Here is a 144,179-nt window from a genome sequence, read left to right as displayed (position 1 = left end):
TATGGGGACCGGGATATCCCCCCCCGATCCCAAAGGGGGGACGGGACGGGACCGGCAGGCATTACATGAGGTTGGCTTGCGGTGTCCGGGTAGGGAGATTATCTTTTCATAAATTATGAAATCTCTGTGTGCACGTATAAATTTTAACATTTACAGTATCTTAGTCCAATGTTCCAAACATTCAGAATCTCACCAATAGAGTCCAGTATTAAAGTTGTACTGACTATAGCCATAGATTATTTAGAAATAGCACTGTCCTCATTATCTTATATATTTACATCATGGAAAATCACCTTCTCGGAATTAATTTACATGCTACTAGTACCCTCCTGTTTGTTTTTTAGCTTTTGCTTAATGAAGCAGTTTTGGTGTATAAATCACGCCCGGCAGTCTCACTGTTTAATTCTCTGCCATTTAGGAGATAAATCACTTTTGTTTCTGTTTATGGAGTTTAAGCCACACCTACCCTGTCTGTGTCTGACACAGCCTGCATGAAAACAAAATTGTTTCATTTTCAATCAGTGCAGTGTGTTTACATTAGAAGTTTATATATCCAGCTCTGTTAATTAAGCTTTAATCAAACACAGAATGCTCCTATACGGTCTAGAAAGCTATCAACGAAACAGGAGAAAATATATTCTAAATTAAACAGAATGTGCTATAAAGCAAGTTTAAACATTAGATCTCTCTTAACGGTAAATGTGTAGGGAGACTGCGTAGTTTACATGCAGGGGAGGTATGGCTAGGGCAGCATAAACAAAGTGATTTAACTCCTAAATGGAAGATAATTGAGTAGAGAGACTACATGATCTATACATGAAAACCACTCAATTAAGCTAAATATATTTTGGTTCTTATATGGTCCCTTTAAATTAAATAAATGTCATTATTTTGGTTGACTTATAGCTAATATTATCAGGCTAAAGAAAATAACTTAACCCCTTAAGGACACATGACGTGTGTGACACGTCATGATTCCATTTTATTCCAGAAGTTTGGTCCTTAAGGGGTTAAATCTTTCAGAACTGAATATTGTCAAGCTAAACCAAATTGGAATACAGTGACTAGCATGACTGCTGACCCATATACCATCCCACCCATTGCCCCTAAATAATACACTGGACACCTTTTAAGTGGATAAGGGCAACGGCCACAGCTTTATTAAACATTAAAAACTCTTAATTCTTAATTTCTGCTGTTGGGTGAGGACTCAACAGACAGTTCTCCTTCCTTATTCTCCAAGAGCCCAACACAGCCATCGCTAGCCATCAGCCTTGCGCCGACTGTCGTCTCCCCAAGGTGACCTTGCATCATACTCCTTTCCTTTTCGATTCCGCTGTCCAGGGAAAACCGCCACTGCGCCCCCCCGCAGACAGCGCCAATTCAATTCCCGATTGCAACCCCACATTAAATATGTCCAGTCCAATTGGGGTCAAGTGGACCCCACCCTGACGCATCACGTCCGAATTATTTCCTTCCAACTCAAAGTGCCATACCACTATTCCGCTCAAACTACGCACAAAGCACGAAATAGCCATATTAATCTTTCGCCTACAGCGTTCAAGCACCTTCCCATAGCCTCCCACCTTCCACACTGGGCGGGGCAGAATCTCCGACCAGATCAGTGTCAAGTCACAAAAAAGCGCAAAGCAGCGCACTAGATCATGACGCATGGCGTGAATGAGATCCACCGACCTCCGTCGGTCAACATCATTACCGCCCGCATGCAATATCAGCGTCACTGGGCCAGCGACGCAGCGACTCAGCTGCTCACACTCCCTGTACACTTGATCCCAACGTAACCCCCTCAATCCCCGCCAACGTACCCTAACTTCCTGGAATGGGAACCCCAAATTACGGCCATGAGATCTTTCTTCCGCCCTCCTAGCCGCCCAGTACACATATGAATGCCCCAGGATCCACACATAACGAGGAACGTGGCCTACGAAACAAAGAACAACAGTTAAACTTGCACTTATCCAGAGACATACCATTACAGCAAATGAGGACGCACGTAAAGCTGGAACCGCCCCAACTCCCAGCGCCCCAGGCGCATAAGTGCCTCCTTCGGGAAACCCAGTTCGCTCGCCTGCATCGCTGCCCCAATTCTAAATGAATGCGTGGAATATAGCCTGGGGTCCCCCCCCAACCTGCAAATGCAGCTCAGCAGTAAGCTCGCAAATTGAAAATGACTCAGTGAAGACCCATTCAGATGGACCAGCAGCAAGCCATCAGCGCAATCCCTGGTGCTTAGATATGCCCGCAACAAGTTCCCCGGACAAACTACACCCCCAGTAAAACCGATACGTACCCTCGCTCCCGTACCCTCTTGGTCCGTCTTGGACCGCCGAATCATCAGTATCACGCCCTCCGGTGTCACTGAGACGTCGGAAAGCCTCAACGCTGCCACTGAACTCGCCCTGGGGGCCAGTAGCTCTCCGATCCGCAACGCCCCAAAGAAACACAGTGAAAATGCCACCCGAAATAAAAGTACCTCGTACGTAGAGCTACACACCTCCGGAAGAACCTCCAACAGCTGCATTAGCATGGCCCCCGAGATAGGTCGCCGTTTGTCGGGGACGCAGCGCTTTTTCCACCCTTTTAAAATGCGAGAAATTCTGAAAGCCTTGGTGACATCCAACCAACCTAAAACACGAAACAGAAAGGAGAAAGCAGCCAACGATTGTTCGGCCGCCGCAGCCGACCTACCTGCAGAACACAACGACTCCAGTAAAGACAGCGTAATGGTCAATCTTCCGGAGTCTGACGCCACATCCCCATTCCTACCCATGGCCCACCAGCGATCCCCTACTGCGGTGTAAGCCTTCCATGAAGACTCCGATAAGCACCCCCGGATCAATCGTCTCAGATGTCCGAAACCAGGTCCCACAAGTAGGGCGGGCACGGGGTTCCCGTCTGCGCCGCTTCTGGAGCCGCCTCCCAAAAACGGTCCCACTGCAACCGAGAAAGAGAGTCAGCAATGACATTGTCCACCCCCGGCACATGCCTGGCTACCAACCACAAATTACATTGAAGACTGAGTAGCACTAGACGCCTGAGCAATGCCAAGACCGGAGGGGACCCAGACGTGGAACGATTGATCACCTAGACCATACTCATGTTGTCCGTGTGAACAATCACCTTCCTGTGCGCCAAGCCTGCACCCCACAATTCGACCGCGACCACAATGGGGAACAACTCTAGAAACGCCAGATTACCCATCAGCTCCGAGCCCCGCCAGTTGGCAGGCCACTCGGCAGCGCACCACTGCCCCTGGAAATAGGCCCCAAAACCTATGGACCCCGACGCGTCGGTAAACAGATCCAGCTCACTGTTAGACACCTCCGAATGCAACCAACACGAATGACCATTATACGTACCCAAGAAGGAGCTCCACACCTGCAAGTCCGACCACAGCCTACTTGTAATGCATATAAAGTGAAATGGCTGCTTAACCCCTACCGTGGCCAGGGAGAGGCGACGACAGAATGCTCGGCCCATGGACAGAACCCGACAAGCAAAGTTCAGGTGACCCAAAAGCGATTGCATCTGCTGCAACTGCACCTTTTTTGAGCCCTTAACTCGGTCGATAAGGCAGAGCAACTGACCCAGCTTCTCTTCAGGTAATCGAAAGACCATCTCACTAGAGTCAATCTCGATCCCCAAATAAGCCAACCTAACCACCTGCCCAAACGTCTTACTTACCGCCACTGGGATGCCAAACTCCGACGTGATCTGCCGGAACGCCCTCAACAACAACGCACAGTCGTCGGAATCCCCCGACCTGACAAACAAAAAATCGTCCAGGTAGTGGGTCAAGGCGGACAAACCCGACACCTGGGACACCACCCATTCCAAGAATGTCGCAAAAATCTCAAAATAGGAGCAGGAAATGGCACAACCCATGGGCAAACACATGTCATAAAAGTACAACCCATTAAATTGACAACCCAGGAGGTGGAAACAGTCCGGGTGGACCGGAAGCAAACGAAAGGCCGACTCGATGTCCGATTTTGCGAGCAATGCCCCTGACCCTGCGTCTCTCACCAACTCCAGAGCCCTGACCAATAAAGCATAACGCACTCTCGACACCTCTTTGTCAATATCATCATTCACAGACCCGCCGGATGGATAGGACAGGTGGTGAATGAGGAGAACGGCCCAGGCTCTTTTTTAGGGACTAAGCCCAGGGGCGACACTCGCAGGTTAGAAAATGAGAGCTCAGAAAATGGTCCTGCCATGCGGCCCAAGGATACCTCCTTGTCCAACTTCTGCTCAAGAATATTCTCCTTACCCAAAACCGACCGTAAATTGACCGCAAACGAAGGAGCCTCAGAAAAAACAAACGGAATCCAAAATGGGAACAAAAACCCATCCAATAGAATACTTGCTTCCCGCCGCTTAGGATACCGGTCTAGCCACGGGCGCATCCTTTCGACGCTTACTGGCGTCCTCCTGTCTAGGAACGTCGTCCTTGGGGCGCACCCCTGTCTTACACTTTTTGAGACAGAGCACGGCGGGATGCTCTGCCGCAGTGCGAACACTCATGCCAGAACCTGCATGAACTGTACCACTTACAGTGGCTCTCATTAAAGAGCCAACAGACTCCCCTACGCTGTCCTGCCGGCGCACTAGCCAGCGCGCCGGCCGTCCCTGGAAAGGGGGATGGCCGGCAGGGCGTCATCAACAGCAGCCACAAGCTGCCATCCTGCACCCCGAAGTCCATGCCCTCGCTGACCGCCATCTTCTGCCGAAATTGCTGGCCATACCAGAACCAGCATTGCCCCCATAAATCTTGTACGCCCCTCAAATGAGTTCCAAATAACCGAACAAGGAGGGAGCCTTGTCCGGAAAACTACCCGTTAAGATGCTCGCGAAAACCGCAAGACCTTGAAGCCAATTCCCAAAAGTGCAGGGAAGCTGCTTACCTCTATCACCGTCACCCATGTCACCTCGCCGCGGTCTATCCACCGACTCCCTATCTGGAGGAACCAGAGCCAGGAAGTCGACATACTCACCCAGGACTATTTTGTCCCTGACGTCTGCTGCCACATGCAGACCCAGCGGGGACAGCTCACAGCCCGGCAACCGTGGACGCAGAATACCCATGACCCTGTCCCTGACGGGAAGCTGCGACACAGCCCCCCGCATACCTAGCGGAGTAGAAGAGGGGACAGCTCGAGGCAACCTCTCTAAGACTGACCTCAATAACCTAACTAAATCCCCTTGTCTACCTAAATCCCCTTGTACCTGGGAACCCTGCCACCTATCATCCTCAGCCAGCGCATCCCAAGCGCTAGAGCAATACTCACGCGCTGATGCTGCTGGAGGCAGACCGGACCCGCTGGGGAACACTGTATCCTCCTCTTCAGATCCAGATTGCAGGCTGAGAACTTCTTCTTCCCGCTCCTGGGACCCGCAGGCGCCGGATGCGCACCTCTGCGGTCCTTTACGGGCCATCTCGGGGTGCTCCTGCACCGTTGAGGATCTTCTGGCACCAGCCTGGGCTGTCCGCGCGCATGTGCACCGCGGCGTGCCGTGCGTCCTGACGTCCGGCGTTGCACGCACGCAGGATTGCGTGCGTGATGACGTCTCACCTGCCCGCGCCAGGAATAGAAGCGTGCGGGCTGCGCAACCTTCCGGCCGGGTTCCCGCCATCCCGATCGCAGCCATCTTGGGACCCGGACTCAGCAATCACCTGTCCGGCCCTCCTCCGCCGCCGGCTGGCCACTCTTCGCGCTGGTAAGCGCCTGGCATCACCGCTCCTGTCCTTGGACCGCTGGGCACTCCTACCTCCGCTCCGCCGCACAGGACTCGGGGACAGACGCGACGGAGGCCTCGATCTCCTGGCCCTCCGTCCGCTCAGCGATGTCTCAGCTCCCTCGCGCCGATCTAGCCATCCTCCTGCAGCCTGCTGAACCTGAGACAGCACCTGGTCCAAGGATCCATGGGACTCCTGGTAAGCTGCCATCATTTTTGCCAGTTCTTCAAGAGATGGGGTGGCCATATTGAAGCCTTGTCCTCAATCAGTATAACGATATATTGATTTTGTTGGTTTGTGCAGGCCCAGGTACTCCCCAACAGACAAGGAGAAAATCAATTCCAGGAGAAAAGTTCAGTCAGTGAAAATAAATTCAACCAGTGTGAATGACAATCTCCTTCTGACTGGTAAGTCTCCTCCCTTGCTCCCCCATTATAAGTCCTTCCATATTTGCAACATTGTTACTCCCATTATTCCATCCCACTATCCTGGGCAGCAGTCATGCTCCCCCTTCCCTATTTGTCCAGGGGGACACTTTAATTTTACTATATGTACAATATGAGGAAATTAGGCCTTATTGCTCTGAGCACATACAGTGCCATTTAACCAACATTATAATTGTAAAGTGATGCAGAACATTCTGGCACTATATAAATGCTAATAATAATTATATTAATAATGATGTGAGCAAAAAAGAGATATACAACTGCAAGCTCATCGCATGTCAATCACAAATATAATAATAAACATACTAAACCTAGAAAACCTACTGACATCTCAATATTCATATTGGTAAATAAATTATTACTACTCTCATTTGTATAATTTATATATATATATAGTGAGGCAGGATGTCTAAAGTGTATAATAGACAAAGTCACAGGCAGACTGAAATACAGTAGATTTTGAAGTTTACACCAAGCACCAAATCCACTTCAGTGATTTAAAGCGGTCATGGTGCCTGGAGTCCGTATGCAGATAAGAAAAAGAAACACTGCACATACAGAGATTAATACATTCATCATTCCTTTCCAAATCATTACATCTAGTTTAAATATTCTTGGGATAAAATATGTATTTAAAGGAACACAATAGCATTAGGAATACAAACATACCTATTTTGTTGTGTGCCCCTCACCTGTGAGGGTTTGAAGGGTGATATTTACTTACCTTGTATCCTTTGACGTGCTTGCCTTGTCACAGCCACCCATCCTCCCTGGCTGAGATCATCAAGATTGATGCTCTTGGCCAAACCAATACTCCCTCTAAGGGAATCAAAGGGAAGCTAATTCACATGCACTCTAATCACCGCACTGAACCAATCACAGGGATGGTCACAAGAGGTGTGTGAACCCTGCAATCAAAACATTGCAACTAAACATTAAACTAAAGGACCACTACACCCAGACCACTTTATTAAGATTAAGTGGTCTCAGTGGCTTTAGTGGTCCTTTAATAACTTAATATCGCTATGTCTCATTAATAGCACTAATAAATAGCTATCATCCAGTGAGCTGCAGAGAATGAAGATTCCATGATGTAAAAATGTGGGCTATTATTTTGTGGCCAGGGAACATTAAATACATACTAAATACCAAATTATTAAACAACATTCATTTAAATTACCAAATTTCATAATGGAAATTCTAATATTTAATTAAGCTATTTGGTTATCTGGACTGCATGTGCAACATTTGGCTGGATACATTGGCTGGAAATTTTGCATATAAGTATAGATTTGGTGACAATTATCTAAATCTGACCAGACTGGCATATTTACAAAAGCCAATTTTGGTCACAATCCAGTCATCATGGCCGAATCTGCATAATTTGGCCGGAAGCTTGTACATTCGCAAATATTCATTCACTTGCCATCAGGCAAATATTTCAGACATTTAAAATCGGGGCCCAATTTTCAGCCAGACGGCAGTGTTCAGTCCAGCTGAGCCTTGGACACAATTCTGGTTCATTCGGAGTCAGAAATGCAAAACCCAGTAATTATAAATAGTGTGAAAATGTCTGGATTTTGCTGTTTGAATGGCATCATAACCAGATTGCTTGGTAAATAGGCTCAGTACTATTATTATATGTGCCTTGCCATCAAATTCCTGAATTCTTATTCCAGGTAATTAACTTAACTGGAAACCAAGGTAATAGTACATTTTTGGCACAAAAAAAGGAAATCGGAAAGAATCTCCAAAACATCTGCCATCTCTCCATTTTTACCTATAATTTGTAATTAACTTCATTTAATTTTACATTATTTCTCAACAAATCACAGAGAAGTGAAAAAACATCTATTGCCGGTGGGATTCTATCTTTAAAACTACTGTGAAGGTTATTCACGAGTAAAACAATAGATGCTTGAAAAATCATTGAGATCGAAACGTTGCATGTTTTTCTTGATTTTCAAATAAAACTGCTGCATAAGTGATCCTGAGTGCCTGGACCACATTTATTGATTTTTCCATTGGAGTTGGGTTAGCCAGGCCCAGGGATGGATGCACCAGGACCAGATAAGATTGTGGATTCTTCCTTTTGTTTATTTACTAAAACATTTTCAGGGATTTCCAAATTTTAGGAAATATTATCCCATGAGCTATGTTTTGACATTTTCGCCATGGAAAATTCCTGGCAATTCACAGTTTAGTGATCAGTAAAAGTAATATTTATTTTAATGAAAATGTACAGTTGCATGTATAAAAAATTACATACAATCACAATTAGCGTTTATTGTCACCACACGTTAATGATTTCCTGTCTGGAGGAGATTGGGCTGATGTTTGGAGATGTAATAGATTGAACTAATTATCATCTTGTGAGTTGTTTTTGAAGATATCATTGAAATAGTTTCTTTGCCAAACAGATTGTTGTTAGTGAACTGAAAAAAAATCCCCAATCCTTCTATATTACATGCTTGGTGTTTTTGGCCCAAATGCAAATGATTGTTTCACCTTTGAAACTATTTCAAACAACTCAATTAAATTGTTTAAGGGGTTGGAGACCCTGGTCACCATCTTCCCTAAAGAAACACTCCAAGCACCATACCACTACAACACCTTAGCCACTACAATGTTGCAGGGTTTAGCTCATTGAATGAAAGCAATCAGCTGATGCTCTCAGCCAATGCACTAGTCCTGCACTGTCCTTAACATAAGCCTCAGGAGCTTCAGTCTCTCACTGATCTGTAGAGGAGGCGGAATGTGGCGCCATCAGCCAGTAGACCCAAAGGTAAGACGTCAGACTTTTCTAAAATGGTTTAACCCTTATAAAGGGAACTCCTGGCACCGTATCCACTACAGTGTGCTGTAGTTGTTATGGTGCTTGGAATGTCATTTATAGGTGTTAAACAATTTCATTGTTTAACAAAAAAAGTGGGTTTCTGCACTTCCTCTTCTCGCCTCTGTTTGGTCCCCTGCATTGACAAGTGAAAATTCAGCCCTGGCAAGTATTCTCACATTCTCCACACTTGCAGAGGCAATGTTAAATTATAAGATACATATATATTAAAAAGACACAAGACAGAGCAGTATAACTTCTATTGCCCAACATTAGCAACAGCAAATGTAGGGATGGGCCAGGTTCCATTGGTCGGATTCTCTCCCCTTTTAGTTCTTCTCTCATCATGATACTTCAGTCTTCTTCCATGATTCTGGCTGGCTACCAGCTATCTTCTACTGAAATAGTGTTGGCTTTTGGATGGTTGAACTTGAACGGGTAAGGTCACACTAGTTCTATTCTTTTGTCTACAAGTGCTCACTTTTGAGAAAGTGACCACTCTTTTTTTTTTTTTTAAACCGTGTGGATGAGTGAATGAGAATACTGAAGGTGCCTCCCTCTCTTAATGTGGGATCGTATCACCCTAGCATTTTGTCAGATGCTTCAGTGGACTACAGCAGGCACTCCCATGTTGTCATCAAAGCTGATCAAGGGGTAAACAGTGACACAGGGAGAGAGGCAACTGACAATCTTCTCGCTCTGCCGAGAGCAGGCAGTCCATTTCCACACTGTTCAGGACTAGACTACCCTAACACGGAAAAACAGACACAGGACAGAAGCATGTACTAGTTCTTAGAGTGTCCAGCTTGTCCTAAGATACATAATATCAATAAGTAGACAAAGAGTAAAACAAAAAGAGACCAAGATCAATGGTATCAGTGGTACACAGACATGAGAAATAAGCCAAGGTCATGATTACAGAGAGCAAGTATAGTCAGACAAGCAAAGGTCAATAAACGGCAAATCACTAGACAATAAGGCACTTTTGGGTATACAGAAACCATGACAAGGCAAGGAAATAAGTATAACCAGGAAGTATATATATATACCCTATACTGGGTTGTGATTGGTTAGAGAGGGCTGTCATAGCAAAAAATCATTAAAAACACACTGCTTCATAAAAGTGTATCAATTAAACTCTTAATAGCTCCCAACTGATTCCTCTTCTGCAACTGTCACTAGTCTAATACTATCCTTACCTTTTGTGTCATTTTACCCCACTCCCTCTAGCATATAAGCTCATTGAGCAGGGCCCTCAACCCCTCTGTTCCTGTGTGTCCAACTTGTCTGGTTACAACTACATGTCTGTTCGTCCACCCATTGTAAAGCGCTGCGGAATTTGACGGCGCTCTATAAATAATATAATAATAATAATAATATCATAAGTGTGTACACATCACCAAAAAGTGCCGCATAGACAATATGAAAGGAAAGAAATGGAAGGATTTTGTGCCATAAATGATGTCATAAACAGATGACAGTAGGCGAGGAATGATTGGGAAATGTCTTGTGTGCATGGAAAAATTAAAGTGATGTTACTTCCATGATAGCATGGCACTACGTGGGACAGGTATCATGCCAGGCAAAGAACCGCTATGTTTCCAGGGCCAGATTTTCCATTAGACAGGGCAGGCAGTTACCCACATTTATGTGCCTCACTAGCGTGCCTACTCTGCCTGTTAAAAGTCCCCACCCTACCTTCTGTCTGGCATTTTCTGTCTCCTGTACTCTGGTATCGCTGTATTCAAACTGAGGAAACTTCAAACCCTAAAACGGAGGATGGATCTGGCACTAACGGTTGTGCGCCACAGAGCAAAATACATGAAATGACACAGAAACGAAGTAAGGATGTATAAAATGAATTTTCTAGTCGAAGGGGGAGGGGGTTAACCGGAGCACAAAATAAACCACAATCCTACAAACAGGAAATAAATGAATAAGAAAAAATCATACTAAATCCTTAATAAACAGAAAATGGATGACAAATTTAAATATATAATCAAAAATTAAATAAATACAATATTATATATAAAATAAAATTTAAACATTGTACTAATCTGTTTTTGACAAGGAGCAGCAAAAAAGAGAACTTTGGAGTGTTCATGGCACCTTTTATAATCTGTCATGGGATCTGATTAGTTGATGCCATTATATGTTAATTTTACCTCTTTTCTGTTTTTTATTTCTTTGCTGTTATTTAAGTAAAGAAGGAGAATAAGCATAATAGGAGTCTCTGTGTCTTGTAATGAAATTGGGAATTAAGGAGTGTTCCTTAAGGCACTTCTTTCAATTAGGATTACAATAGGCACATGTGACACTTGTGCCAACCTAATAGCAGACCTCCACACTGTCCCAATTTAAGTAGCCCCCCAAAACTGTCTTTCAGACAGCAGTGACCCATGTTGCATAACTGGCACACCTACCCCAGGTCCGCCCATCTCCATCCCGATCAGATACCTCTAAAAGTTGGAGGTATTTATTAGTAATTGTATCACAGCTTTAAGAAAGTTCAGTGCACAAGTTGGATGTATGTGTACATAGATCCTAAATATGTTGGTGCTCCAGAAATAATGGTAATCACAAAAACTGTCATTTTCAGAGTCTCTGAAACAGAACTCTCTAAATGTGCTTAATTTGACAGTATGAAAATCAAATTTACTACATTTTTGCCAAATAGCCAAGTTCCATAAAAATGTTTTGCCAAGCTGCAAATTTGGTTTTCAGTTCACCCTTTAGTGAATAGAGCTTTGTGTTTCAAAACAACTAACTTTCGTACAAAGTGAATTTGGAAACTTATAAATGAAACATACAGTATGATAAACAAGCAACCATTAATTACATGTTTGATTGGGCTAAAAGTATGTTTATGGCCCACCCTAATGATAGACAGAAAATGATTGCTTTTTCTACCCACTACTTTGGCAAACCACAAGTATTCATTTATTTCTAAACTGCGGTTGACGTGTATTGTAGTTTTCGACTTATTTTCTTGTGCAATGTCCCCAAAAGACTTACAATGTAAGTCCCCTTCATTATTAGTTCAAAATGTTCTAGTAATTATGTTTTGTGTTAAGACGTAATGTTTTGCAAGATGTATGTGACAGTAAAATGCTCAATTGTTTTCACCACAAAGCAATTTAATTTGAAAATAATTCCAATGTGATTTCTGGGAGCTGTTGTCATAGTCTTCTGAATGGAAAAAAAACTGATTGGCTGCCCCTAACTTTATATTTCCGATATAATAGACTTTTAGTCTATGTACCGTAGAATGTTGTTGGGAGAAAAGAAACTCTTAATACAAGGTAACATTATTTTTCATTTTCTATTTATTTAATATTAGTTTGCAGCATGTTATATGTTTTGTTACGTATATGTAATCTATAATTTCAAGTAAATCTTCATTGAAAACATCACAGAACTAAGTCACATTAAAGAATATACAAAACTAGCTATGCATTGTATAATATTTTATATCTATGATATATCAGTGCTTAGATTGACTTCCTCTTGTGCTTAGAACATTACGTTTACCAGCATGCATCTGACCAGCTCATTGTCTGCTTAATGTGAACCTGTTTCTAACTTGGAACAGTAGGGATGTCCAAACGTGGTACTGTATCTGTTGTTGGACTACATTTCATATATTTACATATGTGTACTTATATATTATTTATATATGCCTAACATGTGTGCTTAGCACTTTACTGATTACTGAGGCCAAGTATTGTTACGAGTAAGGCCAACAGCAGTGCATATATTATATATATTTTTAAACAGTCAACTAATCTGTGTCACTAGCAGACAGAGAATTATGTGAATTGTAGTTCAACAACAGTAAGTCATGTTTGGATCCCTCTATGTTGTGATCAGGATAAAATAATTTATGGGTTTGCACATTTGTCTGATATAATTAATACTATATTTTAACATAATAAAAACAACTGTTTATTATTTTATTTAAAAACTAATAATATAAATGGGCATAGCAAAAGTAAAATTAATATCACTGCTATCTAGTTATGTAATAAAATTAAAAACTATACTTCCACAAAAAATATGGCATGACTTGCTAAGTGAGCAGAGTTATTCACTAAACTATGAATTGTAGGAAATTCACAAGGAAAATACAGATTAAAGACTAAAATAGCTAAATTGGAAAAAAATATCTCCAAGTTAGTTATGTTTCCAGCCCGTCTATTTAGGTCGTAAATGTTTAATTCTTTCGGTAAATTCCTGACAATTTACAGTTTAGAGAATAACCTTAAATTATTGTATAAAGTAATGTCAGCATTAGACAGCAAGGCTCCACTTACCCTCGTGCCACAATGCAAGAATTTTTTTTTTTTTTCTATATTTGAATTAATACAAATATTAAGATTTCTGTTTAAAAGTAGACCCCAAACATTGTTAAGAAATATAGGAACAAGAAAGGAAATATTCAAGATGGAGCAAGTCTATCTCGAAAAAATTCCCAATGGGTTACAGAGATATCAGAAGGGCATGAACCCCATATGTGTTAAACGAAAAAAGACTAAAGTGAAACTGGGTGTTCCATTACAGTTGGAAAAAATTGGACCCCTGTTTCACTAAAAGATATCTCTATAAAAATTGAATAAATGTACGGTATAACCTTTATTTGGCCGCTTACGGACAACACAGAAAAACACAGTGAAGTGATAGTGACACACTCGTGAAAATACAAGTGAATTAAAAGCTGAGTAAATGCAATATGGATATTGTCCACAGGTGCTGGGAATGGCAGTGATATCTGAATTGTAATTAGAGTATAGAGTACAATATATAGTACAGTATGGATTTAAGTCAGATGTCACATACACCAAATTCCTCTAGAACTAAATATCCACAGTCTGTAAGACTTAATAGGTATCTCGGCTAAAGAGGTGGGATTGCACCGTCAGGCTGAGATGAATTGTGTATCAATACTATTGTTTGTTACAATCAATAGTAGTACATAGGAAACTGTTTGGTCAATGAAGACCGTGATAGCAGCACCTATGTATATATACATATACACAACCACACAGAATAGGTCAGTGAATACCATCTAATATCCAAAGTTCTCCTTGTAATAGTATACAATAGACGGGAGGTACATTTTGATTTATTGTTAAGAAATAGTTATCAGAAATAAACTGGTGTCAAGGAATTCATTTTGCCCCCAAAACATGCCATATTAATTTTTCACATGATTATGTCATATGTAGTCATAAGGTAATTTAGCAGTGGCTTCCCCAGCCTAGATGAGTAAGTAGATATTGATTGCTAATGTTTTATATACTTCTGTAATTCAATGCTTGTGGTAGGAAGCAGTTAATTTATCGCTATCTATATATCTGTTTACATATACCTCAAACATTGACACAACCCTCAGGGTTATGGCCGACTGCTGTTACCTTGCACTTGTGTAGAGGGTGATGAGACTTATTGTTTAGTGTTTGGATAAAATGTATTTTCTACGTTGTTTTTTCACGAAATGGTTAACTGTGGTAAATTGATAACTGCATTATAAAAATAAGGCTCACAAAGTAAACCCTGCCTGCTTGGCAACGTGGGTGATCAAAAGATTTATTTGACTGGCCCTGTGCCGCCTTAATGCTGTGAGTGCAGATAACCTAGAGTGCTCTGCCCTGTCCAGGCCAGAAGGAGCTTTTACAGTCATAGTTTGGAGCTCTGGGAATAACCCTGCACGCTGTCCTTGTGATAAATCCTACCAGATCAGTCCTATTTTGTCAATGCCATCACCTAATAGTAAAAATGTTACTTTTCCAGGTCGGTTTAACCACTTCAAGTTACAATTGCTAAAGATGAAGTTAGTACTTGTCTGCATTTGGCTCATTTCAGAAACATATGCTCTCCCAGTAAGTATGAAGAATAACTCATTTTACATTAAATACCATTGTTATTTATGATTATTACTGTTTGTCATTCCCTAGATAAAGTTTAAAGCACATGGTATGCATTCTATCCCAAATCTCTATTATCAGAAAACATGCACACATCGTGGTCCTCACGGCATACTTTTTAAATCCACCTTTCATACATCACTCTTGTTTCATCCCATCTACATGATTTCTACTACCACTAACACACTTCAATAAGTACGTTCCTTATTTGCATGATCATGTTAACAAAATAGTCACTTAACTGACTGTCATATTTCCTATTTATTGCTATTCATTCCAACACGTTTTAAACTTGTTGAGGTGATGCTTCTAGAATTCAGCTTTTGCAGGTAAAACATCGCCAAATTAATTATTAAAATTGTGCTCAAATGTATTATGAAATCAGTTCTAAAGACACAAGTTGAGAATTTTATCAGCAGTATGCAAAATGTTTCCATTGCATTTTATAACTTTTTTTAATAAAATAAATACATTACGCTAATATTTTTATTTATAGACCCAAACTTCCACTGTTGATGATAGCAAAAGGACCTGTTGTGCACCAGAACCACAGGTGTGTATTCTTGTTTTCTATGTGAATGTGTCTGTATACCCATCCTTCTGACCATCCCACTCCTTTTTAAAAATTTCTGGACTAGTGATAAAAGTTACAAAAAAGTGCCTCCAACCCTATACCCTAAGGTGGTACATTAATTAGGACACCAATTTAATTCAGAGTATTGTTTATACCTACTGTATATTTATGAATTACGCACCTCCTGTATTAACCCTACAACGTGCTGTATTAACCCCAATCTCGCGGTATTAACCAAAACGTGCAGCAATACCTTCACACTGTTCTGTATAATTAATTCCAAATTTAGGCCATTATAGTGGAACTGTCACAAATGTTGTGAATTGAGGTGTTATTACCTCTCTCGGTATTACTGCCAGTGAAAGAAAGAGTGCCAAAGTCAATCCTGGGGCTTTTCAAGATCCCACTCAGGGGTTCCAACCCAGGTCAGCCCCCCTAGCAATGTCCCTATAGAAAGAAAGATTTGACTGCATACTGTTGTTACAAGTATTATAGGCCTCAATTTAAACTGTTGTATATGTTTTTGAAATTATTCCATATTTTTGGATAATCTTTTAAAATTATTTACTACTATGAAGAAAATTTTAATTTTGTAAAATTTTAATTTTTCTTAATATAATTATATATTTTTTTATATATATGGTATAAGTTTTGCTATTAAAATGTGTCTTAAAATAATTAAAAACGTTTATACGGAAATATTAAATCAAGGCCTGAATTATTCACCAAAACTCTGACACTCTAAGCATCAAAACCACTACATCTTAATGGAGTGGTTTGGGCACTAAGACCTTGTTCCTGCACTTTGACAAATTTAAGAATTCCCCTATGCTGATAATCAGATAGCCACTAGAGGCACTTTCTCAAATAGTGGAAGTCTTCACTTTCAGTGTTATTGCACTTTGTGAATGTTTTGTGCGGTCAAGTAAGGTGATTTTTTTTTTTTTTTTTTTTTTAAGAGACAAAGTTAACTAAGTGGTATGTTTCCACTCAAGTAAACCCAGTGCAATGCTATATATAAGTATACACTTATCCTTATAATAAGAGAAAAGGTGATATAAACTAGGATAAAGGAAATATAATAAAGTGTATTAAAACAAAAGCCCGAGTGATACATAGAATGGATGCCACTCACATGGGACAGAGCCAAATAGGTAGAGGATCAAATACTAACAGCATTGGTATCTTAGGTAATACCAAAACCTCTTTAATTCAGAAGGACTTCAGAGAGGAGAATAAAGCAAAAGGGGAGACAAGCTCCTAGTGTGATACTGTAAAGACACTATATATATATATCAGAAAACATGCACACATCATGGTCCTCATGGCATTCTTTTCAAATCCACCTTTTATACATCACTCTTGTTTCATCCCATCTACATGATTTCTACTACCACTAACACACTTCAATAAGTACGTTCCTTATTTGCATGATCATGTTAACAAAATAGTCACTTAACTGACTGTTATATTTATTGCTATTCATTCCAACACTTTTTAAACTTTTTGAGGTGATGCTTATATATATATATACATACATACAAAGTATGCAGCACTGTTTTTGCTCACCCTCTTGAGAGATAATCTTTCAATGTAGGGTAATAACTGCTTGATTCAAGGATAAATCTGACTGCCATTCTGGGGTCAAGAAGGAATTTTTTGTCCTAGCTTGCTGCAAAATTGTGCTTCAAACTGGGGTTTTGTTTTTTTTTTGTTTTTTTTTTTGCCTTTTGGATCAACAGCAAAAAACAGGTGTGAGGAAGGCTGAACTTGATGGACGCAAGTCTCTTTTCAGCTATCTAACTATGAGAGCCAATGGGCTGGCCTCTCAGTATGAAAGCAAATGTGCCACTGTGGAGGACAATACCCATCTTGGGAAAAGCTGATGTCAGGAATGTTTTGTTGTTTGTTTGTTTTTTGTTGCTTTTTTTCCTTCTGTTTTTGCATAATGTCTTACTTGACTTTTTTTTTTTTTTATTTTAAAACCAGGAGCCCAATAATCTAAACATGAACAAGAACTCTCTGATATAAATATTATTTCAAGCTTAGTGTCTTAGTAAATACCAAAACACATGATACCGGAGAAACTGACGGAAGCCAAGCACAGAGAGATGGACACAGGTTTCTTCAGGAAGGAAGAGATTCTTTATTGGATCACCGATCGGGACTCAGAGGGACTAGCGTCACCAAAATACAGCAAAGTCTGAGTACTGAATACATAGAGTACATTCCTTATATAGCACTGTAGCTCCTCCCACAATTAACTACACCCACACATACCCTTAACCTATTTAATAAATAGAGTCTAAACTCATCCATCCGGTCTAACCACGTGGCTCATCTGATACAAAGGAGAGGGACGCGTAATTCCAGTTCTTACATTCCTGCACCTGGTCAGTACAGTGATAACAGTATCTTAGCTACGTGTAATTAACTAACTGATACTACAAACACATATACATACATATGCCTTGTGGCAATCTTAGCCTGCTAAACTTGTATTTTACTGGAATTACATCACATTCCCCCCTTTGATGCCTCTGATATTTCACAATTACTTGAGGCATCACTTAACCTTGGTTTGCATATACCTCAGGTTACCATGAACCAGACCAGACTTATCTTATGATGTGAATCTTTTAACACTCATCTTCCTGCATTGGTTCTCCTTGATCTAGAGCCTTATACTTATATATCGCCATTATCTGTGCAGCAGCCTTCCTCTCTGCTATACTTCCTATCAGGCTTTGCACAGACCTAACTACTAAGGGTATAAGACACGGTAGGAGTAGACACAACAGTAAAATCAGTAGGACTCCACCTACCACTGCCTTAAGCCCTCCAAACCACTCATACCAGCTACCAAACCAACTACTTGGATTGTACCCTTTCCATACCTGAGTAGGCACATGCACTAGTTTAACCATATGGCTAGTAAGCTCAGCTATTGCTTGCCCTTCGTCATCTATTTGAAGACAGCAATTGCTCAGGTTAAACTTCCCACATACACCTCCCTCTACTGCCAAAAGGTAATCCAAGGCTAATCTATTTTGGTACACTGCTGTCCTCATCCTGGTATTATGCTTCGCTAGAAGATTGAGTGCTTGTGAGGTCTCATTAGTAATAATCTCAACCACCGCCTGTAATCTTATAATACGGTTGAGCATATAAATAGGGGTTCTATAACCAAAGGTACCATCTTCTGCCCACGTGGCTGGCCCATAATAATCTATGATACGCTGGGGAGGCCATTCATTATCTTCCCAGGTGCCTATCTCTAAGGGTCCCCTTTTCTTCCTATGATTCACATCATACACTTTAACACCTAAAGTCTCACCTGTTTCAATCGGTAACAAGAAGAAGGATGGTTTGAGCATACCCAACACACATGCCCCTTCCCAGTCCTGTGGCAACTCCGAATAGGCTTTCTTACCACAGATCCAGTACAAATTTGCTGGGGCTCTCCAGGTAGATGTGATGGATAAATCAAACCACACATCCTTTAAACTGGCATATCTAGCAAACGGGTTAGATGGTTCTGAGACATTTGAAGCCGACCACCAAGTTGTATTTTTAGTATCATCATCATAAGCTTTTTGCCCTAGACAAGTTAATTCTCCTACAGAAGTATTATACATTATTCCTTTCCTTGCTATGCAAACATAACCTATGATGGAGGTCTTTAATCTCCACTCAGATTTACCTCTAACACTCAAATGATAATCGGCTTGTGTAGATATTAGTTGGTCAACTGCCTCAGAACCGGACATTACCTCCTTTGCTTCCCAAGGCCATTGGTCTCCCATGTTAGTACCTCCACACACATAGCAGTTGGTAACATTAAGACTACCGGCAATACTTTCAGCTAGGTCAATGAACAGGTTTTTAGCGTTATGGGGGATCTTATTATCTATACTCATCTCTTCATAAAAGGAATGGTATACTTGATGAGTCTGGGAGGATACCGTATCAGTCTCTATTCCTATAAACAATAATGTCCCAGGATCTAAACCCGTCCCGTATATCTGAAACCCAAATAAATTTCCATACTTATCTAGGAACTTGTCGGGGTTATTAATAAGTATATGGACTGGGTTGCATTCCATAGACTTACAATAAGGGCTAGTCGGCAACTTAGTCACTATCATGTCTTTATCTACTGTCTGTCCCCAAGTCGCCCACCCCACACAAGACCAATATGGACAAAAGTTATAGTCTTTATTTGGGCATCTAGGACTCACATATTTATTTTTACTACTGGGACAAATATATTTATCATTAGACCCATACGTCCTCTCCCATCTAAGATCCCCACATACATTCCACGGTTTTCTACCACTTGATATCGCCTTACATGCATCAAATAGCAGAACACCCGAAGAATGTACGGATTCTAACACCGTCTTATTAATTAGGGTCCCCTGAGGATCTCCATTCCTGAGAGTCAACCAAATTGTACGAGGTTGATACTCTGGACTGAAGCACTTAGGTTCTCCTACTCCTAAATGGCACACACTATAGTCTATATTTAGGTATCTACATCTTGATACCTCTCCTTTACATTCGTATTGTGAATGCCAAATTAGGGTTTGGGAAATATGGTTACCTGTTCTCGTAGTCTTAATGCATACCTCACAGCTAGGAGTGTCGGTACCTCTACCTTCCTGAATATAAAAACACATATAAATAAACACAATCAAAAGCACATCTTTCGCCGTCATCCTCAGTCTTCGTCCGTGCGATGGAACCTCAGCTTCCAGGATGTGAGGGCTGCAGGGAATGGAGTTCTGCTCGTCTTCACAGGTGTCCCTTCGAGACTTTCCTGGCTTATACACTATGTGTTGGTAAGCGGACAGGCTTTATTATGGCCTTCTCACTCACACCTGTAACAATAAAATTTGTAATCCACAATAATTCCTCGTTACTCCGACTGAGTAGTGCGTTTCAACCGGATCTTGCAGGGATTCTCTGGATCTGCTGTAATTTGCCAAGAATCGACTGCTGCTGGTTTAACCCTGGAGTGATGTATCCACGGAGTTACTTCGGCTACTTTTATCGCTGTAGGGGTAGACAAAAGAACAACATAAGGACCTCTCCACTTGGGCCCTAACGGTACATTATTCCACTCTTTAATCCACACTTGGTCTCCTGGATGATAACTATGAACAGGGGGATAAATATTCACAGGTAATCTATCTTGTACCCATTTCTGTACCTCCTCCATAGTCTTACCCAACTCTACAACCTGCTGCCGGGTAATTCCTTCTCCCAACTGACTCAAGTCCCCCCTTAAGTTACCAAGTACGGGAGGTGGTCGCCCATACATGATTTCAAAAGGAGAGAGGCCCATCCTTCTGGTAGGGGTACTGCGGATTCGCAATAAAGCTATGGGTAAGAGAACGTTCCACTTAAGTTGGGTTTCCTGACACATTTTAGCCAACTGGTTCTTTATAGTTCTATTCATTCTCTCTACCTTACCAGAACTCTGGGGTCTATATGCAGTATGAAGCCTCCACTTTATACCAAGCATATGAGTCAGTTGTTGTAGGCACTGATGAACAAAAGCTGGACCATTGTCCGATCCTATAGAACAGGGTAGTCCATATCGGGGTATTATTTCTCGTAGCAGGAATCTTACAACTTCTCCTGCTTTCTCTGTACGAGTAGGACATGCTTCTACCCAGCCTGAATAGGTGCACACAATTACCAACAGGTAACGATGTCCACCCGATTTAGGCATTACTGTAAAGTCTATTTGTAGATCGGACATGGGGAGTCCCCCCATAAACTGGACTCCTGGTGGCTTTACTGGTCCTTGTCTTGCATTATTCTTAGCACACGTTACACATCTGCGTACAATGGCCTGAGTCAAGTTGGACAATCTTGGTATGTAGAGATGTTTCCTGAGAGATTCTTCAGTACTGTCTCTCCCAGAATGTGTCCCGTTGTGATAATTTTGGACAATTTCTACCGCTAGTGATGCTGGTATGACTATTCTTCCATCTTCTAGCTGATACCACTTGTTCTCCAAATACTTTCCCGGTTCAGTCTTTAACCACTCCTCTTCTTGAGCTGTATAAACTGGAGTCCATTGGGACAGTGGAGTTGGTATAAGAGCAGCTATATGCCCCACATACTCCTGTCTTCCTGATTCAGCAGCACGCTTAGCTGCACTATCTGCCATCCGATTTCCCTTGGTTACATCACCATCTCCTCTCAGATGCGCTCGACAATGTATGATACCGACTTCTTTCGGCTCCCACACTGCTTCCAATAGTTGTAGGATTTCAGCTGCGTACTTGATTTCTTTGCCTTCTGAATTCAGTAGTCCTCTTTCTTTATACAAAGCTCCGTGGGCATGAGTGGTTAAAAACGCATACTTAGAGTCCGTATAGATATTTACTCTTAAACCTTCAGCCAATTGTAACGCTCGTGTTAGTGCTATTAATTCTGCCTTTTGTGCTGATGTTCCTTTCGCCAGTGGCCGAGCTTCTATCACCTTGTCTATTGTTGTCACTGCATATCCTGCATAGCGGATCCCTTCTTTCACATAACTACTGCCGTCGGTGTAATATTGAACATCGGGGTTCTGGATGGGAAAATCACGAAGATCTGGTCTACTTGAAAATACTTCATCCATTACTTCCAAACAATCATGTTGACTTTCAGTAGGTTGCGGCAAAAGGGTAGCTGGATTTAAGGTGTTTACAGTCTCTAAATGCACTCTTGGGTTTTCACACAACATTGCTTGATACTTGGTCATACGGCTGTTACTAAACCAATGATTTCCTTTGTAATCCAACAACGTCTGTACTGCATGTGGGACTCGTACATAAAGTTCTTGACCCAGAGTGAGTTTATCGGCTTCAGCTACTAGCAGGGCGGCTGCAGCTACGGCTCTTAGACAAGGTGGAAGTCCGCTGGCCACTGCATCCAGTTGCTTAGACATGTAGGCAACAGGTCTTTGCCATGATCCCAAGTACTGTGTCAATACTCCCACAGCCATTCTTCTTTGCTCGTGTACATATAAGTAGAATGGTCGTGTGTGATCAGGTAGACCTAATGCTGGGGCACTCATCAAAGCCTTCTTCACATCTTCAAATGCCGTTTGCTGTTCTTGGGTCCATAAGAAGGGGTCGTGCTCTGTACCTTTGATGGCTGCGTACAGAGGTTTTGCCAGTATCGCATAGCTGGGAATCCATATCCTACAGAAGCCTGCTGCCCCCAAGAATTCTCGCACTTGTCTTCTATTCTTGGGTATTGGTATTTGGCAGACAGCTTCTTTTCTCTCTGGCCCCATAATCCTTTGACCTTCAGAGATATGGAATCCCAGATACTTGACAGTTGGCAAACACAACTGAGCCTTCTTCCTGGACACCTTGTATCCTGCCTTCCAGAGAATATGTAGTAGATCGTGCGTTGCTTGCTGACATTTTTCTTTTGTAACTGCTGCTATCAACAAGTCATCTACATATTGTAACAATACACATTCTCCTGGGATAGACTCGAAATCCAGTAGATCTTGACTTAGAGCTGAACCAAATAGGGTAGGTGAATTTTTAAACCCTTGGGGCAGTCTTGTCCAAGTCATTTGGCGTTTTGAGCCCGTTACAGCGTTCTCCCATTGGAAAGCGAAAATACATTGGCTTTCTGCGGCAATTCGGAGGCAAAAGAAGGCATCTTTGAGATCTAAGACTGTGAAGTAAGTAGCCCCGCCCGGAATTAAAGCAAGCAGGTTATATGGATTGGGTACAACTGGATGTATGCTAACAACCGCATCATTGACTGCTCTTAAGTCCTGTACAGGTCGATACTCATCTGTACCGGGCTTTTGAACAGGCAGCAATGGGGTGTTCCAGGGGGAAGTACAGAATTTTAGGATACCATACCGTATGAACTTATCCAGATAGGATTGGATGTTCTTCTTAGCCTTCTGCGGAATGTGATATTGTCTTAGGCTCACTGGATAAACCCCATGTTTCAGTTCAATTTTTATTGGTGGAATATTGCGGGCCAGTCCTGGTGGGTTGTTCTCTGCCCAAACTCCTGGTATGTTAAACAATGTCTCATCACTCCTAGGGTTTTGGCTAGTCAACACTGTATAAAGTCGCCACTCTTCTTCCTTTGGTACGGATAAAGTCATAATACCTGAAGGTCCATTAAACTTTAAGGATGTTGTTCCATTTGGTAGGAACGTAATCTGCGCTTGTAATTTTGATAGCATATCACGTCCCAGCAATTGGACTGGACATTCAGGCATATAAAGGAATTGGTGTTTTACTACGTGGCCTCCCAATGTACAGAGTCGACTTTTAAGAACCGGTTTTTCAGCACTTCTTCCAGTTGCTCCTATCACAGTAATAGTCCTTCCAGATGGAGGAGCAACTAGATTAGTCACCACTGAATGTTCAGCACCAGTGTCGATCATGAACGCACTCCTTTTCCCCCCTATTGATACATCGACCATAGGCTCCGCTCGACCAAGGGGGATGGAGCCCGGTCGGTATCAATAGTCCTCCATGACAGTGTCAGCCAATCCTACAAAGTCCCTACCTTCTCTATCGCGGGACCTTTGCGCTGCTGGAATATACCTGTCTTCCCTAACACTTCCTCTGTTCCCATTACTCCCTCTATAACCATTACTCCCTCCGGGGCCTCCTCTACCTCTCGCTCTACCTCTAAAGTTTCCGTAGCCTGCCCTGGGTTGGTCTCTCTCGTACTGCTCTCTTTGCGGACATTCGTTCCTCCAATGCCCTTCTTCCTTGCAATACGCGCATTGATCCCTACTCAAAGGCTCCCTACTCCATCTATTATTGCCTCTATCTGGGCCCCGTTTATCTACGCCTGCGATCGCTACCGCTAGCATATCAGCCTTTTTACGCATCTTGCGCTCTTCCTCTTTCTTACTTTCTGTATCCCTGTTCATATAGACCTTATTTGCTACCTCCATTAGTTGGGTGATGGACATACCTGCAAACCCTTCTAACTTTTGTAGCTTGCGCTTAATATCTCCGTATGCTTGGCTGACAAAGGCGGAGTTAACCATTCGGGAATTGTCTGCGTCTTCCGGATTAAAGGGGGTATACAAGCGGTATGCCTCCAATAATCGGTCATAAAAGACACTGGGCGCTTCATCGCTTTTCTGGATCACCTCAACTGTCTTCGACATGTTAATGGCTTTCTTTCCTCCGGCTTTCATGCCAGCAATTATAGCGTCTCTATAGGCTCTGAGTTGAACCATATCAGCACCATTTACGTTCCAATCGGGATCGGTGTTGGGATAGTGTGTCGCGGCCCATGCTGCTGGATTGGCTTGGTTCAAAGCACGGGCTCTATCCTCTAATGCTTTAATGGCTGCTTGATTTATTCTTGTCCTTTCCTCATTGTTAAATAAAGTCATTAGTAACTGCTGGCAATCAGCCCATGTCGGATTATGCGTCTGTACTATTGAGGTGAACAGATCAGTCATAGCTTGTGGTTTCTCAGTATACGAGGAATTATGGGTCTTCCAGTTTAAAAGATCGGTTGTGGTAAATGGGACATATACGAAGACTGGGTCAGCGTGTGCCATTTGACCTGCGGCATCGATATAAGCTGACCCGGGATTCAGACGAAGAGGCATCTGATAGTGCTTTAATTGTTGGGCACCAGTCAACTGTCGGGTTTGGATGGGGCTACGTAGAGAGGCGTCAGTCATGGGTTCCGGTCGGGGAGAGATAGGGTATGGGGATGTGGGAGGTCGGTTTTGGGAAAAGGTCGTAAATAAAACACTTCGAGCCGAGCTAGATGAAGCTTGACCGGAAGTCTGAAGTGGCGCCAAATCAGGATATTCGTTTCTAATGGGGGTGGATTCTGGTTCCGGAAGGGGAGATTTAGTACGAGGGGGGGTGGATCCTGTACTGGAGGAGGAAGCGGAAGTGGATGAGGGTAATGAGGGGAGGGGTGCAGGACTTCCTGCGTTTGCGTCACTTCTTCTTAACGGAAAGTAAGGGGGCGGCAAAGGGATCTCGGACTCAGGGGGCGTGTCCAAAATGGGCCTAACACCAGTCCTAGTGGACGAGCAAGTCCTAGCTACCATGAGGCGACACTGCTCCTCGTGGCATGTCTGGAGCCATTTTGGCGAGTCATTTACGGCCTGTCTCCAACAGTCAATATAAGGAAACTGGCCGTAAAGTTCAGGCCTACCTGATACAGCCACGTGTAAGCGCTGTACCAGAGTTGGATCCAAACTGCCACGTGGCGGCCATGCCGCAACCAAAGTAGGCCACTCCCTAGTGCACAAAGTGACCAAACGTACAGGGGACATCTTAACCCCAAAATCACAAACTTTGAATCCCTTTTTAAAATTCTTAACCATACATCCTAAGGGATCCGGAATCGTTGACTGCGACGCACCCATATTAAACAATGGAACGTCGTCGACAACGAATACTATACACGCGTACTATTCAACAGTCACACCCGTTTCCTCTGGCAACAGCACCACGTGGTACGGTTACCAAGTGAAACGTACACAATAACAATAAACACTCAGGGAATTCCCGTACACACACAGCTGCTACACCAGTCACTATATAATCAATATTATGCCCTTTGGCGTAACTACACAGTCACCCACGCTATAATTCTCTATATACGAATTACCCGTCTATAACACACCCAGTAACATCGTCTTTTACAAATAGCGGTTACAGCACGGTTAGCATAGGTCAAAGCACAAGTTAAGGTCACAATACAATTATTAGTGGTTATGGTGTTAAAACATGCAATGGACGACAATGATTAGTACTTATTATACAATGTCAGTAAATATACAGGGTTATGGTACCGTGCACTATAATACAGCAACACACTATTAACACTCTCGCTAGACGGCTGAGCTCGCGCTATCTAACAAGATATACACTTTACTAAACAATCGTTAACACATTTACAATTCCCAACTAAACTATTGGCCAGTACCTTGAATGGACTACCTAAAACTATATACACCCGTTTTGGTTAGCCACACTGCCCAATCACCACATATATAGCGAGCTAGAGAACCGAATTTACACAGGCGCCTCTTAGTCGCACTATCAAAAGTCTAGTGGGTTCCAAATTTACACGCCTTCCCACTTAGCCCAGATAGGATGAGAACTAGCGAACCGAATTTACACAGGCGCCGCTTAGTCTCCCGGTCCCTCCGACCTAGCGAACGTAATATACACCCTAGAACGCTAGTCTAGACAAGACACCGGTGTCCGGCTAGGGCTATTTACACCAGGACCCCGCCTGACTAACCAAATCAAACGGTCTGACTAAAGAGCGTTCGATCGAGCGGTGCGCCTTCGCTCCTTCCCTCCGACAGAGGGGGCAGATACACAGATTCAAAACCCCTTTGGGCCTACCGCACAATCGGTATACCCCTAGTGGGTCCTGCCGTCTAAAACAGCAGTTGTCTTACCTCCTCGTTCCTGAACCTGAGTTCACACTCATCGACGGGGACACCCCAGCACTTCTCACGTAGAGGCCGATGATCTCCTGGACAACAGACCAGTGGCGCCGAGACGAAGGGAGGTCCACGCAGAAGTTCAGGGGTGCAGCCGTAGAGAACGTGGGCAAAGATAGACCGTCTCACGCCTCTGCCTCTCAGCTACCGTTGAACGATGAGCTTCCCGGCCAATGCACCAAATGATACCGGAGAAACTGACGGAAGCCAAGCACAGAGAGATGGACACAGGTTTCTTCAGGAAGGAAGAGATTCTTTATTGGATCACCGATCGGGACTCAGAGGGACTAGCGTCACCAAAATACAGCAAAGTCTGAGTACTGAATACATAGAGTACATTCCTTATATAGCACTGTAGCTCCTCCCACAATTAACTACACCCACACATACCCTTAACCTATTTAATAAATAGAGTCTAAACTCATCCATCCGGTCTAACCACGTGGCTCATCTGATACAAAGGAGAGGGACGCGTAATTCCAGTTCTTACATTCCTGCACCTGGTCAGTACAGTGATAACAGTATCTTAGCTACGTGTAATTAACTAACTGATACTACAAACACATATACATACATATGCCTTGTGGCAATCTTAGCCTGCTAAACTTGTATTTTACTGGAATTACATCACACACATGCAGACTGTACTATTAAATATTATTTTACTTGTAAAATATATGAACTACCAAATGAGAGCATTGCGAATACCTCCTGTTCAGTTAAAATAAATAGTTTATTTGACCAGGTTTGACCTTCTTGGCACATCTTATTAACCCAATTTCCTAACTTTTTAGATTTTGCAGTTTAATCAATTAAGATGATTTCTCCCTCCCTTGCTGTATTTACAGCTTGTGTTACAGGGCCAAGATTCCAAGCATGGTTTAAAAGTGTTTCTATTTGAGTTTCAACCTGAAAAAGGACCAACACCAAAGGTAAATCCTGGGAGACCATGGTGAATCAAGGCTAGACTTTCTGTTAGGCAGGGTTAGCATTTGCCTACAGGCACATTTCTGATAGGGGCATCATGTGTGCCAACTCTGCCTGTTAAAAGCCACCCCCAGTGCTTTGTTCTCTTTCAAGCAGAGACTGACAAACAGTCTGGTAACATTAAACCATTGGTCCCTAAAAAGCAATACACAGACTCTAGCCTGGAAATGCCATATACAGGGCCGCCATGATGGTTGTCACGGGCCCGGCGGTCCTGGGGGGCCCGAACTGCTCTGGCAGTCCTGGGCCCCACTTTCCCTCTCTGCACACATAGATAGCGAATATCGCTATCTATGTGTGCAGCTGCGGGCCCCCGGCTCCCTGTTACCGCAGAGGCGGCCCAGCACACTGCGTCTACTCTTCTCTTCTAATAGCTCTCGTGAGACCCGGTTACCATGGCAACGCTATGCGGGTCTCGCGAGAGTTATTGGAAGAGAGGAGAAGAGAAGAGTAGAAGCAGTGTGCTGGACCCCCTATGCGGTAACAGGGAGCCGGGGGCCCCCATGCCACCGGACCACCTTGGATCATGGAATCTCCCCCTCCCTGGACAAAGGTAAGAAGGGAGGGGGGAGAAACATTTAATTTAATTTAATCTAAAATTAAAAATATTAATGGGAAAATGCCCATCCCCCCTAGTCTGCACATTTACACACACACTGCATACATTAATACAACACACACACACACACACTGCATACACTAATACAACACACACTGCATACACTAACACAACACACACTGCATACACTAACACAACACACACTGCATACACTAACACAACACACACACTGCATACACTAACACAACGCATACACTAACACAACACACACACACTATACACTAACACAACACACACTGCATACACTAACACAACACACACTCTGCATACACTAACACAACACACACACTGCATTCACTAACACATACTGCATACACTAATACAACACACACTGCATACACTAATACAACATACACTCTGCATACACTACACACTAACACACTCACTGCATCCACTACACTGACACACACTCTGCCTTCGCTACACATTAACACACTCTGCATTCACTACACTGACACACACTCTGCATCTGCTACACACTAACACACTCTCTGCATTCACTACATATTACACTAACACACACTCTGCATCCGCTACACACTAACACACTCTCTGCATTCACTACACATTAACACATTCTGCATTCACTACACTAACTCACACACTACATTCATTACACTAACACACACTCTGCATTCACTAAACTATGCACACACTCTGGATTCACTATACTGACACACACTCTGCATTCACTACACTAACATACACTCTGCATTAACTGTACACACAGCATCCACTACACAAACATCCTGTATTCACAGTACACACACTACATCCACCACAAATTTAAACACTCTGCATTCACTATACACAGACACTGCGTCTAATACACACACTACATCCACTACAGACACTGCATCCACTAAACACATTTCATCTAGTACATACAAACACTACATCCACTACTGTGGCACTTAACTGGTTGTGAGATCTTGCCAAGGTGCTTGGAGTGTTCCTTTAAGGGATTTTACTAATTTTATTTTGTTATATATTTTATGCCAATTAAAAAATAGGTCACTGAACTAATTTTACAATTGATGAATAGATCACTAGTACTGTCTGACAATTACTTGGGTTTCACCTAGCGCCCATATCAAATCACGTGTTTTTTGCTGGAGATGCTGGATGTCTCTATAGAATAAAACACAGATCATTCAGGGCTGCACTCATTGGCTAAGAGTGCTCAGCTGTCACTCTCAGCCAATAAGGATGATCCTACATGGCACTGCATGGTTCTGTAAATTAAAGGGACACTCCAGGCACCCAGACCACTTCTGCTCATTGGAGTGGTCTGGGTGCCAACTCCCACTACCCTTAACCCTGCAAGTGTAATTATTGCAGTTTTTCATAAACTGCAATATTTACATTGCAGGGTTAACTCCACCTCTAGTGGCTGTCTATTAGAGGTCACTTCCTGGGTTCTAGCACAGGTTTCCTGTGCTAGAGCGTCGCTGGACGTCCTCACGCTGTGTGAGGACCTCCAGCGTCGCTCTATTCCCCATAGGAAAGCATTGAAATGATTTTTCAATGCTTTCCTATGGGGAGACGTAATGCGCATGCGCGGAATTTCCGCGCATGCGCATTAGGTCTCCTCGGCCGGTGAGCGAGATTAGTCTCGCCCACCGGCCGACGTAATCATTAGGAGGAGCGTCGCGGAGGCGGAGACAGCGGCGAGGGACATCGCCGCTGTCCCAGGTAAGTCACTGAAGGGGTTTTCACCCCTTCAGTAACCGGGGATTGGTGGGTGGGAGGGAGAGGGACCCTCCAGTGCCAGAAAAACGGATCGTTTTTCTGGCACTGGAGTTTCCCTTTAATCTGATTCTCCTGTAGGAAAAGACTTGTAGCAGGAGCTGTGGCCAAGGGCGCCTGGTTTGACCCAAGTAAGTTGTCAAACCGTACTAAAATGATATGTACTTATGTATATGATACTCACCATGGCACTCTAACCACTGCAGCAGGTGGTTATGGTGCAGTGGGTGTCCTTTTTGGCTATTTCGCAAACTTTAATGCTGTGACATGCTGCTTATAGTGTAAAAGATGAATTACAAATATATGTACATTATTCTTGTACATGTTACGCTATGATATTTGTTCTGTGTTTAAAATCCATCCAATCATTGACCATAATAATATGTTGAGAGGACCTGTAACCCATCCCAGTGGGTCATCTATCACTGTCATCCAAAGTTGGATAAATTTGCAATTTGCAACTAATAATGCAGAAGTGAGATGTGCTGTAAAAGAGCCCTAACTGTAGTCAAAACAATATTTGTCAAAAATATAGCACCAGAAATATTATCTACCAGTATGACATATTGTGGTTATGGGGCTTAGTGCTAAATTACTTGGGCATGTTCGATTTAGTGATATGGTAGGCATTAGTGGGCACGAATAGATTAACTTTCTTCTTAGTTAGGTGTAAATTACCTGCATGAAATTAGATTTTTTTTTAAATGACTATTCATTTTAAGACAAACAAAAAATATAATTTACAGGGGCACTATAGGCACTCAGACCATAATTACTTTGCAGGGTTAAAGGGACTCTCCAGTGCCAGGAAAACAAACCCCTTCAGTGACTTACCTGTATCCAGCGCCGATGTTCAGGGTCCGCCCACGCTTCTCACTCGCCGACATCATCCGGCGGGGGAGACCTATTGCACGGCCGGCGACGGGGGAGAACTAATGCACATGCGCATGCGCGGCAATGCCGCACACGCGCATTAAACCTCCCCATAGGAAAGCATTGAAAATGCTTTCAATGCTTTCCTATGGGGATTTCAGCGACGCTGGAGGTCCTCACATAGCGTGAGGACATCCAGCGACGCTATAGCACAGAAACTCTGTGCTATAAACCCGCATGTGCCCTCTAGTGGCTGTCTAGTAGAGTTTTTTTTTTTTTTCTAGTAGACAGCCACTAGAGGAGGAGTTAACCCTGCAAGGTAAATATTGCAGTTTATGAAAACTGCAATATTTACAGTTGCAGGGTTAAGGGTAGTGGGAGTTGGCACCCAGACCACTCCAATGGGCAGAAGTGGTTTGGGTGCCTGGAGTGTCCCTTTAACTTCACCTCTAGTGGCTTTCTCCCAGACAGGCAGTAGAGAGAATTTTGGGTCGACACAGTAAAGGAGGAGACTATAATTAAAAGAAGAAAAACTACCACAACAAGAGGACATAGTCTTAAATTAGAGAGGCAAAGGTTTAAAAACAATATCAGGAAGTATTACTTTACTCAGAGGGTAGTAGATGCATGGAATAGCCTTCCAGCTGAAGTGGTAGAAGTTAACACAGTGAAAGCTTGCATGAGATAGGCATAAGGCTATCCTAACTATAAGATAAGGGCCAGGGACTAATGAAAGTATTTAGAAAATTGGGCAGACTAGATGGGCCGAATGGTTCTTATCTGCCGTCACATTCTATGTTTCTATGACTTTTGGTCGCCTGACACTATATGTCCTCACGCAATGCATGAGGGGGACATCCAGTGTCATGTAAAACCCTATAGGAAAACATTATACATGCTTTCCTATTGGGGAAATACTAATGTGCATGCGCATGCGCTGACATCTGCAGGGGAGGAGCGGAGGCAGAGCCTGGAACTATCGTTTCCATTTAATTTGCTTCTAAATGCAAAACTACTGAAAATGATTTAAATTTTGTTTGTCACTTAGGTTGATGCAGAGAATAATGTGTATAAAGCCACATTTTATGGAACAGAAAAACCTAATTTGCATCATCAACCTTATGACATGGAAAGTTTCAATGGCAATGATACAGTAAATTTAGTGGATACAGAAGTGGAGACTGCTACAACATCTTCTGTAGATTTTCTGAATACTACTCAAGAAAACACTGATACCACAAAAAAACACATTGGTGATCTGAAACCTAAAGACTATTTTGGCAAGGGAGACTATTCACAGAGTCACAGTGGATTAACATTTTCTGACATATTAAAGCAATATGGGTTACTTCCGGAATCCAATGCTATTACTCCCACAATAGAACCTTATTACGGAGATGAAAACATAACTAACAGAAGGGATGAGCTTGAAGAATATTACCCTACAGAAGGCAGTGCCTTCGCAGACACTCCAAATTACAATGAATCCTATGGAGTTACAGCAATCCCACCTGTTACTGTAGAGAAAAGTACAGATAATCAGAAAGCCAGAGGAAGGATAGACACCATGACGAAAAATACCAAGAATAAGAAAAAAGAATTGGACAGTGCTGAAAGCTCCAGCATTGAAAAGACAAAAGTCTCCAGAAAAAAACATGCTTCCGGACACAGAAAAAAAAATGGTAAACACAGAGATGTCAGCCAATCATCCAATAGTCGTCAGACGTCAGAAAACACCAGTGAAAGTGACAGTGAAAGTGGCCAGCGATTTGACTGACACTAAACACTAGAAGAGAATCGATATCAAAACAGTAGTTATCTGTGAGATTGTTTAATAAAAATTGTTTTGTTGTATCATGCACAATGTTCCTTTTTGCATACAGCTGTTTATTTTGCATACAGTTAGCATGCAAATATTCTGTGAAGCAGTAAATTGGAAATATTGTACAAACTGATCTTTTGTGAATCAATTAAGCTGAATAATGACCATGAGCACATAAATGTACCTACATACCCTGGTGATGTGTCTTTTATTGACTTATCACATAGCAAGTTATTATATGTGCTGGATAGGAATCCTAGAAACCAAAGGGTGAGCAATGCGTAAAAAAAGGAACCAGCTCTTCCCTAGAAATTACACTGAGTAAAAGATTGAAAATCACCTATAACTTGTGTTAATCTTTTTTCATGTGATGTTGGTTCCTTTAAATTTATAGATTTAGCATCACAGTTCCGTTTCAGGGAACACAATGCAAATGAAGAGGAGATCGTTTCTGCTTATCTAACTATGTTTAATGGCAGAAAATCACATTAATAATGATGATGATTGACAGGGGGCCGAGGTGGAGGCACCCAGGTTTAGGACAGAGGTAAATATAGCAGCGAGAATTTCTACATTGAGTTTTATTTTTTAAGACATTTGCTAAATTTAAGGGAAAAGTAAATATAACGTTAAAGGCACCATTAAAGACTAAAGGCATCAGAATTACTACAATAAGTTCTGGGGTAAGAAGATTGTCCCTGCAGGCTAAGCAATGCAAATACTGCCTTTTCTCAAAAAAGGCAATGTTTACATTGCTGCCTAACACCACCTTTAGCAACTATCACTCAGAAAGCCACTATAGGGACTAGATGTGGTCCTGCAAAGATTGCATGATGCTGAACGCTCCCTATAGAGATGCATTGACTCAGTGCATCTCTATGAGAAGATTCTGATTGGTAACAGCATGGAAATTGGCACACTAGCCTCCCAATGCTTTTCGTACAGGTAAGCATTGGATGGGCTAAGACCACTGGTATTTAGGAGGAGTGGTGACTGCATAGAGAAAAGCATATCAGACACTATAATGTAAAGTTACAAATATTTAATGCACATAGGGGTGCCCCATAATTCAAATAGTTATGATAACATTCTCATAGAAATGCAATGACTCAATGCATCTCTATGGGAAACATTCAGCAACTCAATACACACTGTGCAGCACTGGACTAGGAAGCACCTCTAGTTGCCGTCTGAGTGACTGCCACTAGAGGTGTTACTAGGCACCAATGTAAACACTGGGTTTTCTCTGAAGGGACAGGATATAGACACCAGAACCACAACATTAAGCTACAGTGGTTCTGGTGACTATAGTGTTCCTTCTAAAAAATCATTGGAACCAACAGTTCCCCTTCATAAAATTAACTTTTAAACTGAATAACCCCAAAGCAAATACAAATATGGATCTATCCAGTTAAACCCTTTACTGTAAGAAGCCCCGTGCTTTACAGGGAAACAGAAACAAGTTGTTTTACTAGATGAGAATGAACTATTAGCAGTCACTATCTTCTGTTCATTGGAGATTTCCTGTAATAATAAGCTAAAAGCAGATATTTTTAACCAGTTTCGTGTTTTTAAATCTCTCTAAATGTTTTGTTTATTGGAACATTGGCTGCAGCATATGTAGAATTACTATTGGCTCTACTCAGAGTTAATGCTAAAAGATTTCAGCATATTTGATTGCTGGCATTCTATACTCTCGGTAGTGCTGGGTTTGGTATGATGCCTATAAAACTACCTTGGTAAACTGATGTGACAGAAAACCACAAACAGCTCACTCCATTTATACATAAATATAATTTATATTCTTTCCTTGTTTCTTCCTGCTAGTTAACTTCCCTCCTGCTGAAAAGAGCTGACTGGTTAGCACATAATCATGTGCACATTAAGCCACTGGGCTCCTGTGAGAGGTTGTGATGTCGGCATATGATGACACTTATCCAGTTTGCAGCATCATATATAGATATACTTATACACATTGTGAATAGACGTGTGTTGTCATATAAGCACATGATGTCACAATAAGCAGTTTTTTTCCTGGTTTCAGTGTATAAATATAAACAGATGTAATCGGACAGACAGATATCACATTGCTGTAATCTGACAGACAGACAGATATCGCATTGCTGTAAACGGACAGACAGATATCACATTGCTGTTAATGGACAGACAGACAGATATCACATTGCTGTAATGTTACATATATCACAGAATTGACAATAGTTATATCTTGTTAGGAAAATGTACCAGTGAATTGTAAACAGATGATGGAAGTAATTATAACGTAGACAGTTAGAAATACTGAAGCAATAAGCCCTAAAAAGGGAACCAAACCATGTATGGCTACATTTAAGCAATTCAGTGTAGATTGAGAAGATACATAGACAGATTTCTGATTAAAATATACGGATATGGCATCGGTTATTATTGGGCTCCATCTAGTGGACAATGAACAGACATAGTTTATCTCTTTTTACATACACACCTGTTCAACTAACTAGTTCTCATAAAGTGTTAAATGTAAACACAGTCTGACTCACATGGAATTGTCGATATACTGTCTTCGATGTCTTTCTGCAATACAATACAAACAATAATCATTGATTGTAATGCTCAATTATCAGCAGTATGGAATGTGGCGGAAAAAACATATGCTTAGAGGGACTTAATTTTAGGGAGTTTATGGTAAAATGTTTAGGTTTAAATGGAATTTAGGGATTACTTGACTTCAAGGTACTGTAAATAATAACTCTCATGTTCCTCATCAAAAAATGCCTAAGCTCCCCAACACTAAATTAATTGTAAACATAGATACCTCTTATTCCTATCTCTCATTTATCTCATCTTGGGCCCAAAGCCAGGAAGACTCATTCTCAGACTCTGAGGGGAGCGAGCACGAAACAAATCAAACAACCCCTCTCACCAAAGAAGATCTCAGGAAAATGCTCAAAGAAACATCAGCAGACATCAATGCCTACACCAGGCATAGGCAACCTTCGGCACTCCGGATGTTTTGCACTACACCTCCCATGATGCTTTGCCAGCATTACAGGTGTAAGAGCATTATGGGGGATGTAGTCCACAACATCTGGAGTGCCGAAGGTTGCCTATCCCTGGCCTACACCACTGCAGCCCTAGAAAAACAGATTGCAGGCCTCAAAGAAGATATAGAGGCACTGGCCTCGCGCACCAGCAACACATAACGCTCAATAAAAGAAACACAAATGCAAACGGCAAACCACAGCAGAGAAGTAGGGATGCTTAAAGAAAGGGTACTGTTCCTAGAAGACAGCCTGGAAGATTTAAATAATAGATCACAACGACAAAACATTCGCATAAGGGGCCTACCAGAATCAGTCCTACCAGAAACCATACTACCCACTATTAAAGCGGTGTTTCAATCACTCTTACCAGACACCCCAGAAAAGGAAATATACATAGAACGTGCACACAGAGCATTAAGACCTTTGACCCTCAACTCCAACATACCAAGGGACATCATTGTCAGAATCTTACACTTCCCGGTGAAAGAACAACTTATTAAAGCGGCAAGAGACCACCCGCCCGTATACCAAGGGCAACTACTCTACTTCTATCAAGACTTAGCTCCATCAACGCTGAGGAAATGCCGGGAGCTTAAACCCCTCACCACCGCCCTGATTGAAGCCGGATGGCGCTACATGTGGGGACACCCCTTTAAACTGACAGTGAAAAAAAGAGAACAAATCTACACACTCCACCAAGTCACAGACATGCAAGACTTTGCTGCACACCTGGGGATACCCCTCCGACATCCACCGGCAGACACAAACCTCGCTACAGCTGCGGACACAAACCTACGGGGGGATCCCCGCTCCAACACAACTCGCAAGCAGCCGAAAAGAAAACCCTAACCCACATCGCAAGAACATTCACAGCCGGACACCTGAAACGCAGTGCATAGGGACTCTCTCAGACAACCCAACCTTAATACCGGTCGCCATACCATGTTCACGGTGCAAGGATACTGACAAACTGGTAGTATACTATATGATTTGCCAAAAGGCTGTTAAAATCTTGTTAAAGTTATGTTAGAAATGTTATAAATATACGTTACACTTGAAGTTAGGAGGTTGAAGTTATACATAGGCCTGAAACCACGCGACACACGCAGGGGAGACAAAATACAAACACCTCCCAAACACTATACGGGCTAAAGCAAGATAAATACCCCCCCAAAACTCAAGGATAAGTTAAAACCGTTTTTTATTAAAAGGTTATCACACAAAAAGACCACTACAGCCCACCCCTTATAGGATCATATGTTCTATACCCAGAAACAGGCCGCACAAAGCCACAAACCACATCACGTAAAGCTGAGGGCTATCTAACAAGTCCCGCCCACACCACTGCATATATGTACGGGCAAGAACAAAACTTATCTGTGGAGACGACAGACTGTAGCATAGAAGGTACTACAGAGAGAGCCACACTACAGAGCAACTGTACCCAGAGGCAAAGAGGTGTAAAGGGTGCATACCCAGACGCAGTGCACGACCAACCCAAAACTGGGTCACACAAACAAGGAATATAGTCAACACTCCCCCCCTAAACATAAGAAACACATAGGCTGGCTACAAGATTACCTGCCACACCATCAGGCTAAACACTCTAAAAACACACAAAACATAAAAAATCGCAGATCCTCCGTGTCTGAGTGTCAACAGAGTCCAAAAGCTGAATTACGCCAAAACCCAACAACAAGGTAGAACTAAGCAGGGTATTGATATATAGGCTACACTAAAGACCCTGCAATCCTACCCCACTTAAAGCCCAAAGAATCCCAGAAACTTAGACAGGATGCACTCAGTAGCGTTACCAATACACCGGGATCTCACACTGGGTACAGATGTCGAACAAACTATATAAGACACATAATGTACGTGTAAAATGATTATGCTGATGTCTCTAAAAGGTATGATAATGCTTTGCAAAATGTATGACTTAAAGGGTCCACACCCGCACAAGGGAAATGAAACCTGCAGCACCTCAATAATTTACCAGACATAGAGAACAAACGACCGAAAATCCCAGACCCCTATACAACCCAAAAAAGGAGACGCCGCACATAGGGAAAGACGAGGGAATTACAATTACAAGGAGCCCTCCCCGGATAACGTGGGAACGGACCACTGCACAAGACGATACATCCACCCTCACTGGTGTTAAGAACAAACGCTCAACCAACCCACCCTACCCACAAATGGCGGAAGAGACAAAACCCTTCTACCTCCAGATTGCCACAGAAAACACGCTAACACCAACTTCAAACCCTAAGAATTTCACCAAACTTAAAACACAAGATCACTCACAAGGAGGCACCCGCCACAAACAAGGACACTCTGAGAATCCAAAAGCACCAAGGACAGGTACATCCAAACTAAAACACGTCACGCATGTAACCAAACTTGTCTTTCAGCACAAACTCACACCGCCATGCACAGGACCGAGGGGAGACCAAGTACCCCCACGGATAAGAAAACCCGCAGATGAACAGCAGACCAGCAGAAATCGCACAGGAACATAAGAACCCTCAGATACAAACAGGTTAGCCAACAATATCCACAACTCACAACCACATGCAAACCACAAAACAAACACATACACATGCACCACCCAGGTCCTACACAGCTAAGAACAAACGTAAAAGCTCACACAAGATCAGTAAAGATAACTCAGGACCACTCCCACGAATACTAACCACACTGGAGCACACCAACTAAAACACGATCCCATTACGCACACTAACAAAGCTAACAGCCCCGCATCATCTACCCACACAATAAAAATCAACTCAGAAGCATGAAAAAGGTCTCAACCGCACAAATCATCCTACCTGAGATGCACCCACAGAGACAACTCTGAATACCCAGGGACGGAGAGAGCGTGACACACAGTCAAACCACTCCTCCCCACAACACTACACAAAAGAACACCACCGAACACATAAGAAATACACCAAAAAACATAAGCAACAGAACCCCCACACAAACGCAACCAGATCACTCAAACACACAAGAACCACACCGCCCAATCGACGCCTGGCAACCAGCCAGTAAGACCAGGACCCACCCTACCACCACGCACCCCAGTTCAACCAGGACAACCCCCCTCCCACACACCCCACTCTAACCTCCTCAAAACACCACTTCTCAATAAACCTCTTCCCTAACCCCCACACTTCCCTCCCATCAACACCCCCCTCCCCCCGCACCTCACACACAAACACCACCTCGCATAAAGGTACAAAACAAGAACCAAGAGCAACACCGCACCACACAGCATGCCGGCAACTCTGACCTGCCTATCAATTGACTGCAAAGACCTGAACAACCCCACCAAAAGACACCAACTTATGTGATGGGCAAACAGATCTAAAGCAGACATACTCCTCTTGTAGGAGACACATTTTACCCAAGCCAAACAGTTCACTCTCCTGAGCCAGCACTACAGAATTAACCATTTCACCAGCTCCCCTCAAGGCAAGCAAAGTGGAGTAGCCATCATCATACGGAAATCATGCCCCCTCTCTATCCAACGTACTATAGCCGACCCACAAGGTAGATACCTCACAGTCACAGGCAAAATAGGCACACATTCTTATGCCTTCAACACCCTATACGCATCAAACACGCCCTCCAGCGCATTCTGGCAGGCGATACAAGCACACCTAGCCCTCTACCCCTCCCACCACTCTATAATCGGTGGAGATTTCAACGCTGCACCCTCACCCACGGTAGACAGACGCCACGCATAAACACATGTACACCACAGACAACCGACGGCTAAAGTGGATAAACTTCTCTCCGCATTCATCTCACACACACACCTAATTGACGCCTGGAGATCCCATCACCCCACATCCCTGGACTACACCTTCTTCTCACACCCACACCAATCACACTCCCACATAGATCTCTTTCTCATATCCCCGACACTAGCACCAATGGCCAAAAGCACAGCCATTGGCCCCATCACGTGGTCCGACCACGCTGAAATAACACTAACACTCAACCTACCGAGCACAGCCAGACCTTGGTCGTGGCGACTAAACCCATTCCTCTTACACAACCCCCATATTAGACAATCAATCGATAGAGCTATAACAGAATACTTTCAACTAAGTAAGGATGCAGAAATATCTGAAGGGACACTGTGGGCGGCTCATAAGGCAGTAATCCGGGGGGCCTTGATAAATCAAGCAACAATACACAAAAAAAACATGTAACCCTCCTGGAACAAACACTTAAAAACCTTAGGACCCTGGAGGCTAAACACAAAATAGACCCCACGCAGGAATTAAATGAACAAATCAAAAAATGCCAAACTGATATCAAAGAATATATGGCGTTACTCTGGTCAAAACAATTCTTCTATGACAAAACAAACAAAGCTAACACATAACTCGCTCGTAGACTTAAGCAAAGAATGGAAAACAAAAAGATACACAAAATAACTGCACCAGAGGACCCGGACAAAATCGCTTTTCAGAAATACTTTGAGGCCCTATACGACCACACACCAGAAATACGACAACACCCCACACTGACCAAAACACTAATAGACCAATACCTAAACCAGGTACCATTACCCTCCCTATCAACAGAAGCAGCGCAAGCATTGTCCAACCCAATAACGCCGGAAGAACTCGCAAGGTCGATAAAAGCACTGAAACCGAACAAAAGCCCGGGCCTGGATGGGTTCACCGGTCTCTACTATAAGACTTATGGCCCCACTTTAATCCTACACCTTTGTAACCTATATAACGCCATACTACAGGGTGACCCACTACCGAGAAAATGCTACAAGCCAACGTATGCCTCCTCCCCAAACCTAATAAAACACACCTCTAACCAGTACACTACCGACCAATCTCACTCCTAAACGTAGACATTAAACTGTTCACCAAAATCCTAGCAGACCGTCTCAACCCCCTCCTACCCCGACTAATCCACCCAGACCAAGTAGGCTTCATACCGTGTCTTGTACAGGCCAGTGACAATACAAGATGGATATTTGACCTTATCTGGACCGCATGCACCAGACACATCCCGACCCTCCTTTGATCCCCAGACGCCGAAAAAGCCTTTTGACAGACTGCTATGGCCCTTTCTATTCGCCGCTCTTGAAAAATTTGGATTCCCACAAAGATTCACGAACGCCTTAACTGTACTATATGACACATCACAAGCACACCTCCTGCTCCCACTCACACACCCCCTTCCTTCACAATTCACAACAGCACATGCCAGGGATGCCCACTGTCCCCAGTGCTCTTCGTACTTTCCCTAGAACCACTCCTACAAACCCTTAGACTCAACAAGGACATAAAAGGTATAAATATACGCGGGGAAGAATACAAAACAGCAGCCTGCGCAGATGATCTGCTTATCATAATCACAGAACCGACAACATCCCTACCACCACTCTTACACACACTGGAAACATACACCAAAGTTTTGGGATACAAGCTCAATATCAACAAGACGGAAGCCCTCCCAATACACATAGATCCCCGCACTAAAGCGGCCATACACGATATCTACCCACTCGACCAACACCCACCTATATAAAATATCTAGGGATATCATTACCGGCAGATCTCTCCCTCTGCTATGAACTGATCTACATACCCACGATCCAAAAACTCACCCATGACATAGCCGCATGGCAAAACATGCCAATATCATGGCTAGGAAGACTAGCTTCAATCAAAATGAACGCCCTTCCTAGACTCTTATATCTGTTCCAAATCCTCCCGATCTCATTACGCGGCACAGACTTCAAACAGCTACAAACCAAGATTGATAACTTCATATGGGCCAATATATGCGCCAGAATAAAACGACAAACCTTATACGTAGCCAACAAAGCAGGGGGTCTAGGGCCACCACATCTCACCTATTATTATCAGGCTGCCCAACTAACGCAAGCCCAAAATTGGCATGCTCCACCAGGAGTAAAAAGATGGGTAGACCTTGAACATGACATTTTCGGCAGAGACTTTCCCTCTAATGTACATATGGCTACCAAAAACAGCGAGACCCCCCCTACCCCAGACATTCCCCGCAATCCTCAACACCATCAAAATATGGGACAAAATAACTCACAAAAGTGGCTTAACAACACAACCCTCACCACTAACCCCACTACTCCGGAACACGCAATTTACTCCAGGAATGACACCCAAAGATTTTGCACGCTTTGAAGAAAACAACCTCACCCGGTTACACCATTTCTACAATAACCAAAAACCGATCCCTTTCTCAGATCTCCCACAAAATACCACTTTCCGCTCCTTCGATGCTTATGCGGTGGTATATCACTCCCCTAAAACTCAAACAGATGGGCAGGTCAGATAACGACCTATGCTGGAAAGGCTGCAGACACAAGGGCACATACATCCACATGTGGTAGGAATGCACACACACAGCTATGGCAACAAATTGCATCCATGGTCTCCCAGATCCTACACACAGACATACCACTGGACCCATGGATATGACTTCTATCCAAACCTTTGGCAGACACACCAAGAGCCCAAAACAAACTAATTGCCAAGAATGCACTGGCCACAAGGAGAGCAATAGCTTAAAAATGGGGAAGCCAAGACACACCGACAATAGAAACAGTTAAACGAAAAATAAAAGACACCATTAAGATGGACGAAATGTCCGCATTGGTCCATGACACGACCAAACACTTCAATCAAATTTGGGACCCATGGTTCTATGAATTCCCAACCATACCCTGAACATCAAGGGACCACTCTCACACCAAAGCGCAATACAGACACACAGCCAACAAAACACCAAATTGACCCAATGCCCCCAACCCCCACTCTGGCCCCCTTCCCCCACCCCTCACATACCAACAAACACCATGCCCCACAGACACACAACATACCCCACCACAATACATGAAAACACAACCCCGCAGTACACCCACCATAGAAAAACCCAAACCTCCAAACCAACACCTTCCATATCACTCATTAAAGGGCTGAACACCTACAGGGGAATTCCAAAATCCTCTTGAACACCCAAACCAGCTAACCCATCTTGCGAACATAGCAACAACGTTAGGGAAAACACAAAAAAGCGGGGAAGGAACTTGTAGGACGCTCAGAGAACAGAAACGCACCAACCTATACTAACTAGGACTACTCAGACCACATTCAGTTATCCATCAGGACCCAAGGCACAACAACAAAAACACTCTAAACACGAACACATCTCTGCAACAACCAGAGCCGAGTCACAACCGCAAGACAACACCCACACCTCATAACAATCACAAACCCAAAGACCGGATCACACAACACAGCTAGAATAACTACAAATGGAATTACAACAGGGCACCCGACCCCCCTCCCTTTTTCTTTCTGTAACCTACCCCAACCTATAGAATATAGAACAACAAAGCTGGAAAAACATAGACGTAAATGCATTACAAATGACAAACGCTGTAATTAAAAACAGTGGATGTAAATATTTGCATTGACAAAAAGTATGCCACAACAGGCACATGTTTATGATGTGAAAACTACAAATACTTACCCCCTATCTTCCCTTCTGTACCTCCACAATACAAAATTCTTTAAAAATAAAGAATTTATAAAAAAAATTAATCTAACTCTGGGGGGGGTGGAGCCTAGTAGCAAGATGCCCAGACATGTCCAGCATGAGCTCCCATGTCTAGAGAAAAAAATCGGGGTGCAAACACAGACCGCTGATTCCACTGATTACAACCGGGAGAGGCTGCTGCATTAGATAGTACCTTTCGCGGGAGCCTAAGACATCGGACCAACACACTAGAGGCTTGCGGCCTACACGCGGCTAAGCCATGGATAGGCGGACGCTCTCCGGGCTCTTAAGCTGAAGCAGGACCCCAGTGAACCACTCCCCTCCCCCTGTGGACCGGCGGGGGTCATCCCGGTCCCCACTGGACTACTTAAACAAATTGCCACGGCATCTACCTACTAATCAGAACCGGGGCCTAGCACTCTGGCTTAGAAAGGACGCACACGTATCTCCCGTATCTCCTACCACTGGCCTACCCGGGCCGAGGACCGAAAAGGGTGCGACCCAGAGGCATCACCCACACAGACGAAGGGCCCACCGCCGCAAACAGTGCCAGAACATCGGAAGCCCCCAACACTCCTGACCGGGGAGGGACTCGGCCCCACGAGGACACCGGTTCCATGGACTGAAGATGTCGGCCTCCATTCCGGCCTGGGGCTGGAGGGTGGACTTACCTCGCTCCCACCGTGCCGCCAACTCTGAGCTCTGCCCTGCTCCATATGACACCGGCCAAGAGCAGAGGAATACCTCACATGCAAACCACGACTGGGCAAATCTTACTGGACTTAACCGCTACCTCAGAGCAATACCCAGCCAGGGGTCGGGTGAAAATGCATTGCGCAGGGGACAGCCTGATTTCCATGACGAACACCGGACACCACAGCTGGCCTGAACACAAGATGTATACAAGATGTTACAGCAGTAGTGTGTTGGCATACTATACTGTACCCCTATAATCCTTTTTCTATCTCTCACAATAAGGCCATGACCCATCATCCTGTCACAGGCCCTCCCATGACTAACTGTTGGCAAGGCAGTGTACTAATAATAGCATAACTCAGTGGATAACCTCCAAGTCAGATGTCTATATAGAAATACTAAATCTTCTGTTGTCTCTGTAGCTGGCAGTTTTTTTTCCATGTTTGTAGCATAGCTTGTTAACCTCACACTAGCTGACCTAGCCTGACTCCTAGCCACCCAACTCACCATTATATGTCTGCAACTAGCCTGTACTATAAATAGTGGCTCGATAGACCCAACTAGACATCATTTTCTCCTGTTGCACATTTCTTTGTGTAAAATTGTGCATGCCATATCGAATTCTATGTTAAGCCTGAGGATTGCCTTGGGGCACCTCAGGCCTGTTAGAAAAATTAATCTAACTCTGACAATGACCATTCTCTAGCCTCCTTTTACCCTAACAACTTCTAACATTATTTTAACCTTGCATGTATTTACACAGATGCATATACACACAGATTCAAGCATTATATATATTACATGTAGAAATAGAAAGATAGATCGATAGACAGACACGCTATAAACAGATATATTTTAAGATTTTTTTTTCATGCCTGCAATGTCCAGCACCTGCCATGTAAATCCAGCCCTGGCAGTTTGACTATGTATCCTGGTATCTGTAGACCCTACACAGCATGCAAAAGTACTGCCACATTGCTAATTGTTGGCAGAGGTGCAAGCTTTCTTCCTATCTAGGAAAAAAGCCGCATTTAAAAAGCCATAGCTGGGAGTGTTAAAATCACTCTAGTGTTATGAATACAAATCATCATCTCCTCATCTTTTCAGGGCCGTATCCAGGAAGTCCTCCACGTGGCTGTTTGAGTGACAGATATTAGAGGTGGTCTTAAACCTCAATGGAAACACTACCTTTCTCAGGTTGCTTTGCTGAGCCTGCAGGAACAGGATGTTTGTCCCAGAACTATTACATTAAGCTGTAGTGGTTCTGGTGCCTTTAATGTTATATTTACTTTAAATCCATTTTCTATTTCATCTAAACCTTGTATTTTAATAATTATTTGCTACTTGCCTTTATATATATGTATTATTTTTTTATTCTATGTTTCTGATATAAGTATCTGGGTGCCTCTATTTTGTTCTCCGCTGTCCATGTCTGAACTTTACCAACTGAAATGGAACTTGATTCGATCTCCACCCATTGCCTAAGATTACACTCCTCATAATAAAAATTATAGTCCCTATTTTATCACACGTATAACTAAAACAATGGTGAATTTCAGAAAAAAAAGCAAGGAGAGATAGAGGAACAAAAAATGGATTAATAAAAATAAAAGATGCAAAGGTGCAGCATCTCTTCTCTGGACATTTCACCACTTACAGGACAACTATTAATTGTTTGTTTTTTCTGTTTTCAAAAGATTGTTACATCTAATGAAACAAAATTATTTTCAAGTGATTCGTTTTATTGACCTACTCACTATTATTACATTATGGGAGGGAGGGGTTAATGAATTTAATGGGTGGGGGGAGTGGCAATGCCAGTAATTGGGGGATGAACAATGGCATGTCAACCCCCCTCCCATTGTTTAATCACTATGAGCCCACATCTGTCGCCGATGAGTGGAGACTGGGGGGACCCATGTGTCACTTGAGGGCATTTTTTCTAAATGTATACAATTAGCCACTGGGAAGACATCTTATGAAGATAGGTCCAGTGAAATAACAAGGCGGGGAGGGGCATAGCTATTTAACAAAATAAACAGGAGGAGGCATAATTATGGTTGGGGGTTATTATTGTATAAGGTAATAAAGCATCATCCTTGCTGGGTGTGAGCTCTAATTATTTAAACAATAGCATGTCCACCACCCCAAATAGTATCATGTCTACCCCTCCATCCCAGGGCACTAGGGGTCCCCAATCCACCAGCCACCCCTCAAATGACCTTACCTGCCCCTCCTTACTTTAATAATAATGAGGGGGCAATACATGTAAAATAAAAATTACACTAATCCATCCAAAGCCTTCTTTTTTCAAACTCTTCTTGTCTTGAACCACAATGAAGGCTAAATTAAAATTTATAATAACCAGGGCCGGATTAACATAGGGGCTGATGGAGCTGCAGCTCCAGGCCCAGGCCCATGGAATAGGCCCATTTAAAAAAAAAAAAAAAAAACATTTAAAAAAAAATATATGTTTTTTTTTTGTATTTTGTTTTTACACACACTACTCTTAGGTTTGCCACCTGACTGGTATTTTACCGGCACAGCTATTATTTGAGACTGCCCGGCCAGTGCCGGTATTGCAGTAATACCGGCAGTACAAATGCAGATATTTTTCTCAGAATACACAGAGATTACTCTGTAATACCAGCACCAGCCAGTAGGGGTCACTGTGTGTGGAGAGAGGCAGGGATAGGAAGTTACATCATATGCCTCCCTGCCTCTCTCTACTCACTGATCCGCGGGGAGCAGCTACACAGCACAGAGAGCCCAGACAACAGTTCCCAGCCTGCAGAGACAGCCTACAGCTCAGGTAAGTGAAGAATGGGGGGAAGGCAGCAGGGAGACATGGGGACACTGAGACACTTGGGGACACTGGGAAACATGGGGGCACTGAAACACTAGGGGACACTGTGAGACATGGGGATGCTGAGACACATAGGGACGCTGTGAGACATAGGGACATTGGGAGACACATTGGGACACAGTGTCCCCATGTCTCCCAGCCAGTGTTCCTAGTGTCTGTGTCCCCATGGCTCTCAGTGTCCCCTAGTCTCCCAGTGTCTGTGTCACCATGTCTCTGTGTCCCTAGTGTCTCAGTGTCCCCAAATGTCTGTGTCCCCATGTCTCCCAGTGTCCACATGTCTCCCAGCCAGTGCCCCTAGCGTCCCCATGTCTCCCAGCCAGTGTCCCTAGTGTCTGTGTCCCCATGTCTCCCGGTGTCTGTGTCCCATGTCTCTGTGTCCCTAGTGTCCCCATGTCTCCCATTGCCCCCAAAAGTTTATGTCCCCATGTCTCCCAGTGTACCCATGTCTATGTCCACAAGTACCCTCAAGTCTCCCAGTGTCCCCGTGTCTCCATGCCTCCCAGTCAGTGTCCCCATGTCTCCCAGTGTCCCCTAGTCTCCCAGCCCAGTGTCAGTGTCCCCATGTCTCCTAGTGTCTGTGTCCCCATGTCTCTGTGTCCCTAGTGTCTGTGTCCCCATTTCTTCCAGTGTCCCCATTAACTTCCTGCTTCACTGGACACTGCTGTTAGGGGGTATGGATTTACTTGAAAGATGAAAGCATAAATTAGAGAGGGATTAGCCTAGAGTATGTGTTTTCTTAAAGCTGCCTCCTTTGAGTTTCCCTCCAACACCATCTCCATCAGATACATGACGCTTGAGAGGTATGACTGTTTTAGTGTTTTTGTTGATAAGATGCAGAACTATGTAACATCTACATAGACAGAACAGAAAATGATAAAACGTAAACCGGTCCTTAGAATGGCCGGACTAATACGTTAAAAACAGAGAAGAGTCAAGGGATAGCCGAGGTCAAGGAAGCCAGAAATATACAATACCATTTAACAAGCCAAGTCAGGGAAGCCAGAAATCAGAATAGTCAGGAATAGGCAAGGTCAAAATACCTGGAATATCAAAAACAGGACAAGAAAACACACTCTCAGGAACGGAAACCACGACAGGGCAATAACCTAGGGAACTTTAGGGATTTTAATATCCCTCTGGCCTCTGCCCCAGAACGTGCGTGTGACCCTGGGGGGCAGAGCTATATCTGTACGCGACCGCGTGCTTGGCGCCATCTTGAATCCGGGCAGACGGCCAGGAGAACCCGGAAGAGTAGCTCCCGACTCGCCGCTGTGCAGGTAAGCTCAGTTCGTTGGCGCGGTCGCACCGGTCGGATGCGACTGCACCTTGCGACGAGCCGGGGGCCATGTCAATTCTGTAATTAGGCCCCATCATAGTTGTCAGCACCAGGCCCACTGGGCTCTTAATCTGGCCCTGATAATAACCAACTAATGAGAACAATACGTGACAATAAAATGTATCCATTAGAAAAGAGAATATTAGCTCCAGGTGCAAAGTTATTCTGCCTTGCTCTGTTGCCTAAAGTGGGTTAAGTAGGTAAAATAGGCATAACCCAATACAAACGTCGCCGGAACACAGAAACTAATGACGGCAAGGCACCTCCCCAAGGGAACCTAACTTCACTGAAATTACCACCATTTGATGATCATTCCCATAGGTAAAAATAAATAATTTAAATAAACTTTATTAAAACTCATTTATAACAAACAGGTTAAAAAAAAATAAGTGTAGTGAGTGCAACACGTGTACTGTGAATTAAAGAATGGAGGGGCAAAAGAATTATAGGTCAGATGGAGAAAAGTCAAAAGACACGGATCAAATTCTATTTCAATTAGTTAGTCTAAAATGCCTCATAGTCAAGCAAAGCAGGCAAAGCGTATTTTTTTTTTTTTTTTAATTCTTTATTTTTATTGCGCAGGTGAGTACAAACATATCAATTAACGCCACAACAGCGTACATGTGGGTATAAGCAAGTGAAACTGTGGCAGAGACAATTGCGCATTTTACATTTTTAAGTGAAAGCTTAACAGAGTTACGTTAGCAACAGGTGAATGAAAACATAATACCGCTAAAGGTCAACGATCACACAATCTAAATAATGTTTAAGTATTAGACACTAAAATTAAAATAGAGAGAACCTGGCTTCTCAAGGTAAGCGGGCCTCTTCAGCCAAAATTTTCATTGCTTTAGTAAAATATAGCATATGATAAAGGTATTAAGTAGACTGACCCTGCGTGTCTAGCGTTTACATGTATATAAGCTAGCTAAATAGGGGTAGTTTTATTTTGAAGTACAGGCATAACAATATTATGTCCGTTTTAGCAAACATGCAATATGGTACAGCTAGAGGTCGTTTACAAAATCTGGTTGATTCAAGGGCATCATATACTAAAATTATAAGAAAAGAAAAGAGAGCCAGCATTCTCGTCTTGCGTTTAACTGTCTCCCTAAACAAATGCTGTCATTGCTTCAGAAAAGTAATACACGCAACAGTAACAACGATAAAAGGCTAAGAACAGTATTATCAGTAATATGTCAATCATTATTAGCACATTTTTAAAACAAAAGAAGTCAGGCTAGGCAAAGCAATCAAAAGGATAAAGACACCACAAACACATTTCCATCATTTCAGGTATAGAGAGAAGTCAGAGTGCTGTGGGATAAAGTTGCGGGTAGGGTCAACAGGTAAGTGGTTACCACCAGGTAACTAGGGTAAACTGTGCGTGATAATTAGGGCACAATTATAAGGTTGGCCAGGGTGGATCAGGGGTGGTGGCAACCTTGCCAGGGTTTGGGTATAGCTACCTGCCGTTAAAGACAAACATGTTAAATTTAAATGAGTACCTTATTCAATCGCATAATATGGGATATCGCATTTTGAGTGCTGACATCGTATTAACAGAGATCTGAGGGTACTGTCATGGAGCTGTATAGCCGATGCTAATGGTTGGGGGAACAGGGACCCATTTAAGGGTATTATATAGAACTACACATTTTCTTTTATGGATTAGAGCTAACGAAAATTAAACTCGATATTAATAATGCTGTGAGTGGTTAGTAAAGTCCCGTATGTGTTGCAGACAGTGTGCTGAGTTCGGTTGTGTGTGTAGCAGCCTGGCAGCGGGCATGGAGTGTGGGTCTATCAGCCTATTCCTCTTGTCGGGTAGGGTCCTTCTCTGCCATCCACAGCATCCCCGCCTGGATCCCACCCTCCGGGCCAAGTACTCAGGCTGGTATGCCGGGGGGTCCGCAAACAGGTAGATTGTCCCTTGACAGAGTCCTGAGTGTGCCTGTCGCAGTTCTTGTGCCAGCCACGGCTAGAGTAACAGGCCACTCGGGCCGAAGGGTTACGTTGGGGCTCAGTGTGCTTGGCTGGACGATTTTGGCGCGATCTGCAACTCATGAGAAGGCCATTGTGATGAGGTGTGGGCTTAGATTGCTTCCTGTGCCTGTTCCACCATTGCGTTTTTCCTGGATCTCTTGGTGAGTATTTGGGTAGATGGTGATGCTGACCGGCCAGGTGTTCTCGTGGTGTTGCGCTGCGATTTGCATGTTTGGTGATAGGCATCTGGGCTTTAGGTGCAGTTCTCAGGGTGCTATAAGGAGTGTCAGGCTGAGGTTGGTCCAGTGAGTGAGACCGGGTTTGGTTCCGAGTGGCTCTCTGCTGGCTGTGTTGCCTCCGCTTTCTATCCAGCCTCTTTGTGACTTGCTTAAGGTCTGTCTGGCTTAAATTCTCGTCAGTCTGTATGTTGCTGTGGGTCGGTTTTGTCATGGCACACTGTACCTCTTTCTGTAGGGTTAGTTTTCTATATTTAGCCCAGAATGCATCAAAGGCTTTGGTGATACCGTCCTCCCCGGGTAGCTCTCGTTTTGGGGGTTTGGAGTGAGATGGGCCTTGGTTCGGCGGCCATCTTGGCTCCCTCCGTGTGGAAGTGTATCTCTTCAGGGCCTCTCCGGCTGGGACGGGGCGAGTACTTCTGCGCCTTATGGTGGACTGGGATGACCCCCGCCGGTCCATGGGGGGGGGGAGTAATTATGGGCTCTGTGGTCGGCCGGAGTGCAAGGAGAGCGGCCGCCTCCCCCCGCCTTGGCCTCCTGTAGGCCGCATGGTTGCCTCATCATGGAGTTGCTGACCGTCGGCAGGTTTACCGCAGGTACCGTGGCCCCGAGCTGCTTTAGAGTACCCAGTAGGTGAGTGGAGTGGCACACAGTTAATTTTGGCTGGGTAGTCAGGCGATTTCTCGGTCTTGGGCCCAGAGCTCGGGTAGCATGCGACTGTCCGCTCCAGCAGTCAGGCTCCGCCCCCCCAAAGCGTATTTTTTAATTGGTACTGTATCTAAATTCATGCATTGCAACATTGTAGCAAATATCTTTAAAGTAGCAAGTTAGATAGTGGGGTTAAATGTATTTAAAGCTTTCAAAAAAATCTGGAGGGGAGGGGCTTAATACAGGTGTATGTTAGAATAGTGGAATGATTATCAACTGGTGGTAATTCCCCTCCCCTCCTCTATTTGGGGAGGTGCCTTGCCTTCTTTAGTTTCTGTGTTCCTAAAACACCCCGCGATGGCTGTGCGCAGACTGAACTCTCATATCAGGAAAAGCCCTTACAAAGACTTTCCCATTCTGTGTCAGAAAATTTCCCATGGTATGTAATATTAGTAATAGTGCTCTGGTGTCCATTGTGAAGACATTGCAGACAATTCATTATTTATTTTATTTTATTTTTTTAATTCTTTATTTTGGTGTGCAACAAAATAGTAACATGCAGGCTTGCTTTGCCCCTACAGCTTCTACAAGCTTAATGTAGATAAACAATTCCATACAGTGTCATGACATGAGAAATCATTTGCACTTTTTTATGTGTTAAAGTGATATGCTTCAGTATATGTTGTATTATAATTAGCTTTACAGGTATACGCATGCTTAATAAGATAGACTAAATGCTTGAAGTGATAAAAGAAAGAACAAATCTGGTATAAAGCTTAAACTAGAGAAGCTCTGCTGCCAAGGTGGCTGTAAAGCGGTTGTTTATATGACGTAAAACTTGTGAGAATCAGGCAAAATAGGTAGCTCCTCGCTAGAAATATAACTGCTTAAGCATTAATTAGTATTCACTACATCGCTAGTTAGGTGAACAGACTAGTGCATTTGGGCTCTAGAATAGCATCCATGCCAGGGCTGGTTATATCGCTTTAGAGCCATGTAGTTGGCTTGCATACAGAAATAGAAAGTTAGAACACTGGCCCTGATTACATGAATTAATGAGTCTGATATTAGCATTCAAACGATATAAAACAAAGCTTGAGATCCCCCTGTGATCCCCTGTGTGAGCCAACATAATTGAAAATAAGGAGTAAAAATCATCTGATAAGTCATCTGATAATATAAACTGGTTGCGGATATTCACTTGAGATACAGTGAAAACGAGTGTCCGTGGGTGCTTTGCCTTGCCTTAGCCGATGCCTCGTCTTAGCTGGGTGCCCCCTTTCAGTGTGTGTGGGCTCAGGGCTCCTGTGTTGTGCGTCGATGTGGTTGCCGGTGAGTTTAGAGCCCGTCTGGCTGCCTGTTGCGCTGGCTTCTCATGCCTGGAGCTGGAGCAATGCCCTGTGCGCCGTCTGGGTGTAGGTGCTTTCTCGGGTCTCTCGCCCCTCAGTTTCGCCTGTCGGGTCGTGTTGGTCCTGCCCCTCTGGAGCCCAAGTCGCTGCTGAGGGCGTTGTGGGGTTTTTCTCTGTGGTGTTTTCCAGAGCTTGGGCTCCGATCGGCGGCCATTCCCCCTGTTGCTCGGTGTGGCCCCCTGCTGATGGTTGGCTGATGCAGGAGTTAGGTTGCGAGGGGCTCCTGCTTCCCTCCGCTGGATGCCTCTTGGTGGGGTGTATGGCCTATCGGCAGTTAGTGATACATGTGCCTGGGACTGCAGTCTAGCTTCCAACCGCTGCCAGAAGGAGGAGAAGATTGCAGTGAGCCGTTGCTCTGTTTCCTGCCAGGCCAGTTGTGCACTTGCTGTGTGGGCTGTATCCGCCATTCCTCATGTAAGTGTTGGTCTCGGTGTAGTGATCGTTTTCACGTCGCTTCACGTCGCTTTGCAGGGGTAACTCACGGGGGTAGACCGGGATAACCCCCACCGGTCCAGAGGGGGGGAACAGGGGCTCACAGCTGGAGGCTTGATCGATCGTGGCGGTAGGAGAGCGGCCGTCTCTCCTGTGCCCGCCATCCAGGTAGGCCTCACCTTTGTGTCGGGTGAACGGGGTTTGGTATCCACATATTCTCCCCTGTATAACTGCACTCTGGGTGGCCGTTCTAGCCCGGTTAATTGCCTTTTTGGCTTACAAAATCGTGTTTTTTGGCCGTGGTTCTCAGGAGCTGTTGTGATCAGCGTCCTCTCCGTTCCAAGGTCAGGCCCCGCCCCCGACAATTCATTATTATTAGCCTATAGTTACAATCCTAGATTAAAGGACCACTCCAGACTTATTTTTTATTTTTAAGCAAAATTCACTATTTAGTAAATATACCTACAAAGAATGCATGCATGTACTTATTGGGGTCTATCTTAAAAGAGCTTTAGAAAGCTGCAGTTATTATAAACTGCGCCATTAGCAATCCTTCCCATTTTAACCCGGAAGAGACTACCATTCTCTTCATGGGAAATAGAACTCATTGAGAAGCCTCTGAATCTGTGTGCATGGGTGCATGTCCGATCTACGGTCTGTGAAAGAGCTAGTCTGAAGGTCCGCAGACACTCAGGGCCGGCCTTAGGGGTGTGAGACTGTGCGGCCGCACAGGGCGCCATGGAGCAGGGGACGCCCTGCGGCTGACACAGCTCACACATGGCCGGCCGGGATTTAATTTTTTTTTTTATAAATTTGCGGCGGTGGCGGAGCTTCCCATGCTGTGCAGTTGGAGCTAAAACTGCCGAATAACGGCTGCAGGGGAAGCAGAAAAGAATCCCTTCTTCCCCAACAATTTGTCTCCAGGAGCTGCACTGCCTCCAGGAGCTGCACTGCCTCCACAATGAACAGAGGTAACTGTGTGATTGCCAGTGTGAGTGTGACTGTCTGTGTGTGTATGACTGTCTGCCTTTCTGTGTGTGTGTGTGTGTGTGTGTGTGACTGCCTGTGTGTGTATGTGACTGTCTGCCTGTGTGTGTGTCTGTGTGTATGACTGTCTGCCTGTGTGTGTGTGTGTGTGTGTGTGTATATGACTGTCTGCCTGTGTGTGAGGGACTGTCTGCCTGTGTGTGTGTGTGTGTGTGTGACTGTCTGTGTGTGTGTGTGTGTGTGTGTGTGTGTGTGTGTGTGTGTGTGTGTGCGCGTAACTGTCTGCCTGTGTGTGTGTGAGAGTGACTGTCGGCATGTGTGTGTTTGTGTGTCTGTCTGCCTGTGTGTGTGTGTGTGTGTGTGTGTGTGTGTGTGTGTCTGTGTGACTGCCTGCCTCTGTGTGTGTGGATGTCTTCCTGTGTGTGTATGGCCGCCTGCCTCTGTGTCTGTGTGTGGCTGTGTGTGTGTGTGGCTGTCTGCCTGTGTGTGTGGCTGTCTGCCTGTGTGTGTGGCTGTCTGCCTGTGTGGATGTCTGCCAGTGTATGGCTGTCTGTGTGTGTGTGTGAGAGAGAGAGAGAGACTGTCTGCATGTTAGTATGTGTGTGTAAGACTGTATGTGTGGCTGTGTGTGTGTGTAAAACTGTATGTGTGGCTGTCTGCCTGTGTGCGTGTGTGGCTGTCAGCCTGTAATTGTGTGTGAGTTTGTTTATCTACTGTAACTGTGTATGTGTGTTACTGCCTGTACCTGTGTGTTTCTGCCTGATCCTGTGTATGTGACTATCTGCCTGCGACTATGCCCATGTGGTGGATTTGACAGTGTATATGTATAACTGTTTGCATCTGACCATGGGACTGTGTGTACATAACTCTGCAAAAATATACACCTGCATTCACACACAGACCTAAATGCATGTTTTTATCTGAATTAAATAACCATCACACACAGCCAATAAACCCAGCACGAATATCGCATACAACCAATACACGCATATCACACACTGTTAATACACCCATTACAAATATCACACACAGCCAACACATAGCATACATATCACGCACAGTCATCACATCTATCACATACACAGACAACACAAACATTACATCATACATGGATGCCAGGTGGCAGGGGGGAGGGGGGGAGCTGTGAAGATTTTTCGCACAGGGCGCCTAAAGGCCTAAGGCCGGCCCTGAAGACGCTGATCTGAGATCTTTGGGGAGCAGGCAGACGTGTCAAGTAGAGCTAATGAAAAGAGACAGCAAACATCCCTCGCTGTTTGATTTTTCATAATTCATTTATAAAAGTGATAATTCCTCATTGAAATTGGCACATTTATAAACCGTGGTAAAAATAGGGCATCTCACCCCCTGTAAAGTAAGCAAGCTCAAGTGTGGATTTGCGACTTATGACCACCTAACTGACACTGGATGTCCTCACGCTCTGCACCTAAAATCCATAGGAAATCATTAAACAATGCTTTACTATGGGGGAAGCCCATGCATGCATATTAGATCCTCCCCACGTCATGGAGGGAGGAGTGGAGGAGGAGCCTGAACCAGCACCAAGGGATATCAGTGCTGGAATCAGGTAAGTGACAGAAGAGTTTAGCACAAGGGAGGATGTGGGTGCACGAGGTGGGGCACTATAGGGAGATAAAGTTCCAGGAAAACAACTTTGTTAGAGCGCTTTGTTGGAGAGAATTAGAGCTCTCTATAGGGGTATTGCAGTGATGCCTCGATGTCAAAGCATCCTGCAATACCCCCCTCACTGCCAGGCCGCCGGGTGATTGCTCCCCTGGAGCAATCACTTCCAGGTTGCCTCACGTGGCGCCTGGCAGTGAAGCAGAGCATCGGAAGCCATCAGGTAGGCTTCCGATGCTCTGCCTGTGCTGAGTGCCTCGAGGGGTTGAGGCACTCAGTGAAAATTAAAATAAGTATAAAAAATAAATAAATATTCCCCATTCCCATGTACTTACCCGATCGTCTCCGTTCCCCCGCCGGCGATCGGTCTTCTTCACTGGGGGGAGACTGTCTGACAGCCCAGACAGTCCCCCCTCTGCAAAATAGCACCCCAAGGGCCATGTGATCGCTCTAAAAGAGCGATCACATGGACGCAATAGGAGTCCATAGTGCTGCCAGCAGGATGACTGCCTCAACTGACAGGCAGTCCCCTTGCTGGTGGAAAAAGTTAAAAAAAAGTTTTAAAATAGAAAAATAAAGTTAATAAATTCTAATATATATATATATATATATATATATATATATATATATAATATGTGTATGTATATGTATATATGAGATATCTATATATAATATATATGTATATATCATATATAACGTCATACTAAGTGTATTTTTTATTAATATATGCATATATTAATATAAAAATGCACTTGGAGTAAAATTACACACACATATATATATATATTGCATATAGATTATTTAAAAAAAAAATAATTAAATAAAAATAAATGTAACAAATTAAAAATAATTTTTAAAAAAAAGTAAAAAATGATATGTATATGTAATTTTATTCTTACTGTATTTTGATATTAATATATATATATATAAATACATTTGTGATGACATTTTATATATATATATATATATATGTATGTATATATAAAGAAAAACAATACGAAATATACATATGTCCATATACATAATTACATTAATAAGTTCATAAATATGCACGTAGACTTCAAATACATAAATATGTATATATATTTAAATTCTACGTGCATATTTATGTAATATTTTACATAATTAAGTAATTTTATTGATTGCAATTTGGGGGACCTGCCTGACAACCCAGGCTGAAAGTCCAGATAATTTAATTTGCTAACACTATATTTAACCCTGTAACGTTCCAAGACACCCTAAAACCTGTACATGGGGGGTACTGTTTTACTCCGTAGATTTCGCTGAACACACATATTAGTATTTCAAAACAGTAAAACATATCGCAGCGATGATAAGTGGCGTTTTTTGCATTTTTGACACACAAACTGCATTTTCACTGATGATATCATTGTTGTAATACGTTTTACTGTTGAAACACTAATATTTGTGTTCAGCGATGTCTCCCGAGTATAACAGTAGCCCCTATGTACAGGTTATATAAGGCCGTTTTTTCACATTGAAATTTGCCAGATTGCTTATCTTGCCTTTGAGAGCGTATGGTAGCACAGGAATGATAATTTTTCCCATGATGGCATACCATTTGCAAAAGAAGACAACACAAGGTATTGCAAATGGGGTATGTTCAGTCTTTTTTACTAGCCACTTAGTCACAAACACTGGCCAAAGTTAGCATTTATAATTGTTTTTTGCATTTTTAACACACACACAAATATAAATGCTAGCTATGGTCAGTGTTTGTGACTAAGTGGCTACTAAAAAGACTGGACATACCCCATATTGAATACCCTGGGCTGTCTACTTTTAAAAAATATATGGTTTGATGGAGTTAAATTACATTGGCCGGCTTTAAAAATGTCCCAAATAGGACATGGGTGCATGATGACCAGCTGTGAAAATTTTAAGTTGGAAAACTGGAATGCACCCTCCAAATAAGGTATTTTAGCCCTCAGAGAACCCAACACACCTATACATGGGTGGTATCACTGTACTCATGAGATGTTGCTGAAAACATATTGGGGTGTTCTTTGGCAGTAACCCTTAAAGTTCTCAGTACATGTATTCTTTTTTTTTTTTTTTTTTTTAATTCTTTATTTTTGGTTTGTCAGAAAATGCGAGAACACGTCTTGTGCATTTTAATCGGTTTGCGCAGAAACCGTCCAATGCTTACACAGTATTGTTGTTACATGGCAAAGTTTCATTGCTTACGCAGAAGCCAAATATAGACAGTTAGTATTGATGTCTGCACAGTCGGTTTGTGTGGATGCCGACCAGCACTCCCATCAGCTGACATTTTTATCATTTTTTAGTTCAACTCATATTAAACTTTTGCTCCTTACATGTTTGTTGATCATCTTTCAGGATAGGAAGAAGAAAAAAAAAGAAAAAAGAGAAAGAGAAGGTTGAAAACGTAGCTGGGTAGGAGAGGAGAAAAGGAAGGGAATTAAGGTGGGAGGGAGGGGGGGGGGTAACGGGGTGAGACCCTCTCTGGCTTTACAAATTACTGGGATATTTAGCACCTGTATCCCACTTGCTGATGGGTATGTGGGTCTGCGCGCTGAGTTTTTGCCACGGGGGGTTTACCACTAGAGGTACGAGTATAGTCTCGGGCCGTTGTTGATATGGGGGGCCTAATCATGGGCTGCTAGCGGCGCGCTCCTTTCGTGGTGTAGTGGGCTCTGCTGCTGGGGGGGGGGGGGGGTTCAAGTCCCTCTTTGTCGGTCTGAGTATTCTTCCCACGGTTCCCATACTTTGAGGAAGCGTGGGTACGTGTCCCGGACCTGAGCTGTCAGCCTGTCCATGAGACATGCTTCTTTAATGTTTTGTATTACCTTTTCCATGTGTGGGGTGTCTGCCTGGAGCCACACCAGTGCCAAAGCCCTTCTGGCTGCTAGAGTTATTTTGTTTAGGAGCTTTTGGTCTTTGTTGGGTAGTGTGTCTATCGGTTTGGCTATTAGAAATGTCCATGGATCTGGTCTTATTGGTCGTTTAAGGATTGTTGTCAAGAGTTTGGCCACCTCATCCCAATACCGGGTAAGTCTCGGGCATGTCCACCACATGTGCAGATAGGTCACCTTTTCCCCACACCCTCTCCAGCATGTGTCTGTAGGTGTCTTACCCATTCTGTTCAGTTGCACAGGGGTCGTGTACCATCTCATGAGTGTCTTGTAACACTGTTCCTGGTGTACCACACAGATGGAGGACTTGGCTGCCGCCTCCCAGATGTCCTGCCATTCCCCTGCTTCCAGTGTTTGATTGAGGTCTGCTTCCCACTGCAGGATGTATGAAGGTGTTTGTGTGTTCTTTGTGGGTGCGCTTAATTGGACATAGAGACGTGTGATAAGGCCGGTACGCGATTCATCAGACACACAGAGTGTTTCAAAGAAGGTGGGCCAGAGGTTGGCTGCTTGTGCCACCGCAGGTGTTTTGGCAAAGTCCCTAAGCTGCATATATCTAAAGTAATCTTTTGTGGTTAGCGGTGCCAGGGTTGTCAGGTTTTCGTATGTACGGAATACATTAGCCTGAAATAGTTGGCAGTAGCGTTGGATTCCCGTGTCTTCCAGGCCTCGGAAGTCCCTTGGGGACATTCCTGGGGGGAACGCTTTGTTTCGGAGGTATGGGGTCAGGGGTGATGTGGGGTATGTGAGTGCATATTTATGAGCCGTGGCGTTCCAGATTCTGATGGAATTTAAGATAGCCGGGCATGTAGTGTGCAAGTCGGGTCGGTCAGCTTTTGGTACCCATATCCAGAATTGCGGCAAGTCTGTTCTCATTAGGAGCGTTTCTATGTCCACCCACCTGTGTCTGTCAGGTGGTGAGTGCCATTCGATTATCTGTGCTAGGTGAGCCGAAAGGTAGTACAGATGGAGGTTAGGCAGGCCTAGGCCTCCTTTGCTCTTGGGAGTGTGCATTGTATGTCTTGCTACTCGGTGTCTTTTCCCTGCCCATACGAAGTTGTCTACTGCTGTTTGGAGTGGTTGTAGGTTGTTTTTTGAGACCGCCACTGGCAACGCCTGGAAAAGGAACAGCAGTCGCGGCATGAGATTCATTTTAATAGTGTGCAGCCTACCCAACCATGAAATGGGTCTATCGTGCCACCTATCTAGGTCCTGTCTTAGGGTGTTTAGCAACTTTTGGTGGTTCTCGGCATAAAGGTCCGCGTAGTTTGGTGTGAGTTTGACTCCCAGGTATTTGATGGCTTGTGTACTGATTTTTAGGTTAGTCGTTTGTCGCAGCCACCGGATCTCCTCGTCGGAGAGGCCCAGGGGCATACCCACCGACTTCTCCATGTTTATTTTAAAGCCGGACACTAATTGGTACGCACTTAAGATGCGGATAAGATGTGGGATCGATTTTGTGGGGTCTGTGATTGTAAGCAGCACGTCGTCCGCATATGCCGAGATTTTAAATTCCTCCGCCTCGATTTTGACGCCCTCAATTCCCCTCTCTGTTCTGATCATATGCAGTAGGGGTTCAAGTGCAAGTATGAACAAGAGAGGGGAGAGGGGGCAACCCTGACGGGTACCGTTTTTAAGATCGAAGGGCCGAGGGGCTGTACCAGGGAGAGAGATTTGGGCTCTGGGGGCCGCGTAAAGCGCTCGGGTGGCCTGTATGAATCTAGGGGGTAGCTGTAGCCTCTCCAGGACCGCGAACATGTAGGGCCATTGGATTCTGTCAAAGGCCTTCTCCGCGTCCAGAGAAAGAATCAGAGAAGGCCTTCGGGTCTCGTTTGCCCACCATATCAGGTCCACTGCGCGTCTTGTGTTTTCGTAAAGTTGCCTGGTCGGGACAAATCCCACCTGATCCGCGTGCACGAGTCCAGTCAGTACGGAGTTGAGTCTGATGGCCAGGATTTTTGCATACACTTTTAAGTCAAAGTTTATCAGGGATATGGGACGGTAATTTGCTACATTGGTGTTGTCTCTGTCGGGTTTGGGGATGAGGGCTATGTCTGCAGTCGTTAGGTCCGCTTTGGGTGCGTCCCCCTCTGTCCAGTCTTTGTACATTGCGGCCATATATGGTATGAGTTGGTCCTGGAACGTTTTATAGTAGGAGCCATCAAAGCCATCCGGGCCTGGGGCTTTACCCCCTTTGAGGTCCGCTATGGCCCCGCTGACCTCGGCTATTTCAATAGGTGCCCCTAAATGAGCTGTGGCCTCAACCGGCAAGTGCGGTAGTTTGGCACTCTGTAAGAAGTCGTTGATTTGCGCCATGTATGCGTTGTTGTCCCGTGTGAGTGCCGGGGAGTGGTTATAGATCTCTGTGAAGAATGTGGTGAATTCCCTATTAATGTCGGTGGGGCTGTTCAGAATTTGTCCCCGTGTGTCTTTGATGGATGTAATGTTGGTGACTGTCCTTTTTGGTCTGAGGGCTCTTGCCAGTAATGTGTCCATTTTATTTGCTTTTTCATAAAATAGACGTTTTGATTGGACCATGTCCCTGCTTACTTCATCCAGCATTAATTCTCTAATCTGTCTTCTTATGTCAGTGAGTTCCCCAGCGGTGCGAGGTGTCGCCTGTTGTTTGTGTTGCATCTCAGTTTTTCTAAGTGATTTTTGGAGGGCTAAAAGCTGTTTAGTTTTTTCCTTTTTTAGGAAAGTTGCCGTTCTGATCAATATCCCCCTAATCACTGGTTTATGAGCCGCCCACAACGTTGTGGGAGAGATTTCTGGGGAGCAGTTTTCCTGAAAGTAGCGAGTTATCTCTTGGTGTATGGCTTCTTTAGTCTGGGGATTTTTGAGTAAGGAGGCGTTTAGTCTCCATTTCCATGGGGCACGTGGGCCTGGCATCTTAAGTGTAAGTGCGATGTCCGCGTGGTCGGACCAGGAGATAAGATTTATCTCTGAGGTTTTGACGGTTGGCATGGCTAGTTGGTTAACTAAGAATAAATCTATTCTGGAGTATGTGGCATGCGCCGCGGAATAAAAAGTATAATCTCGCTCGCTCGGGTGTTGGATCCTCCAGGGGTCCAGTAGGCCTGTCTGCGTCATGAAAGTGTGAAGGAGTTTATCCTGTCCCCCTCTATTCTGTGACCTGGGGAGGCTGCTCCCCCCTCCTCTATCTGAGGCAGGACACAGCGTTGCGTTGAGGTCCCCTCCTAAGATTAAAATCCCTCTAGGGAGCTGTTGGATTAATGTCTCTAGATTGGACCAGAATGCTTTGCACGGGGTGTTGGGTGCATATACATTGATTAGATGGTAGGTGTTCGTATGTAGCGTGCCTGACAGAATCACGTACCGGCCCTCTGTGTCACTCTGCACCTTCGTGACGTGTATCGGACATTTTTTGTGTATAAGAATGTCAACCCCGTTCTTTTTACATAGTGTTCTGGACGTATATGCTCTAGTGTATATGTGGTTAGTTAGTTGTGTCGTAGCTGTGCGGGGCAGGTGTGATTCCTGTATGAAGGCTATATCCGTTTTCTGTCGTCTAAGTTCACGGAAGAGAAGCCTCCTTTTGTTTGGGCTATTAAGCCCGTTTACATTAAGTGAGGTGATTTTTAGGTCCATGTTGGTGTTGTGGTGCTAGTGTACCTTGTTCGTCCGTTGAGTTACGTCCTCCTGTGAAGGGAAGGCGAGTCGGGAGGGATTGCGGTCCCCAGCAGCAGGCCCACCGGGTGTTGCACCTCGCAGTGGTGAGGTGGGGAGGGTGGGGGGGGGGGAGTAGGCCAAAGGGAGGTCTCTGTTCCCCTTGAGAGGAGAGAAAAAGGTTAAGAGAGAGGTTAAGGAGGAGAATTGAGAGTCAATCAACAATTATATACACAAAACTAGAAAAGCTACAATTTCTGGGGAAATTGTGTGAAGTGTTCTTGCCTCCATCAGTAGTCTACAACTAGAGTGGGCGGAGTAACTGTTAGTATTTATTTATATAGCACATTGAATTGCAATGTTGTTGCCCAAAGTGCTTCACAGTTACATTAAAACATACAGTTATAAAAACATTAGCAGGTGTAAAAGGCTTTGTCTATGACATCACTTGCTGCTGCAGCCTTGCACAGGTCAGAGTATTTTGGCGGTTGCCATCTTCAAACGGTCGTATTTTAAAAACTATAAATCCTACAGTGAAGAGCTTTATATTGTGAGAATCACAAGACCCAGACCTACATTTTGATGTATAGTATGTCTCTGAGATATTAATAATGAAGGCACAGTCGCAGTTTAGAAATTGCCCTTCAAATGTGAGCTTTGCAGAGTGGAGTTTCAATGAATGTCAATGGACTGCGTGAGTTGCAAACAAATGGTCATATTGTGAAAACTATCAGGACTATGGCTTAGCCGTGGACATTTTAAGTGGCAGCAGGGATAGCTGAACGTTTTGATATAAGATTTGTGTAGGTGGGCCTGAAAATGAGGGAGTGGTGGCAGTTTAGAAATCATGTCCTGATTTTTCAGCTTTTGCCAGCTCCCACTCTAGCTTTGCCATTCATTCCTATGGGACAAATTTCGCCACAAGAACGACGATATTCCGTGAACCATTCGGCGAAACGTTCCACAAAGTAATAGCAATCCGATCGGGAACAATCTGAACGTTTTGGTATATTTTTATCTATGTAGTGTAAAAACTGTGGGAGGAGTTAGGGTGGCAAATTTGGCTATAATAAGAATAATAGGAATAATAATAATATATATGTGAGATAACATTAAGTGGTCTTGCTATGCAAGAACACTTAATAAAGTACACAAAATAAAATAAAATAACGTAACAATTAACTGTACAGTATTAAACTGGTACAAACACTTATATCTTGTTCGTACCTCAAGTCCTCCTGGTCTTACTGTTCGCCGGGAGATCTGGGGGTGGGCATCCACCGCACCGAGGGAATCACCTCTGGCGGGGGGGAAACTCAGCCGCAGAGCACCCCGGCAACACTCAAATATTGGAGGCTTTACCAATCCCGAATTATTAGCGCACAACGGGGGGGGGGGGGGGGTGTCTGAGTGTCTGAGGTGTCTTTTCTTCCTTTGCTTCTCTAGGTGGTGTGGCTATGTGATTAGTTGTGATACCTGGATGAGCATGCTAAATGGTGACACTCTATATAGAGTACAGTGCTTGGGCTTACATTATACATCCCTGGCGAAATGTGCAGTGCTGCTTACTAAGAGGAGATCTATGTCACAGTAGTCCAGATAGCACCTTAACTCTATAGTAAGAGATACATCATCATTATGTCATTCAGTTTTCGAGAAGTCAAGGGGATATTTTCAGGCAATAGAAGGGGGCAAATATTGTTTGTAAGTGGTAATAGCGTTTAGTTCCTGAAGTCATTCACTTAAGGGTAATCTAAATCTTGGTTTGTAGGGGGGGGATGGGTGACAACTAGGCATGCAGAAATTTAACAAGATGCCGGAAGGGGGAAAAGTAAAGTCCTCTGCCTTTAGCAGGTTGTTACATGCACCCAACCCTTGTCGTTATCATCTCTGTATAGGTGCTGTTGACCTTCCCTAGTAGTATACGTGTGTGTTACCTCCAGTGTTGTCGCTTTGGGGCACTTATCTTTAGTCAATTTAAAAGTATAGCAGCTAACTCCCCTTTGCTCCCTCCTGCTTTATGCTTAACAGAAGGTCCCTTACTTATACCACGCATTTGTCCTAAGGGGATCGGAGGGACTCGCCGATGGTTTCAACTGGGTTGGGGGGGGTGGGGGGGTGGATGAAATACAAAGTAAAGGGGGGTGTAAACAGAACTTCAGCCCCTTTTTCAACAGGTAGAGGGGCACACACTCTATAGCATAACATGCACAGCCTTCCGTTGAGGATTCCCTTCTAGTAAACTGGCAGTTTCAGTAATGACTCAATACCCCCCTCCCTTCTTCTCCCCCTCTCTCGTCTTTCCCCACCCTATATATCCCAGACACCTGTGTCTCAGGCCCCTGCCATCGCGGTTTATATCTGAGCTCCTCTTGGTTATTTGTCGTGAAACACTTCATCCCCATCCGTTTCCCCCCTCCCTCTTACCCCTTACCCCACGTATCACATTAGCGATTCTCATTACTGTATATATTACACCCCAGAGTCAGGTAACTTGAACTTAACCAAAATGTGCTTATGTTATATTCGTTTTTAACTATTCAGTCTGATAAGTCCCTAGTGGGTTAAAAAACACTGGGTGTTAGATGGCTGGTTTTAACTTGCGTGTGTCTCCGGCGCCCGGTCCCGGGCTGGCTCCGGTGTGTTCGGACAGAGCTCTCTTTCATCCCCTTGCCTCCTCATCATCCCCAAACAGGGCGAGTGTGTCCATGGTGGTTGGCGGGGCTTGAAAGTCCGGTGGGGGCTCGATGCCCAGGTCTGCAAAAAAGGCGGGAATATTCGTCGCTGCGTGGAGGACAGCCGGTTTAGGGCCGTTGAAAACAAGGATTTTAAAGGGGTATCCCCATGCAAATCGGATACCGTTGTTTCTCAGTACGTCTGTAACCGGTTTCCATGCCTTTCTTCTGAGGAGGGTGGCCGGTGCAATGTCTTGAAAAATCTGAACTGTATGTCCTCCAGGTTCGTAGGCCTGGGTTCTGCTGTGGCGCAGTATGGCCTCCTTGGTTTTGTAAAAATGTAGCCGCATGATGACATCTCGTGGCGGGCTGTTCTTCGGGCCTCTGGCCCTGAGCGCTCTGTGGACACGATCCACCACCCACTGGTGGTCAGGAATGTCTGGCAGCGTTAATTTGAAGCAGTCAATCAGGGTCTTTTCGAGGTCTGCTTCTTCAATGGATTCCGGCAGGCCTCGGACACGCAGATTGTTCCGCCGCGATCTATTTGCGATGTCTTCAACCTCCAGCTCCAGGTCATTTACATGTGCCATGAGCTTGTTTGTTAGGGTTGCTGCCGTGTTGTGTGCCTCCACTACCGCCTCTAGTTTTTTCTCCACGTGGCTGGTACGGGCGCCTATGGCAGCAATTTCGGCCTTTACCTCTGCCGCCGTCCGTTTTATTTCTTCGGCTAAGTAGCCCTTTACTTCGGCCAGGGACTGCAATATGTCTCTGGATGTTGCCTCTGAGGGTGGGTTCCCCTGTCCGGTCCGCTCCATGGGGTCTCTGGAGTTAGGGCTTGCGGCCGCAGGCGCCCCACGCGCTGTAGGGCTCTGTGCAGACAACATGTCCGCCACTGATATGGCTTCTTTCGAGCTTTTCTTCGTCAGTCTGCGGTTTGACATCCGGACCCCTTGTCCTGTGGAGTTGTCGTGGTGTTTGGGGCAAGGTATATGTTTCCTCCGTCGGGATATTAGCGGGTTACAGTGCTATATTTGAGCGCCGGGGTGCGGAGCACTCGCTCTATGCGGCCATCTTCGTGGCGGTCCTCAGTACATGTATTCTTAAATTCCAATCTGTGTCAAAAAAAATCACCAATTTCTTTTTTGTTTAATTTGGCATAGATTTGTGGTAAAATAGTTGCATGAAAAGAGTCAAAATACCCCAAGTTTAATACCATATGTTGTCTTCTTTTACAAAGTATATACATGTGAAGGGTTATTCAGGGATTCCTGACAGATATCAGTGTTACAATGTAACTTGCGTTAATTTTGAGTGCTATTTGTACTTACTGAACTATAACTTGCAAAACAAAGCTAAGAACATGTCAACATTGGGTATTTCTAAACTCAGGACAAAATATAGAAACTATTTAGCATGGGTGTTTTTTGGCAGTTTTCGATGCGTAACAGATTTTGGGGGTCAAAGTTTGATAAAGAGTTTTTGTTTTTATTTTTTATAATAAATTATATGATATGATGAAAATAATAGTATCTTTAGAAAGACCATTTTAGAAAGACCATTTAATGGCGATAAAAACGGTATATAATATGTGTGGGTACAGTAAATGAGTAAGAGGAAAATTACAGCTAAACACAAACACCGCAGAGATGTAAAAACAGCCCTGGTCCCAAACAATAATAACATTTAAAAACGCTCTGGTCACTAAAGGGTTAAAGCAACGACTTAAAAAAAGACCCAAATCAACAGGGATATGATATAGCTTAGAGTAAATCAATAACGGATTTACTTGCTCACAACAGTACAAGACAGGATAGACTATATGACTACTAATTTGGCAACTAAGGACCCTATACTCAATTTAATAATATAGCTTCTCTAATAAATAATCAATTCTCAGATTGGATCCTTTATATAATAAACTATTTCTCAAAACTAAAATGCAGTGCTGGGAGGGATAGAACAGAAAACTCATACCTCTCACTCAAGAAAAATTCTAAGAGATGAAAATCTCTAAAAATCATCCACTCAGTTAACATTCTAAGAGATGAATGAATGCGGCAAACAGCAAATGTGTTAAATAAGGACCCCAGTTTGTTTCTTCAATGGGCAATTCTCTAAAATCGGTTATTTTATCAATTGTGATTCCTGGTTTCTTGCCTGAAGTGCAATGCCCAATATGTTGACAAGACTACTAGGAATCTCAAGATATGAAGACTTAAGTTTGTCACCATTTCCAAATATGTGGCAGAAGGGATCCTAGAGAAATAGGGGAGGAGATAGGCATTGGAGATAGCACACTCAAAGTGTATTGAATTTTTGGACTACAGGACAGATCCCATAAGGGTATTAATCTGGAATGCGATCTTCATTCAATTATCAAACATTGATTTCTCACTCCTTATATTTGTCACAGTGCCGCGGGCTTCTGTCGGCGTGACCACACTGAAAACCAGCGGTTATGCCGACAGAAATAACAAGCACTCACCTCCCCCGCGGCAGATCAAGACCCGACCTCCTTCCATCCCTGTTCCCAGTGTGTGCAGCATTATCAGAGACGCCGGCTGCTGCGGTTCCAATTCTATTAAAGAAATACCCCTTGCCCGTATTAAATATGGCACTTACGTGCTTGCTGCGTCGCGTCACAGACGTGCATGCACGTTTTGGGGTCAGAGGTCACATATAAGCCAACTACTACTCTAGGAGGGTTATTTAAACCCAAATTACATTTTGATCAGTGCCATGTCGTGGTTTCCCTGAGGTGTTATCCGCGAGTTTGTTCCTGATCGTTTATTTCTGGTTACTGACTTTGGCTTCGTTTTGACTTCCCTGTATTCTGGTATCCCTGACTTTTAGCTTTCCCTCATCGTTGTGTCTCCTTCTATGTGTCAGGATCCTGCGGGCGGCTGCGAGGGGAGGCTGCAGTCCGCTCGCGGCACTCACCCTCTAGCCGTCCGCGGTCCCCTTCTCCTCGTGCGCTCGGCGAGCGGCATCCTCCCAGCCTCGGATGCCGCCCGTGTCTTCCTCGTCGTCCCCCAGCGGCAGCATGCATGACGCTGCACGCTGGGAGACCGCCCAGTTTTGTAAACGCCGGGTTCAGCCACCTGACTCGGCGTTAAAGGCACAGTGCCTCAATCCCAGTGGGAGGTATAGATATCTCCCACATGTGATTGTTAACTCTGATTGGAAATTATCCAATCAGAGCTAAGCAATGGGTTTAAATACTTACTTTTCCTGTCTCTTTCTGTCCTGTTGTGGTCTTTGCTTTCTAGTATTGCTGTTCTACTTGTGTTTCTCTCTGGTTTACGTACTCTCTGGCTTGTTTATCCGACCTTGTGACTTTCTCCTACCCTTTGACCTCGGCTTGTCTCTCGTTATTCTGTCTTCTGGTTCCCCTTACTTGGCTTGTCTCCTGACTATTCTTTGTGTGCTTAGCCCGGCCACTCTAAGGTCCGGTACTGCACCTGTTCTGTGTGTGTGTTAGCGTGTTTTGGTTCCCAGAATCGGGACACTATGTGCCTGACCTCAGCAAGTATTCTGACTATTCTCTGGTACGTTAAGTCTGGCCATTCTAAGGCCTGGTAAGACGTTACCTTTAGTAATCTTGACAATATTGCCTTCAAGGTTATGGCAATTAGGATAAGTTTCCTTTTTTAAGTTTCTTCTAACTATTGTCCACATAAATTCTTCCATTCTGTTCCCATTGGCCAAGATAGCGTTTGTGAATAATTTAAAATTAACAGTTTAAAATCAAGTTTTAGTTTATTAATTGGTCAGGAATATGATGTAATATAAAATTAACATACAAAAAAGAAAAAAAATCAATTCAATTGAATAAATAATTTTCTATTAATCAATAATAATGTACTAATAATACTGTAAGATGATAATAATGTGTATTTCTCTGTTTATTGACATATGAATAACTATATATTTCCGTTACATTCATTTTGACTGGTTTTGGTGATGGGTTTACAATTCTAATTACTTTCAAAGTGGACCTTGTGTCTCGATCATTTAAGGGAATTTTATTTTCTCTAGCACCACAAGGTGGCGATACAGAGTTAAGTACAGCCACACATTAGATTTGAAACAAGTAGCTATTAACTGTTACATTGTTGAACATTGATGGCTACAATATATCATTCCTTTTGAATAGCTAAATTATACCTCTTTACAGTTGTTTGTTTGCAATATTGATATGTAGGTTTTTTTTGTTTTGTAAATGGGGTATGTCCAATGTTTTTTAAAATTAACAGTTTAAAATCAAGTTTTAGTTTATTAATTGGTCAGGAATATGATGTGATATAAAATTAACATACAAAAAAGAAAAAAATCAATTCAATTGAATAAATAATTTTCTATTAATCAATAATAATAAACACTCATATTTGTGTAGAGTAATGTCTCATGAGTACAATGGAACCCCTCAAGTACAGGTTTTATGGTGATTTGTAAAGTTACAGAATTAAATATAAGATTTGACAATTTCTGTTTTTGCTGTTGAGAAGGTATGGTAGCCCAGAAATGAAAATTAACCCCACCATGGCATACCATTTGTAAAAGTAGACAACCCAGGGTATTCATGATGGGGTATGTCCAGAGTTTTCTAGTAGCTACTTAGTCACAAATGCTGGTCAAATTTAGCGTTTGTATTTGTTTTTTGCAATTTAAAAAAAAAAACTGCACTTTTACTGGTGATATCATCGATGTGAAAGTTTTACTGTTTTGAAACACTCATATTTGTGTTCAGCGAAGCCTCCCAAGTACAATAATACCCCCCATGTCCAGGTTTTATGGTGTTTTGTAAAGTTACAGGGATAATCATGGGACTTGCAAATGAAATTCTCTGGACTTGCTGCCTCAATTATAATTAACAAAATGACTTAATTATGTAAAATGATTACATAAATATACACATATAATTTAAATATATAAACACATATATGTATTTAAATCCTACATGTATATTTATGTAATTATTTATGAATTTATTTCTATTTATATGTAAACCTTTATTTTTATATAATTTTTACTAGTCCCTGGAGTGCTATCTTTGGCAATTTTTTTGTGTTTTGGCTGACAAGCACCGGGCATTTGATACTTGTATAGGTGGAGTGCAAGATCCTTTTGTTTTTATATATATATATACACATAATTTTATTCTAAGTGTATTTTGATAACAATAAATATATATATATATTAAATCAAAATACTTTTAGAATGAAACGGCAGATATATATATATATTTATTATTATTTAATAAATGTATTCAATGTATTTATTATTTAAATTGTATTAAAATATATATATAATATATAATTACTGTATATGTATATATATGTGTATATATATATATATATATATATATATATATATATATATATATATATATATATGTATATGTGTGTGTGTAACTCCATAAACAACTATCAATGTAAAAATACATTTATTATATATATATATATATATTTTTTTTTTTTTTTTTTTTTTTACCCTGATTGCTTTGTTAGCATTGTTTGAATCTTTTTTCACCAGTAGGGGGAATGCCTGTCAGTTTAGGCATCCAAGGGGGGACTGTCTGGGCTGTCAGGCAGTCCCCCAGAAGTGGATTGCGGTGGAGATGAGTACTTGTAGGGCACTGGGGCTCAAAGCCGTTAGGGCATTCTATGCCGACGTAACGGCTTTAAAGCCCATTACAATGGGGACAGAAGAGAACGCCCTAGTGGTGTTAATGGGTTAAAGGGACGATCTGGGCACCAATATTATATATGCATGTTAAAATCTTTATAGTTTTCGCATAAAATAAATGTTTTACAGAATGCTGCACTATAATGCGTGACCTTGTGTCCTATATATAGCCCTGTTTATGAATAGATTTCCAGATAAATTTTTTTAGTGGCCCCGAATATTTGTATAATGTTATCATATCCCCCCGAGGCGCCATTTTTCCAAACTAAAGAGATTTAAATCGGTACCAAATTTAACCAGCATTTGTACATCTAGGGTTATTTATGAAAGTTAGAATTGCAAGTGCATGCAAAGTGATTTTCAAATTCAAGGACAAAGTAGCCGAAGCATAGCTGATGACACAAAAAGTAGCTGACATTTTCTTTTAGGTTATATTTATCTTAAATTTGAAATGTACTTTGAATTCACTTGCAAATCTCACTTTAGTAGATAATGCTGTTAGTGTCAGTGTCTGCATTAATCCATTATTAGTTTTCTACTCATTATACTTTCTTACTATTAATATTGAATATGCTCTTCAGCCACAACATTAAAACCACCTGCCTAATACTGTGTAGGTACTCCTCATACTGCAAAAATAGCTCTGAGGCATTGAGTTTGTCGGTGGTAGGGATTTGCATGGGCAAAAATTTTAGTTTGGTTTGGAAATTCAGGTAAGTATAAAAAAATTGTCTGCTTTGGCAGTTTGGATCAATGGCATTCAGTTCGGTTCGGCACTTCCAAAATTTGGGGTTTCGTCAATTCGAGACTTCGTCAATTAACCATAAACCCTAACCCTGCCCCTAACCCCTAAACCCTAACCCTGAACCCTAACCCTAAACTCTACCCCTAACACTAACCTTACCCCTAACCCACTTCGGAACTTTGGCAATTCGGAACTTCCGCAATTCGGGACTTCGGCAATTCGGCAATTTGAACTTCGGACATTTGTAAGCAGCCGAATGTCCAAATTTCACGAAATTTGTCCGCATTAGTGTTGTCGCGAACCCGAAATTTTCGGTTCGCGAACGCGAACTTCCGCAAATGTTCGCGAACCGGCGAACCGCGCGAACCGCCATTGACTTCAATGGGCAGGCGAATTTTAAAACCAACAGGGACTCTTTCTGGCCACAAAAGTGATGGAAAAGTTGTTTCAAGGGGACTAACACCTGGACTGTGGCATGCCGGAGGGGGATCCATGGCAAAACTCCCATGGAAAATTGCACAGTTGATGCAGAGTCTGCTTTTAATCCATAAAGGGCAGAAATCACCTAACATTGACACCTGTCCTCAAAGCCCTGCCCTGATACACACTGACACAGAGCAGAATAGAGACTGTTCCCCGTCCTCAGAGACCATGATACACACTGACACAGAGCAGAATAGAGACTGTTACCCCTACATAGGGTCACTTGGCAGATATGGCGGGGTCGTGGGAGGGGGAGGATGACTTTCACCTCTTCCCCTGTTAGATTCCCGTTGTGCCATGACATCACCCTTATACGCTGTGTAAAGCATACTATTTAATTTGATCAGCATGGCCACTTGAGTGTTAGTTTTCACGCTGCTTGTAGTTTATATATGGTTCACAAAAATCAAACAAACGATAAAGTAAACATGTAAGGATTCAGAATATTCTTTCAAACCCTTACACATTGTGTGTACGTATTTTTTGTCTTAAGTTTGTGGCTTTAAAGAGGTTCACGTTGTTTCTATGATGTGCATAACATGTTCTTGTAAATGTTTGTTACATTTTTCCTGGAATTGTAATTTTTGAATCTGAATAAAGATAGTCAAATCCCTGATACACACTGACACAGAGCAGAATAGGGACTGTTCCCCCTACATAGGGTCACTTGGCAGATATGGATTGACACCTATCCTAATGATCCCTGATACACACTGACACAGAGCAGAATAGAGACTGTTCCCCCTACATAGGGTCACTTGGCAGATATGGATTGACACCTGTCCTCAAAACCCCTGATACACACTGAAACAGAGCAGAATAGGGACTGTTCCCCCTACATAGGGTCACTTGGCAGATATGGATTGACACCTGTCCTCAAAACCCCTGATACACACTGACACAGAGCAGAATAGGGACTGTTCCCCCTACATAGGGTCACTTGGCAGATATGGATTGACACCTGTCCTCAAAACCCCTGATACACACTGACACAGAGCAGAATAGAGACTGTTCCCTGTCCACAGAGACCATGATACACACTGACACAGAGCAGAATAGAGACTGTTCACCGTCCACAGAGACCATGATACACACTGACACAGAGCAGAATAGGGACTGTTCCCCCTACATAGGGTCACTTGGCAGATATGGATTGACACCTGTCCTCAAAACCCCTGATACACACTGACACAGAGCAGAATAGGGACTGTTCCCCCTACATAGGGTCACTTGGCAGATAGGGATTGACACCTGTCCTCAAAACCCCTGATACACACTGACACAGAGCAGAATAGAGACTGTTCCCTGTCCACAGAGACCATGATACACACTGACACAGAGCAGAATAGAGACTGTTCACCGTCCACAGAGACCATGATACACACTGACACAGAGCAGAATAGAGACTGTTCCCCGTCCACAGAGACCATGATACACACTGACACAGAGCAGAATAGAGACTGTTCCCCGTCCACAGAGACCATGATACACACTGACACAGAGCAGAATAGGGACTGTTCCCCCTACATAGGGTCACTTGGCAGATAGGGATTGACACCTGTCCTCAAAACCCCTGATACACACTGACACAGAGCAGAATAGAGACTGTTCCCTGTCCACAGAGACCATGATACACACTGACACAGAGCAGAATAGAGACTGTTCACCGTCCACAGAGACCATGATACACACTGACACAGAGCAGAATAGAGACTGTTCCCCGTCCACAGAGACCATGATACACACTGACACAGAGCAGAATAGGGACTGTTACCCCTACATAGGGTCACTTGGCAGGTATGGATTGACACCTGTCCTCAAAGCCCATGATACACACTGGGGGGAGCTACTGTCCTCCCCAACCCCTGCGCGGTGGGTGGGGGCCATAAATCACAATGGGGGGACCTACTGTCCTCCCCCCCTCGGCCCCCACCCCTGCGCAGTGTGTGGGGGCCATAAATCACAATGGGGGGGCCTACTTTCCTCCCCCCCGGCCCCTATCCCTGCGCGGTGGGTGGGGGGCATAAATCACAATGGGACGGACCTACTGATAGGAGTGGAGTATTGTTCATATCAGTTTAATACCTTCCGCGTCTCCTATCAGTGGACGTGTATATGGCAGCCATTTTAGGAACCGCACACCTGGGACCCGAGCAAGGTCACCTCGTTCAAGCTGCTCTGGTTCCTTGATGAGCCAGCTGCCCGTAAGTTAACATGTCCCGTGGAGAAGCACTCTGTCCTGTAAAGCCTCACCACAAAAAAATTAAATAAATAACAGCACTCGGAGTGGTGAGTTTAGTAAATGTTCATATCAGTTTAATACCTTTCGCGTCTCCTATCAGAGGACGTGTATATGGCAGCCATTTTAGGAACCGCACACCTGGGACCCGAGCAAGGTCACCTCTTTCAACAGGCGACATGATTTGGCCCTGTAAAACTATCCTGGATATTCTCTACAATTTCTATGGATATGGCATTGATTTATGTAACAGGGAAATGGAAGAAGATGCTTGGTCGGTCCTCTTACTTGAAATTTGGGGCACTGCGCGGGCAAGCTAATGTGCCACCAGATAGGAGTGGTGAGTTTAGTATTGTTCATATCAGTTTAATACCTTCCGCGTCTCCTATAAATGGCAGAGATTTTTAATTGTTGAATCACCTCCCCTTTTTAGGCCAAGGTGGGAAGATGCTTAGACCACTGGTATATTGGTGCCATCTTGGAGGATTTTTTGGGGGTTTGGTTTTTGAAGCCACAGTGCTGCACCAGTGGGCCTAAAAATTAGGCATGTACACATGCCTGAAAAATTTGGTATTGTTGCAGCCGCTGCTGTAGCAGCGGGCAGAAAAATTGATGTTTGTTTCACAGGCAGAAAGTGCCCTAAAACATGGCGGCTTGAACCCTAGTTGGTGGCGGATAAGTCACGCAAGTCAAACGTCATTCAGAGCTAAAATACAGCAGCGTGTGGACCATTTTTAGCCCAAGGCAGCTCATCTCATCAGGCCTTTTTTAATCGAATGTATCGCCCAGTGTCAGTCCCTTCGGGATCCATCCCTCACTCATCTTAATAAAGGTGAGGTAATCTAGACTTTTTTGACCTAGGCGACTTCTCTTCTACCTCCTGCTGCACTGAAGGTCCTTTCTGACAGGACACTTGAAGCGGGGCAGGCCAGAAGTTCTATCGCAAATTGGGATAGCTCAGGCCACAGGTCAAGCCTGCACACCCAGTAGTCAAGGGGTTCATCGCTCCTCAGAGTGTCGATATCTGCAGTTAAGGCGAGGTAGTCTGCTACCTGTCGGTCGAGTCGCTCTCTGAGGGTGGATCCCGAAGGGCTGTGGCGATGCATAGGACTTAAAAAGGTCCGCATGTCCTCCATCAACAACACGTCTTTAAAGCGTCCTGTCCTTGCCGGCGTGGTCGTGGGAGGAGGAGGAGGAGGAGGATGACTTCCACCTCTCCCCCTGTTAGATTCCCGTTGTGCTGTGACATCACCCTTATACGCTGTGTATTGCATACTTTTTAATTTATTTTGCAAATGCTGCATCCTTTCCGACTTGTTGTAATTCGGTAACATTTCCGCCACTTTCTGCTTATACCGGGGGTCTAGTAGCGTGGACACCCAGTACAGGCATGGCCGGCCTTAGGGGTGTGCGACCTGTGCGGCCGCACAGGGCGCCATGGCAACAGGGGCGCCGGGCGGCCGACACAGCTCGCACTCAGTCACTCACAGGCCGGCCCGAGTTATGTGCAGAGCAAGTCAAGTGCATTGTGCTGTGCACTTGACTTGCACATTATGAAGAGAGCAGCGGCCGGGTGAGAGAGGAGGTCCTGGAGCACAGAGGAAGAGCATGCTCCACCTCCACAGTCATTCGCGGAAGGATCCGCACAGTGAGTGTGAGGGAGGAGGTCAGTGCTGGTATCAAGGTCGGCAGACTGGGACACTGTCAGGAGGGTCCAGGGAGCAGCAAGATTTAATGTGAGTCTGCTTAATCTTGTTATAACTAGTGTTTTTCTTTTATTAAATAGATTGTTGGGGAAGGGGTTTTGTAGAAGGGGAGAGGTTTTGGTTTAGGGAGGAGCAGAGGTTTTATACAAGAGGTTAGGTTAGGGTTTTGGTGTAGGAAAGGGGTTTTGTAGAAGAGGGGGATGGCATTTCTGGTGAAGTGGCAGGGGAAAGGATTTTGTTGAGGGGGCATGGGTTTTGTTGAAGGGGAAGCAGGGGGTTTGTAGAGGGAACAGGGGCTTAGTATAAGGGGGGCAGGGGCTTAGTATAAGGGTGGCAGGGGCTTAGTATAAGGGGGGCAGGGGCTTAGTATAAGGGTGGCAGGGGCTTAGTATAAGGGGGCAGGAGTTTAGTATAAGGGGGAAGGGGTTTAGTATAAGGGGGGCAGGGGCTTAGTATAAGGGGGGCAGGGGCTTAGTATAAGGGGGCAGGGGTTTAGTATAAGGGGGGCAGGGGCTTAGTATAAGGGGGGCAGGGGTTTAGTATAAGGGTGGCAGGGGCTTAGTATAAGGGGACAGGAGTTTACTATAAGGGGAAGGGGTTTAGTATAAGGGGGGCAGGGGCTTAGTATAAGGGGGAAGGGGTTTAGTATAAGGGTGGCAGGGGCTTAGTATAAGGGGACAGGAGTTTAGTATAAGGGGGAAGGGGTTTAATATAAGGGGGGGCAGGGGCTTAGTATAAGGGGGGCAGGGGTTTAGTATAAGGGGGCAGGGGCTTAGTATAAGGGGGGCAGGGGCTTAGTATAAGGGGGAAGGGGTTTAGTATAAGGGTGGCAGGGGCTTAGTATAAGGGGACAGGAGTTTAGTAAAGGGTGGCAGGGGCTTAGTATAAGGGGACAGGAGTTTAGTATAAGGGGGAAGGGGTTTAGTATAAGGGGGAAGGGGTTTAGTATAAGGGTGGCAGGGGCTTAGTATAAGGGGGCAGGAGTTTAGTATAAGGGGGAAGGGGCTTAGTATAAGGGGGCAGGAGTTTAGTATAAGGGGGAAGGGGTTTAGTATAAGGGTGGCAGGGGCTTAGTATAAGGGGGCAGGAGTTTAGTAAAGGGGGGCAGGGGCTTAGTATAAGGGTGGCAGGGGCTTAGTATAAGGGGGCAGGAGTTTAGTATAAGGGGGAAGGGGCTTATTATAAGGGGGCAGGAGTTTAGTATAAGGGGGGCAGGGGCTTAGTATAAGGGTGGCAGGGGCTTAGTATAGCAGGAGTTTAGTATAAGGGGGCAGGAGTTTAGTATAAGGGGGCAGGAGTTTAGTATAAGGGGAGCAAGAGTTTAGTAGAAGGGGAGCAGAGGTTTATGTAGAATGAGTACAGGGCTTTTGTAGAGGGTGGCAGTGGTTTTGGTGGAGGGGGAAGGTTTTAGTGATATTATGTGTACATTGCTATATAGTTGATATATATAATGATAGCATGTGTTTTGTTAAAGGGGGAGAAAAAACTTAGAAGGGTGGGCAGGGGTTGTATTAAAGGGAGAGCAGGGGTTTTGTAGACGGGGCAGGTGTTTTGTAAAAAGGAGGGCAGGGTTTTTGTAGAAAGGGAGGCGGGGGTTTTGTGGAAGGGTTTTGTAGTAGGCGGAACAGGGCTATTGTAGAAGGGGCAGGGGTTTTGCTGAAGGGGGGGGCGCCATATGTTGGGCTCGCACAGGGCGTCTGATCACCTAAGGCCGGCCCTGAGTACAGGTCGTTCTCCTTCAGCCTTTTTATACGAGGGTCCCTCAACAGGCAGGACAGCATGAAAGACCCCATTTGCACAAGGTTGGATGCCGAGCTACTGATTTCTCGTTCCTCCTCCTCACTGATGTAATTGAAGGTATGTTCTTCCCCCCAGCCACGTACAACACCACGGGTACCAGATAGGTGACAACGAGCACCCTGGGATGCCTGTTGTGTTTGGACTTGCTCCTCCTCCTCCTCCTCAAAGCTAAAATCCTCCTCTGACTCCTCACAATCCTCTTCCAGCGTTGCCGCAGGTCCAGCAAGCGATGCTGATAAGGCTGTTTCTGGTGGTGATGGTGACCACAACTCTTCCTCTTCCTCTTCACGCTCATCTACAGCCTGATCCAGCACTCTTCGCAGGGCACGCTCCAGGAAGAAAACAAATGGTATGATGTCGCTGATGGTGCCTTCGTTGCGACTGACTAGGTTTGTCACCTCCTCAAAAGGACGCATGAGCCTACAGGCATTGCGCATGAGCGTCCAGTAACGTGGCAAAAAAATTCCCAGCTCCCCAGAGGCTGTCCTAGCACCCCGGTCATACAAATATTCATTAACAGCTTTTTCTTGTTGGAGCAGGCGTGTTGAATTCAAACGTGTAGGGCTGTCGCAAATCAAGCGCCTCACTGGCATGTTGTTTCGCCGCTGGATATCGGCAAAGTGAGCCATGGCCGTGTAGGAACGCCTGAAATGGCCACACACCTTCCTGGCCTGCTTCAGGACGTCCTGTAAGCCTGTGTACTTATGCACAAAGCGTTGTACGATCAGATTACACACATGTGCCATGCACGGCACATGTGTCAACTTGCCCAACTTCAATGCCGCTATCAAATTTTTTCCGTTGTCACACACCACTTTGCCGATATCCAGTTGCTGCGGAGTCAGCCACTTTTCCACCTGTGCGTTCAGGGCAGACAGGAGTGCTTGTCCGGTGTGACTCTCTGCTTTCAAGCAAGTCAAACCCAAGACGGCGTGACACTGCCGTATCCGGGATGTGGAATAGTACCTGGGGAGCTGGGGGGGTGCCGTTGATGTGGAGCAAGACGCAGCAGCACAAGAGGACTCAGCCGAGGAGGTTATGGAAGAGGATGGAGTAGGAGGAGTAGAGGAGGTGGCAGCAGGACTGCCTGCAATTCGTGGCGGTGTCACCAACTCCTCTGCAATGCCACGCATTCCTTGCTTGTCAGCCGTCAGCAGGTTTACCCAATGCGCAGTGTAGGTGATATACCTGCCCTGACCATGCTTTGCAGACCAGGTATCAGTGGTCAGATGGACCCTTGCCCCAACACTGTGTGCCAGACATGCCATGACTTCCTTTTGCACAATCGAGTACAAGTTGGGGATTGCCTTTTGTGAAAAGAAATTCCGGCCGGGTACCTTCCACTGCGGTGTCCCAATAGCTACAAATTTTTTGAGCGCCTCAGACTCAACCAGATTGTATGGTAAAAGCTGGCGGACTAATAGTTCGGACAAGCCAGCTGTCAGACGCTGGGCAAGGGGGTGACTTGGTGACATTGGCTTCTTACGCTCAAACATGTCCTTGACAGACACATGACTGTGGGCAGATGAGCGGGAACTGCTCAAGGCGGGAGACGGAGTGGCGGATGGTTGAGAGGGGGCAAGAAGGACAGCAGTGGTTGACGTGGCTGAAGATGCTAGACCAGGAGGAGGATGGCGACTTAGAGTAGGCGTGCTGCTTGTACTCATGTGTTGATCCCATAGGCGTTTGTGATGTGAGATCATGTGCCTACGCAAAGCAGTTGTACCTAGGTGGGTGTTGGACCTCCCACGACTCAGTTCCCTTTGGCACAGGTTGCAAATGGCATTGCTGTTGTCCGAGGCAGACACACAAAAAAAATGCCACACTGCTGAGCTCTGCAATGACGGAATTCTGGTGGTGGACACAGCATGCGTTGATTGGCGTGCTGTCGGGCTGACCCCGGGTGCCAATGCATGCTGTCTGACTGTGCCACTAGCTCCTTGCGACGACCCCCCCCTGCATCCAACTCGTCTCCTCCTCCTCTCTGTCTCCCCATCTGAACTTTCGCCCTGTTCTTCTTCTTGCCGAGCGGGCACCCACGTGACATCCATGGACGCATCGTCATCATCAACCGCTTCGCTTGTATCTGACAACTCAGAAAAGGAAGCAGCAGCGGGTACAACATCATCATCACACCGTACCTCCATGTGTTTAATGCTGCCTGCCTGAGACATATCCCTGTTATCTACATCCTCTAGCAATAATGGTTGCGCATCACTCATTTCTTCAAACGGGTGTGTGAATAACTCCTCTGACATACCAAGTAAAGCGTCTGTGGTGCTAGTTTTGGTGGTGGCGGCAGGCGGGTGAGTGGTATCTTGAGAGGTGCCTGAAGCTAAGCTGGAGGAGTATGGTGCGTCAAGGTTCCGAGCGGAGGCTGTACAAGATTGGGTGTCCTGTGTTAGCCAGTCAACTATGTCCTCAGAACTTTTCAAGTTCAGGGTACGTGGCTTCTGAAAACTGGGCATTATTCTAGGGCAAAAGGGAATCACAGCACCATGACCACAACGGCCCCTGCGGGGTGGCCTGCCTCTGCCTGTCATTTTTTGGGGGATTAGTGGTACTATGCGTGCAAGCTACTGTGAGACCAGATATGATTGGCAATGTGAACTGTAACAGTTCTGCAGAGCACACACTGTAGGCCTGACACACCCGCTTGAAGACAAGTAACTGCTATTCAATCTATAACAGTGAAAAACAAATTTTGTTTGTAAAAGCACGCTATAGAGACACCAGATATGATTGGCAATGTGCACTTGAACAGTTCTGCAGAGCACACACTGTAGGCCTGACACACCCGCTTGAAGACAAGTAACTGCTATTCAATCTATAACAGTGAAAAAAAAAATTTGGTTTTAAAAGCACGCTATAGAGACACCAGATATGATTGGCAACTGTCAAAGCACGCTGGCACAGGTCTGCAGAGCACACGCTGAAGGAAGGACTGACAGAGCCGCTTGAAGGACACTGACTGGCTGCTATTAGCTTACACTAGAAACCTTTTTTCTTTGTAAAAGCACGCTATAAAGACACCAGATATGATTGGCAATGTGCACTTGAACAGTTCTGCAGAGCACACACTGTAGGCCTGACACACCCGCTTGAAGACAAGTAACTGCTATTCAATCTATAACAATGAAAACAAATTTTGTTTTTAAAAGCACGCTATAGAGACACCAGATATGATTGGCAATGTGCACTGGAACAGTTCTGGAGAGCACACGCTGAAGGAAGGACTGACAGAGCCGCTTGAAGGACACTGACTGGCTGCTATTAGCTTACACTAGAAACCTTTTTTCTTTGTAAAAGCACGCTATAGAGACACCAGATATGATTGGCAATGTGCACTTGAACAGTTCTGCAGAGCACACACTGTAGGCCTGACACACCCGCTTGAAGACAAGTAACTGCTATTCAATCTATAACAGTGAAAAATAAATGTTGGTTTTAAAAGCACGCTATAGAGACACCAGATATGATTGGCAATGTGCACTGGAACAGTTCTGCAGAGCACACGCTGAAGGAAGGACTGACAGAGCCGCTTGAAGGACACTGACTGGCTGCTATTAGCTTACACTAGAAACCTTTTTTCTTTGTAAAAGCACGCTATAGAGACACCAGATATGATTGGCAATGTGCACTTGAACAGTTCTGCAGAGCACACACTGTAGGCCTGACACACCCGCTTGAAGACAAGTAACTGCTATTCAATCTATAACAGTGAAAAAAAAAAAATTGTTTTTAAAAGCACGCTATAGTGACACCAGATATGATTGGCAATGTGCACTTGAACAGTTCTGCAGAGCACACGCTGTAGGCCTGACACACCCGCTTGAAGACAAGTAACTGCTATTCAATCTATAACAGTGAAAAATTTTTTTTTTTTAAAAGCACGCTATAGAGACACCAGATATGATTGGCAATGTGCACTTGAACAGTTCTGCAGAGCACACACTGTAGGCCTGACACACCCGCTTGAAGACAAGTAACTGCTATTCAATCTATAACAGTGAAAAAAAAATTTTGTTTTTAAAAGCACGCTATAGAGACACCATATATGATTGGCAATGTGCATTTGAACAGTTCTGCAGAGCACACACTGTAGGCCTGACACACCCGCTTGAAGACAAGTAACTGCTATTCAATCTATAACAGTGAAAAATAAATTTTGGTTTTAAAAGCACGCTATAGAGACACCAGATATGATTGGCAATGTGCACTGGAACAGTTCTGCAGAGCACACGCTGAAGGAAGGACTGACAAAGCCGCTTGAAGGACACTGACTGGCTGCTATTAGCTTATACTAGAAACCTTTTTTCTTTGTAAAAGCACGCTAAAGAGACACCAGATATGATTGGCAACTGTCAAAGCACGCTGGCACAGGTCTGCAGAGCACACGCTGAAGTAGGCCTGACACCCAGACGCTTGCAGACAACTAACTGCTCTTCTATTACAGTGAAAAAAAATTATTTATTTTAAATGTAAAGCTTTTTTTTTTTTTTTTTAATTCTTTATTTTTGTGGTGCATTCAATGGATACATACTCTTGTAATGCCACAACAGCATTGACAAGAACGGTGGATAACATATTTGTACATACTTATGGCATAGTTGATCACTGCACACATTTTTATAGTAAATAACACATGACAAAAAAGTGTCTAGAGTATATGGAACAGTGTGTCATCGTTAGCGAACTAGACATAATGGAAATCATACTGAAGTGCGTTACGTAACAGCAGGGCCAGATTAAGAGCCCAGTGGGCCTGGTGCTGACAATTATGATGGGGCCTAATTACAGAATTTATCGACCAAAAACACTAAAACAGTCATATCTCTCATGCGTCATGTATCTGATGGAGTTGGTGTTGGAGGGGAAGAAAACACATACTCTATGCTAATCTCTTTATCTAATTTATGCTTTCATCTTTCAAGTAAATCCATACCCCCTAACAGCAGTGTTCAGTGAAGCAGGAAGTCAATGGGCGGGGTAAAAGGATGAGCCACTGACGCAAATCACGTGACCAGAACTGCCAAAAGGGGCGAACATGCCCAAAAAGAGGGCATGTCTGTCCAAAGAATTAAAAGGCTAGCCTGGCATCAGGTCCCTATGTATCACAGTGTCAGTGTCCCCATGTCGCCCAGTCCACTAGTCTCCCAGTGTTTGTGTCCCCATTTCTCCCAGTGTCCCCATGTCTCAGTGTGTCCCGTGTCACTAGGATACTAGGGGACACTGAGAGACATGGGGACACAGTGAGATATTGGGACACTGAGAGACCCAGAGACACTGAGACACTTGGGGACACTGGGAGACATGGGGGCACTGAGACACTAGGGACACTGGCTGGGAGACATTGGGACACTGGGAGATATGGAGACACTGTGTCCCTAGTGTCTCCGTGCCCCAATTTGTCAACCTATGTCTCACAGCGTCCCCATGTGTCTCAGCGTCCCCATGTTTCCCTTAGTCTCCCTGCTGCCTTTCCCTCCATCCTTCACATACCTGAGCTGTAGTCTATCTCTGCAGGCTGGGAGCTGCTGTCTAGACTGTCTGTGCGGTGTGGCTGCCCCTCCGCGGATCAGTGAGTAGAAAGAGGCAGGAAGATGCTGTAACTTCCAATCTCTACCTCTCTCCGTACACAGTGACCCCTACTGGCCAGTGCTGGTATTGCAGAGTAATCTCCGTTTATACTGAAAAAAATATTTGCATTTGTATTGCCGGTATTACTGCAATACTGTCACGGCCAGGCAGCCTCAAATATCGTCTGTGCCTTAAAATAACAGTCAGGGTGCAAACCTAAGAGTAGTGTGTAAAAAATTTTTTTAAAAAAATTAAAAAAAAAAAAAAAATTTCATTTTTTTTTCCACTTTTTTTTTAATGGGCCTATTCCATGGGCCTGGGCCTGGAGCTGCAGCTCCATCAGCCCCTATGTTAATCCGGCCCTGCGTAACAGGTATTTAACTAACAAGCTTTTGAATTCAAAACGTTTATCTACATCTACATGCGTGTATTGAGATGTCTTAGGGCTACAACTCCTAAAATGCTCTGCATATTGAATAAGGTGAGCGGTCTATAAGGCACAACAAAAATCAATTATTCAGACCTTTAGGTCTGTTCCTGTGGGGAGACTAACCAATCTTAGGCGGTTGGTGTGTCTTGAGGACAATGTTGGCAATCACTGCCATGGAGTATTGGAGGTCTTTCCCAAGCAAGAGGTTTTCTGCCCTCTATAGACAAGGATTAGCTAAAAGTTTGGCCCGTCCCCTTTCATGGGTAATAACTTATATTCCTCAGGTATCCTGGCATTATCACATTATGATCAATGGTGGTGGAAGTGCAGAGTCAACCATCCCGGAAAGCCCTGCTCCATTCAGGGGTTTCAAACCAAGCTGGGTTACCGCTCGTGAGTCCAGGATCCCTTTATGTAGGGTATAAATTAGCAGGCTAGGTCCTTCCCACTTCCATTGCTACACAATTTCTAAGCGCAGTGTGTGACCTAGCCACAAAAATCAACTGTCAGGATTGAGATGCCATGGCCAGAACCTGTACATCCCTATTAACCGTCAAAAGACGCCACTAGGTATTATAGGGGCCCTTTTTAAAAACTTCGCACGTAATCAGTGAATCATTTTCATTTTACAAGAAATGCTAATTTCAAGGTATTTGCGTCCTCACACAGAAATGGATTGTCTTTTTATAAGTTTGCTATAGTATGTGCCTAGAACTTGATATTTGTCATAGCCCTTAACCCCTTAAGGACACATGACATGTGTGACACGTCATGATTCCCTTTTATTCCAGAAGTTTGGTCCTTAAGGGGTTAAAGAACACGTTTCACCTCAACACATTTTTTTCACAACAAGGCAATCTATACACTGTGAGGTAATGAAAAACATAATAGTGTCTCTAGATTAGTCTGTAGGCTGAAATCAAGGACATTTTTATGTTGCGCTGTCGCACATTTCAAGTGTGGTACAAGGTAGTAGATAGTAGCATGTGTGACAACAGGTGTGGTGACTGGTGGTAACAGTTTTTAGTTGTCGTGTTTATGGGTGATGGTGTGCCAGGGTGTCCACTATTTTGGGTGGTCTAGTGAATTTCGTGTCTGTCATGGTCAGGCGTGTGTGGTGCTGTGCGGCCCAGCTCCCTGTCGAGGATGTATGCGGCGTGTTGTGGTGTTGTGTGGCCTAGCTCTCTGCCGAGGTTGTGCGTGGTGATGTCGCTCAACATGTCTCGTGTGTGCGGATCTTATGTCGGGGTGTCTCGGTCATGTTGTCCGTGTGTTAGTGTTTCCTTGCGTGTTGCCAGGTGTAGGGAACTCTGAGACATGTGTCAAGCTGAGTAATATCATTCTAGTGATAAATAATAGGAAAAAAAAAAAAAAAAAAAAAAAGGATACAAAGGGAAACTATCGTTCCAGCAAAAAGTTAAAAGTCCGCTGTGGCTCCAGGGACTACGGATGGTATGTGGAAATTCTGTCCAGTCGATGTTGTTCAAGTGTCCCGGTTTGTCGGTCCCGTGCTTCTCGGAACGAATGGCACAGTGTTGTCCGGGTCCCATCTCTGTGCAGTGGACTCTGTTGCATCACTTCTGTCCTGTAGTCCCAATTTGGTGAGCACTGCAGGTACTTCTGTGGTCGCGGAGACCCTTTGTGTAGTCCCGTTGTGGGTGATTAGCAGGGATCTAGGTGTCCCCCAGCGGTATGGCAACTTCGCGGAGCGTAGCAGGCTCGTAAAGTGGGATAGTGTCCGGCGCCACTGAAGTGTGGCTCTGGTTAGATCCTGGTAGAAAAGCAGCTGTGCATTTTCAAAGGCCAAGGGGGTTTTGTCCCGTACTGCCGACATGATGTTTGCTTTGTCCTGTGTGGTGGCACAGCGTAGGATGATATCCCTGGGAGTTGTGTGAGGCATTGTGGTTGAGGGTGGGAGTCTGTACAGCCCGTCGAGGAGTGTCTTCCGTGCTGTCGTTGGCGGCAGGATAGTGGCCAGGAGCCGTCTCACATAGTGAGGTAATTCTTCAGACGTTATGTCAGAGGGTACCCCACGTATTTTGACGTGGTTACGATGAGCTCGGTCTTCGTGTGTTGCCAGTTGTAGGGAGAGACCCTGTTGGGTGGTCTGCAATTGTTGTATTGCTCCCTTTATTTCAGAGATATCTGTGTGGATGGTCATGATGCTCTCCTCTGTCCCCCTTACTCTCTCAGTTACTTTCTGTACTTCCCCTTTAAGCAGGCCCACATCTGCGGCCAGTGTTTCCTTAATGTCTTGCACCCAGTTATGTAGGTCTTGTTTAGTGGCCAATGTGTTGTCTGGTGGTGCCTGTGTTGGTGTCAGAGTGTACTCACATTCATCTTCCGTTTGAGCCGGTGTGTGAGACGCCGCCCGGGTCGTTGTCGGAGTTTGTGGGGCCTCCGCGGCCATCTTGGATTGTACCTGCCTCTGTAGTAGAGCCCCAATGTCGGTCTGCTCTGCTGGGTGACCGGTAAGTACCTTTTGTGTTCGTCTTCCCATGTTCATTGGGGTATCGTTGTAGTTCGGCAGAGGGTTGCTTGAGGGTGGGGGCTCTCCTCGGCTGTACACTCCGTCCAGGAAGTACTCGAGCCCGGCGGCTGTCGGCGAGGTATAGGCCTTGAGCCTCCGTTTTACTTTTCCCGATCTCTGGGGTTGAAAAAAAGGCATCAATGTGTGCGTTTTGTCACCCTGGTGTCGGTTTCAGGATGGGTCTGGCAATCGGTTGGTTCTGTTTCTCGATGTTTGCGGATTTAGTTCAGGCTTGGCAGGAGCAGGCAGGGATGGCGTCCGCTCCGGTTCAGGTTCAGGCCACGCCCCCTGTAAAGCTTAACCTATTGTTAAAACAGATATGAGTGGTGGCACTGACTGTGCAAATGGGCAAGGCATCCAACCTGACACAGAAGCTGGCAGGCAGGCAACTGCTCTTCTATTACAGTGAAAAAAAATGATTTCTTTTAAATGTAAAGCTTAACCTATTGTTAAAACAGATATGAGTGGTGGCACTGACTGTGCAAATGGGCAAGGCATCCAACCTGACACAGAAGCTGGCAGGCAGGCAACTGCTCTTCTATTACAGTGAAAAAAAATATTTATTTTAAATGTAAAGCTTAACCTATTGTTAAAACAGATATGAGTGGTGGCACTGGGCAAGTAGGCACAGTATCCAATGTGAACCTCACACAGAAGCTGGCAGGCAGGCACCTGCAATTACATTACACAGGAAAAAAAAAAAAAAAAAAAAAGCAGCCTGATGTTATAGCCCTAAAAAGGGCTTTTTGGGGTGCTGTCCTTACAGCAGAGATCAGATGAGTCCTTCAGGATTGTAGTGGACACTGAATACCCTAGCCTAGCTATCAATTTCCCTATCTAATCAGCAGCAGCTAAACTTTCCCTCCTCTCACTAAGCATGCAGCTTCAGAATGAATCGAAAATGGATGCTGGGAGGGAGGTTGGAGGGTGTGGAAGGGAGGGAGTGCTGCTGATTGGCTGGAATGTGTCTGCTGACCGAGAGGCACAGGGTCAAAGTTTGCCCAATGATGACGAATAGGGGGCGGATCGAACTGCGCATGTGTCCGCCCGCCGCAGCGAACACGAACACGCTAAGTTCGCCGGGAACTGTTCGCCAGCGGACAGTTCGGTACATCACTAGTCCGCATGTACATTCGGAACAAAACGAATTGCACATGTCTAGTAGGTGGTTTGTGGTATCTGTCACCAATAGATCCTTTACATTCTGAAAGTTGCGAAATGGGGCCTCTATAGATTGGATTTGTTGTTCCAGCATATCCCACAGATATTCAATTGGATTGAGATCTGGGGAATTTGGAGGCCAAGACAACACCCTGAACTCTTTGTCAAACCCGTTCCTAAACAAAAAATTCAAGTTCAATCCACCCAACCTCCTTATCATTAGGAGTGCTGGAGTGGATTCTTCCCTGTGGTCCAGTGGGACTGCTGCTCGTTGGGCTGACGCGCGGTCGGTAAGGCAGGCAGGTGCAGAGTGGAGGCAGGTGGTGAGAGAGCAGTAATCTTCCCTGCTCAGCTCCCTCGTGCACCTCTTAGTGATGAAGGGGCCGGAGTGACATCATATTTCGGCTCCGGCATCACTGCAGTGCGTGTGAGGGAGCTGAGCAGGTTAGAGCTCAGGGGAGAGTGCTCCCTCGCGTGCCCGCCTCCTGCACAAGGTAGATGCCAGCCTCGAGGGGGGACCTGTGTTAACCAGCCGGCCAGCTCTTGGGTCCCCCAGGACAGGAAGCTGGAAAGGCATTTGCCAGGGTGTTTGGGGGGCGGCTTTTTCTGCCTTGCCTTGCCAGGCTCTTCTGTGTGATCACTCCCCATGTGCATCAATGAGCCTTGGGTACCCACTACCATGATGTAAATTCTCCAGTTGTCCTTTCTTGCACCACTTTTGGTAGGTACCAACAACTGTATACCGAGAACACGTTGAAATATATCTCCATTGTTTAATATCTCCTCTTCTCTATATGCTTCCTCAATGCAGGTTCGAAGGACTGCGCTTATGGCTATAACAGGCACCCAGTTTCAGGATAAAAAGATGTGAATTTAAAAATGAAAATAAAGTGGATTGGCTGATGGCACACTGCGGGAGTGCATTAATGGATTTAAATACTAGTACTACATGAACCGGAGAACATGCTGCTTTAATAACAGGGATGCAAATTGACTTTCCCTGAAGAAGTTCAAGCAATTGAACAAAACGCTAGGGCTGTGAGAGCTTTAATGTTTAGATGTTTATTTTATTTTTTTCTGTTTTCATTGTTTTAATTTTGTGCACCTTTGGTGAAGAAAGAAGGTATACCTGATTTATGTAGATAATTTAACTGGGACCCTATCCTGTCTGCAACTCCTGCCATTGTGCTGGTGTGTTTTTAATTTGGAAACTCTGCACTAAGATGTCTCCCTTTTTCCTACATGGCCTAAAATGAATGTAAGTCGTCTGGCATTTTTGGCTTTCTATCAGAAGTGGTTTAAAGTGATATGCCTTCAATCAAACCTGGTTTATGAGTGGACTTGAGCCACTTATAATATCCTTGTGTATTTATTTACATTTTTGCCCTATGTATGCTTTTTATATTTTATAGCTGTAGATATATTTTGGTTTGGTTTAGTTAGTCTTGTATTGAGGACCCAGAGAAGTTCTAATTATATCTACAGAACAAAACCATACAGGGGTAATTATTATTTGCATCCCCTCGCTGTTTTTCCACTGATACCATGGGTGTGTTGTTGCTTTTTGAAAATTCAGCATACATAGCAAGATAATATTTAGCTAGATATAGCTCGATGGAGGCAGTGGCTGACCGTTAACTGGTCAGCCCACCCTTAGTAGCATGGTCGTTCGCTTGTTTTTTTTATTAATAACATCCTACTAGGACACAAGTTAATCCACATGGGACTGCATAGGACAGGATGGTGATCAAATTGGTGATTTGAAATACAGAAAGACAGCTACATACAAGGATGGATGGATAGATAGACAGACAGACAGACAGACAGAAATAGATAGATAGAGAGATGATGGAGAGATAGAGAGACAGACAGACAGACAGACAGACAGAAATAGATAGATAGAGAGATAGATAGATATATAGATATATAGAGAGATATATAGATAGATAGATAGAGATATATAGACATAAATAGATAGATAGATAGATAGATAGATAGATATACATAAATAGAGAGAGAGATAGATAGATAGATAGATAGATAGATAGATAGATAGATAGATTGATTTGTTTATTATTAAATATAAATATCATTTTTACAATTGCTTTTTTTCTATTAGTAAAAGCAAATGTCTTGGAAAAGTGTCAAAGTTAACTTCCCAAATGTGGTTGGAATATTTTTTTCAGTGTGTACCTGTCCCAGTATATTTAGATGATATTTCCTCTGAGAAATGGCCCAACACTGAAACTGGCTATGTTTATTTTCAGCTATTTGTTGACATTATTTTTCACATGTTGTTGTTCTCTAGGAAAAAAATGTGACATTAAATCTAAGGCCGATAACTATCCCAGAAAATCTTGAACTACATCTGAACCTTTTATTCTAATATTAAAAAGGGCACTTTTCACTAAGGTGTTTAATGGTGATTTGAGAACCACCTTTAAGACCACATTAGCAAAAGTTGGGGGAAAAAGTTCCGATTTTTTTCCAACTACTAGAAATTATTATTTTTGTTTTTACAACTTGGATATTTGTCCTAAATATTGAAAGACAATTCATCAGCACAACACACTTTTTATTAAATAAGCCCCTTAATATTTATACTAAAAGTAACATACAATTAGAAAAGAATTATTAACTTTTGAGATTTTTCTACATCTATTAGTGTCTTAACCCCTTAAGGACACATGACATGTGTGACATGTCATGATTCCCTGTTATTCCAGAAGTGAACACCTCAAGCATCCTAACCTATTGCTAAGTTGGAAAATGTTTCTACATCATCTATTATCATAAACAACCATTTTTTAACCACTACAGACCTCTGTAGTGGTTATGGTGCCAGGAGATCCCTGTTGCCATTCATCACTAAGGTGTCAAACTTTTTTAGCATGGATTGACATGTGTCTAGGTTTTACTGGGCGCCCATCCCACAACTGTTACATCTGGTATTCTACAGCAGGAGAAGCCATATTTCACTGCTTAGAACAAACTAGGACTGGAGTCATAAGCTGAGAGTATCAGTGCTGTCCTCCATCTGCATGGTAACATGCTGTAGTAGTTGTGGTATTTGAATTGTTTTATCAATTTAGAATTTCAGTTTACGGTTTACTATAAACTGGTGCTTAGTGTATGTACTCCACAAAGTTTTATTATTTAAACCAGTGCCGCCCAATAGGTAGATCCCCAGACGTTGTAGAACTACAACTCCCATGATGCCCTTTCATTCTAAAGGCATGCAAAGCATTATGGAAGTTGTAGTTCTACAACATCTGGGGATTTACATTTTAGGCAGCCCTGATTTAAACAGTGGATTGTCTGAAATTCACAAACGTCCCTTTAAATTTAAAGTCTGTGGTAAATTCCTGTCATTTTTTTTAGTTTAATGAATAAACCTGCCGGTGTTTTCCATAAGGATTAATTCACTGAACTGTGACTTCTGGTGAACTGAAAGACAAATTTCAACCTCCAGGCATATTTTAGCCTGAATTGTGCAAATCAGCACCATATTTCATTGTTTCATGAATAAACCCCATTGTGATTCATAATCATTTGTTTCCAGTCTTCTAGTCTATGCCAGTAAGGTTATAAATAACCTTTCCAGTCAGTAAACATTTCTATATTATCAGAAACTCTAAATTTATACTGAAGTGCCTATGTCTACTACTAGTGATTTATGGAAACAATTATGGCTTTGTTTGTCAGGTTTTTTCAGACTTCCCACATCCATATTAAAATGTTTTTTTTTCCGAAGTCAGTCTCCCATAATGATAGCATTTAGTTTTCCCAGAGGATCCTTAACAATGGTGTTCCATGCCTATCGGTGATTTAATGTCACTTGCATTAACACTTTTTCTGCCAGGGCATTTTTCTTTCTTTTTTTTCTTTTTTTTGTCCTTCTTTATTTTATTGTTTTTCCGTGCACAAAATAACATACTGACTTGAAGTGCCACAACAGCATTTGCATTAGTAGTGAAAAACATATAGTTAAACACAGTGGCGTGCATACAGAGGTCGCAGCTGGTAAAACCGCCGGGGCCGCATGTGGAGGGGCCCTTCGGGTGGCCCTAACAGCATGGGCCACGCGATGGGCCCCGCCATTTGCGGCCCCAATGGCTATGAATTTCCAGGGAGTCCGGTCAGCGCTGCAGAGCTTTAACAGCGCGACCGGGCCCCCTGAGATGACATCAGATGCTGGGAGGAAGTTACTGCCCCGGTCACTCCTCCCAGCTATCAGACAGAGCCGCGCGGGAGGAAGAGAGGAGGGAGTCAGAGTGGGAACTCTGACTCCCATCAGGCTGAGCCACCACTGGACTCCATGGAAGTCACCCTCCTGCACCTAAAAGGTAGGAAACAGGATTGTGACTAAAATATTTTGTATATGTGCGTGTCTGTATAAATGTTTCTCTGTCTGTGTATGTTTGTGCATGTGTGTGTGTATGTCTGTGTGTGTGTGTGTGTGTGTGTATGTCTGTGCATGTGTATGTGTTTGTATGTATGTGTGTGTCTGTATATATGTGTCTCTGTGTGTGTGTGTTTGTATTTTTGTGTCTGTATGTATCTGTGTGTGTGTGTGTGTGTTTGCATGTGTGTGTGTGTCTGTATATGTATCTCTGTGTGTGTGTTTGAATGTATGTGTCTGTATGTATGTGTGTGTGTTTGTATGTATGTGTGTGTACAGTGGCAGCTGCGACCGGGTCCATCACTCCAGGGGGCCCATGCGGTGTAACCACCGGGGGGGGGCCCACGGATCAGTTTTCGCACCGGGCCCCATGGATTGTGTGTACGCCACTGGTTAAACAGTATATGGCATTTGGAGATATGGGATCATTTTATACAGTAACATGGGAGAAAACATGCTAAATCAGGTCTGTCTAGCTATTCATAGAAACATAGAATGTGATGGCAGATAAGAACCATTCGGCCCATCTTGTCTGCCCAATTTTCTAAATATTTTCATTAGTCCCTGGCCTTATCTTACAGTTAGGATAGCTTTATGCCTATCCCACGCATGCTTAAACGCCTTTACTGTGTTAACCTCTACCATTTCAGCTGGAAGCAGTGGCGTAACGTGGGTTGTCAGCACCCGGGGCAAGGCAAGTAATTTGCGCCCCCTAACCCGTGGATTTTAGCATAGTGCGTGGATAGAGTGCCGTTTGTGCGTGGAGAGAGTGCCGTTTGTGCGTGGAGGGGTGCTGTGTGCGTGGGGGGGTTCTGTGTGCGTGAAGGGGTTCTGTGTGCGTGAAGGGGTTCTGTGTGCGTGGAGGGGATCTGTGTGCGTGAAGGGGTTCTGTGTGCGTGGACGGGTTCTGTGTGCGTGGGGGGGTTCTGTGTGCGTGGACGGGTTCTGTGTGTGTGGAGGGGTGCTGTTTATGTGTGGAGGGGTGCTGTTTATGTGTGGAGGGGTTTTGTGTGCGTGGAGGGGTTTTGTGTGCGAAGGGGTTCTGTGTGTGTGGAGGGGTGCTGTTTATGTGTGGAGGGGTTCTGTGTGCATGGAGGGGTTCTGTTTATGTGTGGAGGGGTTCTGTTTATGTGTGGAGGGGTTCTGTGTGCGTGAAGGGGTTCTGTGTGCGTGAAGGGGTTCTGTGTGCGTGAAGGGGTTCTGTGTGCGTGAAGGGGTTCTGTGTGTGTGAAGGGGTTCTGTGTGGGGGGGGTTCTATGTGCATGAAGGGGTTGTGTGCGTGGAGGAATTCTGTGTGCGGGGGGTTTCTGTGTGCGGGGGGTTTCTGTGTGTGTGGGGGGTTCTGTGTGTGTGGGGGGTTCTGTGTGTGTGGGGGGGTTCTGTGTGTGGGGGGGTTCTGTGTGTGGGGGGGTTCTGTGTGTGTGGGGGGGGTTCTGTGTGTGGGGGGGGTTCTGTTGGTGAGGGGGAGGAGTGTAGTGTGTGTATGGGGGGAGGGGTTAAAGCATTGATATATTTATATTTAAAAAAACAAAACAAAAAAACTTTTGTATTACTCCCCTCCCCCCTTACCTTTGGTCAGGGCCCAGGGGAGAGGGGGAACAGCTTCAATTCAATCCCTGGTGGTCCAGTGGTGGCACGTGCTGTTCAGCCTGCAGCTCCTCTGGCTGCAGGCTGACTTCGCTCTCCTCCCGCGAGAACAGCAGGCAGGTCGGCGCGTTGCCATGGTAACGCACGGCAACGCTCCAACCTGCCTGCTCGCGGGAGGAGCATTCTCGGCTCGCGTACTGCTTCCTGTTACACCGGGTAGGGGATCAGAAGCTCCCCTACCCGGTCTGCCTGCTCGGCCACGCTACATTCTGTGACCGGCAGGAGGGGAGCGCTTCCCCTCCTGCCGGTCACCTTGTAATTGCTGCCGGGGCTGGTGCACACTAGGCGGCCGCGCACCGGCCCCCTAGTGTGCCGGCCCACCGGTAAATTTCCCGGTGTCCCAGTGGGCCAGTCCGCACCCCCCAGATGTTGCGCCCGGTGCGGCCGGCCCCCCCTGCACCCCCCACGCTACGCCTCTGGCTGGAAGGCTATTCCATACATCTACTACCCTCTCAGTAAAGTAATGTTTCCTGATAATATTTTTAAACATTTGTCCCTCTAATTTAAGACTGTGTTCTCTTGTTGTTGTGGTTTTTCTTCTTTTAAATATAGTCTCCTCCTTTACTGTGTTGATTCCCTTTATGTATTCAAATGTTTCTATCATATCCCCCCCTGTCTCGTCTCTCCTCCACGCTATACATGTTAAGTTCCTTTAACCTTTCCTGGTAAGTTTTATCCTGCAATCCATGAACCAGTTTAGCCCCTTAAGGACACATGACATGTGTGACATGTCATGATTGCCTTTTATTCCAGAAGTTTGGTCCTTAAGGGGTTAGTAGACCTTCTCTGAACTCTCTCTAAAGTATCAATATCCTTCTGATGATACGGTCTCCAGAACTGCGTACAATACTCCAAGTGAGGTCTCATCAGTGTTCTGTACAATGGCATGAGCACTTCCCTCTTTTTACTGCTAATACCTCTCCCTATACAACCAAGCATTCTGCTAGCATTTTCTGCTGCTCTATTACATTGTCTGCCTACCTTTAAGTCATCAGAAATAATTATCCTAAATCCCTTTCCTCAGATGTTGAGGTTAGGACTCTATCAAATATTCTGTACTCTGCCCTTGGGTTTTTTACGTCCAAGCTATAATATTGAGAGTTTAGCTAGACCTGTACTATGAATGAGAAGTATGAAGTTTAGGAGTACAAGATGGTAAAGAGTAACATGCTTGACTAAACTTTAGCATAAACAATAATAAAACAGGCTAAGTATGCATGTGTTCACAACTAAAAATTTAACATGGTGTGTATGCATGAAAAAATTGCCATTAAGGAGACTAGTTAGGTGTGCATGAGTAGATGAAAACTCTCTACACTAATAAAGAAACCTGTGGCACTTTAAGAGAGACAGGAGGCAAATAACAGAGGGCACCTCAGGGTACACAGATCAGCAACATCTGCATGGTTAACACACAAGACCTTTTAAAATCAAAATAAGCAAACTATCATGACATGTATGACCGTGGCTTGGAAGGAGTGTGTGGATGAGCAGTCCTGTGCCCTAGCATTGAATCTCTAGGTCATCTCATGCCAACACGAGCTTCAGGCTTGTGCTTCTCTAAAGGTAGGTCACCGGGCTCTGTCAGTCCCATTCAACACAAGATGGAGTAGGGCTGCGCCAATACAAATGAAATAGTCTTATAAAGGGTAGGAGGCCTCACTAGAGTAGCAGTAGATAATCAAGAAAACTTGATAAGACGTATTCTCTTCAATGGGAGTGGATATGTCTCAGGGTGTTAGTTTGTATATATGAAACAGAGAAGAGGCAGAAAGCAACCTATAGTGCAGTACGTCTAGAGTCCAAAAGTGCAGTAAGTAACAAGAGGTAGAGAACTCACATTTAACCCCTTAAGACCGCAGCCAAATGTACAAGTTGTGATCCAAAAAAACCGTAAACAAAACCTGGCATTTGCGCTAAATGTCTGTCCAACCGTAATTCACCTCTTTCATATTAAATGCACCCACACTTATTATATATCATTTTATTCAGGGGAAACAGGGCTTTCATTTAACATCAAATATTTAGGTATGGAACATAACGTAATATGAAAACAATATAAAAAAAAATGAGAGAAAATAAGATTTTTTTTTCATTTTCTTAGTTCTATGTGACATTCTAACTGTGAATGTCATAATACTGTTTGCTTTTACTGCAATAAAATACACATATTTGTATTCAGCGAGGTCTCACGTGTAAAACAGTACCCCCTATGTACAGGTTTTATGGTGTTTTGGGAAGTTGCAGGGTCAAATAAAGCATGTTACACTTTTCAGTTTTTTCACATTGAAATTTGCCAGTTTGGTTACGTTGCCTTTGAGACTGTATGGTAGCCCAGGAATGAGAATTACCCCCATGATGGCATACCATTTGCAAAAGTAGACAACCCAAGGTATTGCAAATGGGGTATGTCCAGTCTTTTTTAGTAGCCACTTGGTCACAAACACTAGCCAAAGTTAACGTTAATATTTGTTTGTGTGTGAAAAATGCAAAAAACTAATTTGAAAGCCAATTTTGGCCAGTGTTTGTGACTAAGTGGCTACTAAAAAAGACTGAACATACCCCATTTGCAATACATTGGGTTGTCTACTTTTGCAAATGTTATGCCATTATGGAGGTAATTCTTATTTCTGGGCTACTATACGGTCTCAAAGCCAACGTAACCAATCTGGCAAATTTCATTGTGAAAAAACTGAAACACAAGCCTTATGTTTGACTCTGTAACTTTTGAAAACACCCTAAAACCTGTACATGAGGGGTACTGTTATACTCAGGAGAATTCACTGTACACAAATATTTGTGTTTCAAAACAGTAAAAAGTATTACAGCAAAAATATTGTCAGTGTAAGTGTACAGGTTTTATAGTGTCTTGGAAAGTTATAGGGTTAAATATAGTGCTAGCAAATTAAATTCCCTATACTTTCGGCCTGGGTTGTTAGGCAGGTCCCGCTAATTGTAATTAATTAGGATACCTAATTATGTAAAATTATTACATAAATATATATGTAAAATTATTATATATACACGTGTGTGGATATATATATATATATGTATATATATGTATATAATTTTTTTACAATTATTTTTATTTATATATAGGTATACATATAGTGATGTATACGTATATACTTAGGTATATACATATATATTATTTCGTTCTACGTGTATTTTTATATCAATATATATATATTAATATCAAAATACAGTTAGAACGAAATTACACACATATATATATTTTTAATTATTTTTTTAAATTTTTTTATTTATTTTTTTTAACGTATTTATATTTCTTTTATTATAAAATATATATATATATAATTATAATTATGTATATATTTAATCAATATCCTTCTACGTGTATTTTGATATTAATATATATATATATATAATTATATATATATATAAATATTAAAATACACTTAGTGTATGTGTAAATGTGTGTGTCTATATATATATATATATATATATATATATATATATATACATACTTAGATCATATATATAATATATATATAAATGATCTAAGTATATTTGATGTGTAACTGTATTTTATTTTATTTTGTAACATTAAGGGGTTAAGAGGGGAGCAGAGGGGCAGAGACAGTGTCAGCCAGTGATTTTACATCACTGGCTGACACACAGGATCAGTAATCACAGTGACAGGCTGTCACTGTGATCACCTCCTGCAGATCACGGTAATTGGCCACAGGGGGAGTGCCTGGGTGGCCAGGCATGCCCCCCACCGTGATCTGCAGGGGGATCCTGCCTGCAGTTACTATGGGTCAGCCAATAGGCTGACACATAGTAACTCTGATCGCAGTGACAGGCTGTCACTGCGATCAGATCGCAGGGAGAGGCTGTCTCTGCATTCAGATCGCAGAGACAGCCTCTCCCTGCGATCAGACTCTGCAGATCGCGGTCACTGACCGCAGGGGGACTGCCTGGGGGGCCAGGCATGTCCCCCGACCGCGATCTGCACAGTGAAAATGCCGCGGCTCCATGTGTCAGCCGATTTTAAAATCGGCTGACACATGGTAAATACCGATCGCAGTGACAGCCTGTCACTGCGATCGGAAGCTGCAGACTGCGGTCCCCAGGCACAGGGGGGCTGCCTGGGGGGCCAGGCATGCCCCCCGACCGCGATCTGCAGCGGCCATGTGCCGCCGGCCACGTGGGGGGTAAGACCGCCCAGGACGTACTATGCCGTCCTGCGGCGTTTAGAGCCGCCCAAATAAGGACGGCATAGTACGTCCTGCGGTCTTAAGGGGTTAAAAGATCTATAGCCAGCTATTGTGTGAAGAGCATACAGCAGTATAATACCCACTTATGGGATGTGGGAAGATGTATCCGTCAGCACCGTCTGGTAATCCAAAGCTCCAAAGGGCAGATAAAAGGCAAAATAGTGCTCTCAATTGTGATAAAACAGAGTATAAAAGAGTGATAAGAGTAATACTCACAAGTGTAGAGCAGAAACACAGCTCTTTTTATATAGCGTTGGTGGTTTCTGCTCTACACTGTACTTACCATTCAGTGCCAGCAAACTGCTTCTCCTGCTTTTTTGTTTGTGTGTGCCGAATATAACTGACAGCCGCTGCATTCACTCGGATTCTGCTCACTTTAATAGCACATCCTTCTATAGTTTGAATATCGTGATGTCATGAGTCACGTGTGACCACATCATATAGGCGACCCATTATCATACATTTTGGAGTCAAAGAGATGTCGCAGAGAAATGTCAATGCAAATCTTATTTGGGTCCTTATTCAGTTCCCTATCAGGGTCAATAAAAATACAGATGGTGAGAGCACTCAAATGAAAAAAAATTAAAAATAGATAAATAAAAAGTACAGTAGTAATATTACCCAAAACTCGATCACAATCTGGAAATAAACACAGATGGAAGAGACATAGGGTAATAACGTTAGATAAAATCTTAAGACACTAATACTGGTCTCACTCACATAAAAAGAGCTACTTAGATAGCTGGCTCAAACTGCATGCCTTGAATCACTCTCTTATTGGACTTCGGTTGGGTCCTTTCTGTAGTTGTATCCCATAAATAAACGTAGGTTCAAGGGGTAACAATAAACTTTATTCTTCCAAAACGTCTCAGCGTTTCCCCTTTTTTGCCCCCCCCCCTTTTTTTTGCCTTTTAGAGTTTTCTAATAATTTAACAATTTAATAATCTAATAATTTAATAATTTAATAATTGTTTAATTTTTAATTATTTTGTATATTTAATTATTTTATAATGTTTTGATTGTATTTATTGTTCTATTTAAGTTTCCTTTTATTAACAATCCAAGTCTTTAGTTTTTTGCTATTTAGCTTTTTAAATAATTTTATTTATTATATTATATGTATCTCCCTTCTTCTAGTAACTAATTGTATACTGTTATAATTTTATACAGTATACCACTTGATTATGTAGTTTATTTTAAATGCAAGATTACATATTTTCTTTTTCCTTTAAAAGGATTTTTAAGCATACCGAGATTTGATCATTCTAGTTAGGAATATTTTATGGTATGGACGTTTTTTTTTTCTCTATGATGTTCCTGACACGTCCTAACATAAAGTTTAACCGGAAGTGAAGATAGACGTCGGGACGTGATAACCCGGAAGTAAGTGCCGCAAATGCGGCGAAAAAGGGCGCGAGGAACAGATTTAAAAGACAGCATGCCAGGGATCACAAACATCACCTCCGACGAAGGCAGACCGCCGAAACGCGTCAGGTGCTTTTTGGACTTTTAATCTAAAGGGACTTTCTTTTATATTTTTTATTATTTTGTGTTTTACACTGTTTTGGAAGAATAAAGTTTATTGTTACCCCTTGAACCTATGTTTCTTCATGGGATACAACTACGGAAAGGACCCAACTGAAGTCCAATAAGAGAGTGATTCAAGGCATGCAGTTTGAGCCAGCTATCTAAGTAGCTCCTTTTATGTGAGTGAGACCAGTATTAGTGTCTTAAGATTTTATCTAACGTTATTACCCTATGTCTCTTCCATCTGTTTTTATTTCCAGATTGTGATCGAGTTTTGGGTAATATTACTACTGTACTTTTTATTTATCTATTTTTAATTTTTTTTCATTTGAGTGCTCTCACCATCTGTATTTTTATTCTCACTTGTATTTATTTAGTGGTTTCTGTGGCTCCACTAAGGTGATTGTAGCACCACTATCCCTTTTAGGATTCTTTCACCAGTGTATTTTATTGTTCCCTATCAGGGTTTCTACCTTGATAAATGTTTAGTCTCTGCTGATGTTTTGATATTGACCTTGGCTTGTGTTTGACTTTGTGTATTTCTGACCGAGTTTGTTTATTGACTTTGAGTATTTCTAGAATCCAGACCCGTCTTCTTTATTTGGTTATCTGTATGTCTATATCCTTACTTCGCTGTTACTGGCTTTATCTTTATCTTTCTCACGTTAAGTTTGGCCACTCTAACGCCCTGTAATGCTTCTGTTTAGAATCTATGTGTCACGTCTAAACATTTGTTATGAAGGAACACAACTGCAGATTTCGTATAGTTTGAATATTTATTATAAAAAGTAAAAGGTAAAGACTTTAATTCCAATTTACAGGTACTGTAGCTTTAAGTAGTAAACGATAACTGAAGTCCACAATTACAGGCACTGTAGCTTTAAGGAGTAAACGATAGTAAATTGCAGACACTGAATCAATAAGGAGTCTCTTAGTAGAGTTAACGGTTTAGGTGATAAGTAATTACAATAGCTGTTCCATACTTTAACTGAAGCAAGACAGATGCAGATAACTGATATGAAGTATGAGTTGAAGTTAGCTGTAACGGAATTGTTTTTACCGAAGGACTTTTGGAGACAGGTAATAACAGCTTTTAGATGCAACTCTTATCACATTGGTTTTACTTAGCTTCCGGCACATAGAACACTGGTTCCCGAGATCTCCTCAGAGGCGTATGAAGAGTGTTTAATCTTTAGTCGTGGATGAGGAGAGGTGAAGGGAACTTTGCAGAGTCTTTCAGTCCGGTCTGGTAGCAGAGGCTTTCACAACGAAGTTGTAGCCGGGTTGTGAGTAAGGAACGTAGTTCAATAATCCAGCCTTGATCAGCTGGTGCAGTCAGATTAAATAGGCAGACCGTGTCATACAGGGGTGTGGCTAGGCTCCGTGGAACCAGGAAGTAAGAGGATAGCATAGTTAAGGCATTACACTATGTATATAATATTTGTCATATTCTGTAAGCAGAAATGTCACCTCCACTGGTCTCTGCAAATTAATGAAAGACCCGTGAAAGTGACATGGATGCTGTAATAAGGACAAGATTGGCAAAGTTGGCATCCATCATGTCTCTAGACAGATAATGACTTGGTTCTGGAGTGGCTATCTTAGGAATTATTTAGGAATTAATTCTTTAACAATGCCCAAACTAGTTGAGAAATAAAGTTAGAAAACATAATAATACAAAATCAATGCCATCCAGAGACCAAACCCAACTATAAACTGTACAGTTTTGACCTTTGGAGTCTCATCGGCATGTTGTCAGCTCTGGCCCAGGAGACACAGTCTTTCTGATAGCTAAATATTAAAGAAAGTTGTTGTAAATATGTATTTCTTATTATAAGACAATGGTTATTTCAAATCAATTTCTCTTTCCAAGGTGGTATCAAGGGCGGAGATGGGATTAACCCCTTCCCTACATAAAAATTATGTTTGCATGGTTTAAAGGGTATGCTTTTAAAAAACAAAATCATGTACACACGACTGGCACACTTGGAAATTGGCCATCACTATGTTTCAGACGCACAGCATCTACCTGAGCTGCCCCTCTGTGAGCATCTTCCAATTAATGTCTAATTACAGTAGCAAGGTCAATTTAATATTATGTACAATTGATGTAAATATATTTCAGAGATGGGTTTTATACTTCTTTAACAGCCAATAGGGGACCGCCCATGCTTCTTCTCTGCTCTTTGCTGATTTGCCCTGCTTGGGAACACTTCCATAAGCAGGACAATAATGCTGACATGCTAGCTTTGTTGACAACGTTTTAACAGAGTGACGTTACACCAATTCATTTCTTGTACTAGTAAAAGCACTGTGGTTGCTATAGGTGGCTAGCAAAGGGACCTCCTGCGTGAGATCTCTTCTTCTCTCCATGTCTCTCATTTCCTCGACACTGAGTGTCTGCCAAGGAATCAAAAGACAGATGGGAGAAACTCCTAGCACAATGTATAGATAGAATTTGAAGCTCTTTTAAAAGAGCTAAAGTAGTCTTGCCATGATAAGTTACCATTAAGATTGAAGAGTGTTCATTCAGGCCACCACAGCCTGATGGGAATGGAACGACCCTCAGTCACATGTCCATGCCAACCACCTTGCACCTCTCAGGTACAGATTAATTACAAGGGTTCCTGCATTAAAGGACCACTATAGTGCCAAGAAAACATACTCGTTTTCCTGGCTCTATAGGGTCCCCCTTACCCTCAGCGCCCCCCTCCCGCCAAGCTCTAGGGTGAGGAAGGGGTTAATCCCTTACCTTTTTTCCAGTGCTGGGCTCCCTCGGCGCTGGGGACTCTCCTCCTCCTTTCCTGTCGTCGGCTGAAAGGGTTTATCCTAGATGGACCTGGCACCCAGACCACTTCATTGAGCTGAAGTGGTCTGGGTGCCTATAGTGGTCCTTTAACAGTAAGTGTAGTTTTGCACAATGCTTTGAAATTGCAAATTTGAACAAAGAACCAGGTAAAGATTGCATACATGGAGTTTTTTCAGTATTGCCAAAAGTAAGAGTAACAAAGTACATATGTGAAGCTTGGATTTTGTTATTAAAATGTATGAAGATGGGCCATAGCTGATCAGGCAACTGTACCATATGCTCTTGTGGGACTAAGAGTGTGGGCTAAAGTGTTGGAGCATTGCACATTGATAAATTCTGTAAGGATAGTCTGTGAACAATACTGAGTTAGCCCAGTATTTGCACTTTATTGTTGTTCAATATAAAGGCCAAAGGGGTTATCTAAAAATATTAAATCATTTAAAATGTTTATTAAAAATATTAAATCAAAGCCTATGTCTTTAATAAGAGGTTTATTAAATTGTATACAGTTATAATTTCTACTAGCAAACAGGAAATGTAAAGGAACTCTATAGTGTTAGGAACGTAAAACTGTATTACTAACACTAATGTGTCCCTTTACTAATGTGTGCCTCTGCTTCCCCGCCCCCTCCTCCAGCCATGAAAGGATTATATAACCATTTAACACTTACCTTATTCCAGCGTTTAGGTCCCTCTGTGATGAGTTGATTTTTTTTTTTTTTATATTTTAATATCAAAAAATTATTTAAAACATATATCCAAAAATATTGTCATTTGAAAAGCTTAACCAAAAATATTAAATCAAGGCATAGATCTGCACACTTTTTGAATTTGATATAGAAATATCACTGATTCAGTTATGTGGAATTTGCCTGGTACATGCATTTTAATTTATTTTCTTATTCCTTTAGCCACAGGCAGGTGGCATGGTCTGCATGGCTCTATGGGAGAAAATTGGTGGCAGAAGTGGGAGTGTGTGATATACACCTCTGGGGGTCAGGCATTTACTAATGAGCCAGAGCACGGCCAATGGGAATCCTAGCTTTCACTCTGACTCACTGAGTGATTGTTTACAGTGGCCTGCACCTGCTCGAGGTGCAGACATCACACTCTCCTGCTTGACTACCAGGGATCCAGGATCCTTGCTAGAGCACCAAAGACTATGTGTCTTTATTGGACAACCAGGAATCCAGGACTCTCGCTAGACCACCAGGGATCATAGTCGACCTCCCTGCAGAAAGCTTAGCAGAAGGGGGGTAAGCAGAGCAGGACCACTCACATCACACATAGTGAGCACATACCAAACATACACACATATTACATACAGCCAGCACATACCAAACATACACACACATTACATACAGCCAGCATTACATACAGCCAGCACATACCAAACATACACACATATCACATACAACCAGCACACACCAGGCACACGTATTAAATTCAGCCAGTACACACCACACACATATTACAAGCAGCCAGCACAATCACATAATCATTACACACAGCCAGCACACACCAAGCCCGACAAGCACATACCGCACACACGAAACACAGTGAGCACACACCACACAGACAACAGGAGAAACTATTGGAGGACAGCGGGTAATACACTCATGGTAGTTCACAAAATGCTATTTTTTTGCAAAATAAATCCAAATGGCAAAACTGAAGCAAAAAAGCCATATAGTGATTATGATGGAGTCAAAGGCTTTTTCTAGATTAGCTAGAGTTGCCTTTATTTTTCCATTCAGATTTCATTTGTGAAAATTCTGGGTTTATGCCCAGGGCTCATGGCAGAGTCCCCAGTCTTTGTACTGACATAATTTAGAGTCAGGGCAAGTAGATTGTCATGGCAGAGAAGTGAATTTGGGTACCACTTTTTTCTTTGGACAGGTAGATTAAAAAAAAAATAATGATAATAATAATTACACTGCTGCTGATGTGCATCTATGTTAGTTATATATATATATATATATATATATATATATATAGATGAAATCTGATTTAGTGATCACATTGGAACTATACAATTTTTTTGCATAAGTCATGATGTTACAGTCCTATAATCCTAACCTTCTATCCCTTCCTCCTAACTGTTTGTGTTTCTTCAACAACACAGTTGTTGTTTTTTTATCATTAAGCATAGTAAATGTTACTAGTAGTAGTCGAGCTAACAGCTTTCATAAGTAAAAAGGTGAAAGTTTAAAGAAAAAATAGAAAATAGAAAAACTACCCAAACACAAACAAACAAAAAAAAAATCAATCTGTAATGACAAAACAAACAAAAACACAAATACACCGTCAGCCACTAGCATGACTGGCTGTAGGGCTCTGCGCAGACTGTGTATTCAGGCTAGTAAAGGCTTTCTCTACCTTGAATGGACAGTAAGAACACTTTGACTTGTTGGTTTGGAAGTTTATATACAGTGTATGTATAGCCCAATATTATAGGGCTTATTATTTAGCAGTTATTATGCTCTATCACTTAAAATGTGTCTTATTGTTTACTTAAACCAAAAAATGTTTTAGTTTTTGTGTTGATGAATACTGTAGCCATTGCTGCATCCTATGAATAATAGGAGTTTAAGCACAGGGATTATTTCTGCGTGTTCTCAGGATTTAGGGTTTATTTTAAAAAAAGGAGTACCGCAAGCTATGTGGTGTTACAATGTGTCATTGCATGAACTCAGTGTGAAAACATGCTCCTACGGAAGCATTCATGTTTAACTTTCCTAATTGCAGATGCAAGTCATGAACCAGAACTCACAACTGTGTTGATAAAAACAAAGTTTTATAATGTATTTTACAAAAAACACAAAATTAGGCCCTTTCGTTTTCCTGTTCTGGCAGCTCCCACAATCCATATATTTAAATGTATGCCCATACCACAAGCATATAATTTTCTGGGAATCTTGCATCCAATTTTTGTGAATGGAAAAAACAGAATATGTGATTTCAACAATCTCAGTCAACATGAACTGTTTAACTTCAACATGTAATCTCACCACATCCCTCAGTATGGTTTGTGTTTTCCTGTTGTTTTATTGTGTATGATAGCAGTCTGGTGTACGCTACATTCTGTTGAGCATATTTACTTTGCTATTTTGTGTCTACATCATATGCTTCCAAGGATTTGTACTCATTTGTTTATTAAAGGGGAACAATCACTGTCACTACTGTCAATGGTGGAACTTGCACCACTAACTAAAAAAATGAAAATCACCTGTAACTTGTAATTTATTTGTGAAATGCTCAGCTTTCATTAAAATGTATATTAAAGGGACACTCAACTGAAGTGGTCTGGGTTCACTGTCCCTAGAAAAAACTACAATGTTTACATTGCAGTGTTAAGACTGCCTCTAGTGGCTGTCTACTAAACAGCCACTAGAGGCGCTTCCTGCAGTTTCAAAGAGTTTGAATCCATGAAACAATGCTGGACGTCCTTACACGTTTTATGAGAATGTCCAGGGTGTTCTACATCTTTTTTAGATACAAAACAGAACGCTGCACCAGCAGGCGAGGATGATTTAGCTATGTGGCCCTTACTTAGGGAATCTTTGATGTACTCATCCATTATTCTACTCTCCTGTGGCGATAAGGGATACACTGCCCCCTTGGGTGGCATAGCGCTGGGTAGCAGATTTATGGAGCAGTCATAAGATGTGTGAGGAGGTAGAATACTCTTACTGAATACCTTCTTAAGCTCCCAGTATTGTATGGGAACTTTGGAGACCTGAGGCGTAGTACTGGGTAAGGTAATGATGCCCACTGTTTTGTTAATGGGCAACATACATCTCTCAGTACAATCTTTGCCCCATTCCACTATTTCCCTCTTTGCCCAGGCAATATGAGCATTGTGGTTAATAAGCCAAGGAAATCCTAATATGATGGGACAAGGAGAAGCAATTATCTGGAATCTTATGTCTTCTTTGTGTAAGGCTCCAATGGAAATGTTAATAGGCAAGGTTTCGTGGTTAATCAAGGGTTGAGAGAGGTCTTCTGTCAATAGCCTCAACGGCCAGAGGTGATGATCTCTCCTTGATAGGTATAGAATGTTTGACAAAATGTACATCAATGAAGTTTCCTGACGCACCTGAGTCCATCAGGGCTTTTTTTTTTCATTAAAAGTGCTTCTTGTTACAATTGGCCGAAATATCAAGGAGGAATCTATTTTTGTTATTAACGGACGTATCCATCATACCTAAGACCTGTCCCCTTAACCCTTTAAGGTTCTTAGGTGCGGAATTTTTCGGACGTATGGGACAAGCACTCCTCATATATCCTTTTCTACCGCAGTATACAGGGAGTGCAGAATTATTAGGCAAGTTGTATTTTTGAGAATTAATTTTATTATTGAACAACAACCATGTTCTCAATGAACCCAAAAAACTCATTAATATCAAAGCTGAATATTTTTGGAAGTAGTTTTTAGTTTGTTTTTAGTTATAGCTATTTTAGCGGGATATCTGTGTGTGCAGGTGACCATTACTGTGCATAATTATTAGGCAACTTAACAAAAAACAAATATATACCCATTTCAATTATTTATTTTTACCAGTGAAACCAATATAACATCTCAACATTCACAAATATACATTTCTGACATTCAAAAGCATAACAAAAACAAATCAGTGACAAATATAGCCACCTTTCTTTGCAAGGACACTCAAAAGCCTGCCATCCATGGATTCTGTCAGTGTTTTGATCTGTTCACCATCAACATTGCGTGCAGCAGCAACCACAGCCTCCCAGACACTGTTCAGAGAGGTGTACTGTTTTCCCTCCTTGTAAATCTCACATTTGATGATGGACCACAGGTTCTCAATGGAGTTCAGATCAGGTGAACAAGGAGGCCATGTCATTAGATTTTCTTCTTTTATACCCTTTCTTGCCAGCCACGCTGTGGAGTACTTGGACGCGTGTGATGGAGCATTGTCCTGCATGAAAATCATGTTTTTCTTGAAGGATGCAGACTTCTTCCTGTACCACTGCTTGAAGAAGGTGTCTTCCAGAAACTGGCAGTAGGACTGGGAGTTGAGCTTGACTCCATCCTCAACCCGAAAAGGCCCCACAAGCTCATCTTTGATGATACCAGCCCAAACCAGTACTCCACCTCCACCTTGCTAGCGTCTGAGTCGGACTGGAGCTCTCTGCCCTTTACCAATCCAGCCACGGGCCCATCCATCTGGCCCATCAAGACTCACTCTCATTTCATCAGTCCATAAAACCTTAGAAAAATCAGTCTTGAGATATTTCTTGGCCCAGTCTTGACGTTTCAGCTTGTGTGTCTTGTTCAGTGGTGGTCGTCTTTCAGCCTTTCTTACCTTGGCCATGTCTCTGAGTATTGCACACCTTGTGCTTTTGGGCACTCCAGTGATGTTGGGCCAAACTGTTGGCAAGTGGCATCTTGGCAGCTGCACGCTTGACTTTTCTCAGTTCATGGGCAGTTATTTTGCGCCTTGGTTTCTCCACACACTTCTTGCGACCCTGTTGACTATTTTGAATGAAACGCTTGATTGTTCGATGATCACGCTTCAGAAGCTTTGCAATTTTAAGAGTGCTGCATCCCTCTGCAAGATATCTCACTATTTTTGACTTTTCTGAGCCTGTCAAGTCCTTCTTTTGACCCATTTTGCCAAAGAAAAGGAAGTTGCCTAATAATTATGCACACCTGATATAGGGTGTTGATGTCATTAGACCACACCCCTTCTCATTACAGAGATGCACATCACCTAATATGCTTAATTGGTAGTAGGCTTTCGAGCGTATACAGCTTGGAGTAAGACAACATGCATAAAGTGAACCCTCAGTGGCTGCCTTGTTTGCCTAGTGGTAGCACCAGCCCTTGGTACTAGCCTTAGAATCCTCCTGTGACTGGGCAAACCCTGCCAACTGTAAGTAATGAAAGAAGTCACCTGGCATCAGGGGAAGTCTGTCTTTAAAGTGTTAAAGGAAATAAGGGTATTCTCCATCCTCAAGTCAATATACCTTGGTAGGTCATTTTCCTCAACGTTATGAAAGGGACAGGTTGACATACCCAGGGAAAAGATTGATTTTAAAGAATTGATGTCATATGGGAAATCCTAGGAAAGTTTTATTTTAATATTATAAATCCTATGATGTAACAGTTTCGCTTTAAAAGGACACTGTAAGCACCAAAACAACGTTTATTAAAGTGGTTTGAGTGCATATACATGTCACACCCACCTGGGGAATTTGCAGAGATGATGGAACCCAGTTGCAGCAGAACAGCACTCCCTTACAATCACGACCCTCAGGAGCACCTGGAAGTGGAGACAGGGTCCCGAAGGGTCTGTGGTGGCGTGGAGGCCTTTAATGGGAAGAAGCAAAATGAAGAATCCAAGGAAACAGGAGCAGGGGACGTGGAAAGAAAACCGCATCAGACAGAAGAAGCCGATCAATCCGGAGTCAGGTCAGGAAGCAGGCAGGAATAATCGAACAGAGAATTAAGGAACCAGGATCATAAGCTGAAAATCAGGGCAATAGGCATTTTTATAGAGACAAGCAAAATAACCAAGCACTGACTGGAAGGTGTGCTTGGTTTAAATAGGTGGTCAGGATCACACAGGGTCTGTAAAGAGAGGTCAGGGAGTTGGCGCCATCTTGTTTTATAATATGGTCCCTGACCTGTCCTTCCCTTATGGATTTGCAGCTCTCCTCCTCCTCCCTGTGAAGAACACCGGGTCTGCATGGCGGCCGCCATCTTGCTGCGACAGCGTGCTCGCTGCGGGCCTCGGCGATGAGAGGAAGGGATGGAATTGCCTCAGACCTGGGAGAGGGTGTCATGGGTGAGTACACGGCAGTGCCATGACAATACAGACCATGACCCTGCAGTCTCACTGCTCATTTCTATACCACTTACAAGTTAAATCATTTTATTTGTGAAGCCCTAGCCACACGTTTCCTGCCTGTGACTTACACACTTGTAAAAGAGATTTAATTTTAAAGGAACGCTGTCGGGTCAGGAACACAAACTTAGTGTTAAAACCACCATTAAGGCCCCCCTGGCCACTACTAGCCCTCCATAAATATAGCAACATCTTTTATTCTAGTCTGCTGCTGGCTCTGCCCTTGATCTGCCTGCTTGGCTGACATCATCAGAAGTGATTTACTAAACTAATTACAATGCTTTCACATAAAAAAGCACTGGTTTGGCTAAGACTGTCAAGGAGGCAGATCAGGGGCAGAGCCAGCACAAGTCAAACAACTTGTTAAGGAGTTTAGTGGTTACTCAAAGCACCATGAGCACTTTAGTGGTTTAAACTGGTCATGATGCCTGGATGCAATTAACTATGAAACACTGCATATACAGAGTTTACCCCGCTATAACCCCATGTCCTGCAGCATCACTGGGGCGTCATTAGCCAGCCCAGAAAAAGAGTACTGTGCTGTTTAATTCTGTGCTTTTTGGACATCTTTTATCAGCACACACAGCATGATGGCAACATGCACCCACTGGAGGGACAGCACCTCATCCATGCTACCCATGCCCTCCTCTCCGCCAGTCCTCACCCTACTTCCCTCCCCTGGCAGCTATGGGAAGTGATGTCACCAGAGAACTTGACTTCGGTGCTGGAACAGAGGAACCTTTTTTTAAAATGTATTTTAGTTTTTTTAAATTGGATTTAAGGGGATCGGGATAGCTTACTCTAATCAAAATAAGTGCTTTCTTAAAACATTGTTGTTTTGGTAGAAGTAACCCTTTAAGCAGGTAGTATGCAAATGGTCTGTGTTTCCAGGCAACTTATCTCCTTCCAACTTTCAGGCTTTACTTCACACACCCAGAACCAAGCATTACTGTAGCTCTTTAATTTCTCTAAGCACTTCCCATCCACCCAGTTTTATTTATAGCATACTTCTCCATCTGCTTGAGATTATACTCAATTACCTCCTCATTCCATTTACATTTTACCAGTAGCCATAGGCGTGCGCAGCCTATTGCATTAGGGTGTGCACCCTAAAGCACAAACACACGCCGCATGTGTATGTGTGTATATATATATATATATATATATATATATGTATATATATATATATATATACACACACACACACACACACACTGCTGTGTGTGCTGTTAGCGTGCTGTGTGTAAGGGTGCTGCTGTGTGTGTGTATGTGTGAGGGTGCTGTTAGTGAGATATGTGTGTGAGGGTGCTGGTAGTGTGCTATGTGGGTGAGGGTGTTTGTGTGTGTGTGTTTGTGCGGGTGCTGTTTGGGTGTGAGTGTTTGTTAGGGTCCTGTTGGTGTGCTGTGTGTGTGAGGGTGCTGTTTGTGTGATGTGTGTGTGATGGTGCTGTTTGTGTGATGTGTGTGTGTGTCGTGTATTTGTGAGGGGGCTGTTAGTGTGCTGTGTGTGAGGGTGTTGTGTGTTTGTGAGAGTGCGGTTAGTGTACTGTGTGTGTGAGCGTGCTGTGTGTGGGTGCTGTATGTGTACTGTATGTGTGTGTGCTGTTTGTGTGAGGGTGCTGTATTTCTGTAGGTGCTGTTTGTGTGTGGGTGCTGTATGTGTGTGTGTTCTGTATGTTTGGAGGGATTGTGGAGGTGGGGGCAGATTAGCAAATATCCCCCCTCCCTTCCTACCTTATGTAGGGAGGGGGGATCCTCGCTGCCATGTGCCATCCCTGGTGGTCCAGTGGAGAGTTAACTCTAGCCTGCGGGGCTATAGTTAACTCTCGCGAGATCTGAGCGTTGCCACGGCAACGCTAAGATATCGTGAGAGGAACCTGGCTGAGCTGCTGTCTGGAGTTCCCCGGGTCCTCTCCTGCCTCCCTCCATGCTGCTGTGGGCCGGTGAAGTAGATCTTCGATCTCCCCGCCGGCCCATGGAGGCTTAGAGCAGAGCCGGCACTCAGATAGCGCCGGTTCTGTGTGAGCCGACAGGGGAGAATAAAGTCCTGGGGAATAAAGTGTGGGAACTCTCCCAAGATTCCCCCCCCCCCCCAAAAAAAAAAAATATACACTCCAATGTGTGTGTGTGTGTGTGTGTGTGTGTGTATATATATATATATATGCACACACACACACTGGCATGCATACTCAGAAACACACACATTAAGACACACACACTCATACATTCACAGACACACATACACACACACACATTCACATACACTGACACACACTCATACATTCACAGATACACATACACACACACATTCATATACACACACACACATTCACAGACACATACACACTCATACATTCACAGACACCCATACATACATTCACACACACATTCAGACACACACATACAGACACATACACTACACATATACACACACATTCACAGACACACACACACACACATACACTGACACATATACACACACATTCACAGACACACACACGCACACACTGACACATATACACACATTCACAGACACACAAATTAATTTTTTTTAATTAAAAAATGTCCACCCAGCCTCCCTACCTGGAGTGCTGGCGTGGACTTTTCCCTGGGGTCCAGTGGGTCGGGCGCCTGTCTTCATCTTAGCCGCGGCGAGGGAGCTGTGTGCTCTCTGATCCCTCTCACCGCGCGGGCTGTCTGCTGTAGCTGGGAGCCGGAATATGACGTCATATTCCGGCTCCGGCATCAGCAAACGGCGCGCGGCGAGAGGGAGAAGAGAGCACACAGCTCCCTCGCCGCTGCTGAGATGAAGACAGGCGCCCGACCGGGGGAGGAGGGGGGATTGGGGTCCATCACCTCTTGCCCCCCCATGACAGGGGGAGGAAGGGGGATATTTGGGGGCGCTGAGTGCCTGCAGGAACGGTGTTCCTGCTCATAAAAGTGCAGGAACTCCGTTCCTGCAGGACTTAATCCATAGGCGTGACGCGGGGATTAGGGTGTGCCCAGGCCACCCGGCACACCCCGTGCGCACGCCTATGCCAGTAGCTGGTACGTTAACTTCCTTTAACCATTACTTCCAATTTCCCCCTGCTTCCTCTTGTCTCAATTATACCCTTTAGATTGTAAGCTCACAGGTTATCTAAGCACCTTGTATAAAAGCCAGGCCCTCTTTACCTTTTGTATTAGTCTGTGTGTATTGTACGTTGTCCCCCAACTGTACAGCTCTGAGAAATATGTTGGCGCTTTATAAATGTTAGTAATAAATAAACAAAAAAATAAATAGAAATCAGATGGCAAATAAACAAGCCAATGGTAGACTGGGATCAAATCATATTTTTTGCAGAGACCTGTATCGGAAGGACCTGAAATAGATATAAGTAGAGGTTAATTTTCACAGCATGCATCCTGCCTATCCATAAGATAAAGTAATCATCCATTTTTCCAAATCGGTGTTTCAAGGCTAAAGGAAGGCGGCATAATTACCAGATATGCCTTCTTAGCTATTAATCATTAATACCAATAAGTGTGTTGCTTTATACTGCTATGGTTTACAATGAGTTAATATTTAATAAGGATATGCAGGTTTCCAGAAGTGGATATTAGATGATTTACAGCGAGTCTCCCACATAAACAAAACCATAAAAACAGATTATAAAATACACATTTCATGCATGAAATATTTAAATTTCCCTTATTTTTCATGCGTGGTCACTAACAAGGCTAATTACTAAAGTGAGAAATATTGGGAATTCAAAGTGGATTTCGAATATAAGCAAAATAGTCAAACTGTCAAGCATATCTGGCTTTGAGAACGTTTTCAATTTGCCTACTTTAGCCTTAATTTTGAAACTTACCTTGAATCTCTGAGAATTCTCAGTATGGTGAATTACCTTGTTAGTGTCACAAGTTGATTAACAGAACATAGTTGGAATTAAGGTTTGGACATACGGTTTTGGATGCACTTAAAGCACTATATATGGGAGGGGGCCATCAAATCTACCCTGGTTTTTTTTTGCCATGTAGCAGCATCCCTGGAAGTAGCCCTGTCATACATCAGTGATAAGGTTATTCACTAGAGTGAGAATTGTCAGCAATTAAAAGTGACCTAGAAGGGAACTTCAAAATTTAGGGCAAAATAGTAAAATCAGAAAATTACCAGAGTCAATAGCTTTTAGTTTGGCTACATTGGTCCTAAATTTGAAATTCACTTTCACTACCTGGCAATTATCACATCATTGCATAATCCTGTAAATGATCTCAGAATTGTAATTAAGACATCTAAGCAGAACTTGAATAACACATTATATATATTCTGAAATCAAATGACAAATGACTGCTTCCTAATGATTTCACAATTTTTATTATACTGCGTGAGTCTTAATCATCTTAGTCTACAAACACCCACTTGCCTGTTGCTACGGACAAAACATGTCTTTCATAAGAAAGCTGGATTTGTTTAGGAAATGCACCCATCCATCCTCACACAGTACACTGCAACCTACATTTTATTTAGTTATGCTTTGGGAGGCAGCAGACAATGTGACAGTTGTGCTATGTGCCCAGGTCAAACTAAGGCAATAGCAGCAGGAGCCAATGTCACACTAAGTGAACTTTGTGTTCTGGGAAAAAGACACAGGGTTTGTGGTGGCTTGTTGGAAGATGTCATTGCAGTTTTTGAGACTACGGAATGAAACAGGAAGTAGAGCAGACATCTGGTTTAATAATAATATTTTGGACATCATGAGCCATAATCAAAAATAAGTCCTGCAATATATAACACCAGGTATGTTTAAAACACTGAACGACAGTACATAATTTGATGCAGAAATATTTTTCTACACAAAAACATATACTCTGGCAATGTAAGCAAGCATGTATTTTGAGCAAAACCTTACACTGTAACAGGGCAATTCAGGTCATCTTATGTCTGGGGTTTTTACAGGTCTGATATGTTACATTCATATAATACATTGTATATGATGATACTTGTGCCACCACGTCATTTCTATTTTACTGTTACATATGAAAAGACTGCTTGATTAAAGGAACACTATAGCGTTATGAATACAAACCTGCATTCCTATTGCAATAGTGTACCTTGTCCCTAACTTAATAAGTCCCACCCACATCACCCGTAAGAGAGTTAAAAACATTTTTTAATACTTACCTTAATTCGAGCTCCTGCAACGTCAATGCTTTTGCAAAGTATGAGGACATCCAATGTCATTTCAGGAAGTAAAACTCAATTAAGAAGCAGGAAGCACCTATCGTGGCTCTCTAGAAGACAACCACTAGATATGGACTTAACCTTGCAATGATTAACATTGTAGGGTTGAGGGGACATGGGCACTGCACCCAGACCACTTTAATGCCAAAAAGTGATTAGATATATTCAAAACAAAGAATATAGCAGTTCTAAACACTCATAATAATTATTTTAAACAGGACCATGATCGGTTTTCCGATTGACAGGCAGGTGGAGCAACAAGTTTAATTTATAAATGTGCCTTTTGGTTGGTGATTTTTTCTAAATAGATTATTTGGCCTACATTTAGCAATTTCGTTTTTTACTATAATTTGCTGTTTAGCTCGCAAGTCTTACTTCTTTCTATTTTTGTATGTTTCTTTTATGAGGATTACTGGAAGCCCTATATTATTAACAGAGTGTTAAACATTATCCAGAGTTAAAAACAAACAGCCAGACTATTTAACTTGATTTATTTCAAACAAATAATGTAAGTGGCACGTGTTAGAAGCAAACATAATGATGATGAAATTGAAATCCCCTTCTACCCAGGGCCGGATTAAGAGCTCAGTGGGACTGGTGCTGACAATTATGATGGGCCTAATTACAGAATCTTAAAAAACACTCCCAAGACTCATGTATCCAGGGCCGGACTGGGAACTAAAAGCAGCCCTGGAAAAAAATTATTTTCCTGCCCAATAACGCATCGCGCCAGCATAGTGTGCTGATACAGAGTTAGAAAAGATAACGTAAAATGAAAAATTATTACTCCAACATGAAAAAAAGCACTCATAGGCTTAAAAATAAACAAAAGTGCAGATTTATTTTAAGCAGATGTGCCTTTACATGTAATCAATGTTTCAGTCCAACTACCTTGACATATTAAGTAAAGTTTGGTAATAGGGCTGAAATGGTAAATGTATGTAGTGCACAACTGTAAAAAATGACGTTATCTTGTTTATTTTGAAGTCCTGTGGGTGCGCTCTTCACTTTAAATATGTTATTGTGCTGGAGTATGCACCTTGCAACAAGACTGGGCCAATATCTGCTCATTACATATGGTACATATTAATGAAGTTTCTCTGTGTATTAATATATGTGTAAAATATTAAAGGCATAATTATATATATATATATATATATATATATATATATATATAGCCCCTATGTGTGTCTCTTTCTACCTCCAGCCGCTCTGTGTGCCTCTTTGTCTCCCCCAGTCTCTCTGTATGTTTCTTTCTCCCCCTCAGTGCTCCTCTGTGCCCATGTCTCCCCTCTCCTACCCCTCTGTCTCTTTTTCCCCTCCCCGTGTCTCTCTCTCTTCCCCCTGTTTCTTTCTCCCCTCCCCTGTGTGTCTCTCTCCCCCGCTGCCTCTTTCTCCCCCTCCCCCTGTGTGTCTCTCTCCTTTCTCTCCCTCCCCCTTTATGTCTCTCCCTCTGTATCTCTCTCTTCCCCTCTGTCTCTTTCCCCCCCCTTTCCCTGTTTCTCTCTCCCCCACATCTCTCTTCCCCTCTGTCTCTTTCTACCCCATCTACCATCTCTCTATTCCCCCTGTTTCTCACTCTTCCCCCTCTGTCTCTTTCGCCCTCCTTTCCCTGTGTCACTATCTCTCCCCCCTCTGTCTCTTACCTTCCCCTCCCCCTGTGTCACTCTCTATTCTCCCACTGCCCTGTGTCTCTCTATTTCTCAATGCTTTCCTATGGACGTAAGCGTCTTCTCACTGTTATTTTCACAGTGAGAAGCGTGGAGAGGGCCTCTAGCGGTTGTCAACGAGACAGCCACTAGGGGTTGGATTAACCCTAGTGTAAACATAGCAGTTTCTTTGAAACTGCTATGTTTACAGCTGCAGGGTTAACCCTAGAAGGAACAACACCCAGACCACTTAATTGAGCTGAAGTGGTCTGGGTGCCTGTAGTGGTCCTTTAACTAATTGTATTGTCAGCCAGTCCACAAAAGTTTTGTACCCATACATCCCTCTTAAATTTCCTTACTTAAACAAGAGTATGTGAAAAGTAGTTAGGAGTGCCACCTTTCTTGGAAAAACATACCATCCTTACTAATTTGCATAATTAATTATGTATGGCTGACATCACATGATGTAAATCACAAGGAGTGACATAATAATACTGTAAAATCACCAAAAAGCTACTTACAGTTTGATTTTGCTGTATATATGGATTGCTCCCAGTGTCTCCCTGTCCCCCAGTGTCTCAAGTCTCCCACTGTTTCAGTGTCCCTATGGATCAGTTTTCCCATGTCTCCCAGTGCCCCCATGTTGCCCAGTGTCTGTGTCCCCTAGTCTCCCAGTGCCCCCAGGTCTCTCAGTGCCCTCATGACTCAGTGTCCACATGTGTTGATTAACCCAGGTCTCACAGTGTCCCTATGTATCACAGTGTCTCAGTGTCCCCTAGTCTCCCAGTGTCCCCATGTCCCTAGTGTTGTGTCCCCAGGTTTCACCGTGACTCTATGTATCGCAGTGTCCCTATCACAGTGTCTCAATGCCCCATGTCTCCCAGTGTCCTCTTGTGTCTCCATGTCACCCAGTGTCCCACAGTATTCACATGTCTCTCAGTTTCCGCTAGTGTCTATGTCCCCATGTCTCCCAGTGTCCCAAAGTGTCTGTAACCCCATGTCTCCCAGGATCCCCATGTCACTAGGACACTAGGAACACTGAGAGACATGGGGACACTGTAAGGCATGGGGACACTGAGAGAGGGGGCATTGGGAGACCTGGGGACACTAAAAGAAATGTGGACATTGAGACACTTGGGGCACTGGGAGACATGGGGACGCATACACTAGGGACACTGGGAGACATGGGGACACTGATACACCAGGGACACTGGGAGACTAGGGGACACTGGCTGGGACACATGGGGACACTGGTAGACTAGGGGACACTGGGGAAATAGGGGACACTTGAAGACATGGGGATACTGAGACACCAGGGACACTGAGACACTAGGGACACTGGCTGGGAGACATGGGGACATTGAGACACTAAGGGGCACTGAAAGACATGGGGACACTTGGAGACATGGGGACACAGACACTAGGGACACTGAGACACTAGGGATACTGGGAGACAGGGGGACACTGAGACACTTAAGGAAACTGGGAGACATAGGGACACTGAGACACTGCAGATAAGTGAGTAGAGATAGGCAGTGAGGGATATTCAGGAACTTTCTATCCCTGCCTCTCTCCACACACTACTGGCCAGTACTGGTATTGCATCATAATCTCTGTTTATACTGAGAAAAATACCAGCATTTGTATTGCCAGCATGACTGCGATATTGGCACCGGCCAGGCAGCCTCAAATACTGGCTGTGACAGTAAAATACCAGCCAGGTGGAAACCCTAAGAGTAGTCTGTAAAAAAAAAAAAAAAATCACATCTCACATCACACTCACCATATATTGACCCTGACACATTCACTGGCTATGGATCTAATATTTTCACTGCTATTTCAGTCTTCTCAGAAACTGCTTTCATTTATGATGGGGATAATGTGCAGAACTGATATAAAGAATTGTAACTTTTTGAGATATCTACTGCAGTGGTGAAATTTAGAGCTGTCAAAATATTTTCGCATGAACATGTTAAATTCATTTCACTTAAAGTACAAAAGGAAAATAACGAGTTCCTAACTAATGGAGATCAGAATTCTTTGAATATATATAATATATTTAATGAACACTTTAGGCACCATAACAGCCAAGGCCACTGTAGTGGTTATGGTTTCAGAAGTGTCCAGGAACAGCTCACAGTAAGATATCAAACCGTTTTAGTACACTATGGCAATCTATTTAGGTCCTCTGGGTACCCCCACGCTGAATCCAATCTTCTCCGGCAAGAAAAGCTGGATGTCTCAGTAAAGTAGAGCACAGACGCAGCATCTCTCTCATGTACAGTGAGGGAAAACATTATTTGATCCCCTGCTGATTTTGAATATTTGCCCACTGACAAAGAAATACATTATAATTTTAATGGAAGGTGTAAAAATCCAGAAAAACGCATGTTAAAAAAGTTAAAAATTGATTTGCTTGTCAATGAGTGACATAAATATTTGGCCCCTTCGATTTAGTACTTGATGGCAAAACCCTTGTTGGCTATCAAAGAGGTCAGATGTTTCTTGTAGTTGACCACTAGGTTTGCACACATTCTAGCAAGGATTTTGTCCCACTCCTCTTTGCAGATCCTCTCCAAGTCATTAAGGTTTCGAGGCTGACATTTGGCAACTCGAATCTTGAGTTTCCTCCACAGATTTTCTATGGGATTAAGGTCTGGAGACGGCCACTCCAGGACCTTAATATGCTTCTTCTTGAGCCACTCTTTTGTTGCCTTGGCTGTGTGTTTTGGGGTCATTTTCATGCTGGAATACCCATCCATGACCTATTTTCAATGCCCTGGCTGAGGGAAGTAGGTTCTCACTCAAGATTTGACGGTACATGGCCCCTTTGATGCATTGCAGTTGTCCTGTTCCCTTAGCAGAAAAACACCCCCAGAGCATAATGTTTCCACCTCCATGCTTGATGGTGGAGATGGTGTTCTTGGGGTCATAAGCAGCATTCCTCCTCCTCCAAACACAGCGAGTTGAGTTTATGCCAAAGAGCTCGATTTTGGTCTCATCTGACCACAACACTTACACCCAGTTCTACTCTGAATCATTCAGATGTTCATTGGCAACGCTCCGACCTCGCGAGAGGAACCCGGCGGAGCTGCTGGCTAGAGCTCCCCATTACCTCTCCTGCCTCCCTCCCCAGCTGGCTGCTGCATATCAGTGCCTGTGGGCTGGTGAGGGAGATCAGTGCCTGTGGGCACTGAAGGCACACAGCAGGGCTGGCGCTCGGATAGGCAAGGGCCTACATGCATTGGCCGACAAGGGAGATCCTGTGATCCTGATGGCCAGTCCGGGTCTAAATTTGGATATTGACTTGTTGAAGTATTAAGGTTTGACTTTGTATGTACTTTAAACATATAACCCTATCCCCTAAACTGATTATAAAGAAGTCAAATATTCATGGTGGGAATGTTACACTTGTAAACCTTTTCCTTTTCTATGTTCTATGAAACACAAATAGAAAGGCCACAATTTACAGTTCTCTGTCCAACAGCACAGTTTACTAGGAATATTTTTGTACCTATCTAATTAAATAAATGACTAAGATTGGCTTTATAAAACTCTATCCCTTATGTGTACTTCTACATCCTGTTATTGCACAATTATATACCATGTAAACAACTTCCCTTAAAAAATGCAAAAGAATGTATCAAATAAAATGTTTACTTTGAAATGAGATGGGTTTTCACCAGAAATGGTTTATGCAAAAGCAATAATTATCCTGTTGTGTCAAATTTAGTAAATTAGCTGAGATTCCAATATTGTGGTAATTTTGGCTTTTTTACAGATTAACGCAGGAAGCCTCAACGGTTTTCACAATGAAAGTTTTGAAAACTGTGCTCTGAAACTTTTTAACCACGTCAGACTGGTTCATTACTTTTGCCAGTGTTCGGTCTATGTTAATTAGTGTACTAGATTGACTAAAATGAGATGTACTAATTCTTGAATAATAACCCCAGGCGAGCAATACCATTAATCTGGCACAAAATATTCTGACTCACCATCAGATCTCAGCAATGAACCCTTGGCATAGGTGCTCTCTGAGTGTAGTCATAAGCTGCCTGGAGCGATAAGAACTTTATATAAACTCAAAGGCAATAAACCATTTACAATCTTTAGCAGAGTTGTTTTAGAAGTTAAAGGGTTACTTTGACCATTTATAAATTATTGGGTTTTAAAATGTAGAATGTCCTATTCGGCATTATTCATTAAACCCCCCACCTAAATCTGTAAAGGAAAGAAAATCATACGTCGAATCCACCACCCCTTGGAGGTGACATGGGTTACATGGAGGTTACATGTTTCATCTAACATTCCTAGACTGGTTTACCCAAATGCTTCTTGTAAAGAAGCATTTGATTGGATTTTACTACCTAATCAGAGTGCATGGGCACGAAAAGAACTGGGTAGGGGAGAAAGTGGTGGACAGAGAACTGATGGAGGGAATTTAACAAATGGGGCACTATAGAGAGGTGAAAGGGCATGGAGGGCTTAACATAAAATGGGAGATCAATCTTCCCCTTGCAGATGCACTCCTAGTGCTGTCTGCAAGGGAAGAAGCTTACAACGCTTGTAGCCAGAGTGCAGTGATGACTGACAATATACACATTTTTGCACAAAATTGACATTAGGCAGTCTGCATCGGACTGCCTAGGTCATGTGTTGTAACTAGCCACCTGGCACAAAAGTGCAAATATCTCTGGATGTGCTGTGTATCAAGAAGAAATTCTGTATATAAATATTCTTACCACCATGACCACTTTTAAAAGTAGAAGTGGTAATGGTGGTTAGAGTAATCCATTAAGGGGACAGGAGAGGCATAAATAGAAACCTCAGGGCCCCCGGTGCTATTTCTGTGAATGTAGGCATATTTTTGTATGTTGTATATGTGTGTGAATGCTTGTGTACTTGTGTATAATGCTGACGTTTGATAGCAGGGGGACTGTGTTTGTGTGTAATGTTGGCATGTGAATGCATGTGATGTGAATAGAGGGGTGTCTTTGTGTGCAGTCTTGGCGTTTGAACGCAGGACTGTTTTTGTGTACCGTGTTGGCGTTTGAATGTTGGAGTGCATTTGTATATAATATTGATGATCGCATGCAAATGTATATTCACAAACACATATGCACTGCCACACACATACAGGGGCACATTGACATAAACAGAAACACACATAAACTGCCACACATGCACAGATACATACACTGACACATGCAAACACTGACAAACATCCACAGATGCATACACTGACACAAACACTGACACACACAGACACACTCAAACACTTACAAACATGCATACACTGAAACACATCAACACTGACACCATAGCCGTGTGCACGGGGTGTGCTGGGTGTGCCTGGGCACACCCTAATCCCGCGGCACGCCTACGGAGTGAGACCGGCAGGGGAGATCTCAGGATCCCCCCTATCGGCTCATGCAGAGCCGGCTCTATCCGATCGCCGGCTCTGCTCTCAGCCTCCCCTCACGGACCCACATGCAGTGAGGGAGGCAGGAGAGGACTCGGGGAGCTATTGCCAGCAGCTTCGTCGGGTTCCTCTCGTAAGATCTGAGCGTTGCCGTGGCAACGCTCAAATCTCGCGAGAGTGAACTCTAGCCCCGCAGGCTGCGGGGCTAGAGTTCACTCACCACTGGACCACCAGGGAAGGCAGCAGCATGGTCCCCCCTCCCTACATAAGGTAATAAGGAAGGGGGGATATTAACTAATCTGCCCCCACATCCACTGGACCACCAGGGAAGGCAGCAGCAACAAGGATCCCCCTCCCTACAAAAGGTAAGAAGGGAGGGGGGATATTTATTAGCTAATCTGCCCCCACCTCCACAATCACAAATCACTCAAACATACAGCACCCACACACACACAGCCAGCACGCGCACACACACACAGCACCCTCACACATACAGCACCCTCACACAGCATCCTCACACACAGCACACCCAGACACATACAGCACCCTCACACACACAGCACCCTCACACACACAGCACCCTCCCACACACAGCACCCACACACATACAGCACCCTCACACACACAGCACCCACACACATACAGCACCCTCACACACACACACAGCACCCACACACATACAGCACCCTCACACAGCACCCTCACACACAGCACACCCAGACACATAAAGCACCCTCACACACACAGCACCCTCACACACACAGCACCCACACACATACAGCACCCACACACATACAGCACCCACACACATACAGCACCCTCACACACATACAGCACCCTCACACATACAGCACACTAACAGCACCCTCACACACACACAGCACACAAACAGCACACTCACACACAAACAGCACCCTCACACACAGCACACAAACAGCACCCTCACACACAAACAGCACCCTCACACACAGCACACAAACAGCCCCCTCACACACAGTACACTAGCAGCACCCTCACAAACACACACACATAAACACCCTCACCCACATAGCACACTACCAGCACCCTCACACACACATCACACTAACAGCACCCTCAAACAGCACACACACACAGCAGTGTATGTGTGTGTGTGTGTGTGTGTGTGTATATATATATATATATATATATATATACATACATACATACATATACACGCGGCGTGTGTTTGTGCTTTAGGGTGCAAACCCTAATGCAATAGGCTGCGCATGCCCAAGACTGACACACATAGAAACACTTACCCTTTCTATCAGTCCAAATGAGAATGCCTGCGGTCCTGCCTCCATTTCTTGTGTGGCAGGACCCCAAGGCACCACCGACCCTGGTGGTCCAGTTCTACAGTTGCTGTTATGTGGTCCCTGGTGGTGTATCTGATGTTCTTCCCTCCCCCCGCCGCCCCTGGTGCTACACTTTGTGATATCCTCTCTCTTGCGTTTCCGGCTATCAAGATTGAGTCAGAGCGCAGGCTGGGAATCTACTCAGCTGCACTCTGACTCACTAACTGAGTGCCAGAGCTGCGAGCGAGAGGATATGATAGAGGAGATATATACACAGAGACCAAGTGCCCTCTTTGGGTTTCTCAACATACAGCATGGGCACTTCCACTCTCAATGTACCACACAACTAGGGTAATACTAGAGTTTAGGTGATCTAGAGTGAATTTTCAGAGACATTAACAGGATAAGATTGTTTAATAATGCAAATGATAAACAGTGTAGCGCATAACTAGAAGAATCATCTACGTTATATGGAGAAGAAACATGGCTATTTTGGGTTTGCTCCTGATATAGTTAATTTACAAATGCATTAATGTCAGAGAAAATGTATTACCAGTGGAGACTGGAACCATAGGGGCAGGTGGGAAGTCCTCAACACCCACCCAGTTTGTTGAAAAATAAATCTAATATATTTACATTGTAAGGACTACGGATATTAAATAAAAAACATGTCTGTCATCATTATAGCCGCAGTTTCCATTCTCTCCTTCATTGGTGACTGGAGATACAACTGGTTTTGAACAGGGCATGACATCTTATGGTTTTAAGTAGGGTAGATCCCACAAGTCTGGGTGCCAGTGCCCCACCATTCAAACGTTCACTTGTCATTGTTCACTACCTAAAACTTGTTTAAAAAAAGTCTGAAATTATCAGCTATGCTTCCAGTTTTCGTAAGTTGATCACTTTAGTAAATAACTCTGTTGGTTATAAGGCAAATTAACTCTTTTCGGACTATTTTGATGTCTATATGAGTATTTCTTAATGCATGTTATCAGCATTTCATTTATTGTTCTCATTCTTTATCTGTCTAAAATATGTATTAAACACTCCCGATGTGTTGTTGTAAGATCATATGTTCTATTTTCATGATGAAACTCTCCAAATTGTACTAAATTTCCCCATGATGATGTGTTTCATTACGTGCGGCTGGAGAATATTAGTAGACTGTGACAGGAAAAAGGACACATTTTCCTTGGGTTTATTGTGATCTCTGAAGCCACAGGGAACATGAGACACATAGTCTATATTGTTTTTATAGTAAATGTTTCCAAAATTAACCAATAAATCACGCTTTAGTTCCTTAAATGTACTCAGACCCAAAATGCATTAGTTGAAGAGCAGTTAGAAGAACATCTGACATATATGTTAGGTTATTGCTTCTCAAACCAACACCATCCCCACTTGAACACTTCTGAATAATACCTGTGGTCAGTGGCAGCACTAACACTGAGAGGTCCCTGTGCAACAATTTTTGTGGGCCCCCATATCGCAAGGGTGGCCAAAATATAACCTAACCGCCACTCAGGGGTGGGGGCCGGGGGGAGGACAATAGGTCCCCCCCCACATTATTTTACTTTAGGGCCCCCACCGCCGCTCAGGGGTGGGGTCTCGGGAAGGGGGACCTTTTTTTTTTTTTTTTAACAGTGAGCAGCCACAGACTGCTCACTGTTTAATAGACATGCCCCTACTCGCAGTATAGTGAGTAGGGGCATAATTTACTAATACTAAGTAATCTTTAGTATTAGTAAATTTGGCTGAAAGACCAATTTAGGTCTTTCAGCCTTTTAGTAGATAGCTCCCTAATACCGTGGGAATTAGGGAGTTATCTACTTATTCATTCCTGTCATTACATTGACTGGCTAAGTAACTTACATTTTATATGAATGTATGTTACTTGATTGTTGTAAGTGTTGCAAATGCTTACAGCTGAATCCTGGCTATGTTTGTATACTTTGTATTTAAAATTGTATACACTCTTCATTCTTCCACTGGGTAAGGATATTAGTTCTTGGGCAATACTGTGTTTCGGAACTTCGGCACTTCGGAACTTCGACACTTCGGAATTCGGAATTTTGGAAACTTCGGCACTTCAGCACTTCGGCACGTCGGCACTTCGACACTTCGGAAATTCGGTAATTTCGGAAATTCGTGACTTCGACAATTCGGCAATTCATCTATTCGGACATTCGGAAGTACCAGAATGTCCGAATTGCCTTAAATTCGTCCGAATTCACATTTGGACCGAAACGAATTGCCCATGTCTAGTTTCCATAAGGTAGACACCAGGTTTATTTTTCCCCATTTAAGACCTAGGTGTTATTTAGTGTTCCGATATATTTCACTTTTTTACAAATATAAAAATATATAGAACATATACATGCAGATACAGACACACAGATACACACTGACATACATACAGATACACTGACACACATACAAACTGAAGCACACAATTACATACATACAGGCACACATTGAAACACAGATACAATATGACACACATACAGACACAGAATGACACACACTGGTCAATATTTTAGCCACCCTCCAGTTTCCTACCATTTGTGTGCAGGGGGGGGCTTCTGCTAGCTGCGACTGTTTGGAGTTAGAGACTGGCGGTAGTTGTTCAGACACCCCTCCTCTCTGCTGTCGCCTCTTGATGTCTTCCCTCCTACACGGCTTGTTATGTGTTATCTTGGAGGAAGTGATTAGCTTTCACGCAGCACTGCCAATATTAAATGCTTGAGCTGTTAAAGCACGGTAGCACACAACTGGATCTCTGATGACACATGCCAATCAGATGGGCCCTGAGCATGCGGACCCCGGTGCAGTTCCGGCACTGCCTGTGTTGTTTTATATTTAGACACAGGGAGCTACATAGAAGCAGATTAGATCAAATTTAATTTTGATGACCAAGCCTTCCCTATTTTGATGGCACTGCGTATAGAGGAAAGCCATTGCCAGAGTCAGTGGCATACACATAACCCATGGGGCCCCGGTGCAAAACTGATCCATGCCCCCTCCACTTCTCCCCCCCTCTAACTCCCTTCCCCGACAGACACACAGACACACATACACATATATACAGAGACACACACACAGACAGATACATACAAACACATACATACACACACGACACATACATACAAACAGACAGACATGACACACATACATACAGACAAGACAAACATACATATAAACAAATAGACAGCCAGGCACAAATAGACAGCCAGGCACACATACACACATAAACACAGACACATACACACATTTAGACACACACACAGAAGACACACATACATACATAAAAACAGACAGGCACACACACACATACATACAGAAGACACAGACAGACACACACATGCCATACATACAAAGACACATAAAAACAGACAGGCACACATACATACAGACAAGACACACATACATGCAAGCAAACAGACAGACAGGCACACATACATACAGACAGACACATACACACAGACAGACACACATACATACAAAGACACATACATACATAAAAACAGATAGGCATATACATACAGACAGACACACACACACACGACAAACATACATACAAAGACACACATACATACAGACAAGACACACATACATACATACAAATAGCCAGACAGGCACACATACATGCAGACAGACAGGCACACATACATACAGACAGATACATACAGACACATACAGACAGACACACACACACACGACACACATACATACAAAGACACATACATACAGACATATAGACAGACACATACAGACACACACACATGACAAACATACATACAAAGACACACATACATACAGACAAGACACACGTACGTACGTACGTACGTACGTACGTACGTACGTACAAAAAGACAGACACATACATGCAAACAGACAGGCACACATACATACAGACAGACAGGCACACATACATACAGACAGATACACACGGACACATACATACAGACAGACACACACAGACACATACATACAGACAGACACACACACATACACACACAAGACGCACATACATACAAAGACACAGACAGACAGACACATACAGACAGACACACAGACAACAAACAAATGCATACATACAAAGACATACATACAAACAGACAGGCACACATACAGATAGACACAGACACATACATACAAACACACACACACACACACACACACACACACATACACATATTTAAGTCACCCTCCTGTTTCCTACCTTTTAGGTGCAGGAGGGTGACTTTCCCTAGGGTCAAGTGGTGGCTCCGGTTGATGGGAGTCAGAGTTCCCACTCTGACTCCATGTTCTTTCTCCTGCGCGGGCTCTGTGTGTTAGCTGGGAGGAGTGACGTGCAGTCACTTCCTCCCAGCAGTGATGATCTCATCACAGAGGGCCCGGTCGCGCTGTTAAAGCGCCCAGCGCTGACCGGGCCCCCTGACACAGCGGTTTGCTGTGTGGGCTGGGGCCGCAAATGATGATGGCGGGCACCCAGTCGCAGGGGTCTGCAGGGCGGCCGGGCCACCTGGAGTGATGGCCCCGTTTGCAGCTGTGACCCCTGCAACCGCGGTATGTACGTCAGTGGCCAGAGTGATAACATACTTTGCCATTAAGGCTCTAGACCAGAGGTGCCCAAAAGGTAGATCCCCAGATGTTGTAGAGCTACAACTCCCATGATGCTTTGCGTTCCTTTAGAATGACAATGTATCTTTTATCAAATCTGTAGTATCACTTACACTCTTATTCTATTTATACTTCACAGTCATTTACCTCGACTGATTTTTTAATGTGCAGCAGTTAGGGCTGTTTTCTGCAAAACGTAGGATGAATACCATAAAATAACGTGTGGCAATCCTATTACAACGATGGCATACATTTCTTCTTGCCAGATCAGTAGAGGACAGGTCATTAATAATGAGCTGTACTATGTCTGGGTTAATTATTGTAAAATACATTAATATATTAAATGATCAACTTGTGACTACTGTGCTAAGCTTGTTTACCTCTCCATCAGCCTATATTACTCATCACACATCCATTCAAATTCCTTTCCGTCCACACTATCCAGACAGGTAAATAAATGATCTTGTTCTCAGTTATGTAATCTGTACAGAAAACATAATAAATCCTTGTTAAAACTTCCTGAATATTGCTAAAAAGCGTATACCTAAATGAAACTAGTTAATTATACTGTATGTCATCTACAATGTTAGTGCAAAAGCATTCATTCTGTTGACAGAATAAAACCACAAAACCAAGAGGAAGTGAGAGGAAGTGTGGGGGCAAGTCAGGTGGTTAGGTTCTCGTTGTGTCTCACACCCCAGTCTCATGGTGATTGGCTGATCGAGACTGGGAATAATGTTTAAATTCTGCATCCTCTGAGCTATTCCACAGCAAAACATACAGCTCTGGTTATCCTACAATCTACTGCTCAACATAGCAAACAAGGCTGCAAAATTCCAGAAGCATTTTTTGGGGAAAGAAATTGTCTCAGCTACAGGAGAACTAAGGTAATATATTTACATTGCAAACATCAGCTACATTGGAATTACAACTTTGCCTTAAAAAAAAGGAAATAATATTAATATATACTTTTTTTTATAGGTATTCTACTGGGAAAAATGAAGACTGCTGTGCTAATTGTGTGTATTATTGGCCTGGCCTATGCATATCCAGTGAGTATATTGTGTTTGATTTATTACAACTGCATTATTTGGGGTATTATATGCACGTCTTATAAAAATTCTATAATATTTGAAATAGTTATAACCATCCGACTTTACAGAAGGACTAAAATACAAATAATGCATTAAGCTAATAAATGGACAATTGGCAGTAAATGTTATCTCATTTGACAATGCAAATCACAAATCGAAAAATGCACTGGATAAGCAAATAGAAATTGCAACTATAGAGAAACAATTAATGTAGTGAAATAGAGCTATGGCTAATAGCTTAAAATATATTACTTCTCACTATAAACTTCTCTTGTGAAAACCTGCCTTGTGATGTGCAAGATTCAGAACTGTATCAATGGTGTCTGGCAAATATACACCTTAGGAACCATAGCTTAACAAACATTTAGTGTGTCCATGATATATTCTAGCAGTCCAATGCCACATCTCATAACATGGAAAAGCTATGTGGAATACTCACATTGGGCTAAACACATTAGATGATCTGTAGAAGCATAATAGAAGACCATTAGCATATAATGTGACCATCCAATTAAACACAACTCATTTTATACAGTGCATTCTATATGTTGCCTTATTCAACTCTCAGGAAGACACCATTTGGTTTATCGAGAGCTCGCTTTCTCTGGATCACTGGGCTTTTATCTGCTTTGCCAGATTCCAGAGAAATGGCATTTATTCTTAATTAAAGATTAAGCAGGGTGAAGGAGAAACGGGGAACAAAGAATGGTGTTTATTTATAGATGTATGTATATATATGTATTTATAGATGTATGTATATATATGTACCAAATATGTATTTAAATTATAAAATGGCATCGAATTGAATGCTTTACTGTTTCACTACTAATTCATTATTTATATGATTTTACATTATGAACTCAGATTCACTTTATACAAAGAACAGTGTTCTTTTATAGACCCTAATACCAAAATTAAAAAGTAAAACCAATGCAAGAATCATGAATTGAATAATTTTGTCAATTTTTACATTTCCATATAAAGCAATATTGGTACACATTTAAATTATAAAATAGTATCACATTCAAAGTTGTATTGTTACACTTCTAATTCATGATTTATTTGATTTTATTATGAACTTGATTAACTTTATTTATATATTTAGTTCAGTTATTTGCACCTCTCAGTGTTGCGACTTTGTGATTTCTATTTATATGTGCAAATATAATTTAACTTTCTGACCTTGCTGTTTTTCTAAACAGTCAAAACGGGAAATTAATATTTTGGACAACTCGAGCCATTCATCACATCAGGTCAGTTGAAGTTAATATTAATTTTTAAACTTCATGTGTATTTTTTTATTTTTGTTTTTTTTTATTGAGAGTGGATTTGGTATTATGCAATATTATTTCACAAGCACTTATTTTGAGTAATATGTAATGTTTTTCCATTTCTAATTTGTACACGGAGGTGTTATCTATTTTAAGAAGTACCGGTAGTATTTCTTATAATAGAGTACTGGAATCATGGTAGTGTTGTGAACGGTTTAATTTCACAGTCTGTTAGCTTTATATTTAATGGGTGAGCTTGAAAACAAAGTAGTATACTAGCTAATTACAGATAATAAATCTTTAGATTGAATATAGTAGCTTGGACTTAATTAACTAGACATAAATAAAAACAATATCATATTCCATGTATTTATGCCCTGCATAAATTGTAACTGAGCATAAAACAAACATGCCTACAAAAACAAACCAAAATATATATAAAAAAAAAACCAAAGTTATCCAACATTAAAGTTGGTCTGTTTAAACAATTGTTTTAATTATGGCAATGCAATATAACGGTACTTAAAGTGGTTTTGCCACCTTCTGGTGTCTTTGCATATTTAGCATAGACCCCCAATGTTGACATTGACGCTTGGTGTGTGGTTGCCCGGGGTACAACAGAAGATAAATATATTCACCTGATGATGTCCCAGGGGGGACTGCCATCTTCTTTCTCAACATCCTGGCACTTCATCTGCCAGGAGTCCCCATCGCTGCTGAACTCTCACACGTGCCTAATGTCTATGGAGGTGCCTTACAGACCTTGGGAGCCTTTATAGACATTGTTTCACAATGAGCAAACAAAACATGACAGAGGTAGTTATAGCTCCAACTTATGTCAAGTTTTAACAAGTAAAGCAAAATGCATAATGCAAAGTAGTCCCTTTGTACTTTGTATTATGTATTCTGAAGGGAAAAAGTGAAAAAGAAAAACGGAAGAACAGGTTAGGAGTGGGGAAAGGAACAGATTGAAGCAAGGTAAGTTAGAGTGACCAAGCCACTTTAAAGGAATACTCCAAGCACCATAACCACTAGAGTGCCCTGTAGTGACGATGGTGCCAGGAGTGCCATGTTTCCTTGCCTCTCCCCATTGTAAGTAGTGAAATGGTTTTAGAACAATTTGACTTTGAACCTGGGGTATGCTGGGCACCAATCCCTCTCATCTCTCCTGGAGAGCCAGAATAACTCTGCCTGAGCTATGCTTTACCTCACTGGCTAAAAACGATCATCTGGTGATCTCAGCCAATGAGCTAGTCCTTGCACTGCAGGGTTTCTCTCAGAAGAACTAACAGAAGCTCCTAGCAGTACCTAGGTACTTCTGACTTCATGTAAGAAGTCAAAACGTTCTATAACAGTTTGACTACTTACACTGGAGTGATGCCTGGGCAATCCTGGCTTCATGACACTACAGCTCACTGTAGCACTTCACTGGAGTGTTCCTTTAATTCTGCTCTGATGTCTGCCATTCTATGTCTATTTATCCATGTTCTGTTTATCGTGTTTCTTTCATTAGTTAGTCTTCCATTAGTTTAATTATGATTAATATTTTATGCACCTATTATTTCTATATCATTTGTCTTAACATTTTTCAGTCATCCATTTATTTGAATCATATAATTACATTTTTATACATTATGCATTAGAACATGTGCAGTTTTCTGTGAATCGTGTTCCATGTATCATTTTTGGAAATCTATTGAACAAACAAAAAAAAGCTTCCCTTGATAACCCTATGGGCATTTTTTTTTCCAATTACAGTTTTTTCAAAATAGCATAAAAATATTTTTGTAAAAAAAATTTCCTTTATTTTCCAGGATTCATCATCAAGTGAAAGCAACACTAAATCTGACTCTTCACATTCTTCATCAGAAGAAGTTACCACTGCTCCAAATGATGCCGTCACTGAAGGAGAAAGGGGAGATAATTTACTGTCCCTTAGAAAACGTGATTTGGCAGGAAACGCTGGACAGGTAAACGCTAAGCCGACATATTAGTCTAGGAAACTACACACAAGTGAACTGAGTATATGCAGGTCTAATAAGGTGCTTATATCCTAGATATAATAGAAAAACATTTACAGGCCAAAAGCCAAGCTCCGTAGGACACCAACGATGAATAAAACATATGATACATGACTATACAGAACACATTTATTCTGTGATGTGTTTCTGGATGACAAGAATTTCATATAGGAAGTTTATGAAGACCTGAAGAGAGTATATTATCATAAGAAGATACTTCAAAATGTAGAGGGAAAATACCAGTAATTAAGATAGAAAAGAGAATAGGTTCCAGTAAGCTGTAGAACTCTATAAGGTATCAGTTCTGCAGTAACCAGGAAAAGAGCGTGAGTTAGTGTTGTAACTGTTGCAAATGTTTGTAAGAGAATGATAGGTAACAGATAAATAAGACGAGAGTTCGAGAACTGAAAAAAAAGGCTTTAAAAGAGACATTTGGCTCTAGTGAAGATAGCAAGTCATCAAGAATGACTTAAGACAATATAAGTTTGTGAATATAGCCTAAAAATGGAAACCCTTGTTCTAATATAAAAAGGCAGACTGGTGAAGAAGGCTCGATAGACAGTTGTAGAATCAATATAATGTCATTACATCCATACAACAGGATTCCTATTAAATCTCACTACTTTTACTCCAGGATTCATCCTCAAGTGAAAGCACCTCTGAATCCACATCAGATCCAGACTCTTCACATTCTTCATCCGAAGAGGTTACCACTGTTCCAAATGAAGCTGTTACTGTAGAAGGGGGAGAAAATGTATTGAACCTTAAGAAACGTGATTTGACAGGAAATGCTGGACAGGTAACAACTAAGCCAACATATTAGTCCAGGAAACTACAAATGAGGAATCTTAGTGCATGCAAGTCAAGGGAGGTGCTTAGATTTTCAAGATATAAGATGGAATAGAAAATGAGTCAAGGGCCAAACACTGAGGATACTATAACATAGGTAGTTTTCACAAGAACTGACAAGAGTATATTATTCGAAGAGATTTAAGCAAATTTTGACAAGGGATAATGAAGGCTAAGATAGGCATCATCATTTTTAGAAATGTGTCTGACGTCTACTGAAGAAAAAAAGTAAAAATAAAGAAGAGTGTGAGTTAGTGAACATAAAAAATTGTTAAGATAAGACATTTCGGGCTAGTGACGATGTTACGTTACCTAAAATGATACAAACAATGTAAGTAAAAAGAAAGTAAAAGATTGCGAGTTTAGCTCAATAATGCAAAACTGCACACTAACACAAAAAGGTTAATATAGGTTGAGTTGGACTGGGTGAGGCTGGAAAGACAGAGTATAATGTCATTAGATGAAAACCACAGGATGCCCATAAGGTTATCTTATTATTTTTGTCCAGGATTCATCTTCAAGTGAAAGCAACTCTGAATCTACATCAGATCCAGACTCTTCACATTCTTCATCCGAAGAGGTTACCACTGCACCAAATGAAGCCGTTACTGTAGAAGGGGGAGAAAATGTATTGAACCTTAAGAAACGTGATTTGACAGGAAATGCTGGACAGGTAACAATATTAGTCTAGGAACCTACACACAAGTGAACTTAGTCCATGCAAGGCAATGGAGTTGCGTAGATAAGAAGAGATATTTCAGGCTAGTGATGATGTTACGTTATTAAAAATTATACAAACAATGTAAGTAAAAAGAAAGTAAAAGATTGCGAGTTTAACCCAAAAATGCAATACTTCACAAAAACTAACACAAGAAGGTAAATATAGGTTGAGTGAGAATGGGTGAGGCTGGAAATACAGAGTATAATGTCATAAAAAAAAGGAAAGGTTAAAGGAACTTAACATGTATAGCTTGGAGGAAAGACGAGACAGGGGGGATATGATAGAAACATTTAAATACATAAAAGGAAATAAGCACAGTAAAGGAGGAGACTATATTTAAAAGAAGAAAAACTACCACAACAAGCGGACATAGTCTTAAATTAGAGGGGCAAAGGTTTAAAAATAATATCAGGAAGTATTACTTTACTGAGAGGGTAGTGGATGCATGGAATAGCCTTCCAGCTGAAGTGGTAGATGTTAACACAGTAAAGGAGTTTAAGCATGCGTGGGATAGGCATAAGGCTATCCTAGATATAATATAAGGCCAGGGACTAATGAAAGTATTTAGAAAATTGGACAGACTAGATGGGCTGAATGGTTCTTATCTGCCGTCACATTCTATGTTTCTGTTACATGCAAACCACAGGATGCCCATAAGGTTATCTTATTATTTTTGTCCAGGATTCATCCTCAAGTGAAAGCTACTCTGAATCTACATCAGATCCCGACTCTTCACATTCTTCATCCGAAGAGGTTACCACTGCGCCCAGCGATGCACCTAATGAGTCAACTGCTTACACTAATGGAGGAAGAGGGGACAATTATTTGAGCCTTGTAAAACGCGATTTGTCAGGAAATGGAAATGCTGGACAGGTAAAAGCAGAGTATAAACACTCTAATCTGTTAAATCACTTCAGCTTCCTGGAATACTTCAGGGCTTTACAGGGCTGGATTATATAATACAAAATATTTGACAACTGCATTTGAGTGTATGCAGGCCCGGACTGGCCATCGGGCAAACCGGGCAAATGCCCGGTGGGCCGTGATGGCCATGGGCCGAGGCCGGCAGGAAAGATCAAGAGATCTCCCCTGCCGGCCCATGCGCAGGAGCACCGGCTCCAAGATGGAGGTCTAACCCATCACGGGCCGGAGGGGAGATCGGGCAGTGAGCCGGTCTCCCTCCGCGCACGGCGAGCAGCTTCCTTTATCTTCTTCTCGCGAGCTCCGAGATTATCAGAGCGTTGCCATGGTAACTGGCGGCAACGCTCTGAAAAAAACGGCGCTCGCGAGATGGAGAGAGAGAGATGGTCTGTACCCTGCGGGGTACAGACTGAATTACCTGCCGCTGGACCGCCAGGGATGTGTGTGTGTGGCGTAGCCCCCTCACTGGACCACCAGGTATGTGAATGCTCCCCCCCGCAAAGTTAAAAGGGGGAGTAAATGGATTTTTATTTTTTTTTTAATAATAATACTTTAAGGCCATAAACACACAAACACATTACACACATACAAACACACTACACTCACTGCACCACTACACACAAACATTCTGCTCCCCTGCACTAACACACACTGCACTAACACACACTGCAGTAACACAAACACACACTGCACTAACACTCACTGCACCACTAACACACAAACATTCTGCTCCCCTGCACTAACACACACTGCAGTAACACAAACACACACTGCACTAACACACACTGCAGTAACACTAACACGCACTAACACTAACACTCACTGCACTAACACACACTGCAGTGACACACAAACACACACTGCAGTAACCCACAAACACACACTGCACTAACACACACTGCAGTAACACACACTAACACACACTGCACTAACACACAAACCTACTGCTCCCCTGCACTAACAAACATTGCACTAACACACTACACACACAGCACCCCCTGCACTAACACACAAACACACTACACCCCCTGCACTAACACACAAACGCACTGCATACACTCTATACCCCTACATACACACTACAGCCCCTGCATTAACACACAATACACACTCTATATCCCTATAACCACACTGCACCTCCTGCACTTACACACAAACACACTACACACACTCTATACCCCTTATATACACACTATTCCCCTGGCACTCACATACACACACTAAACACACTCTATACCCCATAAACCTACACTACACTCCCTGCACTCTCATACGTTATACCCCTATAAACACACACATTACACCCCCTTCATGCACCCACACTAATTTATATCCCCTATAAATACATATTCTGCACCCCCTGGACACACACTACACCACCTATGCATACATTATCCCCCCTATACACATGTGCTCTACAGTTCCTATATGCATACACACACTAGAGCCCCTAGATACACTCACAAACACACAGTACAACACACACTCCACAGGCCCTATATAAATACACACACACAAACACACATACTTTACAACCCAGAGACACAGACACTAAAGCCCCTAGCCACATGCAGTACGCCACAAACAGACCCCTTCACATACACAATTGCTCTACACACATGCAACGTCCAAACATATACAACAACACAAGGAACATCCCCACACATGCACAACACTCTTTAACAGTCCGGTTCCTGTTTTGATCTCTGGTATCCCACTATTGAGGACACCAGAGACGAATCGCCAGCAAACACAGCACAAACTCAAACCACCCTCTCCCCCCCCCCAAAAAAAAAACTCATGGCATTTATTTTAGCTCTGGAGGAGCGTCACATTAACATACTCATTTGGTGGGGGGCAAGGGGGTGTGCGTGTCAATGGTGGTGACATGACATGCCCCCTTTCTGGCCCCGCCCCTAATAGTGGGCTGCTCTGCCTTTAATTGCCCGGGCTGAATTTTTGTCCCAGTCCGGCCCTGAGTGTATGTATGTGTGTATGTATATATGTATATCCTGCTTGTAATGTATTGTGTTTGAATCTATGAGTATAGTGATTGTATGTAGCATGTAAATATATGCAGGGTTAAAAAAAAGGTTACACATTAATAGGTTAAAGAGGTGTTTAAGGTTAGGGAGGGGATAACGTCAGAGTCAGTTTGCATAGGTGTTTAGTGTTAAAAGGATTAAAAGTTGGAGAGGAGTCATAGTTGTGGTATAAGAGGTATTTAGAATTATTCAGTTTACTGTAAGAGTTGTGTAAAGTTTAGTATTGGGGTACATGGGGTATTTTTTTAAACGTTTCACCTAGGATTAAGGTAAAGGGTTTTTTTATGTTTAGACTTTGAGGACTTAAATGTGGGACTATATATAATGTTACATACAAAATTAGCAAAATGGCCACACTTCAGAGACATTATTAAAAATGTCATTTCCATTTGAGGAACTTTCATCAGGACAGTAAGCCTATGTAAGGTATTACAAGATACAAATCTTTTATGTATATAATATATGGTTGAACATTTACACTCATTAGCCTTTGGTGAGTGAAAGTTTAGCCCTGGGGAGTATGCTATGTTTATGGCTTCTTAAAGGCCTGGCCAGTGTGTATATATATATATATATAATTATTGTAATTATTTTTAATTTCAGGATTCTGAATCAAATGAAAGCAATACTAACTCTGAGCCAGATTCATCATCAGAGGAAGTTTCTCCTGCACCCAGTGAAGCTCCTAATGATGTACCAGCAGATGAGTCCACTTTGCTGATTCTACGGAAACGCGACTTAGGAAATAATGGGCAGGTAAGAAGTAGAACTAAGCTCGTAGTCCCTTAGACTATGGACATGGAAAGGGTGGGTGTAATTGTTTAAGTACAATAGGATCTACTGTATTACTGGTGTCTTTGATATAGGCAAAGGGAGCGTTGCTGAGCCCATCTACACATTAGAGGAAATCATTAAACCTGTTTTTCTTCAATTTAAGTGATTCTACTTCATGCCCTCTAGGTAGGGGCACATCTTTAAGATTTGGTTTATTATGTTTATTAAAAATGTTTAAGTAAATAATGAAAAAAAAAACAACAACAAAAAAGAAGCTTTTTTTCTTTCTTTGCAACTTAAGAAATAAACCTATGGAAATGAATTTCGACACCCCCTTCCAAACTGTAGAAATGTCTTTTGTATCTTAATGTGCACACCCTAAATCCTCCAAATCACACGCACATACTTACATTCATGTACACATTCATATACCTAGATATTCATATTCACATATGCTTATATTCATATACACATGCACATTGATATAAATACACACAGACTCACACACATGAACACTCACAGACACACACATACAGACTCATACACAAACACATTCATATGCATAAACAGTTTCATACACACACATTCATACAGACAAACACCTATAAATACACAAACATTCATATACCGGTATATACACAATTTTGGAGCTGGCTTTGTAGTGAGGTCCACACAGCTTCTGTTTTCGAACCTTGAAAGAGAGAGCTAGAGTGGAACCTGATCCTTGGGATCCAGTGTCTTGCAACTGGTCTCTCTCTGTACTTATTGCTGCCTAGCTCCCTGCAGCTATGTATTGATACTAGGGCTGGGGTGACATCCTGACCCCAGCATCAGCACAGACCGCACAAGGGGGCTAGGAAATCAGTACATAGTGATTGCAGCAGAACCCTCGCTGCCCATACTGCAGGATTGCACAAAAGCCACAGAACATGCCCCTGCTGTGCAGCACCCCACCAGCAATGCACCTATTACTAAGGGTGGACTGCTCTGCCCCCCGGTAAGTATGCTGCTGGTTATGAGAAAGATTTTTAGATCAAAATGGACTACTTTATGGGCTCACATGATACAAGGTGTGTCTAGTATGGGAATATTGTATGTAAATGGGAATATTGTATGTAATATGATATTCTCCTTCACACAGAAATCATCTGGCAGCACCTCTGAAGATCAGAGTGCCACCACAGAAAGCACAAGCAGCCAGTCCCAGTCACCTGAGAGCTCAGAAGAAGACAGCCATGAGAGCAGTTCTAACCAACCCCTTCTGCAAGCCATCCAACAAGCCACAGAAACACCAAACACATCAGAAGAAAGCTCAGAAGAGAGAACACAAAGCACACCCACTGTTTAAAATTACAGCCTCTCTGCATTTCCACATTAATCTCTGCTGTCCTCATCTCTTCTACTAGTGTGAATGTATACTGTTCAATAATACATTTAGGGAATATGGTCCATAGGACTCTGCAGATGTGAACAGATGTGACATTAGAGCACATGCATTTGTTAGCAGATCAAAAGGTTCTTCTCTTCTTGCCTGTGTTAACTGCTGGATTAACTTTGGTTCACAGGAATCCCCGCTACTCTAGACTGCATAAGCAGTGCATACATGTATCATGTTTAAAGTGGACTTCTTTTAAAGAATTTTCCATTTTCCCTTTCCAAAGATGTTCAACAATTTCCACTTTAGTATTAGTTATTTGTATGACAGGGACAACAGAGAGTTGTCAGGAATTCAAAGTGAATTTCAAATGTAAGGCCAAAATAGCTGAACTGGGAAAAAAAAAATCTCCAAGTCAGCTATATGCTTTCAATTCAGCTACTTTGTCCTTAAATTTGAAACTCACTTTGAATTTCTGACAATTCTCACCTTAGTAAATAACCCTGTCAGTTTCTATCAACAGATTAGAACATGTGACGTGTCAATAAAAACCAGCCACATCTATAATAACTGAGTATTTACAATAGTTTGTTTGCCCGATACAAAAAATAATTGCATGTACTATGGCTGAAGGCACCTATTTGGATCCTGCGCAGGTCATGATACCTTTCGTGAACCATCCAATTTTTGAAATATTATTAATCCATTCAATAAACAGAGATTTGTAGATTAACAAACAGCATGCACCATTAAGGTATCTCTTGAACTGTAGCATTTTAAAATCTGATTGGCAAAATTCGGCAAAACTAGCCAAGCTGGGACTATAGCTGAGTTGGCGTTTTTTTGTTGTTGTTGTTGTTGTTGTTGTTTTTTGTTATTGCCGTTTTTTCAAGCTTAGCTACTTTGAGCCTCAATTTACCATTCAGATATTAACTTGCTCCATTTCGGAGTTTAGTGTATGAATCCTTATTCACTTCACATTAGCAAAGTGGTAAAAAAAAAAAAAAAACTCAGTTATGTTAAGTCAAGCGTTTAACAAACCCTTAACATATATAATATAGATTTTTAAAATATTAAGAAAATAACACTACGAAGCCCCTTGAAGTGTTACTGCTATGTGTACCAGTTCTGGGTAAAAGAATGATTGTAATATTTATGGAGAGGAATGTTTATTGTTATATTTTACCAATAACCTGCTGCTGATGTACAATTATTCTTTACACTATACTCCCTGATAGAAGGGGAACAAATGCATTGTCTGATGTGTCTTGCAGAACTGCAAGTCTTTCTACTGCATGCATTAATACTTGATTGTAATTTGTACATGACTGTAAAGTAAGGAATCATTTTTCACTATTACCTTTTATGAAACTTTTCTTATTATGTAGACCTAACATATGTATGACTTTGTACATGTATAACAACTTATTTGTTAATGTTTACCTAATGTTTAATAAAAATTTCTAACTAAATAGCTTTTTCGGTATTGATTTGATTAATATTTTTTTTTTATAAATGAGTTTCTATTCAGTCTGAACATTTTAGATTACACAAATTACAGAATAAACCCTACCCCCCACCCCCCAAAAAAAATCATTAGATGGAAACATTTAGCTCATCTAAATTGTGAGGATAAGAACCAATCTAGTGAGAAATATTAACTTTATAAACACCATAAAAACGTAAACATATTGCATCGCTTAGGGCATATGGAGGTTCAATTTCACAGTATCACTACACAAAATCAATTTTAACAGCATCAATTCAGGAAAATAATTGCAGCTATAAGGCAGTTTATTTAGTTTCAAACAACAGGTAAGAAATTTCCGTTTCAAAACGAAGGCCAAAGTTTCCAACCTGAACGCATAGTTGAATTTTTCCAGTTTGGTTATTGTCACCTTAAATTTGAAAATCATTTACATAGGTTACATAGCTTGAAAAAAGACTTGCGCCCATCTACTTCAGTCGTTCTCACATCTGTTTTTGCTGTTGTTCCAAAAGAGAGCAAAAAAAAAAACAGCTTGAAGGGCTTTCCAATATTGCAACAAAGTAGGGAAAAAATTCCTTCTCGACCACAGGGTGGCAGTCAGATCTGTAATTGGATCAAGAAGCTGTTAGCTGTACTATATCTCTGAATGCCAAGCTTTTTGCAAGAATTATTCCAGTCGATGTTTAAAAATCTGTACAGTTACCAATTAAATCCTTTTAACCGAGTGAAATAGCAACAAAACACATTAATAAACATACCCAGTAGATGTTCACGGGTATATGGATCTACAGCTAAGATTCGTAATAAGGATATATTTTGTTACATTGAAGGCAAAAAAAATAAAGACAATTCATAGGGTAATGAATAAAATCAATGCCCCTCTACAAACATTAAATGCAATTTCTGGATAAAATATGTTTCAATAAGCACCTCTTGCAGGTCTGCTGCTCTAACTTCAAGGTGTTACGTTTTATTTTATTTTTCAATTCTTTATTTAGCATTGACATAATGAACTGATATGCTCAGTGTAATTAACCGTGCAGTTGAATACAACGTGAATACAAACAATTAATACAGACGATATCACAAGGTTGTATATGCTCATGTCTAGCTCTAGTCATCGTTCTCCAGTCAATGTTGGTTTTTATTTTATAACATGAGTAAAACAAGATTAAAACAGTATGTATACCTCACACCTCTAGCTCCAGACTATATTTAGGTGCCTTCTGTAGCCTTTTGAGTACCCTACTCCTGCCACTTCCTAGTGTTGTTTGACATCAAAGCATGCAGGCCTCCCCTCTGTCCCTAAGTCTGGCGCAGTTCTCTGCTTGTAGCCTAGATCCTTGTTAGACCCTAACCCCGTGGACTCACGGATACGTGGAAAGTGTTAAGTTTTAAGGACACGTTGAATCCCTAAAGTTGAGCACCTAGAACACATTTTTTAAAGGGGAAAGTGTAGAATGAAAGGCACTTGATCAGAGTGTATGCACAATCATATGCCAAGTTTTTTCCAAGCTCATCGGTTTTGTTGTACAAACAAAGTCCTCAAGGCAATCATAAAAAAAGAATGGTTAATTACTGATTGGCTGTCTGCTGTAAGCCTATCAGCAGTGCCCAGGCCTGGCGGCACTAGGTTCTTCCTCGAACGAAATTGGAGAAAACGGATGTCGCTGGGGACAGGGAGATCCAGCACTGAAGCACAACCTTTGGTGTTAAACCGTATGCAAACAGTTTAACCCCTTAGGGTAAGCGAGTGCTAGGGACCTCTGGGAACCATAGCAACTTAATTTTGATGAAGTTGGTATGGTGCTCTACAGTTCCTTTAAATACTGGTGGATGAATACCACCTGGCCATGGGGCTTTGTTTACATTAACTTCCTTTAGTTGCTGCATGACCTTGTCTTGAGTCATTCAGTCACAATTTTTATGCATGTTTATGCAGAAATCATTTGCATAGCTCTTGCCATAGATACTTCCTTAATATATACAGAAGAGAAATAATTATTAAATTGTATGACTTTTCTTGATCTTCATTTATTAACACACCCATCTATGAATTCATTAAAGCTACAAATTAATATTTGTTTTATTTTTAGAAGGTATGTACTTTAAAAAACCAAAACATTTTGGGGTTTGTCTCTTTGGCTATCCCTTTCTTGTTTTCTAGTTTAGCCTATCTAAATGCCTTTTCCCGGTCATTATTGGCTACCTCAAATTTACATAGGATGCTTCTGATTTTTAGGAACACTACAGTATTAGGAATACAAAGCTGTATGCATTACACTATATAGTATCCCCGTGGTCTCCTGCAATCTAAACATTGCAGTTTCTCTGAAACAGGGTTAAGGGGACTGGGACACTGCACCCAGACCACTTCAATGTGATGAAGTGGTCTGGGTGCCTAAAGTGTCCCTTTAACCCCTTTAGGACACATGACATGTGTGACAAGTCATGATTCCCTTTTATTCCAGGAATTTGGTCCTTAAGGGGTTAAATGTCATTTTCTTATGTGTAAATTCTTGGCTTACTTTCATACTAAGGAAATCCTTTACATTATTTAAATTATCATTTTAGTGAATACGCCTGTTAGTGAGAAATGTTTGGGAAATTAAACGTGAATTCAAAGACCAAAACAGTCCAACTGGAAACATAGCTGTCTTGGAGATTTTTTCCAATTTGGAACTCACTTTGCATTCACTTTGAATTCCCAACAATTCTTACTTTAATGATTAACCCTGATAATTTTCACAATAACTTGCTGATGAGTGACACATAATTCACTACAAATTTAACCCTGTGGGTACTCATGTGTTGCTGAAGTAGTTGGACACAGAAATCTGTACAATTTCAGAAGCAGTGGTAAGTCATTTAACTGCTGCTAGCCTCTCCCAATGAGAAAACCAATGAAGAAGCCAGGTTTACTTGGTGTGTTGCCTAGTAACCAGTGTGACAACATGTTTTCCAGCATTCCATAGCAAAAGCCAGGCCTACTGCAGCCCATTTTATGTATGTATTGGGTGGGAAGCTCAGTATTAACGTTTAATACATAATTATTAAAACTCCTGTAAAAAAAACAAAAAAGCACTATCAACTTATAATAGAAGCTGCAATTCTTTTATTTGCCCAATTCTTTATTTTAACTTATTATGACAGTTTATATTGCAAAAACAACAAGCTTAAATAGCCAAGTTAAAAAGAAAAAAGAGCTGAATTGAGAGATTTTTCCAACTCAGCCAGAGTGTAACTAGTAACCTCAGAGCCCCGGTGCAAGAACCCCCCTGCTATAGAGCAGAGGTAGACCCTCATCTGATGTGCAAATCCAATGATGCTTTGAGAACTGTGGATCTACTATTTAGCAATCCTTGCAGTTTTCTATCTTTATGCAATCTCTGTGAATGTAGGCATGTTTTTGTATAGAGTATAATTTTGTGAATGTTTGTCTATTTGTATATTATGCAGATGTTTGAATGCAGGGGATCTGTTTGTGTGTGTTGTTGGCATTTGAATAAGGTTAGTGTGCAGTACAGGGATATAATACGAAAGATATACACACACACAGATTGACACAAATCAACAGTAACACTGACACATACTGACATACATGCAAAGATTCACACACACGGATCCACATGAACTAATACATACACTGACCCACACAAACACTGACACATGTAGATACATACATTGACACACAAACACACACACACTGACACAGATGCAGATACATAGATTGACACACACACACTGACACACAAGCAGACACAAACACTGACAGACACACACTGACACAAATGCAAATGCATACACTGACACAAACACTGACACACTTGCACAGATACATAATCTGACACAAATACTGATACACATGCAATGTGATTTAAAGTTTGTCACTTGTCTTGTAGTAATTCTGTGAGCATGCACAAGACACACACTGACATACACAACACTGACACAATTTACCTGTTTGTGTCAGACAATTTCACAACTCAGATCCAAGTAGCCCTGTCCCTGGCACACAATGATCATAGCAGGCTTCCCCTGTGACCTCCTATGTGCCTCTGCTCTGTCTCCCATTGCTGTGCCAATGACATAGTATATATCAGCGCGACTCTATGGATGCCCCTGACATATGGCTCTCTGTCACACACTAACCTGGGAACAGCTCTCACAGAGTGATGATTACCCCACACTGCTGCCCCACGCCGGGTGTTTCCCTACATATCACCATTAGGTGCCACTGCCAATCCACTAAATGAGCATGTAAGTACATACTTTTGACAAGCTATGGTCATAGTAGAGTTGGAGAACTTTTCCACTTTTTTCTAAAAAAAAAGTTTTCGATAGGCTACAAATTTTAGTGAACAATCCCTTTTGTTTTTAAA

General features: G+C 42.9%; 2 protein-coding genes across 4 annotated transcripts; both read left to right on the top strand.

Annotated features, from left to right (window-relative positions):
• The first annotated feature begins 12,282 nt into the window (after positions 1 to 12,282).
• Positions 12,283 to 33,275, top strand: LOC134615572 (uncharacterized). Of its 2 annotated transcripts, XM_063460118.1 has the most exons (5): positions 12,283 to 12,342; positions 14,831 to 14,919; positions 15,461 to 15,517; positions 27,878 to 27,961; positions 32,306 to 33,275. In XM_063460118.1, the coding sequence occupies exons 1-5, from the start codon at positions 12,297 to 12,299 to the stop codon at positions 33,032 to 33,034; spliced, it is 1,005 nt and encodes a 334-aa protein (XP_063316188.1). In that variant the 5' UTR covers positions 12,283 to 12,296; the 3' UTR covers positions 33,035 to 33,275. The 2 variants fall into 2 exon arrangements, with proteins under 2 accessions (XP_063316188.1, XP_063281360.1); XM_063425290.1 differs by lacking the exon at positions 27,878 to 27,961.
• A 58,446-nt stretch (positions 33,276 to 91,721) lies between these two features.
• Positions 91,722 to 139,151, top strand: LOC134615571 (uncharacterized). 2 transcript variants are annotated; one of them, XM_063460116.1, is made up of 9 exons: positions 91,722 to 91,845; positions 128,219 to 128,289; positions 129,534 to 129,584; positions 131,417 to 131,572; positions 132,258 to 132,422; positions 132,981 to 133,145; positions 133,875 to 134,066; positions 136,763 to 136,915; positions 138,075 to 139,151. In XM_063460116.1, the coding sequence occupies exons 1-9, from the start codon at positions 91,818 to 91,820 to the stop codon at positions 138,279 to 138,281; spliced, it is 1,188 nt and encodes a 395-aa protein (XP_063316186.1). In that variant the 5' UTR covers positions 91,722 to 91,817; the 3' UTR covers positions 138,282 to 139,151. The 2 variants fall into 2 exon arrangements, with proteins under 2 accessions (XP_063316186.1, XP_063316187.1); XM_063460117.1 differs by lacking the exon at positions 91,722 to 91,845 and adding an exon at positions 128,020 to 128,124.
• The last annotated feature ends 5,028 nt before the right edge of the window (positions 139,152 to 144,179 follow it).

This window comes from Pelobates fuscus, chromosome 6, assembly GCF_036172605.1.
Source record: "Pelobates fuscus isolate aPelFus1 chromosome 6, aPelFus1.pri, whole genome shotgun sequence".
Taxonomy (NCBI): Eukaryota; Metazoa; Chordata; class Amphibia; order Anura; family Pelobatidae; genus Pelobates; species Pelobates fuscus.
This window is presented reverse-complemented; position numbering and strand designations above follow the sequence as displayed.

What these genes read in the sequence shown, in the direction of transcription:
- LOC134615572 (XM_063460118.1), top strand. Translation starts at nt 12,297, where the DNA reads ATGTACCGTAGAATGTTGTTGGGAGAAAAGAAACTCTTAATACAAG. An exon ending in AAAGAAACTCTTAATACAAG is followed by an intron (nt 12,343 to 14,830) that starts GTAACATTATTT and finishes TTACTTTTCCAG; the next exon opens with GTCGGTTTAACCACTTCAAG. An exon ending in AAAAAGGACCAACACCAAAG is followed by an intron (nt 27,962 to 32,305) that starts GTAAATCCTGGG and finishes TTTGTCACTTAG; the next exon opens with GTTGATGCAGAGAATAATGT.
- LOC134615571 (XM_063460116.1), top strand. Translation starts at nt 91,818, where the DNA reads ATGGAAGTCACCCTCCTGCACCTAAAAG. An exon ending in GCCTGGCCTATGCATATCCA is followed by an intron (nt 128,290 to 129,533) that starts GTGAGTATATTG and finishes TTTTCTAAACAG; the next exon opens with TCAAAACGGGAAATTAATAT. An exon ending in ACTTAGGAAATAATGGGCAG is followed by an intron (nt 136,916 to 138,074) that starts GTAAGAAGTAGA and finishes TCCTTCACACAG; the next exon opens with AAATCATCTGGCAGCACCTC.